This window comes from Adelges cooleyi, unplaced genomic scaffold, assembly GCF_023614345.1.
Source record: "Adelges cooleyi isolate 19-005CV unplaced genomic scaffold, UGA_ACOO_1.1 ACOO_flye_CR_arks_rails_tigmint_CR_PRNA_30, whole genome shotgun sequence".
Lineage (NCBI taxonomy): Eukaryota > Metazoa > Arthropoda > Insecta > Hemiptera > Adelgidae > Adelges > Adelges cooleyi.
The window spans coordinates 18,441,610-18,557,138 of record NW_026095971.1 but is presented as its reverse complement, the minus strand read 5'-3'; the positions used below and the strand labels follow the sequence as shown (position 1 = coordinate 18,557,138).

The window sequence follows — 115,529 nt, the reverse complement described above, 5'->3', positions numbered from 1 at the left end:
ATTCTTAATTTAATATTCAAGTCATTGTGTACTGCACTAAGATTTAAAATAAAATGAACGACCTACTTGTAAATATTGTTACTAACTTGACCACTTATTTTTATTTAACAACATGATTATTCTATTTTATTTTTCATTCGTTTACTAGATCTTATAACTTATAAGATATCTTCTAGATATTATAAGTACTTTGAATAGCGATACATACCATTCGTATGGCGTTATTATAAATATTCATCATTGTACAAGGTATTCAAGGGGATAAAACCACAATGAATTGTCGACATTGCGATTTTTCCAGTCGAAAAGTAAATAGTACTAGAAGACAGAGCTATGGTTTTTTATAATAATTATAATATTGTTACTTTATATTTAAATATTATAATACTATGCAATTTTACGCGATTCGTTTACTATGATGAATTACTAAGAATTCTAAATGACTATTTAACTAACATAATAAGGAGTCAGCCGACCACAGGACATATGCCATAGACACTGAGGTCTGAGTGTCTGATATTCTCTGCTCAAAAAAGCAATCCATAAAAAATATACATATTTATGGACTGCTTTTGTCTAATGCGGCAGTATGTACCTATCTCATAATGTAGTAAAAATTAGATTGTTGTCAATAGTGATAAATAAAGTGTTTCCAAACTTATTTTATTGTAATATATTGTTTTTAGACTAATAAAATGATTGAAAACAATAACACTACCTATTTTTTTGAAAATATGCTTATGTATTAAAATCCTTTTTTTGCCTAATTTCCTGAAAACCTATGCAATCTGAGGTACGTACTATTGCAGTATAGTAGTGAAAATATAATACAAGTATTTTTTATTGTTCGCCATTATTATTATTATTTTTTTTTTTATTACTAAATACACATAAAACCATTTCATATTTTTTATGCTTGCACAATAATTTTTGGGTGCTGAACCCCGATTTCCGCCATTATGAAAGCCATCATACGATTTGTACAAAATGAAATTAAGGCTTTTTCATAAATTTCATTGTATTTCATATATTGTCAACGAGTTTAGTAAATATAGAATATAATGCCAATTCGTGTTTCGAAAGCCGGTGGCATGTGGCGCTCAGAAGTTTCCGTCGCATCCGGCCAACATTACAACAACAATGTTCTACCCACGGGATAAAAAAATCATTTTGAAATATTATATATTTTATATGCCGGTTTAAACGATTATTAGACTGGTGTGTTGACAGCCTGTGGACCGAAACCTAATCTTGGGGGGACCTTAAATGGATACATACGGGTAAAGTTGAGCCTAGCCGGCATCTCTTTGGTAAAGAATTTATTGATAAATTGGGGGAGACCACTATCATTTTCAATGTTATCACAACGCATCGGAAACCGTTTAAGGTATTATGCACTGCACTATAATGAGCATAGACCGACACAAGAGCACGATATCCAAAGAAATTCACTTGACGGTTATTAAGGCTGAAGAACTTAACGGCCGTTCTATATTTTGATTTGAATCGTGTCCTCGAAACTAAAAAAAATAATAATACCGACCTACAAACGGATGAAAATGATACTGTTGCCTTTTCGTTATTTTTGATTTATAGTTGCCAATGAAAATTATAAGACTACATAATAATATTATCATTGACTGAATCTTTGTTCAATAAATCAATTTCGTTTATTTACGGTTCTGTATTATTATTATTATAGTTTATACAAAACTTGCAACATTCAATAAACGCCAAACCGATCCCTAATCTTAGACAAAGCTGAACAAGTTCTTACGTTATAGTACCTAAACGTCTAAGCTAATAATGATTTATACATTTTATATTAACAGTTACATTTGCAATAATAACTAAATTATTATTATATAAATAATGTAAGGCTAAGGCTTATATTTAAGGCTCGTTGTAATTGATAATGGTGTTCAGTTAAAAGTTGTGTGTTCAAATCCGACTTGATAAAGTAATTAATATTATACTTCTTTTGTGCTTGTATTTGAATTTTGCTTCAGTTTTTCTCAATTCATTAAAACCTGAAAAGTGTAATTTCCAGTAGCCCTCTCTTCTCTTAATCTGTATAAATCAGTCATTTTTAGTGGTGTCGAAATAGACAATATTAACTATTTTCCTCATATGTAGTTGTATTAAACAACACAAAAAAAAACATCATATCGATGATAAAAGTCACACCGGTGTGTGTAAGTTTATTAAGGTGTGTACTAACTACTAAGTACATTTGTTTTTATAGTTTTACACAAATGCCGTTTAAAATTGTATGATATACTTCGCCATTTCTTATATTCAATAAACTTGACACACGATCTAAAAGCTAAATTTTAAATTTTTGGCTTTGATATTTTAACACAATGAGTAAAAGGTATCATAACATTTACATAGTGCAATTTTAAAAAAATATACTCATGACACTTCGTTGATACTACCATTAAGTACATACAATATATGCTCAACGATATTACTCAAATTTCCAAATTATTCATCTGACGCCATGTTAATTATTTATGTGAATATGCTCCTTAATTTACTGCGTTTTTATACTTTTTTCTAGAACTTAAACTACTTACAAGTTACAACTAGTACTAATACTAATGTGCCATTATTTTTTTTTCAATTACTTTCAAATGCATTACTACTTTCAGATTCAGTCAAACCCTAATTTAAATCGAAATGTTACAATTTACTCACAATTTATCTCTTTCTAAAATCTTAAGCAAAATGTTCAATGCTTTTTAAGGAACTTCAGTGAGCGTTTTGTTTTCGCTTAAGCTTATTAAAATTGCACTTAAGATTAACAATGGGTGATAAACGGCTTACCGATTTACATGTAATATCTACGAAGAGAAATAAATCTAAACCAATATATTAGGCAACATCAGAACTGGGAAATATCTAGTTAACGCTTAACATCAAAAAGCAATAATCTTTTTAAACTTATACTCATTTGTTTTTTGAATAAAATATGTAATATGTTAATGGTTTTTTACTAATTTATTTGTTTTAATTTTTAATTTATTTTTCATGCTTTCGAAAGCTATTGTGGTTGGACTGTGACCTTCATATTCAACCTTACATCAGCTGATGAATGCCACTTAATAGTGTATCAGAGTTAAGAGTTTTTTCGAGTTAAGCATCATTTTGTGATTAATTTGGAGAGACAATTTGGGTGATGATCAATACAGACGCTTTATGTGACAAGTCTATAAACATATTTAGGTTTATTTTCTATAATTTTTATAATAGTTAATCCTTAATTATCAATTAAGTATAATAGAGTACATATAGTTTATGAATTATGTTGAGTACCTAATCGCGATTGGCTAACTATTTTTTTTTTTTTGTAATCGTTTGTAATCGAGGTTGATAAGGTTGTTACAGTTTTTTCATGTTGGATAACGTTGATAGCAGTAAGCCAGCTTGTGGTTTGAATTCCTCAAAAAAAAAACACACATTTTATTTAAACTTGCAAATTGTGCGGATTATGCATAGGTGCATTGAAAACACTGTAACCGTAGGCTAAACCAACTTTTAATATTTTTGCCACAAAAATGCGGTTTTCTACATGACAAACAATAAGTGTGTTTTTTTTCTATACAGAAAAAGCAGGTAAAACCTTAGCATTGTAACAACCATATTACCGAATCAATCCTATTTAATATTCTGTCGTTGTTCTGAAACAGAAAAATAATTGATTAAAGCAGTAGAGGTACAAATACGACACAAATAGTTTAAATATTTTGACTTTAGGGCGATTTGTAACCTTCAGAAGCTTAATTCTGTATTGCTATCTCTTTTGGCCAATGAAAAATCCCTATTTTAATTAAGTTTCTAAAGTATTGAAGTCCTTACCTCCTAAACATCTTCTGTTGGACACAAATAATAAATTCACCATGAAGATAACAATTGCTAAAAGTTAATAGCCTCGGGTAAATTGGTACCATATGGTTTTTTCTTTGTTCATAATATAAATGTAGTTTATAAGACTTATGACAATTGATAACAGCTAATAACAACCAATTAGTATTAAACGTTTTTTTTTTTTAATTTCAAAGCCAGTAAAACAAAAACACCGCGGATGGGAAGGGCTATCTCGTTCTAGATTATAGGTCATCGTCTACCAATTTAGTTGATCTAAGTTTAGAGTATTATTTATAAGTACTACTATTTTATTTTTTAGTTGAGCTAGGGTTTGATGAAATGTTAGGAATTTAAAATTTCAATAGGCTACTATCGATTGGAGGAGGGAGGCAGGTATCTTTATTTTGGACAGTTAAATAAATTGATTTATTGTTCTGTCATTGGCGTTTGAGGGGGCAAATCAAAATTTTAATATTTTGTTAGTCATTCAGAAAGACTCCTTTCATTTACCATTTAAGGGTAACAGAAATAGCCAGATTTGATATAAATAAACACTCAAACGCAAAGTCACTTTCCAAACATCTCCTCCAATGGATCCAATAGATTCGCCAAAAAGTGAACTCTACGAGTATCATTTTTTATGTAACTTTCGGTAAAATTTAATAGAAAAATTACTACGATTTTTGTAATTAGAAATATTTATTTACTTGCAAATTAGTTGGGATTTTTAAATGGTGCTTAGATCAATTTTTGTCATATATTGCCTATCATTTGCTCTTTTATAAATGACCCTTGAGAATATGGGCACTAGGATTTTTCTCCAGAATCCATGTTGTTGTGTTAACCGGATGACTGTCGTTTCCACTGTGTGGAAGACTGTTATGGGTTTTTAATGGAAGCCTAGAGGTAAATATTTGTACGCGGAACGACTCCCCCGCCTACAGCTGGATACAGATAAATGGGACACCTATTACGGGTTGTTCCGTACAGCTAGTGGTGGCTAATAGGGTCATATATTGTCGTGTATTTAAATAATAACCGACGTAATAGCGGTTTGTTATTGTTAAACAAAAAAAAAAAAAATACCGAAGAAAGATAATGGTCGGACGTCGTTTGGTAGGTAAAACAACCGGGATGCGGTTAAAAAGCACTTCGCTGCAGGGACGGGTGGCGGGAAAGCATGACAAATTACACGGTGTTGCTTAGCCGCCGGTTCCGTCTCTTTGTTACAATCATAGACCTACTACTATAGTTACAATAGGCAATAGTAGCGGCAACGATAGTAAATAATAAGTAATAACAATATACTTAATATTGTTATTTCTTCGCGCGCGCGCTCGCACACACACACGGGCAATTTTTTAATTGAATTACCGAATACCGCGTGTTGGCGACTAATTAAAACCAGTGGAACAATCTCGGCCAAACGACTTTTCAAACTTTAATTATGTAGCAAATACCTAAAAATTGCACCCGAGGATGGACGCAGCTGCTGCCGTAGGCAAGTCGACCCGTTCGTCGGCGCTCGTATCCATTTACGGCGGGTGTTTACAAAATAGTCGAACGCGTTAACTTTTGAGTCATTCGGTTAATTTATTTTATCCGCATGAATTGATAATATAATATAATCATAACGACATTGAGGGTTTGGCCGTTTCTTTCATCGGATAAGACAAAAACAAAACAAAAAACCGGTGTACCTATCTCCCCCCCTCAAATAACACTGGACAACGGTCTCGTGTCCAGCCGACTCTGCCTCCAATGACCGAACCAGGCTTTAGTATTTGCTAAATAATCCGAACTTTAATAATTATAATACAATAATGATAATAATTAAAAATAATAGCAATAATAATAATTATTGTATAACAAGTGCGACAGCGGCTGTCGGCTGAGGCATTGTCATCTTGTCTGGTTCTGTTTTTCACCACACCGGCGGCGGTGTCGGCGCATGCGCCTGACGGGTCGACGTCGACCGACCTACGGGCCGCGGCCGAGGTTAGTTTAAAAGAGCACTCGTCATCGTGTGCGCAGTCCAATACGCGTCCGCAGTCCGAAAGTAAATTTTCACACACACACAAATCGTTTCTAACAACAATAGTATTATATTTTTATTCGTATTATCTCTTCAACATAATAATTAAAATATAATATTTTCGGGCGTAACAAACGAGTGCGACGCGTCGTTCGACCGATAACGCTAAACGGAGTAAAAAAAAAAAATATCTATACATTCTTACAATTGATAATAATTATTAACAAAACAAATAACGCGCAAGGTACCGACCGAGTTTTGTTCGCGGACAGCAATCAGAACACACCATCGATAAACATAACAATTAATATGTCAACGGCAGGTTTGGCAGTCTGATTGAAAAACGCACAAGAGCTCGATTCGCGCCGAAAACGCCAAACGACAAACAGCACCGACCACGTAGCCAGTCGGTCGTTTAAGAAGCGGCGTACATACACAGTCTTTCCATGAAAATGACAGATATGAGCGCGGTGAACACGCAGAGCATCGCCGATTATTTGGCGCAACTGCTCAAAGACCGCAAGCAGATCACGGCGTTCCCGAACATGTTCATGCACGTGGAAAGGCTCATCGACGAAGGTAATTACAAAAAAAAAACATCCAACTTTTATTCGATAGGCCAGACGGGCACAGCGATTGCAGCGCGCCGTCCCGCGTTTCGGATAGCTTTTCGGAATTTTTGGTCGTTACGTTTACAAATCAAGACACGGCCGTCGGACGTAATTCGTGATAGTCTCTCGCAGGCCCGTGTATATTATTATTTTGTGCGGTAAACGCAATAAATTATTATCATCGAACGTATCCGGACGCACGCACGCCCGTGATAAGGCCGCACACAGGCCTCAGCTGATTTCGGTTAAACGCTTTCTTTTCTAGGTCGCATTTCCATACTCGTGTGTTGGCTTTCGCGCCCGCAACCGGTCTCCCGTTACTATTATTATTATTGTTACTTTTTTTTTATCAATTATAAATTATTGCAATAATTAGAGGGACGTCAATTGACTGTAATTATTCATCGACCACGAGAGCGGCCAGTAAAGGTTTTTGGCGGCTTCGTTGTGTTGACTATTGTACACGAGAATACGAGTAAAATATTTATGGTGTTTTTTGAGCGCGGCGCGCGCCCGAAGGCCGCTCGAAGATGTTGCCATTTAATAATATTGTATATTATGTAGTGTGTACTACTATTTAATATTGTACGAACTAGGCGTGTTTATAATATGTGCGCTCACGGATTCGGTTTCACGACCGGAATGTGCCGCCGCCGCCTCGCCGTCCCACGTGCTCTACAGGTGCCGCCGCCGCCAGTGCACCTGTGCGCAGGGATCGACGTGGTGGGCCGGGCCTTGTCGGGATCTCGCCTGGAGTCGGCGCGCCGGTTTAGTCGCTGCGGCGTGTCCCTCTTCCCGTCGGTCCCGTCCCCGTGCCTGCGCTCCTGCGTCGTTCCCCAAAGGGTTTTCCGCACACATGTGTGTGTGTGTGGTGCTGGTGTGGGGCGTTGCGCAACAAGTGGGCCGCCGCCGCACCCAACCCGCGCCATTCGACTACACACATTCGTTGCGGGGCCGCTGCCTTCTTGAAACAATAAAAAACCTGAACGCCTTTTATATTGTTGTTTTTTTTCGCCTTAGCAGCGCGTCGTCGGTCAGCGGCCGGCACAAGTGGTTACGAGAGCTGTTAAAAAACTGCCGAAATCGACGCGTAGGCACTTATTGTTTTAACAAACGTACAGTAATAATAATAATAATTTTTTTCGATGATCTCATCGATATTGCCCGTTTTGTCCTCGTCGTTCGTAGACTATGCGTGTGCGTTGCCGTTTGGCTAACTAACGGCGACGACTAGGTCGATAAGAACGCGTTCCTTATTCGTTGTCCGTATGTTCCATTTGTTAGTTATTTTTTTTACAAAATATGTTCTTTTTCGCTTTGGCCCAGAGAAACGACGTTTCGCCGATAACGAAGCCAATAACCGCGCTGGGTATCGATAACAAAATAATTTCTACGTTCTCGACGAGTGTTCCGTTAACTAACAATACAATCTATTGTAAACCTTAAAACGACATTGACGTTCACAGCTTGAGAGCAAAACATGATCTATAAATGGGTCTTTCTACGAGTAAATCAGGAAAAGTTTAGATGCTCAAAGGCATTTTTTTTCGATGAGCCGAGTCTCCCCCAATGTTATCCTAACGAACTGTACGTTTTGTAAATAGTTAACTATCTGAACGATGTTAAAAACCGCCAAAATTAAAAAAAATGTAATTTAGCACAAATTCATCATGATCTTAATTCAGGAAAACTTTATTAATAATCATAAAAAAAAAAAAAAAAAATGTCCCCTTTTGTCATTTGCGTCGATGGTCGACCGGTTTGGCTGATGAAACCCTGTTGGAAATGTGTCGTGACAATATTATTATGATGTTCAATGTTTCTCAGTCGTTTCCATAAACAATAACAGTGTTATTATGTGGACGACGACGATGAGCGACGGTTATGATAGGGCGGAACCTACGGCAGGCGAAACGCGGAAACGCTGATAAGGAAAATATTTATTTAATTTTTTCTCATCGACTCTAGTTACAGTTTAGCTTCTTTTTTTTCAATTTATTTATTTTACTCGCGTACTTGCACAGTAAATTAATATAACCTGTTATTTGTACATTATATCCAATTATTGTAATCCGTTCGAGACGAACCTAGTGGAATCACGTCTGCGCGTTATCGGAAATTTTTATTCATTTTGCGGTATCCTTTGTTGTTTACTGTTATTTTTTTTTTTACACGTAGACCGCTAACGTTTGTTTTGTGTACTGTTTTTTTCTTATTTTTCTTATTAATCGCTTTGTTCTTCCGTTCGGAATAATAATGGTCGATGGTCGAGACATTCCAAAGCATAATAATATTGCACTTGTCCCGCGTTACTCCACGTCGACCCACTTAAAAAGTCATCGGCGTTTGTATGGAACGGGGTTGTGGCCAAATTCCCGTTTTTATGTTGTCTTACAACAAATAAAAATAAATACAGTTGATTTAAACAAAAAAAAAAACAAACTATTATGCTGACTATGTAGTTTTGAGCAAACTGTTTTTGTTTTGGCAACCCATTTTTTTAATTGCCTCGTTTGTCGCATAGAACAGACGTTCGCCTTTGGATTGACTGCGAGATTAAATAATAATTACCTCTTTGGACGACGATAATAATAATTATTTTACCGTTTGATGATGACGAATGAAACCGCGGTCCGATGTCATTGACATGTCGGTTGTTGTTAGCAACGGGCGGTATCCATTATCGAGTTGGGGTCGGTATAAATTTCACTTTTCCCAGTAACTTTTCAACGTGGAAAATCGTTCACGAAGACACTTTGTGGTAGTATAAATCAGTTCCGCGGTAAGTCGAGCCGAAAATACATTTAGAGAGTCAAGTTGAATTGCTACAGTACCCTTTGGGTCTCCGAAAATCCGAACGTTTAAAAATAAACGCATAGCGTAGCATAAATGCTAATACTGTTGGAGGTTGGTGTGAGTCTCGGATGTTAAAAATTTGTTTTAATTAAAAAAAATTGCCGCTTTTTATCTTTCATATTGGCGTTGTTTGGTTTAGTGTTGTAATTGTTGATGGTTTTGTTTTATCAAAAAAAAAAATCAAAATAAACATCTGAAAAAGGAGCATATTTTCACTACAAATTAAATGAAAGAATTCTAAACTCGGCCAGTCAAAAAAAATTGTTTGGTGTTTTAAAGTACAATAGTTGATGACTAAACAAACAGGCACGATTGCTAGATAACGAACTTTTCCTATCTTTGCGCATTTGCACGCGTTTTGCCTAGTCGTGGAAGATGTTTATAATATTTACTATGAGAAATTATCACTGTAAAACGTATTTTCCCAAGTCTGGGGCAATATTATCCAGTGATGATCATGCCTGTTTATTGTTATGCGATAGATAGAGTTGTTTTATTTACAAACATTATTGTCTCTTTTTACACGGTCTCCTTGTGAGATAATGTACACGTTTGGTGTTTTTACTTTTTTCTCTTATCGACCGCGTCGATTGTCGATAAATACCGGTCGGACTCCGTTTAACCGTGCATTTAGCCATTTCTATCGTAATAATATATAATTTCCTTATAATTTTACAGTATCCAACTGTCCTGTAGGCAATCGTCAAACATCTGAGGAGGATAATTAGCGTTTCGTTTTGTTTGGAGCGAAATCGGCTGCGGAGTCTGTTAAAAATCTATTAGGTGTCCAGATGACCTTTTGTCGCGTTAAACCGTTCTGATGAAAATCTTTCGTCCGGAAGTGTGTCTTCCACCGGGCTTTGTTCTCCTAAATAAAAACTACGATTAGTCTCGCACGACCTTTTGACCGCGGGAACGGCATCCTGCATTACTAGTTACTTAGTACTACTATTAACACACTATGATAGTGTCGTTTAGAGGTTTCTTTGGGCGCAGTGCCGCCGACCCATATTTTAATAACATATGCGACAGAGTCGATATCCTTCCATTTCGCACCGAGTAATTCATTTGTCCTTGGCCGTTATATTATGTACAAAAATACATTAATAATAATAATAACAATATTATATACATTACGACGACGTTGTCACAATTCGTTTTTTTAACACCCGAAGCAGCAGAAATTGTCAATTATTATTATTATTTATATTAATATAGAACGTGCTCTGGCGAGGGACTAATAAAGACAACGGCTGTTGTTCTCTGCAGTTTTTTGCTTTCTTACAAATGACCATAATAACGGCTTTATTTAAAAGATCATTATTACAACGAGGAGACCAGTGTGTACTGCCTTCCTAAGCAAAAATGGCGTAATTCGAAAAAAATGTTTTTTTTTAAAAACCCGATAAACAAAGTAAAATAGTTTTCTTACTTGATTTAAACAGTTACAAAAAAAAAATATTTTTCGAGTTACGGTATTTTTGCATAGGAGGGTAGTGTGTAGGAATATTGTGACAAACTCTGACGATAATGTTGCAACCGGCATATGGTGTGTTTGTGTGTTTCATCCGAGACTACTGCCGGCCGCCGCCACTGACCCGCATTGCTATCTATGGATGTGGTTTGAAAGTTCCCGTCGCCACTGATGCGGTGCTTTCACGTTGTGGTGTCCGACCAGGGGCGAAGGGGGCCCGGCCTGTTGTGCGTGTGCGAGGTAAGGCTAAATCGGAGCGCCAAAGGGGTTTGATTTACTATTTATTCAGGTTAAAATTCGCGTGTCCGACCGCCTAGGAGGAGATTATGGCAATGGGAAACGGTAAAAATTGTTTTTGTTGTAATTCGAGTGAAAAGAAAAAGTCGAATTCAATGTGTCGAAAAAAAATTCGTTTTGGCCCACATGCCTAATAAGGGACCGGTCGTCGGTGCAGTTCAGTGCGGCGACGACCGATTGCAGTGGCCATTGGAAACTGCCACGACGACCGGAATGCGCCGTGCACCGTCTGGCCTGGTCGTACACTCCCTCCTCCTCCTCTCATCGTTATACGACGGAAAACAACTCACCAATGTATGTGTCTTTGTTTGTGTTCGTGTTATGTCTAATATTATTATTATTCTGATATATCCTCGAGAATTTGCCTAGTGAGTCTGCCGTCTTAAGTGCGTTGTCGCCGTTTTGATGCATTGGTAAAAGTTAAGCAATTTTCAACAAAAAGTTGAACTTATAAGTCAATCCTAGGATAACATTTCGCATTTTTTTTTTACAATTCAGTTTGTTTCTCGTGAAAAATTGTTTTATTATTACACACGGGTGATTTGGACGTTTGCAGTAAAGCCACGATATAAATTAATATTTTGTGAAAACGGTATTGATCTACGTTTAAATTTGTCGACACGATCGAAAATCCTCTACAAAACTTTAATAAAATATTGTCAAGTAGTCTATAGGTACAGTATGAATCACGAGACTTGAAAATGATGTGTTTTGAGTGCGGTACAAATACACACTGTACACCCTTAAATAGATGACGGTAAACCATGACTCTTCGTAGATATTTTCTCCGACAATTATTGTCTGTCTATACCGGATAGACATGGTAAGAAATGAACGGCGCGCCCCCCTCGTCTATGGTCGGCCGGTATGAGCATCGAGTGTGAGAGAATGACTCAACTTTTACCTCGCACGGTAGAATTAATAAGATATTTTTGTCCCAGAATTTCAAACACTAGGTTACTTTGATCATAAATTATCGTGTAAGTTTGTGGTAAGAATATTAATTGATAGGTACCATTAACTAAAGATATCTTCATCTATGACTGTGGTAGGTTGTGTAGCTCATCATCTCCTTTGCTCAATGGTGTAACTGATTTATTTTTTTACCATTTGCAGTCTTGTTTTAAAATATGCATTTGCATATTAGTACAAACCAAATTTTAATTTTGCATATCTTATGCTAAACACAAATAATGCGTTGAAGCATAATGGTTTATTTCAAATAATATGTATACTTATCATATTTAAAACATATACATAACTTGTATAATTAAAATATATATATATATATAAAATATTAAAAAAAAATATATATATGTATAAAATATTAAATATATATATATATATATTTCATATGATCTCGGGTTTTTAATAATAATAAAAATGTTACTACAAATTCTTTCTACTTTAATACCATATAATTATATGTGAAATTTAAATATTTACCATTGACAATAGGCTTTGTTGTTATCATGTATTTAACAATTTAATTGGTATTTTTATATCGCTTACTACGCTGTTTATGTAGACAGTGTTTTAATATACACTTTAGACCATAAATGCTTGGTATATTTTGCTTTATATTTAACACATTCTTTAAGTACAGCGTTACTGGCTCTACTAATAAGTAATAACCATTATATCTGTGGTTAACACTAGATTTTTATTTTTTAAAAAAAGGTGTATTCGTGTTACTTCCTAATATGACTGTCAACAGCAATAATAAAAATAATATAACAATTAATAACTACAAATATTGTAGTAATATCTATTATTATTATTATTTTTTTTTATTGAGGAGTGGTGTGTAACCGGTGACAAGCATGCTCGTCGGTTATCAACGACTGTTGTACTGACAGACTTAAAAAACGGATTTGTAAAAGTAGATCCTGATTGTGAGCTATAGTTGCAGTTTGTAGTTCATATTTTAGCTTAGGTTATTAATTATTATATTTATATATTTTTTGTCAGTTCGAGATTTTGCGTTCTCAGAGGATTTACCAAACTAGGTTTTGTATAAAGAAAAATCGTATATTTTCAGTCGTTGTGACATGTTTGTGTGTGTAATATCAAGTATGTACATATGTGTATAAATAAAGAATGCTTGTTGAAAAAAGTCAAAATGGCCGTCACGTGGTAGACGATGCCAAGTGCATCGGGCAAGTATCTATTTTGAGATCTGGCCGTCTACATGGCCTGTGCGCTTTGCTCCCCTTCGAAGAATTAACGCAACGCCAGTAGCCGAATAATAATAATAATAATAATGATAATAATAAGTAAATACTTTGCACCGCACCCCGTTTAAGTATAACAAAAATAATTTTCATTACCATTGGACGGTTAATTAATAAGGGGGGCCCGCATGTGTAATAATAAAATATAAATAAATTTGTCTGTAATAAAGGCGACGCCGCGCCCTTAGTTATGAGGGTAGTTTTTTATTTGTAATGTATATGAGCGCGTGCTGGACGTTGTTCGCGGTGATCAATTTTACATTTTGGTTTAATTGGCGAAGTACCCACCTCTTGTAAAACCACTTATCTAGTTGCACTCGTGACCTGATGAAAAGAGAAATTTTCACAGTAATATTTAAGTCTTTATAATTTATAAGTTACAGCGATAACTGCAAGTGTGCTAGAAAAATATTTTTAAATAAATAATTCCAATTGGATTACTTCATTCGAATTTCATAAAATATTAACATTTAAAAATAAAAGTTCTTCCAGCTTCACGGTCCATTCCCGGACGATAAACTTCTGCTGCGATACATCATTCTCATCTCACTCGCATAAAAGTTGATCGGTGAAAATATAACATATTATTATAAAACCACAGCACTATACAAATCCTCTCCAGCCAAAAGTTGTAACTAACCATTGAGTTGTACAGAAATATATATATATTTATTTTTATTATGTATTATTGGTAATATTTGCAGTGGATGTGTGTGTGTGTGTGTGCAAAAGAAGCTAAGAAGACAAATAAGGGGGGGGGATTCAGGTAACTTTAACCAAGAGTCATTGGTAATTCGAGACACGACACGGACTGAATAGAACAATGTGAAAAACACCGGGAACGGGGTATAATAAATTTATAAGTAGTACATGTGTAATATAGACGAACGTAGATGTCACAAGCGCTCCTGACTCTGACCCGGCAACAACAGAAGCAGCAATAATAATAATAATGAATGTAGCAATCTTGGTGTATTGTATTGTTTTACACGGCCTAGTAATGCAATACCCATTTACCGATTCGAGAAAATTCTAAACGTTTGAATTTCGTAAAAAACGAAAAATTTGATGATTTCTGTTTTATATTTAACTTTCAATCTTGTAGCGGTTGTCAGAGACATTACTCAAGCACGAGACACACACCGAACCCGTCACGAAGACGTGATGAAATCAAAATTGCTCTGAAACAAGCTTTTTTTAGAACGAGTTGATTTTATTTTTTTTAAACAGACGTTCCGGTGGTTTTACGAAACCGTAGTCGTCTCGACCAAGACGCGTTGTTATTTTTATAATTGTTAATTTTTTTACTACAATATGCTTTCAGTATTTTTTATTTTTGGTTCGTTCATCGACGTTGCACAGTACACACCGCAGCAGCCGCCGTAGGGTTGAAAAGATATGTTATGACTTATGTGTAAAACAGATGTTATTTAAAAAAAAACTGCGTTTTATATACTTTTTAAACCGCGTTTCTTTTTTACTAATAATTAATAAATTTTTTGGATTTTGATTTCGTAATTTTTTTTCAACTCGCTACGATTAGGTTAACGTTTAACGCTTTTTGTTTCTAAATCGGTTTTTTTTTTTTGAAAATCACGTCCGTCTTCATCCCCCACGGGTGTCTACATTTTTTTACTTTACAGTAAAAAAAGGGTTCTGTACTCGACAAAGAGACCTTGAACGCATCGTTTCCCTTCTCTTACTACTGCACCACCACCCTCCCTGCCCTCTCTCGGTCGTTCGGGTTGTACCGGCAAACCGGTTTGTATGTAATGCACTTGTGTCGTGAATAATACTACTGCGTGGAATCTCCCGGGGTCCGGTTCCGCCGCCGCGATAAAGTCTGACCGACGCGACGAACACCGCTATTCGCTGCTGCCGCCGCCGTTGTCGGGTGTAAGTCGATCGGGATTTATGTAATAATAATGTAATTCGGTCGTTCGTGGGCGTGTGACCCGTCGGCCGTTTCTTCGGCCGCGTTTACAACGACAAAAATTTAAAACGTTATTGGGTTTTAGTGAGACCGCGCCCGGTAAATGTATAGCGCACATGATAGGAAACTGTCGGGCCTTTGTGATCCGAGAGAATTATTTCCGCGGCCCGTTGTCGTCGCGCGGACGGCAAAGAGGAGCGGCCGTGGCGTTACGGTTGGCAGCGTAACGGCGCCGCCGCCTTGCCGCTCGTCTCGAATATACTACGCCCACCACCGCGGTCGGCCGCCCGCCTGTCTACCTACCGTCAGTATACTGCGCCTGTACTCGGCGTTTACTGTTCCCAAGTTGAAATAATTCTTCTCTCCGCACCTTTGCGCCTTATTCATCATCACTATAATGATTCATACCGTTGGTCGTCATCGATTATTATTGGAAATCGTTTCTGCGGTTACACGACCAGCCCTTGTGGACATATTATGCGGGCGGAAAGCTTATTAATTTGTAATAAACGAAAACGTCATGTGGGAGACGACGACAATAATACTTGTTAAATGTTTTTCTTTTTTTTTGTATACCTAATAGAAAATGTCTAGTCTTAAAAAACCGCACTTGTCGCCTAATAGAGTGTGTTGGTGGTTGGCCCGCCGGTAATTCCGTTATCGTGGGTAAAATACACCGTCGGAAGACAATAGAGCGGCGGCGTCTGGGTGACGCGTATCCAAAAATGAGAATTACGGTGGTTACGATACAAAGGAAATCGTACCTACGCGTTTTATTACGAAGGTTGTTGTGTTCTTGCGAGCGACGCGTTTTTGTCGATAATAAGCAAACAGAGGAGTGTTCCTTGACGAATAATAACACCATGATGACTATGGTATATATAAATATTATGTATACCTACCTAAACTATAAACGATTGAGCGTTTGTGCTTGCATTATATTATTGTGTGTGCAACGAGATTAATAAAATTACTAGATTGTTTTTATTTCTATGTGAAAATATCGATCAACAATGGCAATAATGAAACCTATTTCGTTTGCATGTTCACAGAAATCACCAAAGTCCGAGCCAGCCTGTTCGAGGTGAATGGCGTCAAGAAGGAACCGCTCGTTTTGCCGGAACCGGACGGCGCTCCCGTTACCATTACCGAAAAAGTGTTCGTGCCAGTTAAGGATCATCCGGAGGTAAGTCTCGACGGCGTCGTGTGCGTTTGTGTAGAATAAGGATATTACACGTCGGGGCGGCGGACGACGGCGTCTGCTCGAGGAAACGGACGACAAGTCGGTAAAAATAGACGGATCCGTTGTACAACACAGCCGCCGCCGCCGCCCACACGTCACGCGCCCGTGCCAAGCGCTCTTCTTTTCGACGGGTATCGCGTGTCCCGCGTGGCACTTTCCCAAGTCTTTTCGGGGTTTATTTACGAACCACCGCGACATTGTTACATTATACCAATAATTCGAACTACGCGCTCCTGGAGAAAATCTTGTAGTTTTTCACTCTTTTTATTAAATGGCCTTGCCGTTGGCGCAATAGCAGTATCATGTGTGTGTACACACACACACACACTGTATAAAATATATTATTATTGTATTATACTTGTGTATGTATAGCTAGAGGCCGGAGGAGAACAATGTGCTGTGTGCTGGATTTATATTATATTATTATAATCGTACCGGTTCTATCGTTTCTTCTTTCCTTTTCCACTTTTCGAAACGGCGGTGAGCCTACTTCTCGACGGCTGTTCGAGAGAGAGACCTTGACTATGGAAATCTACTCGTTTTCATTCTCCGGTTATGTGTGTGTTTTAATTTAACGCACATGCCGTACTCGAATGACCCTTCCATGTACACACATACCGAGAGAGGCTTTTTCTATAAATAATAATACACAAACCGCATGTGTGTGTGTGTGTGTGCTTCCTGTGTACCCGAAGATTCTTCTACCCCACAGGCACGATGGCAGCCGTTTCACTACTATCGAGACTACCCCGGTGCTGTCGTTATAACGATACAATTACCCACACCCGCTGGCGGTCCATGTGGCACATGTGTTTTTTTTTTTGTAAAAATCAGTTTGGAAATTATTTTGGTTCCTCTGCGCGTTTTACCCGGTAGTAAAATTAAAATAAAAAATTGTATAGTAGGACTAGTTAACATTGTTTTTTTAAATTAATTAAATATAACTCCTTCATCTCCTTCGCCTTCGTCCCAGCTATTTGAGGTCGGCACCCTCGTCCTGAATTTGCACTCGACACGATCTCCCACGTCATATTCGAATTTAAATTTACATAACAAATTTAAATATTTAAAAAAGGTACCCTGCAGTGGTAAAATATGTTTTTACGTTATGTAATTTGCTTTATTTCGACGTAAACTTGTAAAATCCAATATGATACCTATGAATATATTTCTTTAATTATTGAATAAAGTATTTTTTTTTTATTTAATAAAATTTAAATGTTTCAGCATATTAGTTATTACATGCTATACAATTTTCTTACGTTCTAATTACATATTACAAATTAAGTTACTAGTTACAATTAGTTTAAATAAAGTAAAAATCGATAAAAACTTTTCTTTTTTAAGGAAAACGATTTTATTATCATGAAAGTCGTGCACTATACGGTATAAAATAACTTAATATTTCACACTGCATTATCATGATATTATTAGCTGTAAAAGTCAAAGTTAAAGTATATTATGTCAACCAATATAAAAATATAGTAAAAAAAACATAGGAAAAAAAGTGGTAGAACATGGATTCATATTTTAGATCTCTAGTTTGATAATATATTTTGGTAATACAATTGGTGGGCGCTTGCATTGTATGACTCAATTTGTGCTATCAATTGCTGACTGTATTTAGTTCGAAAGTATGAAGAAGTTTAAAGTCTTGGGATTATCTATAGTCTATCTATTATAGTGTCGCTTCTAGTCGCAAAAACAATATGGCAATCGGATTTTTTTAGCGGCTTATAAGGACCCATGTAATTTTCTTAAAGTATCCATTCTGGTTATTCTGTGATAACAATGTTTTTTGATAACGGTCCACAGGTTTTATCAGTGGTCTGCCCGTTCTTAAAAGAAAAGCAAAATATTAAAGAATTTAATTCTACCGTCATCGGTTCGTTACATCTGCTTCCGCCAATCTCCGGTTTGACGTACATACTATTATTATGTATTATATTATAATATTAATGATCGTCTCACGACTAAAGTATTTTTTTTTTTTAATCGTATCTCTATTGTCCGTTAAACTATCCGGCGGTGGTTTCGGTTAATTTGTTCTAACCGCACGTCTTGTTAGCCTGATAAATATTCATTTAGTAAATGTCCAATGGATTTACTTGTGAAACGAATGGAATTGCACAAAAACCGATCCTTCATTGTGTTTTTCGTTTTTTGGTATGATTATTATTATTATTATTATTTTTCATATACTTGGAACGATAGATTTTCTTGAAGGTTACGACAACCGTTTTTTAATCCATGTGGTGGTTGTGATAATGAGTCATCATTATAACCACAGTGTATAACCGTAGTGATTTCTCAAAGCCGGTATTGCATGCGACACATTAAAATAATATTATGTTCCAACGAGATGATTTCCATATGAACTTTTATTATTGTACGGTTTGCGGTTGTTTTCTTACATGATTTTTTTTTCTTGCTTTAAACAAGAGTCACGACTTGTGCGTAGATATTTTTTCTCCCGTCTACAGTGTCGGCTTGACAAAAATCGCGTACACCACCGTTTGGAAATTAAAATAAATAATACTATAATAATAAACATTATTATAATAGCGGAAAAATGGGTTTGCCCCGGCCGTCCTTGATAGTCGTTTTGTCGCAATACCGAATAATAACAATAATAATGATAATAATAACGTGTAAATTGTTTATGGGATGGTCGAAGCCAAAGAAGTCGACTTGCGCGTCCGGGCGACCGTGGATGTCCTTTAATGGAGATACCATTTGTTTTCTCTTCCACTCTTCAAACAAATTACACCATGTGTGTGTGTGTGTGTGATCTGGCCGACCATATTATAATATTATTATGTAAACGCGCAAAAATCGGGTGGCGGTAAATCGCAATGAATATAAATATTGTATTTATTAATTACACATTGTGCTGCGCCGGGGTCGACGTTTTTATTTTATAATATAATATACAAGAGGAGGCGGTGGTTTTATTTGCGCCTCAATGTTGTGATCCGATTATATATAAAAAGAAAAAATATTCCAAAGAAAAAAAAACTGAGAATGTGCGGTGGCGTTTCCAAACCATACGCGAGATACGATATCCCACGCCGTTAAATTTCCATACGGCGGCCGGCCGTGGTGTGTGCATTATACACGGCGTACATTTATAATATCGTTACAACGATTATTATATTATATTTTGGTCGTTTAAAAAGAAAAAAAATCATCGTGGTCCCCCCACACACACACAGACACATAGAAATGTTAAAGATCATAAACGTGCCAGAGAAAACACGGCGGCGACCGGAGGACAGACCATATGGTCGTCGCCGGTTCTTTTTTAGGATCGTGACAACGCTGAATATGGCCAACCGGCTTGTGCGAATGGCGGCGCCCTCGCGTGTCGGCCCGCCGCCGTTTCCTCCTCACCTCTTCCATGAAAACTCTCATCGATGGTTGTTATTTTCCTCTCCTCTCTCTCTCTCTCTCTCTCTCTCCATCGATGACCGAACTTCTTCCGCCCGCGACGGTACCGAACACAGCGGCAGCTGTTGCCCGTTAACAAGTAGAATTATTATTATGAATTGCGTTCGTTTCCTCGTCCTTACGGTGACAATCTCTTAGTTAATTTGCATATTATTATTATTAACACACTATGTTGCATGACTCGGCTGTGGAAGAGAACGGCGGTGGTCTGTGTAATCCTTTTTTGGAAATGTCGTGTCGACGGGACGGTGTTTTTTTTTCTATGGGTGTAGGTACACGGATTGTGCGTTCATTAGAAGAAGACGTCGTGTCAGCTGTTAATCGATCCTCCGGTCTCGGGGCTTTGGTGATGATATATTTTTTCGTTATCTTTTTCTCTTTGGTTATGAGTTGACTTATTACTGTGACGCCAAAACCGGCGAAATAAATCGACCGTCGCCAAAAAAACACTGGTGGACGTGCGATTTGGCCTGACGGTTAGTCAACAAAAACAGTCTTATTTATAGAGCGTTCCTCTTTCTCTGGATTTAATTTTTTTCTGGCAACCGTCGCCATCTCCGGTGTGTTTGTGATTCTTGAAAAACACACGTGGTTGTCAGTTACGGTTTGTCACGTTTTATTATTATTATTATTATTCCATAATGGGGCGAAAAAGGTCGAGAGCTCAACAATCCAACCGTAGTACAAAATATTATAATACTAATATTATTTCTACAGCTATAATGGACCTGAAACAATGTAGGCTCCATCTTCCACGCAATAATTCACAAAAAAGGATCTGACCATCAACTGCGTTTCAGTGATGATCGTTAGTACTGTTTTTAAAAGGGTTCGACCAGGATATTTTTGTCCCGTACGTTTCTAAATTTACTGTTAGTAAAGGTACGGTGGTTAGTGTGGTCGGGGTAATAATTTATTGTGAAATTTTTAGCTAACAATGTCAAAAGAACCTCTGTTAAGGCTTTATTCGGTCCGAGTAAAATCATAAACAATATTTATAATTATATACCGAGTGATTTTCTCAGGGTATTAACATTGACATCTGTTTAAAGTATTGGGCACATATTAATAATATGAAACATACAATGTTATCGACCACTTGAAAACGTTGAATGTTATGGAATAATAATTACAGCAGTGGATGCCAAGTGTCATTTTAACGTCGGCCATAAGCGTCGTACTCTGTTTAATTATTTGTGAGCTGAATTTTTTTTAATGTGTTTCTACACGCAGCCATAGGGCTTGTTCAGGATCCAGTAAACAGTATCGTTGATAATATCATGTAGTTGTCAGTGTTTTTTATTTTTGTGTTTTCTGTAAAAAGAGGGATATCCTCGACTATAAGAAAATACTTGCATTGCGTTAAATCCGTTTCGTGACAGTTGTGCTAGCAGATATTATATCAAAGGAAACCGCAAAAAACATACTGACAGATTTTTCATGTACATTTCATTCTAATTAATTGACACGTGAAATTTGTTTTACCCTGATACTGTAAAAAAATATTCTGACCTCGTTAATGCAGTTTAAAAATTTTTTTTCAAAACGAAAAACGTCGTTTACTTTAAATAATATGGGATACTAGCCAAATTTAGATTATGTCAAAATAAGTAAAAAAAAAAAATATATATATATATATATGTATAAAACCGTAGGTACTAAGATAGTATTGCATTAGTTGTTGCACTCTGCTGATCATTAATAAACAAATTACACTTAGAAAAAGAAATCATCACAATGATCAGTTTGATTAACAAAATATGCTCTATATAGTCCAAACACAATTGGCTTATTTACTGGAATAATTTTTTTTCCACACAAAACTGTTTTTATTTTTCGTATGTTGTACGAAAATATAATTTACACGAGTAGATAAAATTTGAAATTTTAACTAAAAAATGGCGAGGGTACTTTTAATGTTTTCAACATAATATCATATCTTTGAGGGACGTAGGTCTCTACTTCAGAACCACATGTCTCGTTGACCCTTGTGTCGTTTAAGTATTAAATTAACCGTATACATATTAGTCTGATAACTTAAATATTAATTAGAATTTTTTTTTAAAAATATATATTGTATATATTCTCCGGCGACGGATTGACGACCCGTCCCGGAAGCGAATTCGTCAAGAAACCATCTCATGATGGCAGCGTTGGGCCTTCATGGCCCGTTAGCTACATGATGATGATGATATTGTATATGTTGATTGGTACACAACTAACGTATTTTGTGTTGTATTGTTTTATAGTTCAACTTTGTTGGAAGAATTCTGGGACCTCGCGGTATGACAGCCAAACAACTCGAATTGGAAACCGGTTGCAAAATCATGGTTCGTGGAAAAGGATCGATGCGCGACAAGAAAAAGGTGCGTTAACGCCGATGACTCCTCAACCTTTCGGGTACAACAACCGTACCCGGATGGTTTATTATTATTAATAATTGTAGCAGTTGATTAATATTTTATTTTTGTACATCTTGTGTTGTTTTTTAATTGCTAACACGTGGAAATTGTATTACAACAGAACCGTAAGTAGTAAATTTAGAAGAAGAAAAAAATAACAAAATCTAATGGTGTCTCCGGAAGACACCACCGACCCAATTAATTTGTATATTCTGCGGTCAAGGCTCTTTGCGAAAATATACATAATAAATTGAGTGTCATTTTTAAAAGCGTCTGTTCGAACAAACTGCCTTCCGACTTGAAAGGCAATTTGTACATTGTACTTTTGGAAGCCCAAAGGTACATCAGATCTTAGACCGATACTGCCCTAAAACTAATCGAGAACTTTTTTTTTTGTTGTGATCTTAAGGAGGAACAAAATAGAGGTAAACCTAATTGGGAACATCTTAGCGAAGAACTGCATGTTTTGATATCGGTCGAGGATACGGAAAACCGCGCCAAACTCAAGTTGAAAAGAGCAATTGACGAGGTCAAAAGGCTTCTGGTTCCGGTGAGTCAATATTTTAACTGTTGTTAGCCATTCAATTTTCATATTTTATAGTTTGTGTGTGATTTTCGTGTACATTAAAATGTTAAGTTAATGATACATGTTTTGTTATTCACAATATAGTATTTTGAATTTACATGTAGAGATATTTGTTACTAATATTTCATGTATGGTTTGTTCACAGGCTGACGGTGAAGATGAACTGAAAAAGCGACAACTCATGGAACTTGCCATCATCAATGGAACTTACAGAGATTCAAATGCTAAAGCTTTAGCCGCTGCTGGTAAATTTTATACTGTTTAACCGACTTTAATAATAAAATAATAATTGTTGTGGCAACGACTCACCTTTCTAAATATAACATAATATTTAAGTTACAGTACATTTTTAATCGGATTATAATTTAAATGCTATTTTTTTCAGCCTGTGATGAAGAATGGCGCCGAATGGCTGTAGCAGCAGCAGCAGAAACACAGCGATTGTTATCACCCCATGGAATGGGTGGATTGGCTACCACGTTACGGCCACAGGCAGCCACTCCGATGGCCGCTCCACTTATACTCTCTCCCCGTATACCAACTGCCATCACGACCTCTGCCGGTAACCCCGGTGCCCCTCAGCTTCTATCTCCTGCTGAGCATCATCACCATGCTGCAGCAGCAGCCGCTGCCGCTGGTCTTATATACACGCCATATGCTGATTACGCAAACTATGCATTAGCCGGATCACCGCTGATCACAGAATATACTCCTACCGATCACTCGGGTGCGTTGTTGTTTGTTTGTTAACAAAAAAAAAAAAAAATAATTTAAATAAGAAAAATAATGGTTGAATGCACTTGGGAGACAAGACTATTATTCTTTGGAATAAAAATATTAAAAAAAAAATTACTCTATTAACAGTATCCTCGTTCAGTGTACCAATAAATAAATAAATAATTTTTTTTTTTTTCTATGAAGACAGAAAAGAAATAATAACCACAAAACAATAATACCTTCAAACCTAATCAGTATTTTAATTTTTACTTTCAAAAGCTTATTATGTTTATGAGGTATTTTTTAAATTTTAATTTATTTTTTATTATTATATTAAAAGAATGTTCGACCAGATACATGCTAATGGTTCCAGAACTGCAAGGGCTCACCTACCGCCACTGGCCAAATCAACGTTAGTGTGTACCATCCTTAATATTTGGCCTTCCAACCCTTTTTTTTTATGTTCGCGAGGTGCTATCTTATTTATGTATAATTTTAGGGATTAATTTTATTTTGATATTCCTTATTATTTATTATAATTATTTATTTTTTTGTTTTGTTTTTTTTATTTTCTTATTTCTCACGCGCTATTGAATCTATTTTACTATATGAAGCTTTAATTTTTTTTTTTAGAATTAATTCCTAGATTATATTTTTATCTTTATTATTATAATTACACCCCTTCTTTACCTCTGTTCTTTTTTGCGATTAGGCAGTTTAAACGATTAGTCTAACTCGACTAAATTTTTTTTTTTAAAACTAGGTGTGTACTAATAAATTTTAATACGATAATTGAACATTTTTTTCCTTAATAACACTCCTCAAGTACTTCCTAATGGAAAGCATCTAACTGGTTAAACAAATTTGATAAAATAAAATGCAATTGTCTTAACTTAGTTTGTTATTGAATACGAGTAAACATTATTATACATGATACAAATAATTTTTATAAACTCTTATGTATTTATTAGTCAATATTTTCAACTAACCGAATAAATCAATCCTTTCGTCATAATAGATAATTAAAATCAAAGTGTGACTCTAACATGAATAATAATGTTTTAACTACCATAAACACATATTAAACACATTAGGACCCAAATTAACAAAATACTTGAGGGACCACAAAGAACCACCAAACAGGTCGTTTTACTCATCGAGAAGGACTTAAGCTCCTTACACCTAAAGTTCCTTATTTTTATAAGAATGAAATACCATGACAAACCACTTTTTAAGATTTAACTATGTTAAGTATATTTTGTTTTTTATACTATAATATAAATATATACCTATTTATATATTATTATATAATAGTAGTAAAAAAAAATCATATCAGGCTGATTATTTGATTAATGTTATGTATAATTTTTTTTTTGTGATTGTTTAGTACACATCTATGTTTAGAATTTGTTAAAGATTTATATATATATAGTTATTATTATATATAATTATAATGTTTATTATTTTGTTTTGTATAAGTTTAGGGGGTCGACTATTGTTTTAAAATGGAACCTGGCGCTGCTACAATGTTTTTTTTTTATTGTTGTGCATTATTAAAACTGTTTGTATTATTCAATAAAATAAATAGAAATAATATGTTTATAGCAGGTGCAGCAGCCGCGGTCGCGGCGGCGGCTCAGGTCGCAAAACAAAGAAGGCATTTGACTCAGATCAGGGATCATCCGTATCAGAGGGTTGGCACTTCGATTGTCAATTAAAAAATATCCCGAAATTAAAAAAAAAAGTTCTTTGAATTTGTAAGGTCAGTTGCTATTCGTTTTTTAATTTAGGATACAAGTTAGTTGAAAAATGGGGATTGTTTAGGTACGAGCACTAAACCATTGAATTTCATGACATTTTTATGACCTCGCGTTCAAAACTTTCAATTATTTCATTTTTTTAATAGAAAAATTTCTACTCACTTTTCCGATAAGTTTTTTTTTTATGTTTTTTCATGGTTGTGATATTTTTGTTTGAAATTGTGTATTATATTTATATTATTTACACTACATAATTCATACGTGCATGCGAATCGCATATATTATTATTATTAGTATTTACTTAAAGTATTATCGTATTCATGTGTATAGGAATAAAAACATGCAGGTTTAGGTGCTACTTATAATTGTTTAGTATTTGTAGATATAACATAAGTATACTTTTCACGTATTGTGTTCTAATATTGTATTTAACAGCCATAGCAAGGATGTATTACTTAATATATATATATTTGTTTTTTATTGGTGAAGGCAGTTGTTGTGTGACTGATGTACAATAATGTGTTTTATGCACCGTTTAATAATTGCATACAAATAATAAAATTTTGAAACGAAAAAACAACAGTTATTGCTAAAATTGAAAGTTTTTTTTTCTTACTCATTTAACGCTTTTTACACATATGGTAGTAAATATACACTAATAAAATGTCCAAATAAACTCGGCCGAACACTTATATGTTTGACACCAGCGTACTTACACTAATACAATAATAGAACATAATACTTTAGCTGCTATTTTTTTTTTTTTTTTTAAATATTTCATTACTAACATGTTTTTTTTTACATTTTTTTATTTAACCTCAAAAAGGCTTGCGGACATCTAACATAATGGACCTTTATTTTAACACCACACAATGCAGCCTGCAGCCGAAGTGCGACGAAAGCTGGACGAAACTATAATTAACAACTAAACAAATATCATTCTGCACACATAAACACACTTCAATTAAAAATACGCAATTTTGCACTTGGAATTATTTGTCTAACCATTTTTATTCTGTCTGTCTAATCATTTTCGTAAAATAATATTTGTTTTTATTATTTATATTATTATTAAAGTATTCAATGTTGTTTCGTAATACTTATTTAAAGACTAAATGGAAATATTTTTGTTGAGTCATATGCCTTAAAAAAAAAAGAGAATTTTTAAAAATTATTATTTTATTATTATTATTATATTCATTTCTGCATTCTAAGGAGACATAGGTAAATTTTACGTCATGTTGTCACTAGTCTTAGTATTTTGTTTGTTTATTTTCAAAACTGCGTTATGATTTAATAACATAAAGTATACGACAATTTAAAAAAATGTTATATTGAACAAACTTTTTTTACCACTCTACTTATCAAATTTCTCTTGTTAGGATAGGATTACAACATAAAAAATACAAACATTTATATATATATATATTTTTAATATTGTTAATATTTGTAAGACCTATTTTATGTAGCGTGCAATAAATGTTTTTTTTTTAGTTAGAAAAAATTTGATATAATTGGTAGAGAGTTCAGTATTAAAATATAAAGCAATAAAAAAAAATTAATTATACTATGCCAGGTGCCAAAAGCGACCCATGCCAGTTTGCTCTACGTTTTTATTATATTAAATATATATATATATATATATATCTTTTTTTGTTATAAAATTATAATTGATAATTATAGAAAAAAAATTACAATAAATTATTTTATTAGTGTTATGAATACATTTATTTCTATCTATAAATATATATATATATATGTATATGATATGCGCGTGTATAGGTATTTACGTTTATAGGTATTTATAACATTTAAATTAAAAAATTAAAAAGTTTTATAAGTACTTAAGAGCCTAATAAATTAGACGAATCTTGATAAGGCTTTAAATACATATATTTGTTGTTTACGAATCTCAACTTCAAAATAGTCTTGTTTGTTTTTTTCTTGTTATTTTAGAATTTTGTAGTTAATATATATAAATTTATAATAAAAAAAAAAAAAAATTATTTTTAGTTTTAATAGTAATTTTGTTTGTAGTTGAGCATTGTCTACCAAAATGTTTTGTTAAACACAACCGAATTTTAATGTATTTCAGGCTGATGTGCCATAAGATGATTGTCATAACTAAATTATCTTTTATAAAATGTAGATTTTATGTTATTTTTTGAATAAAAATGTAATTTATTTCAAATTTATTTTATTATAATAAATTAGAAAAAAAAAATGATATGCTTGATATTTTGCACACATTTAATTTGTATTTTTATTTTATAGAAATATTTTTTTATAAAAATATATGTAGAAGTTTCTATTTTAATCAAATTTATCGATGTTGCATGTAAGGTTATACAGATTATCATACATTTATTTTATAAATAAAAAAAATGTTTTTAAAGACACAAATAAAAAGCATGTAGAACAAAATATATTTGGGCATTTTATTTTCATGTTTTTTATTTCAATCGTTGATTGAGAAGATAAATAATTTAGGTACTAAATAACTATTTTATCATAATACTTTTATTGTATTTGTCGGAATTTTAACTAGCAGTGATTTGGACAATCGGGTACCAAAATAGTTGTGCATTCTGTACTCAAAAATCTAAGTATTATTTTAACTACAAAATTTGTTATAGAACAAATAGGGTAAGGATAATATCTTAATACAGCCGAGAAGTATTGTGAATTCCAATCGGATTTTTGTCTGTATCCGGTTATTCAACTTTTATAAGATTGTCTAAGAAGTCATGTTTTTTTTTAAAGATGGCATCGTAAATTATGAAATTTCATTTATGGTAATAAGTAAGGCGAAAAACTTTAATTTTTACAAAAATTGTTATAATAAACAAGTAGTCTAGAGAACCTTGAGAACAATATAGGTTTATTATTTATTTTTTCATAAAACCTGATTTGTATTCATAGTTGTCTATAGGATAATACAAAAATAAATCCAGCACAGTAGACTGTGGAGTATATTGGGGAGATTGCAGATTTTCAGGGATAATTATAACTTTCAAATAATCATTTCTAAAAGTTATCTAAATAATAAAAATAAAACAAAGGGTTATAATTTGGATTTGATGAAGTAATCAAACATAAAAAATTCATTTAAAAAAAAAAGTAAATAGTTAAAATTATAATAGTTGAGTGATTAAAGTAGTAAATTATTTGTACTATTTTTTGAATAGTATACAAATACTTATTGGTATTTTAATCTAGAATATTGAATCAGAATTTCAAATATTTTCCATCACTAGTTCTATCCCTTATGGGAAAATGGTTATTGATATTTACTTGTGTTTTCACTGTAATTTGGTAATTCTATATTTAAAGAATATCTCACGGAAGTTTGGAAGTAATTTGAATGTTTTTAAGAAAGTTATAAAGCAACATTCAAGTGTACATTGACCAAATTATGTACTATTTAAGTATGGTTTCTGATCTATTAACTTGCTATGTTATGAAAAAATCGGTCAGTAGTTTAGGAGATATTGTAAGTCCAAACACAAAAACAGAAGAAAATAAAAAAATCAATGTAAAATGAATCTTTTCAGCATCGCATAGAAGCTAAAAATTATTTATTTTATATCACAGTTAAAACTTAATACTTAACAGTTAACTTATTGCGTTGTATGTACAACAACATTTTTTCACAATATTAATAGGTACAAGTAAAATATTAATTGGAATTTAAATATAAAAAAAGTCAAATATACTATTTACAATACAACGATTCATTTACAAACACGACCACCCTTGTATTTATTATCAAAAGATTTGACATAAAACAATGAAAAAAAATCAAGAGTGACGATGATGATATTTTTTTATTTGACTTCGATCACAGCTTTTGTGACAAACATTACATGTCAAGTCCTTTAGACAATTTCTACATTGAACATGCTGACAGGGTAAATTATAAAGATTTTTGTCTTCATCACACGCACTGCATTGTAATTTGGGAAGTTTAACATTTCTCTCGCTATAAAAGCTGATACTATGTTTACCCAAAACTCGCGGTAAGTGTTTTACGTTTTCATTATCTGAGTATTTCATCATAAAAGCATCCATTCGTCCTTTTAATTCAGGCACAGGTGTTGGTTTTAATATTGCGCTAAATGGTATTCCAGTAAACGGATCGCTAGGAGTACGTCCAAACATTTTGTCGTGTTGTATACATTTTTCTATAGTTGATTGATCGACATACTTGCCACATGGCAACACCATTGGACAAATCATTACTTCGCATGTGATGGAATCGAAAAAATCTTCAGGTATAGTAAAGCTATCACTTATATTTTTCGATATCGTAGGATCAATAGCTGCAATCGGTGTAACATGGATAATACCGGTACCCGTAGATTGGTTTTTACTCTCTTTCCACTGATTCTCTAATACTTGTCGCTGTTCTTCAGGCACCGCCAATGAAATAGTGCCCCATATTTCTAACTTGCCGATTGCTGGTATTGAATTAGCTGTCCTAAATATCCGTAAACATAACTTTAGTGCAGACCTAATGTGTCTACTAGCTGAAATATTGAAACAACAAAGATCACAATTATTTCCATACGATTTGAGGTCTGAATTGTTATCGTGGAATACTAGTGTTTCTTTCTCTGTTACAGTTGAACAGATTTTTTGTATACTATCATTACGACCAGACGATATTTGAAATCCTGTAGACTTTTGACCACCTACTCTAGTGCCTATTACCACAGACTTGATATCGAAAGCTAATGGAAAACTCACTGTTAAACTAATTGGTGGCCGAATAAACGTTTCGCATAAAAATCCTTTCTTACGCAATTGGTTATCAGGTGAAATGAGATTATCCACAGAATAACCTTCATGCGATATACAGCTACCATCCAACTGAATGTTTGTTTCGAAAACAGGATCGCAAATGTTTACCAACTGAAATAGAACACCAGTATAAATTCATAATACGTTTAAATAAGTTGTTTATTTTTTATTATACCATTTTAACAAATAACAAAAACTGTTTCTTAAATTTACATGTTAACAAGTTTTTTCGGAGGACAGTTATATGAGTAATACTGAAAAGTTTACAAATAACAATTAAATAATATATTATTAAACGAATTACTAGAAATTAGTTTTGTTAATTTGTAAATTGTAATAGCTTAAAATGGTAAGACCAATGGCAACTTTACATCATCAAAAATATTAAAATTATTATTTTATTTGTTTACAAAATACAACTATTTACGTGCTGATAACTGAAACTGATAACATTTGTTTTGTATGTTTTCAGTATAACAAATTACAATAATACACCTACTTACCCGCGGTTAGATGTAATTAATGCACATTAAGAAATACTCAAAATGTTTGAAACATTAACGCAATTTTGTAGTTTAATCAATATTTCGAATAAAATAGTCAACATAATATTACAGCCAATAAATAAACTACAATGTTTTTGAATTTCCGTGTTGAGAATTCAAAAGATTACGTTGGAAAAATGTAATCATAACATAATTAATAGTCCTTGATAAGTATAATAATTAATAAAAATAAGTTGACGAAATCATCATGGGAACGATAAGATTTTACTACAAGTTGACTGGCCAAATCTCAACTTTGGTTAACTCAACTTAGTACGACCTACTTCGGGCAGAGTTTAAACCAATAGCGCAGATTATATTGTTCTCCCCCCCCTCCTGTCCTACTAATTTTTAAATATAGACATATCCCTTAGAAAAGAACATCTACATAATAATTATAATATAATATTATTCTGCTTAAAACTGCAGATAATTTTTCCCTTTAGGAGTTTGGACATGGGTGTATTAATATCTTAGGCCTGTATGGTGGGAAAAAACAAAACCAAGGAGGATGTATTCTCCAGTGTAGGAAATTATTTTTATTGAGAATTATAAGGTTAGATTTATATTTGTTGCTGTTATCATTTTCGTAATTTTTGATAACAAATTTTGCCAAAAATTCGAGTTTCATATTTTAGAATAGAAAAGTGTTACACCGTTCAGATTTGTTTTCTGTTAAAAGAAATATTTGTTAACTATCATTTTTATTATATTATAGATATATTCTAATGTTAAGGTAGCCTTATAGCATAAAATCACAAATACTAAACACTAGGTCATTTAATTTTGTTTGGGTAAAGGGTTTGTATTAGTTTTGTATGTAGGTTTTAAATATGTCTCTTACAATTGCTCAAATTCGGCAACATCTTAGTCATTTGTCCAATGCCCCAGCTACTCATAAAGACCAAGTAGATAAGTAAGTGTGCATCACTCAATCACCATTGTTATAGTTTATGTGTAATCGTTGTTGCGTTTCATAGGTATAGAAGTTTATTGAACAATGTTTTGTCAAATACAGGTGACAATATTATTGAAGCTTTAAAAGTATTTGTAGAAGCCAGTAAGTGTTACACTAGTTTTGTATGACAGTGCCGAAAATTATCAAATGTACTTTTATTTACAGTTGTTAACGAAAATGTCAGTTTGGTAATATCCCGTCAAATATTATCGGATGTCAGCACACAACTGTTACCGGATTTGCCAGACGGACAATCTAAACAATTAGCTCATTTTACCTTAGAAAAAGTATATTTTAATGTTTAAAATTTGTAATAAAAGCTTAATTTGTGTTCTATAATTTTTAGATTCAGCCTCGGGTGATTTCCTTTGAAGAACAAGTGGCTAATGTTCGACAACATTTAGCATCAATTTACGAAAGAGAAAATAACTGGAAAGAAGCAGCTACAGTACTCGTTGGTATACCATTAGAAACTGGCCAAAAGTATGTGTGAATCATAAACATGACTTAGTATTGAGCTCATCCAGACATTTTAACAGGCCCCAAAATTTGCAAACCTTTTGTTCTAAAGAGAACATATTATTACTCTTATATAAATCAAATTTTGTTATTAGAACAGTTACTAAAAAACGTTTTTTTATCAGTTATTTTAAGTAATATGACAATATTGATTTATTTTTTGTAATTGTAATTAGGAAGTACACTGTTGATTATAAATTGGAAACCTATATGAAAATAGCTCGTTTATACTTGGAAGACGATGATCCTTTGTTGGCCGAGTCGTACATTAATCGAGCATCATTATTACAAGTAAATCATTATTTTTTTTTTTTAAATCGAAGCGTATTATTGTATTTTTAATACTAATTCCTTGGATATGTGTGCTGAGCAGACAGAATCTAAAAATGAAAAACTTCAAATATGTTACAAAGTATGTTATGCAAGAGTATTAGACTATAGAAGAAAATTTATCGAAGCCGCACAAAGGTATAATGAGCTGTCTTATAAAACAATAATTTCAGAAGAAGAACGAATGACAGCGTTAAAAAATGCTCTGATCTGTACAGTATTAGCGTCTGCCGGTGAGTTCATAAATAGTCAGTCGTTATTAACTGTTGTCAGCAATTTTACTCGATTTTTTTTTTCTCAGGACAACAGCGTAGTCGAATGTTATCAACTTTATTTAAAGATGAACGATGCCAAAGTTTACCGGAATTCTCGGTTCTCGAGAAAATGTATTTAGACCGCATTATCAGGCATTCTGAAATCATTCAACTCGATGCAATGCTGCAGCCACACCAAAAAGCAAAGACTATAGATGGTAATGGTTTTACTTGTGCTAAGAAATATATATATAAATTAATTATGATGATTTATGTAGGTTCTACTATTTTGGAGAGAGCTATTATCGAACACAACTTATTATCTGCCAGTAAATTGTACAAAAATATGAAAGTCGTAGAACTCGGTAGGCTACTGAGTATTGAACCTATTAAAGCTGAAAAAATTGCGGGTCAAATGATTTCCGAAGGTCGTATGGAAGGATCCATAGATCAGATTCAAAGTTTTGTTCATTTTAAAAGTAATTTTATTTTAATAATACGCCACCAGTAGTAGACATAATATTTATTATGCATCCAATTGAAGACAAGTTGCATAAAATGTAATTTATCTTTTTATCAAACGAAAATGTAGTAATAATTTGGGGCGACTGCATTACAAAATATTAATTTTGCCAAGATTTTAAGTTTAAAGTTTTTTTTTTTTTTAATAAGATCTAGGGTCATATATTTTTGATTATCTTTATGTATAGTAGCCTTGTTTAAATAACTTGTTTTTCAGTAATTTGAAAAACATTGCATCATTTTTTGTTGTATTATAAATAATCACATCTCGTTGTAAAATGGAAATATTAAAATGCAATTTGCATGGACTTATATTTATTGTTCATCAATAATTTTTTTTTTTATGCAATTTGCCTTTCATTCATTGACGTTATAGTTATTTATGGGTCTTTATTTTTTTTAAATTGTATTTGTTTCTTTGTACAGCACAAAAACTACTTCCAATATGGGATAAGAAAATTGAAGCATTGTGTTATCACGTTAACCACATAATAGAACTTATGTCTGCGGATCCAGCACTACGCGATTGGATGAATAAACACCTTGACGATCAAATGGCATTTTAAAAAAAAACACAATTTAAATAATTTAATAACATGTCCTTGTTCTCTAATCAGAATATTAATGATTCATACACAAATAAATACACTGATATTTTTTAAATACAAAATAATGTTGTTATGGTTATTTTTAAATCCTATATTTACTGACAACAAATTTTTGTCTACGCGGTAGTGATTTCCAGCTCTCACGCAACTTATAATGCGAGTTCTAAACCAATACCAAATTTATGACCACCTTGATTGAACTGACGACATTCAAACAGACTAGCTAGTGTTAATGTGACGCCTGAAAATAAAACGTTATAAACAATTATTGGTCTATACAAAGTAATTACTACACGTTTAAATAATTATGATTTCTTGCATACCGTCCTTGATTTTAATGCCCGATCCCAGGCACAGCTGACTTTTGTTGTTTATTTTAGCCCGCAATTTTACATCCTTATTCAGTTGGTATTGTGAACCAATGGCAAGGGACGAGTCGTTGTTCTCCGAAGACCAAGACACTTGCAAACCCAAGTCCAATTGATCGGACAACTTTTGGTATACAGTACCGCCAAATAATTTGTTATCGTTACTTTACAAAAAAAAAAAGATAACGTCAAAAACCGTAATGAACTAAAAATGAACAAGTTACACTTACACAGTGGTGGTGAATGCAAATTGCTTAGCTACGTAACTAAGGGCAAGGTTATTGGTTTGCAAAACCTTGTCGGTAGTACTGTATTTAACATTGTAACCAGCCAGCCAACCTATAATCATACACAGTATTATTTAATCTATTTCTAAGCAAATTTATTGAAATATTGAGGCATACCATTGTAAGCAGCAACAGCAGACGCGTTAATCAAAGGTTTCAATGATCGAAATTCTGTGTCTACATTGAGGGCTACGTAATCATTTTTGTATTCAGACTTGAGTCTTAAAGACTTGGACCTTAGACGATAAAAATTAAAATAATTGAAGAAACATTAACTTAAAATTGGGTACAACGGAAAGGCCTGGACTTACTGCTTCTTACGGTCAAACGAGGCATCAGATACAATTTTTAATCCGGGTAACAGACCACTAATCGAAGCTTCGGTTGCAATTACATCATTGGTGTTCCACTTTTCAACCAACGTGAACACTAAACAAACATCACAATATGTTAATAATAATTTTTAAACAATTTACAAATTACATTAGAAAAATGGTTTAATTGTTGATTTATATAGCTAGATATGTTATGGAATAAATTCATTCAATAGTAAAATAATTATAATATCACGGCTAATATACTTACGATATTTATTCTTGTTTATCGTGTACTTTGTTTCCAAACTGGCGTTGACGACACCGGAAGTCAAGTGTTGAGTGCCCCCAACTTTGATCTCAACGTTCTGATTGGTCTTAAGGTCCAATTTGAGTATGTCGAACACATAGCCGTTGTTGAACACGTCACGGGCCGCTTTACCGAGATCACTGAACGAAGGTGGTGCCATTTTGGTTTTACTTGTGTGTATGCTTGCTAAAATCAAGGAAACAGTTTTTTTTTTTTTATTACCTAGACGTGTACAGCAGCATGGTCTAGTAGTGCGGGGCAATGTCAAATAACACCATATCCTCTACTGAAAGATGTGTCATAGTTGACCTAACCAGACCGCCGACTTTAAGAAAAAAGTACTGTACAAATTATGTTACCGACTTACTTGGATCAAACGATGAATATCAGTTTAGAGTTACGCCTAACGTGAGTTCACAAGACCGCAACGGAGACGAAAAAGAACAGAAAAGAAAATATAATTACTGTAGATGTAACAAGACAGGCGTCACCGGGTCACGTGATAACACTCGTTGGAGGGATGGGGGGGGGGAGAGAGCATTGTTTTTAAACTCAATTTTCAATGTATTAAATATTTAAACAAATTTGATTTTCACCGTTTTTGAAAAATTACACGACCGTTTCGAAAACGTGAAACGCAATTTTTCGTAAAGAGCGAGTACGATTTTGTGGGGTTTTTTTAGTTTTGTAAAATGTCATGGAAGAGAAATAACGGACCGCCGGTGAAAATGACGGAGAAAACAGCTGCTGCTGCTGCGGTTGATGTCAAAATATTAATAATAGTTGTACTTTGTAGGTAAATGACAAATTTTAAATTTACCAAACAACTGCCGGATTTTCCATATTTTATATATTTCGTTTACGAAGGGCTATTACAAGTAATATATTTTTGGAACCGTTCTGGGGAAATTATTATTGCTTCTACAAGCCGTCGCTACTCGCTTTTTAAGGAGTTTATGTAGGAAATATATTTAAGAGGGCGTCGCGCCGGTGATTTTTCAGTGGTAAAAACATGTTTATGCCAACTAAACAACACTCGCTTGATTTTGGTTTTAGAGTAAAAGCACCCATTATAATAAGAGAATAATATTCCAAAGGGCAAGACGGTGCGTTTAAAAAAAAAATCATTTTTTGTAAAGTTACAGTCTTTTAAAAATGTTAAAATAGTCGTTATTTCTAAACTATGTATTGAGCGTTATACTTGGAATAATGAAAAAAACGCACTGTCTTGTCCTCCGGAATATTACTCTCTTTTAATTTTATAATGGGTACTTTTACCTTAAAAGCAAAATTAAGAGAGTTATTTTCAATCTGCTTAAACATGTAGAGATGAAAAAACATTTTTAAATCGCTTTCAAGGATGCTGTGATAGTCCAGAAAATAACTTAACTACCAAAATACAGTCCTAGTTATTGAACTAATAATTACACATCACAGTTTAATCTTTAAATTAAGATTTTGTAAAAAATTGCCTATACTTTACTCCTTAAAAATGGGCGGTGCAAAGCCCTCTTAAGGCGAACGGAAAGCGCTACTTATTAAGGGGCAAATGATAGGCAATATTTGACAAAATCTTTTTTCTAGTTATAAAAGTTATTTTTCTCCGAGTTATGACGAAAGTTTGATAAAAAATTACTTTCGTTGCAGTCATTTTCCGGCGTATCAATTACACGGATTTTAATTTTAATTTTTTTTTTATTTGAAGCTTACTATTTAGTATTTTCTTTACCAGGGCTGAAAGGCTGATTTTGTATTTAGCTTTTAAAAAACTTGTTAGATATATTAGAATAAATCATAAAAAAGTAAAAATATAATCGTTTATAAAATAATATTTTAATAACGGAAATAGAAAATCGGGGTTTAGACCTTATAGAGAAGATGTTAAACTTTGTAAAAATAAAATATGAAATCGGTTTGGTAGACACTTCAGAAAATGACTTCTTGTTTTAGTCTATATTTGTATAAAATGTAGCGCTTTCCGTTCCCCTTAAGTAAAAAGCGGTTTCAATAAATTTCGACCATGTCAATAAAACTTGGCAAAGCAGAGGGTTCTTCATTACCCTTTAGCCTTAAGTCCTACTACTACATCTTCTTAAGGTCTCCCCATTAGAAATTGCCTAGGACCACGAAAATTGTGGCAATTATTTTAATAACAACTGTATGAAGTAATTTGACTAATATAATCAAATACAGAAACTTTTAATGTAAAAGCACGCGGAAAGGAGTAAGCCAGTAAGTACTAAATACATAAATATCATTTAAACTGTTGTTATGATACCGGCTAGATATTCCTTTGCAGACTAACTATGGTTAAAACACAGAATCAATACTAATGAAGTTTGATCATTTGTAAATATTTTAGTGACTCTTACTACTCGCATATACGTCTACTGGGTGTCTAATGAAAAAACTTTGTATCTGTCAAAATAAATTATAAATTTGTTTAATCTAAGAATTATCCTCATTGTCTGGAAGTACTCCCCAGCGTATACTCGAAGTACTGTTTTTTTCCCTTAAGAATTTCTTCGAATATTCTTGGGATTTAAACACTTTTTTGTTACTTTCTCCGTTGCCTGTTTTTTTTTTAGTTTTATATATATTTTATTTTTGTTTCGCACTATCGCGGGAATCATTATGCTAATGTCACCCAGAAACCATAAAATAAACGGCTGTTCATTTACCTTTAATAAACAGCCTTAAAGTTCCCAAAGTATATATTCTCTTTTGGACGAGCCTCTTAAATCCCAAGAGGTATATAACCGTTTTTTATTTATTTTACTTTACTTCCTTTTTTTTGTTTTTTTAATCTTTTTCGAAATCGCGAACCTTTTTTCTTTTCTCTCTTCCTCTCTCTCTCTCGCCAAACAAACCCCAAAGCGTCGAAAATAATTTAATGCACCGTGTTTTGAGTCATCGTCGACAACGCGGACAAAACCGGCTTAAAGGCTAAAGATTTGCCATACACTTGTATATTTTATGCACCGTCTGGTCATCATCATTATTATTTATTTTATTACATTCGTAAGAGTTTTGCGTTGTTACACGTTTTTACACCACAGCTGTGTTATTCGGGACAGGAGGGACCAAAAAAAAAAAAATATTATAATGACATGCAAGTTTTACTTTAATGTGATAACGCTGTCGAAGGGCACCGTCATATAAATTTCTTGACACGCGGTACACGAGCTGGGAATCATAAACTCATGCGGCCAGCCCAACAACACCACAGTTTGGCAATCAGAAGTCCAAAAAGATAACATTAATCAGACGTGGCCGGGTATCGTTCGGTTTTTAAAGGTTAAGCGAAGCTATTTCGGCCCTCGGGGGGCACACAAACACTAGTTTACTGCCCGAATTGTTCGGAAAACAAGCCAAATTAAATTTGTTCGTTTTGAACCGAAATTGAATTATCGTCTCTGCGCCGGGGGTGTTATAGTGTGTGTGTGTGTGTGTAAGTACAGGCAAAGGGTGTAAACAAGTCGTGTCCCACCCCTCGCTAACCCGCACGTCCGCGAATAACTTCTATCCATTCTGTCTATTTTGGAAGCGCTTAGGGTGAAGACCATATGGGGAGGGGGGGCTCGGGACCCGGGAGTCAAGACCATCGGTAATACTTATTAATGGATGAAAGAGAATAATATAATATAAAACTTGTTCTTTTTCCGCGTCCGTGCCCCCACCTCGGGCGGTTACAACCTACGGTTTCTGCGCTCCTATATATATATAGGTACAATTAATGTAAACACCGTGTACGACGTTTGCTTCTAATGTAATTTCATTATCTACAAGCCGACGGAAATCTTTATTAACTTCGCGCACCACTTCGTTGTATTTTAATTGGAAGAAAAAAAAACATTTACACCGACCGTGAGTTTGCATGTCCGTACGTTGGTAACCAATAAAATATAATATGTTGTAAGATTAGCCACGGAGAGAAATAACCGCACTTAATTATAGGTATGTTGGTAAGAAAGACTCGATTGTCTTTGCGACGCAGCGTACTGATCATTACAAAATGATGCTTACAGTTAACAATATTAGACAAATATACATACAAATATCGACAAATTGTATTAATAATATTGATTTTGTTTATTATAATAATATCCAAAATGTTCCATTTTATTATTATCTTTAATCGTGTTTACCTAAATATGTTTACCTTTGCTATTTGCATATCAAAAAAGTATTTCTAATTTTATTTATATCATGCCAAGTAGGCTGTTTAAAACTACTTATTTTACATTTTTAATAAAAATATATATTTGCATAGTTTGCCATTTTAAAATACATATTTTAATGAACAGCTTATAAATTATTAACGTCTGATATTAGTTATAAGAAAGAAAATAAAAAAAAAATAAAAAAATAATTTACAATTTTAAGATTACGGTCGAGATTGATATAGATTGCTTTTTATTATTCATATTATGTTAGTCCTGATATTAATTGTCATTAGGTTTTCAGCCAATAATAGTAGGTCATGCACATCCTCGTACACTATTATTTTTTTATACCTAAATAAGTTTGCAATCAATTTTCTAACTTTGTGGCGAGTATTGTTTCCAAGTCCCTCAGTTTTTGGACATATTCCATGAATGTGAGGATGATTAAAGGTTATAATTCTTTATTGTCAATTAGGCAAAGCCTTGGAAAGTAAAATTTGATAATTTACACTACTGTTTACACCCAAATTAACACTCTGCATCCCAACTAATTACTAAACATTATTGCACCATCGAACCGTATCAGTTTGCTTTAACATAAATACTTGAGAGCGATATTTTTATTCTAACTTGATGACTTGAATCTTCTTTTTTATGATATAACATTAGCTATTTTCAATAAGATAAAATGAATCTATTACTTATTGTTAATACAAAGATGGTGTTTTTTTAACAAGAGAATAAATGGCCATTTATCTTGACTCTTCTCCGCTAGTTTGTTATTTTATCTTTGTTAACAACGATTATGAGGTTTACGAGTCTTTACATTTTTTACAGAGTACACAATATACAGTGTTTGTTATTATTAAAGAGCTATAGAAAGTTTAAGCACTCCCTTTGGCCTTTTTAAAATGATATACTTAAGTACATCCAAATAATTTATAACTAAAGAAAAGACATATTCGTAGTTTAAAGTAACTTTTTTTTTTGTTTTTATGTATAAAGTGTATACTATGTATCTTGGTTTCACAATAGTATATTATGTAAGTGAGATGTTTTCTGAAATTTATTAATGTAATTTATATAACTTTTTAATTATGTAGATAATTTTCAAATGTATCCATGGATACATCTCAAAGTTATACACGTAATATTTCAATCCAGTTTCCATGAACGCTTTAACACATTTATAACTTTAAAAATTAAATTTTTTTGACAATTTGTTTAATACATAATTCTGTGATTTTAATGATGTACATTGTAGAAGTGTACACAAGTGTCAACTTAAAAATTGTACTATTGGCATAGTGAATTTCGTCTAGGAGTATTCCTAGAAAAAACGCATAATTTTTTATTATATGAGAATTAATTAACTCTCTCTTACAAACAAAAAATAATTAATTCATAATAATATATCGATGAACTAATAAAAAAATGTTGTAATTATATTGTCGATGATAGTAAGGTTACTCTGCATGATCTAATAAAAAATTAGATTTATGTATTTTTTGAGAAAATGCAATAATTTAAATAGTACATCTTTAACCTTTTGTCACACATTATTTTTTTTTAAATTGTTTTGACGGTGTTTTTAATTAAATACCGTAATTAACATTAAAAAAAATATATATATATTAAAATGGTGGTTTCTATATAATACCACTCATAGACTTCTCGACTCAAAGGGTTATGCTAATATATTTTGAGTACCACTAAAATTATGTTGTTGATGCTTTTATGCTCATTGGTGTAATATTTAAAAATTTTACAACAATCGAGTCTTTTTGGACTGTAAACATACATTTTCAATACAATTTTGGAATATTGTTATTTTTTATTTTTTTATTAAGTATATTTATAGCAGTTTTCTATGGGGTTTATCCTTGCATCCTTGTATCACGTAACACGTTATAAGCAGGCGCAGGTATTAGAGAAATTACATCACGTTTCGTATAGATTGAATTGGCAAAATATCGTCTTTATCCCGTGGTCCTTAAGCAATTTGTGAGTAATAGCATGAACAGAGGGCTTTCCCGGCAAACCACGCCAAAATTTGGCCAAGGTGTTTGCCCTTTATAATGAAGGTACCTCTAATACACGTCTTGTGAGTTGCTACCAGGAACGCAACGCCGACGGTTACTGAAAGCGGTTATTGAAACAGCTAGGATTTACCTATTTTAAAATTGAATTTATAATAATACATTTCCTTTTTTTAATATTATGTTTATATAGTTAAGTATTGTTTTAAAGAAAAATGTTGGTGCTCCTCACCAAATCTCTGTTCAATTTGTACATCACGTTGAAAACGACACCTTTAAAAACAAAAAAAAAAAATTTAAATAATTATTTTAGAGCCGCAGAGCGAGTCACAAAAGGTAACGCGTCCTCTCCACAGTGAAGTAGTCAACGGTTAAGCCGGCCCTTCATAATAATTATGATTAATCTCTAGTTGAACTCATTTCAAGTACTTTCGGTTTAGTCTATATTAATTATTATAATACGTATACGGTAGGTACAGTACGGCGGCAAGTAATAGAATTAAAAGTATATACATTGAAACCGTATGAGTTTTTATTTAATTGAAAAATCAATTATCAGTTTTGTTTAACGCTATTATTATGGAATTCGTGTGCGGATCTTGACAATGGTCAATAGCTTAAACAGCACATAATATGATGCTGGTGATATGTGCTAGTGATTTTAGTTTGATTCGATCTTATACAGGAATGCATAAGTTTACCTCTGGTTTATTATAGTTTACAGTAAAGTAATTTTTTTGCGCCTTATCTTACACGTTAATGCGGTATAGTAAATCGTACAAAAACGCCCCTCAATTAGAATGCGTCCTGGGAGAGCTTCCCTCCTCCCCTCCTACAACCACGTTAACTACGCCACCTGAAAGGGCGCTATACATCTCGTTAATCTAATGTCTAAAATTTTTCTCGGCCTCGGTAAATGCTAAATAATGTCAAGTATTTAATTGTGAATGAGGTTTTTTTATTTTGTTTTGTCAAATCGTCCTCCTATCAGAGAGATAACAACGTCGACGGTTTTGCATCAATTCCGATGTACGTAAACACATGTACAGCTCACATGTTCATACGCCGCATTGCATTAAACTTTTTGCCTCGTACGAGCTCTTCTGCATTTCGCTGATTAACGCTGATTTTATCTTCTTAAATACATCCGCATTGTATGTAATTTACGAGCGATATAAGTCCTATGCTGCCGCTCTCCGTTCCCCAACTCCTCGCCAGCGTTTATCTGTCGATTTGTTTTCTCCTCGTCGCCATTTCATTATGGTTTTTTTTTTACACTCATTCCGGCTCTAATTATCGTCGGGGATTTGTGGCGGGTTGGGTGGTAGGTGTGCGGCCGGACCGGAATTCGGGGATTTTCGCGCGCTCGGGATAATTCATTGCCGCGTTCGATTTAAAATACCGCGCTCAGAGGGAACGCGAATCCTACCCCGGACTTGCGTTGGTCGCACGTTTATATAATAATACATATATATATATAGGGGAAGGCGACGGCGGGGGGGGCGACGTCCGGGCGTGATTAAATAAACCGGTAATTGGCGGGCAAAACGTGAGGGACGTGCGCCGGTATTTTGGCTCCACCCGCGCGCGGTGTCTATAGGTCTGACGCGACGGGGTCGAGATAACGCGCGCGGGCCCGTGTACCTCTGCCTCTCTGCCGCCGCGGTATTGTCGGTGGCCGAGAGCGAGGCGCGTGCCGCCGAAACGGTCCGTTATCATCCGCGGGCCACCGTGCCGAAATCTTCGCGCGCGCCGGCCGGCAGTCAGTCAGCAGTGTGCCGCGCACGCCGTCGTTGGGATTTCGCTGCAGCCGCCGCCGCCGCCCTCGCGCGAGTTTGCCACTACGCCGATATCGTTTTTTAATATATATATATATACGATTATTATTATTTTAAATGCATTGATTTTTTCGTATAACGAAAAACACGTTACAAATCCGTCAACAATAATAATTACACTCATTGAAAAATAACATACGGTAATGTAATTTCCCGCGCGTTTTCGACGCGTCACACAGCGTTTGACGTCAAGTAAGTTTTTTTTTTATACTCGTAGTTAGGTTTTTATTGTTTTTTGATATACCAATAAAAAATCTACACAGCTATAGTAAAAATATTATATTCAAAACCGAATCTGAAAAAATAATTACAAATTATGGCATGGCAAAAACTATGACGGTGTTCCCGATTGGCTGATGTTTAAGAGACCCAGCATATGACAATATCGAATTATACTGTTGAGTTAATACCAACTATTTATATTTTATACCAAAGTCTATATAATAATAATTGTATTATTTAAATTGTTTATTATTCTCCAGAAAAATAATATCGTGGCCCAATTATTGGTCAATTCTTTCTCAATTATGTTATCGATTTATTTTTGTGTATTCGAAATGTAAAATTAAATTCATCAATGTTTTGGTTTCTAAAAATTGTTTATTTACTACACAAAAGTAAAATATTACGTTTACGCGATACGCACGCTGCGAGAAGGAAAATGAGTGTTTCAGGCTTATAAAATCGAAGGATACCCTAAATAATAAAAGTCAACTATTATATAGGAAGTAATAAAATGATTTTATTGAAAATATATGGCTAATATCGTACGCAGTTTGTCAATAAGATAAACTCTGGTCGAAATCTTTTAGACCTGCTCTATTTTTCCGATATTTAATAGGATTGTCTTAAAAAATGTTACCATTGTTTCTAAAAAACAAATTATTTTTCATAATTATTTTAAGTGAATTTGTATTCTTATCGTTTGTATGTAATGTGGCTTTTTTTACGTTGATAGGATAGACATGGACGTATAATATATGTTCTAAATAGTAAATATTAGTTTATTTGATTCGCAACTTAGTTATGGATGTTAAAACTCTGAAGGCCTACATATTCTACGCCTTATACTACAGAATTAAAGGTTTATTTGTTTTCTTGGCTGGTGTTTGTTTATGTAAGATATTTTATTATTTTAGGTCCCTTAAACAAGTTAGATCATCTAAACAATTTTTGTCATGTGGGTTTTCTAACAATTTACGTGGGTTGAAATTGTATTTGTTTCGTGAATATTTTCAAATATTAATATTAATATTTGAGTCTATATTTTTTTTGGCATTTTCGTTTACATAATTTATCCCATGATAGATAATTAAGCAGTGCAAGAGTGCAGTTTTTCAGCAGTATGTGTGGTGTTTTTATTTATATGTTTATGTACAGACTAAATAAATAAGCATCTAAGTTTTTCAAAGTAGAGAAAAAAAGAGGTTTAAAAGTAAAAGGGTAGAAAATAAAAAGGAAAGTTAAAAAGGTAATAATTTTTTTCTTTATAGTCGTTTAGGGTACATTTAGAGCAACTAGTCTTTAGCTCAAAACGAGGAGTAAAATTAATATAACCTATGAATAAGTAGAAAAAACGGCCAATTGTAAATTCCACCGAGTTACAGGTAATATAGCGACTAGGGTCAAATAATAAAAAATAAGTAAACTTTACCGACAACAAAATTATACCTTCAAATATTTATGTAACCCCACCGGCACGTACCTATTCTGTAAGCTTATCGATTACCATATTAATCTAATAAGTGATATGTTTTTCCCATATCCCATAACGGATGACATATTGGATACTTCAATTGACATTACTTTACATTACTTTACATTGATATTACTTTAATTTTTTCATGTTAAGAATAAACAAAAATCGCCGTATTATAAATAATGTTATACAGTTCTCTGCGTTGCGTTGATATCTTTATAAAGGTAGACTTGTTTTGGAAAATAAACATGTACCTATTGCACTAAAGAAAAATGCTTTATTTGAATAACATAAGCAATAATCACAATTCATAAATGACTTTTACTAAGTATATTATATTTTTGTTATAAAATACTAATTTAACTGTAAAAATTTCGTCAAGTTAACAAAATATTTTCTTAAAAAAAATGCTATGTACTTATTAACTAAAGTTTAGAAATTAAACTTATTATTACTTGGAATCATAATTGTAACATTGTTGTTTACTCCGTGTGCGACTATGTTTGTGCTTAACTGGATAGATAAACAAACAAATGTTGTTTGGCTTCTCAATTGAAAATGTTTCATTTTTAAATTTTAACGTATTCTGTTTGAAAGTTTAATATAATTCCAAACTCTCTCCATTATGGTTTCCGGAGTTATAATCAAATCGTCGAATTTCAAACTGTTCAATTGCCGAACTTCATAAACGCTTTTGTTATAAAATACATTAAATATAGATTAATTTAAAAAAAAAAATAAATAAATAAATAAAATAACGAATCTGAAAAATATATAAACTACAATGAAAGCAAACTCAAACCGGCCACCGCTCACCTCCAGTTTTATTTTTGCTCTTTTACAGGTGAAATCCATCACTGTCTAGATAATTAGAGATCTGTCGCACTGTGTCAATATATCTGACGGTATTAACTTTTGTAATTTCAAACGTTCAAACAAAATAATTGTTTCAAACGACCTGGTAGAATGACACGAAATTGTATTTTTCTATACCTACTTAGCATTTTAAGGACACGAGTTTTAAATTTTTAGGATAGTTTTATTTTAATTTTGTATATTATTCTTCAGTTAAGTTATTTAAAACATTTACTTAATTACTAAAAAAATTACTTAATTCGTTGCTTCTATTTTTAATTTTTAGGATCAGTCGTTTCTCAATGCGATCGTTGATCAAACATTTGAAATGGAAATGCTGGTTGTCAATGCATTCTGGATCTTGATTGTTTTTTGTCAAAACATCAATACCGGTGAGTAATATACTATAGTAACAGTAATATACTTAGGGTATTACTACAGTTACTAGTTTCTATTTAAAATGTCGTTTACATTTTCTCATTCGACCATTACCCAAAATGAGATTTACTGAATAAGTCGAACCCGTTTTTAATTATTGTGAGACCAGCCCAAAAGATAACTACAGTCTGATAACTACAGTGGTTAACATAGGCCATCTCCTACGCCCATCTATGTGAATGACGTCCAAATATATAGAGCATGATAGACACAGGGTAGCATGTATAATATGTGTATTATGATTTCAAAAAATGTTCTTAGGAGCTCGTCAAGATTATTTCTTTTACTTGTAAAGCAACAAAAGTCGGTATGATTCATAAGTTGCTTTAGCACAGACTATATGAAAACAGATGGCACACGTCACATGACTGAATATGAATTTAGTGTGACCACAGATCCGATCATGTAATTTCTTAATAACATAGTCAGTTTGTACAATAATATTGTCAAATATCTGCAAAATGATTTATACTAATTCATGCGGCTAATTTTTCTAATTAATTTTCGGTCTAGTGAGCTATCTGTTTTCATATAGCCGGCTGCCTGTAGACTATGATTATCTCTGATTTTGTTTACACAGTACATTGGCCTTTTTGAACTAGCAAAAAAAAAAAAGAGGTTTTTAACGGTATGGTTAGTATGGTGTTTTTCAGTATATAAAATGATAACAGTAAAAAAGACAACATCGTGTATTTTGTATTTTTCACAGAATGTTCTACGTACGGTCCGAAAAACGTGAAAGCACTATACTGACGTATCGTTTTCGCGTGATGTCTATTTTTTTACATTATTTCCATAAACACAAATTGAACTGCCAAAAATTCATACCGTTGCCCTGGAACTCGTTAACATTTTACGAGTTGCCGTCTCGTACTACCGCATTGAAAATTCGGTTTTCATTTTATTTTTTTTATACTTAAGAAAGTATAGTTTGTTAGAAAAAAAAACAATAACAAGGTAAAAACAATAGTAATAAAAGTAAAATACCGCGTCGTTTTTTCTCTTCCGCGACGGTAATTTCAGTTTTTTTTTCTAAGAAAATGGCAAGTAGTTAATTTTTTTTTTGCGCCCGTACATTGCCGTTTTTTACATAATTCAGTCATTCGCCGTTTATTATTACTATTATATATTTTTTTGAAATCGCTATAATGTTTTTAAATGTAATGTGTTTGATAATTTCGAGTACCGTGTCGTGTTCGTCAATTAATATCGTTGTAAACAGAAAACGCGCACTCGAAAAGCTTAATATGTATAATATCATGTAATTTAATTAACGACGGTTACATCAAAATTACTTAACTCGGATTTCCACACAAAAGTCAGGAATTAACTGTCAGCCGGTTAGGACTCGAGTGGAGAACATGGTGTTCTGTTACAACGTAGGTACAACATAATATGTTACAAGTCTGTTTTCGGACTTGGTGATTTTATGACACTTTTAAAAGTCACCTTGTCGGTTTGCTATTCGATGCTAAGTTAATACTTACATCTCTGTTTAAGGTCGGCAGCGTCGTCAACAGTCTTTTCGATGCGAGTACAGTATAATCTAATTCGATATGTTACCCCTACCTGTGTTTCACTACAACCGCAAGTGTTGATGTATTGTGGTTTCAGTTGAATTGGCCTTTTATGTTCATAACGCAGCACGTGTACACCTGTATATATTAGATTTGCTTCAAGTTGAATTCGCCTGTCGAACAAAGCGTTCTCGGCAAGACATAAATAAAAAAAGAAATAATAGAAATTATTTATACATACAAAACCACAAGTATCTAAGTACCTTTTAGGTTTTACAAAATTCACAGCTCTGTCTAGAGTCTATGCATTGGAATTTAATCTGCTCGTGTCGACCATTCGTTTGAATTGATCATTTGCAAGTGTATAATATACTTATTATATATATATATATATATATATATAAGTGTGTACTAGTTTGGGTTTGAAAGCGTACTAAACTAATATAAAAACTTTATAATAATATATACCCACAGTATTTTGCATTGGGAAAAACAGCTTATACATAATATATGACGTGCGGGTTTTAGTAAATTGCGATGAGCTTATAATTTAGGTAAACAAAAAATGTTGTTATAAAAATGAACGTCAAACTTAAAAAAAAATTCGACGACGACATAATATGAAATAAATCTGACCATATCAATATAACTGTTTTGAATGTATATTTATGTTATGAATATATATTTTAATGAATAATTCAGATGCACATCGTTGTTTGGGTCGCTAACCCGCAGTTCAAGTACAAATCTAGTCGGTGCTTTTGTTTTTTTTTTGTGCACAAAGAAAAAATCAATAACACAATTGGTAAATGATTTCTAAAAACAGTTAAGAAACTACTACTTGCGTAACTATTGCGAATGATCACGTTTTTATCGATCACATGACACGTGCCCTTTGTTGTATGGTCGACCTTTTAAAATCAAGCGTGGAACAGCTGATAATTATTAGGCAGACCAGCGGAAACCACCAGTTGCTTGTTTTCAGCTAAAAACCAACGCAGATCATTACCATGCAAAACGGGTAATGAATGAAATCTGTGTGAAATAATTAAAAGTTTAGTTTTCCATGATCTACTATTTGTATAGAAAGAACTGGATTCTTCACTTGTTAATTGCCTTTTTTCAGAATTCTTAGTTTTTTATTCTTATTGAATGATTATTTATATGTACGCTGTTATTGTGTACTACACAATAAAATAAAACAAATATTTTTTTTCATTAAAATACACAGTATTAGCTCCATTCGTTAACGATTATCCCACTTTTCCCTGTTTTGTAGACAATTTGATTTGATAAATATACTTAAAAAGTACACATATAATAGCTATTATACGCACCAGTAAAAAAATGACGATACCAACGCTATTAAAACATATGCATCGCTATGTTTACCATTATTTAGTGTCTATTTAACGACCAGCTGTGATCTATCCAAAAACGTTAATATTAATTTCTTACATAAGTAGTTTAAGTTGTGTGAACTGTTGCGTTTCAGATATTTAGTAAATGAATTATTGTCTTTTGATTTTTATATACAGATCATAATATTGTCCGTTAAAGCTAAATAATGATTGATCTTGTTGTCATTTTATACTTAAAACACCACCGATAGTAAAGTAAAAAAAATGCTACACATATAATGTTACTAATAACAATAAAAAGTAATGGTAAAATATTTATTAAATTTTTAAAAAAATAGTATAAATATACATAAACCGGACATCTAAAAAAAAACGGTTTAAATTATTGTATTATGACATTTGACTTATTTTGTATGTGGCATTTTCTTAAGCAGTATTTTTTTTTAGCACAATATAAAATAACCTATTAGCTGTATGAGACAAACATCACCATTTGGTATTTCTATATAGAAGTTGGACTTCTTATCACATGCATTGTCGTTCACTTAACCTCAAATGTCATATTAGACTTCTACGTTTGTTGTTTATAAAAACTGCGTAAACTCAAACCATGAGACCCATCAGTTGATGGAAAATTATAACTTCAATATTTGTTTATACAGTACATTATAAATGTTAAACACACCTTATAAAATATTTTTTTTGTATGAGAACTTATTCCTAATAAAAATAGCAATTTCAATTTCAATACGTTTACTATAAAGGTTTTCGATTTGGTACATAAATATTATATTTAAATAAACAATCATATATATATATATATATATATATATATATATATATATATATATATATTTTCTTTTTCATTATTTTCCGGGCTTTGCCTATCAATTGATATTATTCTATTTAAGTAATAAATCTCTACAATTTCAGATCCCTAGCTCAACTCATAAGTACTTCATCATGGTTTTACTTAACATTTTATTGACATAGGACATTTTATTATTAAAAAACATCTTACTTGAAAACTTATTCAATTTTTTTCATTTATAAAAAAGATTTTTAAAGCTGAAAAATGTCACTTGAAAATCCTTCTCTTGATATCTCGTGATGCAATTTTATTTTAGTAAGTCATCAGTTTTATCAAAATATATATCTGAGAACAAATTAAGTATACTATATATAGTTGCAGATTATAAATCGATATTTTTTGAGCATAGAACAATGTATTTGAACAGGTAATATATATTGATGAACTTAACAAAACCCAATACCTTTGAATACCTTTGAATCGTCTGGGCTTTAGGCCAAAAATTCGGTTTCGTTTGAAAGTATCTCTTCTTGATTTAAATAAACGAACTGTGTGCGAAAAACTTCTGGCACGTTGCGGTTTAAGGTTTTTCGTCAACGGCGCATATAATAGAAACCGGGTATTGTTGTGTGTCTTGTTTTTTTATATTTATTCTTTCCCAATATTTACTTTGGTAATCTTTCGAAGGGGTTCGTTGTTTACTAACGCAGTAAAACAAAAAAAATATATTAATATACAAAACACAATAAAGTTGTGATCTGACCTAGGCCGGGGTTCGGTATCGTTATGTTTTATTTTAGTATTAAGGATAAAAAAGGAAATAAAATATGTGCATAATATATAAATATATATATAAAAAAAAGTAATTTGTTCATACAAAACCAAGGATAAATATATTGTAGGTTTTGTTTTAAATGCAGTAAAACGTTGTTACACGGGCTCGTGTCGTGGGACAAGGTAAACGAATTTCTTTTTGAAAATATTGTGTTCGCATGACTTGTACACGCGTTTCTTTCGCGTGATGGTAACCAATCATGTTATCCATCTTGTCACTATTAATTCACTTACTTGCGTTCAAATCGCGCAGCCTTGCGCCTACACTTTTGATGGGAACGCGACGGAAAAAAATGGTAATAAAATAAATAAGCTTTAAAAAAATAAAATAAACCATGTCCCCGTTAACCGTATAATAAAACACATGTGACCTTTCTGCGACATCGCCAAAAAATACCGGGTTTCGTTGTAATTCGGATGATATACCCATTATTATTATTATTTTTTTTGTCAAGATTTTGAACCGATATTTGAATAGCAGACACACATAAACCATGCAGACATTCGGCGGTTAAGATTCATAATCATCCTCAGAAAATAAGAAATTGGAATAGGTATTTTAGTCGATTATGATTATTGATTATGAGTTATGACCACTCGTCTCAGACAGTGAATCCACCTAGAAACTTGTCGTTGTGAACGCTTGATTAGCTGTCGTGGTTCTGCACTTTTCTAAGCTTTCAACTTGGTCATAGCCGTATAAAAATTGGAAATCCACTTAAAAATCGAATACAACGAGATATTGTTTTCTTTATTTACCTACTTCATAATTCATCTGTAAAGGGACATTAACAATAGTGATTTTGTAATTGTCATCCGGAAAGTTGTACAGTTTGTAGAATATAATAGCCTACGATTTTTACGGATAACTAAACGTAGAAAACGATTAAAAATTGAAATATAATAAAAGAAAACCGAATTGGTCTTTCATACAAAAACTTGGAATTTGTTCTACAAAATAGCAACAGACGTGGGGTTTGCTTTAAAACGGTCAATTTTACAATGAGTTTTTATGGTGTTTTTTTTTTGTCAATGTTCTCAGTCAACATCTCCCGGCAACAAGGTATGTACATAGAATAAACGAAGTTAGTTTTTCAATTTTTATTTGAACAAATGGGAGAAAAGAGAAACAACTTTCCAGTGGTGGAACTCCTTCAGGCGTCACTGTACCCGGCGTTGGTCCGCGTGCTTACCGAAGCGCGCCAGGCCGACGCCATTGGGTACGGCAGGCTGTTCCGCTACCGGCTACTGGACAGGCTGGCCGAAGAACTCTGGTACAGCAACCCGCGGCACCCGGAACGCGCTCGGTCGCCCGTGTGCACTTTGCCGTTCGCTTCGGCGGCCGGCGACGGTCTGGGCATACCCCGACGCCTGCCTTATCCCGCCTCGTGGGACTGGTCCAGAGAGCGGGCCGCCACTATTATACAAGTAACCCAGTTCTTACGCGGGTCGGGTTGACAATGACTCTGTCCCTCTCGTTTACCGAATACCCGGTTTTCATATAGGTGAACTTGATCAGAATAATAATCTTAATTTAGGTCTAATGAGATTTCAAGTAAACCTAACCTAACCTAACATGAAACCAGGAAACAACTTCCAAAGGTATTTGTTCATTTTTAACACGGCTATGTTATTGGGCTGGATACATGAAATTTTATGTCGTCATTTATGCGTTACACTTTCATTATCAGTTAGAGATAAGATATAAGTGATAAGAGATTAGAGACGAAATATAACTGATAAGAGATAAGTGATAAGAAATAACATATTCATGATTCAATTATTTCCATAAAATTGTTGTTATTTGAAATACCCATGTAGGGTGGACAAAAGATTTTTAAATATGGCGTTAAAACCAATAACTAATAACCAAAAGTCTGTGGTAAGATGGCATAAGTCGATAGTCGTTAAAGGAAAAGGGAGAGAAAGCCATATCATTTTTAGACATCAAATCAAACTGTTTATTTTGACTTGTGGTTTATACAAACTTGTTTTATATGTTCTCCGAAATAGTTCGTTACTCGTGGAACGAATTGATTCGATTTGCTAGGGAACATTGGTGAGAGAGTCCAATAGACATAAATTCATACACCCCTGTATACTGAACATTCAGTTTTGACGTATAAACTACACAAGTTATGTATCACAAATTACCCTTGATTAGGACAGTTCAAGTACATACTGTTTATTCAGTAACGTTAAAATAATTACACTAAAATTGGTATTTTTTTTGTACAATTATTATGGTATAATATAAATAAATATGCTCTCTTTCTGGGTGTATAAAAAAAGTGGGAATGGACAACTATTATACAAAATATAGGTACATATATTAAAAACATTTTATTTTAAACGATATAATTTGTTATTTTCTTGGAATTCGTTGATTTTTTCCTCAGCCTATACATAATACAAGTCTACTTTATTGTCAACAAAACCTACCCTATCGATTCCTATCTGTTAGCATTGGGGTTTCAACAGTTGAACAGTGATTTATGACAATAAATTGTGCTTGTGTGCAGTCGGCGTATCGTGCATATTTGGTGAGGATACAACCCGAAGTGGCGGAAATGAGATCATTCTGGAAGACTCTGGCGGCCGACAGAAAAAACGCCACAGGAACACGATGACAATAATATCAGCGATGTCATGTAATAATATTATAAAAAAATGTTATTTACTAGGATTCATTGTTGTGAATAATACAAACCGATATCAATAAAATACGTCTGAAATAAATTAACTAGATAGACAATTATTATACTTGCTTAATGCATATTATATCAAACTATATTCTCTGCGGCGCGACCGTCCCCGTTTACAGCAGTTGTAAAATAAATTATTATATGTATTTTTTTTTAATCCTTTTAACACTTCTCCTGTTGTAGCAGTTGACCTTTTCGGCTTTGTGCGTTCTGCGATAACCGTTTTCGCGTCGACAATAAAGCATATTATGCTACGCCGACTTGGGAGTTATAATAATATATAAGGGATGGGCAATAGCCGTGCTATGACGCAGTGTATCATCCGGGCCACGGCAGAATTCCTCTAGCCCGTTTATATTGTTCGTTTTAATAATAAACCGTTTTCGAAATATTTATCACGGTTCGCCTCGTCCGATCCAAAGGAAACTGAGAATGTAGCATATTATACAACTATATGCATTGTAGCCTGTACTGTGCGCGAATTGGTCCTTTAAGTACGATTTTTTTGGGTCGATACTAAATCTGGGGCCTCGATAATACAGTTTGTTATTAAGGAATATGCCTGATAACATCAGGTTAATTGATCGTAAAAGATGTAATCAATTTTAACTGGGTTTCCATAGTGATTGTGATGATTTTGTTCGACAGCTGTTAAAATCACAACGATGTTCGTTCTTAGATCACTTACGAGTCACAGTTAAATTTATTTAAAAACAAGTCAAGTGTGTCATTACATAATAACTGAAATAAAAATCCAACAAAATTGTACGATTTGTAGTTCAATGTTTATCAATTATTATCTCTTTGTTGTACCTTTTTAAGACCTCAAGATCACAGATCTCATTATCACTATCACCCCAACCCCCTCATCCTCTTCTTAACGGGTACCTGACTAATAAAATATAATATTGTATAATTTCAAAAACTATAAGAAGACTATATATTTAATACTACTATTATTTATACTACTTCCTACTACTCATATTATATTTAACGATATATTTAAGAATTTAAAACATTTATACTCAATTATGTTTGTACAAGTATAAATAATTGTTCTGTGTACGAATAATTTAAAGTATTGTGATATTTTCCCTCTAGCACAAATATTTTTTGGCAAAAGTTTACTCTACAAACGATTTAATTTATAGTATTATAGTATAATAACAATAATAATACAAAAAAATATATACACTTGTAATTCCAAAAAAAAAATAATTTTTTTCTTTGACGCCAAGGCGTATAAAGTTTTTTAAACGGTTTCGCAAAGGTCGTTAGCGAATATAATTTATGGTTTTAAGAATTATTTTATTATTATCAATAAAAGGGGCATTTGTACTAAACGATTCGAGTTTTCACACACACACAAGTCATATGTATACTCAGTATACAAATACATTTATATACCTATATATAACAAACTTATGCGAGATATTTTTGTTTGCCAATGAAATCTCCATCAGACGGACCTCAGAGTACAATATTACAGTTTATATATTATTAGCTTGGGCGCGTGATTGTGACAGAAGTCATTAAAAGTTGTTACGCTCGTTTACTTGGATTCCATAATTATTATTTATATTATGTGTATATTTCAACACAAGCTCTATTTCTCTCGGTAGATATAGATTTTACCCAAGTCGTCGTCGGCGGTTTGTGAATGTCGGCAACGAGTTTACTAAACGCATAAAAAAATTAATAAAAAATAAAAGCCGCTGAAACAGATTGAAAGTACACACGGATTCTAATGGCCGAGCTTTTTCTATTGTTTTTCGCAAACAATTAAGATTAGCATTTTTTTCTTTGAGCTTCTGTTTTTAATACTATTCTACCGACCGACAACAGCTGCAGTCGTTTTGGATGTTATTGGTATTTTAATTGTACCGTCACATTCGTCATGTACACATATACAAATTACATATATTTATATATATATACAGGGTGATCCATCCGATGTAAAACACTAATTTTTTTAAAAATATATAAATATTTTTAAAACAAATTTTTTCCCCATACGTGTAAGTATTGAGAAACACGGTAAAATATGTACTTACAATGAGAAAATCAGTGTCTTACATCAGATTGATCATCCTGTGTGTATATATTATGCTCATCTCGACGTTTCTGAGCCTTTTGTGGGCCATTCATCTGTTGTGCGTGCGTGCTGTGTGTCCACCTGGGACAACAACTGGGGTGTTTGATTTTGGTAAACACACACAATGCACACAACGGACGGGATTTCTTAAACGGCGTTATAACAATACAATAATAATAATATAATGTAGGTATACAATGCAAACACGACAAAGGCCGTCGAACACTGTCACGCGACACCAGAGCAATAATTCGGCCGCCGCACTGTCGCCGTGTCTGGACAAAAAGAAGGGTGCGGTGGCAGCTTAGTGTTTTGCGGCAATTAACCCAAAATCGCATTATCCTCCCTTGCCGTGTGCGGGGTAGACCGTGGTATTTACATGCCGTCCGGGGGCTGCTAACAAATCATCGAGTCTACAGGCTGTTTGAAATAAACAATTGTTTTGACTCGAGTTAAAACGGAGGTCGTCGGAAGTGTATTTTCCCACCAAAACCCGCCGGTCGTTTATGACGATTCAGCAGAGTCGCGTTAAAAATCTCTACTATTCTCAAAACGACAATTTATTTTATTTGAATATTTCTATAATTTTTTGTATAATTGCATTTAATTGAAGTTTGACAACAAAAAGTTATGTGTTTTCTTATGACAATTCATGTTATTTCAAATAAATAACTGTTTTCAATGTGGACGCACTTTTTTGAAAATGTAGTGAATTGAAATTTAATATCTTATGAAAAGAATAAACATCCAATGGCTTTGGTTTTAAAGTTTTTTTTTTTTATAATTTATTATTATTTTTACCCTCTTTACACCATGCCGTTGTACCTTTAGATCATAGATGGACTATTTCTGATAATAATTGTCGTTATAAACGCAATAAACTAATAATAAATAAAAAATCACGTCAAAATATTTAATCAACTGTTTAAATATCTGTTTTTGTCATAAACAATTTCCAATTACTGCACTAAGTACATATTTGTTCAGTTTCGAGTTCAGACAAAATCAATTAGTATTTTGGTTTAAATCGCGAACAAACATTTTGATAGATTTTTTTTTCGGTTTAAAATGTACCATTCTGAATAAATAATAAACAGTTTTTATAAATTCCTAAAACTCGAATTATATTTCATTACGGATAATTGGGTAAACGGGGATGATAAACTTATGTTTTGATACAAACTTCATTGAGTTCAGAAGTTTTTTGGCGAGTTCACACGGACAGTGTTTTACAATATTTGTATTGTACTGTTAGGATATCGTTGCACAGTTCCAGAAAATAAATAAACCCAACGGAAAATGTTCTTTTTCATAACAGCTTACTTGTATGACACAGTAAAAACTTGAATATTTTGGTATCAAGTCGAATATGCAGCTGTATAGTTTAACTTTAAAAACGTATACTTTTTTTTTTAATCAAATTTAAAACTATAATAATAATTAAATTTTATAATAATTTTATAATTGATAATCAATAATTTTAAATTTGTTAATCTGTAGTGAGAAATATCAGGTTTAGGATTTAAACAAATTGACCACAGGTACGCGGTTATTTATTTTTCCAATATAGTTTAATTTTTATATTGTATTTAATAGGTCACGGGTCCGTTTTCAGTCCCGTTGTAGCCCCGTCGAGTAAAGTAAATCCAAATTGCGCCTACGGTCATTTGCCATCTATAGGCCAGTAAGGCCTCGAAGCGCATCTGATAATATTCCCAATGACGGTTCTATTCGTTTACAAACACCACGAGAGGTCCCTCTGACGAATTTTATTTAAATACAATTTAAGATAAAAGAGATTTTTTTTATTTACTTCTACACTTAGCGTCGGGTTCGTTTTCACGGTCGAGTTACTTTTAATCGACTCGCGCCGGTCTTCGGCGTTGGTGTTTTTTTCCACTTGAAAATTCACCGTTTCGAAAAACCGTTTCCACCATCTCGTTAGTGTATATAATAATAATATAATATATTTCGGTAACCCCGTCGTCTGTTTGTCGGGCGGTTTTTGGCAAATAATATTTTTGTTTCGAAGGGCGACGCACCGATAGTGTGCGGATCTGGTCGTCGCTGCATTCGGGGATGATAGGAGGGGTCGTATAAAGTTAGATAGGGTGGAAAACTACGCAGACAGACGCCAAGACGGACATTAAAAACGACGAGATGACGGCGACTACCCCTCACCGCTCGTCTTACTTTACCCTCTTCGCTGCCTACACACATACCCTTACTGTGTATGGTAGTGTATACATTTATATAAATGTTATATTCTTGTACCACTAGCTGTGGATGAATCACTGGGCAAAAAATATTCGTCGATATTCGTCCGTTTTCGTGCGACCGTAGCGAGAAGAAACACGGTTGGACGTTTGGAAGATAAAAGAATGATTTCCACCCCGAAATAGCCACTACCCCGATAAACCCTGTAATGGCCGTGTCGAAATTAAGGGTCGCGTGTCTCGGCGAGGGATGAACGCTAATAATAATGTCAACGCCAGTCACGCTAATTCGGTGATTCTTTTGGTAGATTTTTGAAAACCAACCGGAATCGTTTGTAATCTATAAATTTTATTACACTAAGCAGTAAGGACCAATCAAATAATCTATTGGTTCTCTGAATAGTTAAGATTTTAGAAAACCAATTGTAATTTGTTTAATATTGTTGGGTTTAAAAGTCAATTCTAAAAAAAAATACGTTTTACCATTTAGTGGGTAATTTTTTTTTAGGTTTGGGTCAGTTTGGTTTTGAAGTGTTATATTATTGTAAAATGTTTAATGTAATAATACGAAGTTGTATTTTGTGTGTATTAAACTATGCGCCTCGTATTTTAACACTAGACTATTGTATTTGATATCAGGATTTTTCGTTCACATTCCATTTGTAAATAATTATACAGAAATAAACTTTTGTATACTATCTGTAATATATTTAATGTAAATGTTTTAAAAAAGAGCTCTCGCAAAGCGCCTTTGCGGTTACCTACTTGTAGGATTAAACTATCATAACCTGTTGAAGTTTGGCACACGTATACTTACAACGTGGATTTTTATACAAACGGAAGTCTCAATGAGAAAATAATAAAAGGACATTTAAGAACAAGATGATAGTCTATCATCGGAATTGTATCGTTAATTATTTTTCCGTGTAGTGTTTTCTAAAAACTAAAAATTAAGACATTGTAGTCTGTAGTTCTTTTCTTTAGCTAGAATAGGTACTCGAGTTTGACAATAATTGCAGTTATTCTGTGCAATGATCACGAAAATGAAATTAAACAATAATATTCAATTAAGACACAATACGCGTTGTTATCGTGACGTCTAGACGTTTAATTTATTAACACTTCTAGACGAGCCCAACGTTATAGTACTTGTAATTTTTCTTCGTTAAATAGCTAATAACAATAATTTGAATATAATAATAATATGTAAATTTGAATGGTGTTTTCGCGCTTTGTTTCCGCACACAGCACTCTTGAATAGGATAATAATGTAGCTGTTATGAACCGCCTTTTGAACGTTTATGTCGACAACTACCGAATCGTTAGTGTTTTTTTTTATCTTTAAACTTTGTTTTAATCAGGCGAAGTGCAATATTTAATAATGTTATCGCACGCCATCAAAACGTTAAAATACAAACAATATAGTATCTTGTTACCCCGCGTGCGGCCCGAATGAGGAGGATACTGTGCAAAGGCCGTCAACATTTTATGTGCTTAGGTCTGACTGTTTGCGTGCGCGAAAAGTGGTGGAACGCGTACCCATACTAATTATTATTATGGTAATACACGCACGACAATTTGTTTTCACTTTCAGAAAAACCTGAAATAAAAAAAACTAAGCACGTATGACATGTGTTATAGTTTTGTTGTACCATTTTTAAATCCATCGAAATCATATTTTACTTTTTAGTCATTTAAACGAGACAATCACAATCAAAGAGCAAACAAAGAGAGGGATATTATAAACTCTAGAATGTCGTTGTATTTGTCCGCCAACAATGACTTAATAGCTATACAGAGATTAAACGTGTAATGTTATAAGAAATACAGCTGTGCTTTCCATTCGCGATTCTTTATCACATAATTTGTGCTCATCATAATACAAGTATGGAAGGACTCTAAAAACGACGATCATATCTCGAATAGCAGTAGTTGCTAATGTTGTATAAAAAAACTTTATAACCAAATAGCTTCCTTAGTTCGTCCCCTGTGCACGTCGATGTTTTGGTGTTTTCTTAAAAAAAATATATGTAATAACGCGCTCAACGTCAAACGCATTTCCATGGGCGTTCATTATTATTTGTTCATTATTACCCTTTGCAAAGTTTAAATTGGACTTATCCTTATTCATTCGATGGTTCGACGGCGGTGATTTACCAACGAGGGTATACAATGTGATGTCTCCCTCGAGACATATTTGAATAACACTAGAAAACTTGATAATAATAATATAGAAAACTCAAAGACTCGGATGAGGGTGGTGGTGCTTATTTTATTTTTCGACTATACGCTACCATTATCTGTTGCCTGGGTGAATTCAAAAAAGGAAAAAAATTAAAATTTGGCCGCAAGCAAAAGACTTTGTTGCCCGTGGGATCAACATAACATTATGAGATATTGTCACAATGTGGTAAAGTTTAATTTGCTCTACGACCATGGTAACCTTGCCTTAGTGTAATAATATATTAATATAATGAAATTATTATTCGCACGCGGTTCATTGAATATAATAATCGAACGACTCCCAACTCAGTCGGTGGTTGCTTTAAGGCAATACCTATGTGCACAAAGACGCTTCGGAGTCAATAATATATTAAACGTTATTATTATACATTCGGTCACCTAGTAATAATTAATCCGAGTCTTCTCTCTCCTCTTCTTCAGTAGTGACCCAAAGTACGGGTTTCCTATCGAGTCTATCAAAAGACAATAGATAATAATAACCATGATTAAATGGCCTAATTAACGTCGATGATATCGTCTTAAGACGATATAAAAATACATTACATGACATTTGTGATATAATGAGGAACGGTACTAAGAAAATAAATGAAAACAGAGTAATATTTAAAAATTATAACACATCATATTTAGAGGTTTTTTTATAGTGGTGTGCAGTGTTTTATAATATTGTATTGAGTTTTAATTTCTTTAAATAAACAGAACTTGTGCGTGTATATTTATCGTGATATAGTTCTAAAATAATTTCCAGTGGCTGTTAAATTTGTTAGCTTAATATATAGAAAACGTTCAGGTAGCATTTACTAGCATAATACATTAATCACTACACCAAACACAAATAAATACCTAGTATCTAAAATTTACAATATACTCAAAATATTAAATAAAAAACAGCTAAGGTAATTTAGTGCGAGTACGGACCAACTACTTATAAATTATTTTTTATAATTTCTCTTATTTTACATTGGACAATTTTGAAAATTTGTTAGAAACACTTCATAGCAATAGTATAATATTATAGAACAGTATAGTCAATCAGACATTTTCGAATCACTATAAATATTGTAAACTCTATATATTATATATACTGCACAATATAGTATTGTAGTATTTTAAGACATCATAAGTAACAACACAATAGCTATAACGACTCTTATGGCTTTTAGACTAAAAACAACAGGATATGCTTTTCTACACTCGCAGCCACTTGTATTTTTTGTTTCATTTCATTTCACGTCAACTCTGTCGGTTGTTATAAACTTTTAATTTGTCGGATATTTTTCGATTTGAGCATGACTGTCCTTTTCCGGAAAGCATTATTCTTTCCTAAATAACTTCTATAAACTATAAAACGTATTTATTTTTCTTGGTTTTTACTCATTTATCAAAAATGTATTTAATTAAATGAGGAGGATCATTATTATTTTTTCATGTCTTAAGAAAAAAATTTGTTAAATTTAAACAAATGTTTAATATCTACTACCGGGGTATTAAAACAGTTTAACTATGTAAAAATAGAAATTAATTTGTTACTTAGGACCCCTATGTCAAGTGTGTTAGTTGAACAATTTTTCATATTATTAATTAAAATTTGTTTCGCACACACAATTCAGTATAACAATCTGAGGAAAATGTCGCAAATTAATTTAAATTATAAAATTCTTAGGAGTAATTTGTTGTACTAAAGCCGGGCAAAAACTTGACGTTTTTGGTTAAACGCCAAGTATTTGCTGGGTTTATTTAGGTTAAGGGTTTGTTTTCAGCTCGCGTGATCTGTACGAATGATACTTAAAAACCGATTTGTATCTACACTCGGTAATGATAATATAACTATTTATATATGATTCTGGCTTTAGAGAATTATTTCTGATTTTAACGCCGCCCCGGTTAAATCGAATCTGGACGGGAATGGAGTCCGCTCAGACGAATTGTGGGGACAGATGGCCTAATTGGATTCCGCTAAATGTTTTTGAAGTAAATGCCGTGATATTTTAACTCACCCCAAATATACCGCGTGTTTGTATGGCGAGGATTAGTGTATTTTTGTTCGCCTCGCCGTGTCTTTAAACTTAATTACCGTCTTAATGAATTACCCACTTTGTCACGGCTATTGCGAACGTTTCGTGTACGAGTGAAACCATAAAATAATGATTTATAAGTTATCGTTCATACGCAGGAATGGGTAAAATGTATACCGTTTGTATGATGTGAGTTGTGGCATGTTATAAATAAATGAATAATTGATACTGTACGCTTGGAAACACTGAACTCAATATGTATAGCTTGAAATATGTCTTGACCTGTGACGCTGCCATGTTTTTTACCGTTTCGTGGGAAGTAAAAAAGCTTAGTTAGTTTTTCATGATAAATATTAAAATGCTAGGTTAAGTGATGATAATAGGTTTGTTCGTTTTGAAATAGTGTAGCCGTACACGCTGTTTGTTTAAAAAAAAGTGTTGTATCTGTAGGTGTGCTACCTAATTTTAAGCGAGTTCCATTTATTGAGTTTAGTGCTTGGAAACCAGGACAAATATAATTTGTATCTATTAATAAGGGAAATACGCTAGTCGACCTGTTATCCGTGTTAAAAAACTTAATGGGTGTGAACAAGTTTTATTAATATTATCATGTCGATCAACGTGCCGTTGATAAAATTATAATATTTAGTTTGTCCCCTAAAAACGATGTGTAATAACCAGCAATCGGTCGACGGCACACTCGGTTGTGTTTAGAGGAATCGCTTAGGATTTATGTGCGGCGAATAAAATTTAACAGTCTACTCCGCCATTGGCGTTTGTGGTGTGTTCGCATATAGCTGTACTTAAAGCACCGAGACGTCGCCGTCCGACAATCGCTAAAACAGCCTTGTTCGAAACGACACCGAGTTTTATTTAAGTATTATGATCATTGTTATATTTTTCCCTATTTATTATAATAATAGTTGAAACTTTTTTTTTTGGACTCGACGCCAGAGCGTATCCCAATCAATTGAACCAATTCAGTTAAAGCGTTTCAGTCGTGTTTTCCATTCAGTTTTTTGTACTATACTCGTGTATATTGTATTTGATCGGATTAAATCGCAACGATGGCGAAGTACATGTTCTCAAAAAAATAGTAATTTGTAAATTATAGCCTGGCGGCGCCTGCTTGCAATCAGATGTTCACTCCCCTCTTTGGAATGAATTGGTCCATCGAAAAACGGTCAAAACGCGAGTAGATTTTACGACGACGTCCCAGCTCAAAGGCCGGACCGTTTCAGTTTAACAAACCAAACGGTAAATATACCGAAGCAAAATAATGTGCCTTCTAAAAAAATCTATCGTTTTTCGAATAACACAAACTTTTCTTGGATTGTTTTTCTTTGCCCCGTTCTTATACAACATGTCTATACATTTCATAGTAGGTATAGACGGTGTAAATAAAAAGACCCATCGAAAAGGTCGAATTGGTTCTGTACAATTGATTTTTATTAGTATAATAGTTGAAAATATTGGCGCAACCTTGAAGCCGACGAAGCAACTCCCTTTTTTTATTTATTTTATAGAAAATTAATTTGTATTTACAGTTAACACTAAATATATAATTATTATTAACAACAATAATAATTATAAACCTGTAATACTACAACTGAAAAATTAATTCTATAAAGAAACAATATTACAGTACGAAGAACTATTGTATTATTGGAAAAATCACTTATCCATGTGTATCTCTATTAGTTAAATTGAAATGGAAAAATAAAAAATGCCTTATACCACATATGTTGGCTATATTTTCACTAGTTTAATCTGTTAACTGTCACAATTAAATTAATAATATAGAAAACCCATAAATATACTTAGGGATATTTGAAAAATAGATAAAATCAGAAGGAACACTTTTAATGTTATATCTATAATATTGTGATGGGTCCAAAAATCCAGATTATCAAAAAAAAAAAATCTATTTAAGCCACTTAAAACTCTTAAATATTATTACAATATAAAGTTGTGTCTTCTTCTTCATTATCTTCGCCTTACTATCTCTAAATACCCAACTGCATTTAAAGTTGTGTACCTATGTAAAATATTTTGATGAAAAAAAAACACTAAACTTTGACTAAAAAATTGCTTCCGGATTCCAACAAATTCGAAATCCAAAAACAATTTATCTTTTTGGTGTTGTGTTTTATTTTTACATTTTCATCAATAATATTTTACTTAGATACACAGCTTTGTATTGTAAAAATATTTATTAATTATAAGATTTCCCAGTAGTTAAAATAGCGTTTTTTGTGAAAATCCGAATTTTGGATTCCCAACACTAATCTATATACACTCAAGAATTCTTATAAATAAAATACAACATTACACTGAATTTTCTTGTGATGAGTATCTTTGCCTTGTTAATTTTTATCAGTGTCCACACCATTTCACCCTGTGGTATTGGGGCCCAGTATTCGCCATTGTCTTATAGGCGATATTGAGTTTTAAAAAAAACATACTAAATGTTTGATACTATTTCGTTGGCTACCCGTTCTAATATCGTTTTGGTTTGTTTATTGTCAAGTAGATATTTATTTAAATCGTATGCGGTACGTTATTAAAGCTTGAACATTTCCATATATTAAACCACCGAGTTTTTATTTACAGTGCAGGCTGCTGTATGAATGACCGGGTGTTTTATTACTATGAATTATTAAGTGTTTGCATAAGCGTAGCTGTAGCTTAAATGCTTCTGAGAAAACTGTGTATCCTATGTACATGTTTTTTAGAAATCTTAAATTATCTTTGCTTTAGGACATGTGCATGTATCTGTACGTCGTTGGGATTTCTTTATTATTTTTACGCAGTGTTGTTTAGTTCCGCCTGTTAGGCGTTTTCCTTTTTTTTTTTCTAAATTAAAAATATTACTTTGCCTCGAATGTCATCGTCCACCCTCAACATCCCATTCGTCAGTCATTCGGCTTTATGGCTTACGCAGAGGAGACAATTTAAAAGAATTACACTATATATATATATATACATACAATGTAAACAACGAGGGGTTATAATATGAGACCGTGCGCGTATAGTTTGTTTATCGAAAAGAGGGAAGTCAAAAAATACTTCTACACCCGATGACAGCTTACGGTACGTTGCACATCAGTCCATGTAGAGATAACTTATATACATTATAGATACGTGTATAGATAAAGCGTTTTCCGATCCCCCTTGTCCACGTATATCCATTAGATAGACGTATAAAAGCGCCTAAAACCGCGGCGAAGAGGTCAGAGACCTGAGAAGGGAAAGGGGGGGGGGTTGATAAAATCGAACTCGTTTTTATGTATTTAATTAAATTAAATACCAGCGTTAATATAATACGGAAAAGAACAATGTGATAATAATATGTGACATTCGAGCTACAATTTGATTTTTACATTTTGATCAGTAAACTATTAAGCCAGCCTGCGAATTTCGTGATTATTTTTTTGATATTTATTAACCTTAAAATAACAAAACAAAGGATTTTATATTTCATTAATTTTATTTTGATAAAAAAAATACATTAAAAATTTTACAATAATTTTCATGAAATATGAAAAAAAAAATGATGTAACCACGTTAACTATTATTGTTTATATCATTGTTAATTTTTAAAAAATTTTAGCAATAAAACTAAATGAAATGAACTTTTCAGTATTTTAACAACAACAGATGTATTGAATAATAATGATTTATCTATGAAATATAAATAACTACAACGAATTTTATGATAATGTGAATATTTATTAAATAATTTATTTCAAAACAACACCAAAATTATTTAAATTTCCATATAAAAATAATAATTTATCACATAGTACCAAAATCTTAACTATGATTTAATTTTTGCATTTAGTTGTCGAGAGGAATATTAACGTATAAATCATAGCCGGCGTCACGAATGATGAATATTAGTATACATAATTGTATAGTAATACATTACACATTTATACTTGGTAGTAAGGCGGCAACATGGATTTAAGAGTAAGTATATATTGACAAGACATGCCATGTTGCGCCGCCAGAGAGGTGTTTGTTTTATTTTCAAGCTTATGCCTACAAAATACAAGTATACATGTGGTACTCTAACGTTGTTAAGTCAACGATTGAAAAACGATACACGTGGCCATAAATTCAAAACGTCATACCGGCCATAAATTATATCTTACCGTTTAGAGACACCTCGCACATACATATTATAATATTATAGAGAATATTAATACATCAACAAAAGACATTGCAGTTTTCTCAAGACGATTTACGCACAAACTTACAATACAAAATTATTTTCGTGTTAGCCGTGTGACATACTGTTTCTACTTTTTAAAAGAATGTTTATATGGATAACAATTGAGCTGTCGAATAGTTTTCGCCGTCAGTCACGGTTCGGTAGACGTTAAGTAGAAGTTTGATCGACTGGAGGAATTTCATTCCAAGATTTACAAAAATATTTGACGCGTACCAATGTATATTATATTTAATTAAATAGTTATTGATTTCGAACTGTTCCAAGGGTTCCAACTTACTGTATACATAATATATATACGTATTTGTTGAATTTGGATACTTAAAAAATATGATAATTGATTTAAATATGTGTTTCTTTTATACATAGTCATAATTATATTAATAAACATGTTCATTTGACAAATTATAGTAATAAAAAATGTATTATCACTTTATAGTGAAAAACAAGTAAAATAATTAATAGAACCTAGAGCATAGTGTGGTTGGATTGATATATTTTGAAAGTAGATTATCACTGATGTTACTGTTCAGCCAAGTTAAACCCTCTTAGTTATTTAAATCAATCGGTGAAGTTTGAGGAAAACACCTTTGACAAATACATATTTTTCATCATTATTACTTCACACTATAGCTTTCAAAGAAATAGTTCTTAAAATTTGTTTACTTTATGTGGCTTGGGTAAGTAAATAATTTGACGGTACCTTTGCCAACTAGTCCTATAGGTTCTATAGCTATCAAGAACAGGAAACATTTTTCGCCAAACATGCTGCATAAATGATCAAAGCAAACATTACCGTGTTGACATTGAACACATCAGGAGAGAGAAAAAATATAATTTTCAAAGGTATTTATTGAGAGACTACTGTATTCATTACTTTTAAAAGTTTTTGTCGTTTCAACATTCAGTTCAACGATTACTCCATGCGACTTTTAGCTGTATAGTGATTTTTTTTTAAGAACTCCGAGATAAAACACCGAACAAAGCTTTGATTTACATATATAAGCCATTGATTCCGAATCAGTAGAAATATATGAATGCTATGTTCATAAGTCACGACAGTTTTATGCATACACATACAATAGCATACATACCGCCAAAGTAGTTGAATGCGATGTATGATAAGTATGATAATTGCATGTGGGTATAAATAAAATATTCATAATACTGATTGCAGTTTATTTTACTGGTCATTGTATTTTGTTTTATTTTTCGGACACATTTAGAGATTCGGATAAAGAAGAAAAACGATAAAACAATAGTATTTAAAAAAACTTGGACAGGTCATTTTATAAATAATGTTAAGCAATCAAATGACACAATAAATGTCGTTCATTTACAGGCATACTAAACAAATGAAAATAAACTAATTAAAGATACAATTTAACGTAATAACATTTTGAAATTACCGGTCTCACATGGAAAATCCGTGGATTCATTTTTTCAACGCTACTTATGAGATGAAAAACGTTCAATGAGGACGGTCATTTTTTTTATATAGAATATACAATTTGTCATGTGGCAAAAAAATCGTCCACCGCCTAAGTATTCTTGCAGTTGCAGCAATTTGTTTAAACATTTCTGGAGTGTGGCTGCCAGGCCGCATAAACGTCTTGGCCGAGAGAGAGATAGACAGATAGGCGGGAAAAGTGATAGAGCAGGAAAAATGCAATTCGATTGGGAAGAATGGAGGCGGTAATCTTTTCGGAAAGGTTTTCTTATTGCGTCGCTCTTCGCGTACCATCCCTCAGTAGACAAAAAAAAAAATACTCTTCTCCCAAGCCATTGTTTTTACTATTATGACAATAAAACTTAGGTTCGAGAGGGATGGGGTGGCTGTTCGGTGGTGGTGCTGGATCAGGCCAGACCAGTCATTCGGATTATATTATATAATGTATAAATCGCGTTATGTGTACGAATATAGACGTTTATAGTAATAAAATAATATACATATATATTTGGTCCGCATGATTCGTCGTTGCCATTACCCTTTCGGCTTTGTTCGTCTCCAATGCGCCGGTATATCTTCATCATGTTATTATATTATATTATAAAAAAAAAATACAATATGAACACACAGCTATAATACTCTATTTCGACGAATGACACGGCTAAACGGTTTGGACCCGTCGCAGCAGTATGTATATACTGCTGATAGGTATACCTATACCTATCGACAAAAAACCAACCCGCATATGATTTGTGGGCACAAAATAAATAAGAAAACGTTTGGAACGGAAGAGTTTGCCGTAAAATATTTTCCGTACATTAATCTCGTGTGTGTGTGTGTTTCCAATAAGGAATAACATATTTTGTTATGTAACAAAATACCAACTCTTTAGGTGGAGTTGCGGTTTGAACGAATCCAATAAACTTTATAATTCGATATGCGTGTCTCTCTAGAACGATGGCCGAACCGAGTACAGTCCTAAGTCGAACGCGATAAATTAATTTTTCCTCAGAGATATCCGAAATACGTTTCCCTTCCACCTTCAAATTGGAAAAGATTATTAAAACTTTCGAAAACAATTATAATTAAATTAACGCTGCTAATTCGATTTAGAAAAGCGCTTCATAAATAGTATATACGTGTCCGTCACAATTGTCAGCTTTAAGCATGCTAAGCACTCTTTGTAGCAAGCAGACGGCAACTACGGATTTATAATCATAATGGTTTTTAAAGATGGTTTCTCCTAGATATTCCATTGGCGATTAAGAAACTCACTTTTGTGTTCAATTATGCCAACGGTCTTGAATCGACCGAAACAAAAGGATTAATTTAGTTGTAATACAAACCGTGTATCGGTTATTGTATTAGGGTTTCTACATAGTATATCAACTTTATCGGATAAAAAATGGCTAAATTGTTGTTTTACCAACAATTCGTATCATATTGTATAGTTTTTGTGCGATTTATCATTGAATCTAAGAACTCGTAGTGTAACCCAATTACTTAGACCATTGTGTTGCTTTGTCCGCAAAATTAGTGAACCTCACCTAACCCACGCAAAGAATAAAACCCCCCAGAGAATTTCGCCAACACAATACAATAAAGCAGACCTTATTTTATGTAGCCATTACATCTCTATGCACATGTATATCTTTACAAAATACATATTCGATGTACCAACAACAGCATGTAACATGATTGTGTTGGTTTACCGACAAATTTAATTATCCTATGAAAAACTTTAACGCTTGTAATACACAAACGAGTATATTTGTTAATGCTATAATACTGTATGAGACGATATTTAAATTTTTATCTTTTTTAGTATTTTCTAGAGCTTTATCAGTTTTTGGAACTGGAAATGGTAACGTAAGTTGAAAAAATCGTCGACCTTATTCGAGAGTGCTTTAACCTATTGTTTACTTTTCGAAATGACACACTCTGTATATATAAAAAAAATGAGTTTGTACATATTTTGTATTTATAACTTTTTTTTTATGGCGCTGCAATCGAGTTACCGATAATGGGATCTTACTGTTAAAAAAAAAATTATTCTTTTGTGTAATAAAATAATACTATTACTTTCGAATCGTTCAGGAATTTACGTGGAAGCGGAATTTTTAACCGCAAAGAGTGCAATATAATAATAGTGTACACTTCCTAACTCTACATTTTGGAAATGGTCTCTGCACGGTAACAAACAATTTGTGATGAATCCGTTCGGGTATTGAGAAAAGCTTTTAGAGCATCTCCTTTGTGCGTAACATCCACTTAGGGTAATGTGCTTCAGATAGGCAAAATAGATATCGATAATGTTTTCTAATGGTCTTGTAAGAATCCCTTGATAAAACCATTCTAGTTGGCGACTGATAATATTATTTTAAAACCATCCCAGATGGCCGTCGCTCGACAACGCCGCGTTCGTTATTTCCAGCCAAGGAGTGTTGTTCTAATCGCAGTAAAAATTGTTTTTTAGTAGTTTTGATTTTAGTGAACCAATTCAAACAATCGTTTTAATGTATTAATGTTGTTTTTATAGCCAGCAAAATCATTTCTGTTCTTTTTATACATTTTTTTAAATAGGCATATTAAAACTTCTTAACTATTCCGTTCTCATAATAGCTCAGATAAAGTGATTCAACGCCAAACAAATGTTTATTATGTAAAATAACACCATGATTAAATTTTGGTGGTCTAATGGGTTTGGTTAACAATGGATATAGTATTACTTTTCGTGTAACGGGTCGGCTGATTTTATGACTAAGCATACTACTACTTCATGTTATATTATTCACTTGTTACTGTTTACTAATTTACTGTTGTGCATATTTGTATGGATGTAAATATTCAATATAATAAAGAAAAAAAGGAAAAATTGTTTTTTTTTTAATTCCCTTCGTTTTCGGCCGAGTGAGCTATATGTTTTCATCTAGTCTGCGGTATCTATTTCTTATAAATGAGAAAAACGTCAACTGCGTTTAAAATAGGTAATACAAAGCAAATTCATTGCAACGCGAGCGACAAGGACTTTTTACGATTACACCATACTATTATTATCTAGCATTAATATTGCAAGCCCCGTGTTCGGGTAGTTCTTTAAAATTACTATGGCGTCTACTTAGATAATATGGCTTCTCGTCTTTCCAATTTATCGCTTTGCGAGTCGTTTAATTTATATGTTTTTATTATTCGGCGTAGGATCCGCTTGCTTGTTAAATATTCAAACCCGTTTTGTCTACTACATTATGGGGTAATGTAAAACAGCTTATAAATATTATAAAGACGTATAGTGCGTTTTACACACACACACACACACACGCACACAACAAAACCAGTAAAACTCAGCAAGGGAATTATTACTTCTCGTGCCTTTGCCGAATCGGTCCCCAGTCGAAAAAAGATCTGGGGAAAAAAACAAACGAATCCCACAAACCTATTAACTAATGAAATGCCCTTTTTCCCCTAATCTCGCTAGACCGTGGCCGGAATAAATCATCGTGTAAAGGCGTTAAGAGAATTTCGTCGGGGGGGGGGGAGTGCAAAAGGTCAAATTGTTCTTTATTTTATGAGGAAACCACTATCTTAGTCATCAATTCTCGTTAGTCGTATCAATTCATCCACTACATTCTATTGTCCGGATCAACACGGCCGACGTCCATTTTTTATACTTTTATTATTATAGCGGGGAATTAGATAAAAAATTGATAATCGGCCCACGAGTCCAGACTCCAGACCAAACCGTTTCTAAGTATGGCTTGTCCGTTTTTGAGCTCTGCTTAAGCGACAAATTGAGATTTTCCAAGCCTGTTGTCAGTTAAAAAACGCTATTGGGTGTCTGTGTTGTGTGCAATTTAAGTTTTAAACGTGAGAAAAATGCAGTATTTTTTTCCCCCGAGAATTATTCATACCCCTAAAATAGAGGGATCGAAACAGAGTTGTTGCCAAAAATATAATAATAAAAACCGTAACTATATATATATATGTATATGTTTTCATAGAAAACGCAATACAGTAGGTTAGTGCAACAAAAACTTTCTTTATTTTTTTCCCATATGTATAATAACTATTTTGGATTTTTCCTTTGTCTCGTCGACGATAACGATTTTGTTATGCTCTCCAAATAATTATTCATTACCATAGTATGCCAGTGATCAAATTTCGTTGGGGTTTTCTGGCTATTAAAATTTTTCCTGTTTGCTAATTTAATTAACTCGGTACAATTATAAACATACCGTCACATAATAGAATATAATGCACGAAAATGAAAAATTATCCAATCCAGAGTCGTTAAAAAAATAATTAAATACTCAAAATTCGAGGGAAAATAGTGTCTTGTATTTAATGACTTTCTCGGTAACCATTTTCTCGTTCGATTTTAATTAAAATATAATTATGTTATGAAAACTTAAAGCCGCTTGCGCCGCTGACTCAGGTATAAGTTTAGGACATTATAATATTACGGTCGTATTACTTAAATACTATAAAATTATCTCGTTAAACGGTTCGAGTGGATTAAGTGAACTCGGGTGTAATACATGTACCTACAGGATTTCCGAAAACTATCAATACATCACTGTATAAGCGACTTCTGTTCCACTCTCAAGTACACTTTTGACTATTTAATTTAGATGACAAGTTATTGACGGTATTCGTTTTCAGCTTTGAGGGATGATTATGGTTCATATGCCTTAGGATGTCTTTATTGCGTAATACTATTGGGTTTTGCGAACCGGCTAAGTCGGCAGTATTTCCGTTAATAGAGGCGCTGCCCGTTAGATTAATATTCTTTTCAATTTTTTCTTGTCTAAAATCAAGTGCGACAAAGTGTGGCCCCTGTAAAGACTTTGCCTGAATAACAACCGCCCTGATAGGTAAAAATCAAACACCGTCGCTCTAACCGTTGTGTCTATGTTGTAGTATAAGAAGCTGATTATTGTATTTTATTTTACACCCGTGTGTAGGTAGTATATGCATCGGCAGTCGGCACACTGCAGGCAAGTTTACATTATATTTTATATACTTTGCGCGCGCCAAGTGCACTCAAGCTAAGTACATTAGCCGGCGAAGAATTCAGATTTCTATCGGCTTGCCCGGCACCTCCTCTCTCAGGCCCGGCCTGAGTATAAGCTTTTTAGAAACACCACCCCGACAGATTTCTGGTCACGTTGTGCCGTCTGGTCCGTTCACCGTTGGTTGTCGGCTTGTCGTCTCGTCCTAGGTCGGTTTTTTTTTTGGTCGATTGACGAATGGTGTTTCATCGGTAACACACGTTATTATACAGAGGTTTTTTTATTTATTTTTTGCTTTAGAACCCCGTCGACCGCGAACCGTAGGCAGAAGCTGTACCGGGGGGGGGGGGGGGTGCGCGTGTGTTCCATTAGGCCACAGACGCTCATAATGTATGTATTATGCAGTACACGGTTTGGGCGGAAATATATAATAATAATGTATACACTCCAAGCGCGCTCACATAATATAATATTATTACTATTATTATTATACACTCATTCGATCACATTATTACCTCCTTGCGCTTTACAATCCGTCCTGGCCGAACACTAGGGATACTTCTTCTCTTCGACACACGGCAAGGTAGGTATATTATACTCCTTACACTCGCCAAGGTGTGTGTAAACTACGCTTATATACATATCCTCTTTACATATTATATAGAGCCACGCCGCGGTGGTGACTACTGTCTATGTGATGCGCGTGAAAGCATATTATATAGTCGTTGTGTACTGCGGATTATAATAGCAAACAGACATGAAGAGATGCGCATACATAATACAGTGAAGATTTTTAGAAAAAGAGAGCACCGATCGGCGTTGTATCTATTGTGCGCCGTGTCTTAATATAAAATCCGGCAGTGTATAATGTATACTGTTTATATAAATGTTTCATAAACGGTTAATGGAATCAACGACAAAAGAAACACTTAGCCTGTACCGGCGTGCCGCGCCACAAGGTGGCCGGACGAGAGGAATTCGAATTTTACCCGTTCAAAAACGGTGCTTTTAATAGACAATTTTGAATTTATACAATAGTGTAGTATAATAATTAATCGTAATTTACAGCAGCTATCGAGTGCCTAAGCTATCGACGAGTTGTAATAATTAATATTAAGTGGAATGGATAGCAATTGCATAAAATAATGGTCGGACAGAAAACGGCAACCCACCGGGTTAGGGTTGAGAAACAGTAATTTATAATATTACTAAAAACCTAGCCCATAGAAATAATAATCATAATAGGATTTGTTAGGTAGGCAAATAAAAGTATTTAAAAGCTAAACACTTCGGAGTTATCGTTTAAACATTTATGTTTATCTTATTAAGCGTTTTTTCGCCGTATTTCCAATGCTCGAACCGAGAGAAGTTTCGGAAAAGCAAAATTATAAGCAAAATAGATTGTTTTCGTATTGAAAAGATAACAATAGAAGTTTCGTTGAGCAAAAACGAAATTAAAAGAACTTTATCGATGACCATTGTTGTTTGATATTTTCTTTGAATATTCTTGAAAGTAAACACAAATAAAGGAAAAAATAATAAAACTTTTTTTTTTATAAAATAATGACGTTATTATACTATTATTGTTTTTATTAAATTTCTATGAGTGGTCAAGCTGTGGTATTATGATACAAACGATGTGAGTTGTAAAGTTAAAAAATTATGTTCGGTAAAAATGTCTTTTGTGTTTTTCTCGAGTATGATTTAATAAATAATAACATTCACGAAAATGTTGACTCCTACATTCATTTATTCCTGTATAAATAATTCCAAGTAAATTTCCACGAAATGGCTTAGTGTAATCAAATCGATTAGATTCTTCAAATTAATAAATTGCTTTGTCGTTTATTAACTCCAAGTAGTTATTACATTCATATAAGACTTTACGACAATATTAATCATTTGAAATTTTCTGGAAGGTTCCATAATTTTAGTAATAAGTAGGTATATCGAGTTATGCAATGAAACTCTTATATAGAACACAATGCATATACATTTTATGATAGAAAGCTAACGAAATAAATTAGGTAAAGGCCAATTGTAAAGTTTACTTTGATATTATTCATTTGAAACTGTTATATAATGTACTTCTTTGTAATAAAAATATTCAGTGTAGGAGTCACCCTCAGAGTTGAGTCTGTTGTTGACTGTAATAAAACGTGTATTTTCTGCTAAATGAAAACACATAATTGTATATTATATTATCGTTTTATTCTGACACAAGTCGAGGGTCGTACTCGTATATTATTTATTAACACGGATATTAGAGATTAGAGATAAGAAATAAATTATAAGAGCTAAGAGACAATATATAAGTGACAATAGATAACATATCAATGATTAAATGTTTTACCGTGGAGCTGAGAAAATAACTAGGTTTTTTGTTTGGACAACATACTTGATCAGTTCTTTAAATATCGATATTATAATAAAAAATGATCAGAGAAAACTGTGTTATTAATTATTTGCGTTGCATCATAATGTTTAAACTGGATATACATAGGTATATTTTTATCGAATATTTACAAGCGTATGCTGTATATAACTCTTACTCATTAATCTAATGGTCATAGACCGTCTGTTTATCCAATCTATTTAGAGTAATTCCTGATTACACATGTTTAACTATTATATACCATAGTTATTTATTATATTATGTTAACCCGACAAAAATCTCATTTTATAGCATTAAATCGAATGTATATATAATAATATTAATGGTAAGAGAGAAGTTTGTAATTAGAAGGCGCACGAAGTATGCAAAAATGGTACACAAATGCGTTTAAAGAGAAAGATTGGTATTCATAAATAATACAATTTTATTTTATTATGTGTTAGCTACTCTCAGCTGAGTGGCTATTAATTAGCAGTAACTTCATTATCTCGAATCGTGTTGCTATAAAGTAATTAATTAATAAGTAAAAAAATAATAATAACGTATATAGCTTTATCAAAATACTTATAGAGTGAACAATTATTTAACAACTGCCATAAATGTGTGTGTGGACTACATTTTGAGGTTATGGATTTTCTTGATAAAATTTCGAAAAATAGTTATTACTACAATACTTGAGTGCTTTTTGTTTGAACTTTTAAACCATTTATGTATTGCTAGTGTTGCTATGTTTTTAATGTATATAGTTAACTAATAACTCTTGCTTTCGCGAATCGCCAAAGGCCAATTGTGATGTTATCGAGTACAAATGCTTTAGTTTTTTTATTAGACTTAACGATAAAATGTAAAAAAAAAAAAAAATAATACACTCTTAGCTTTACATCGAAACAAGAAAGGAACTCGAGAACTTTTGAACGAGCATAAAAAATTATTCTAAAGAGAAAATGTGTACGTTATTTATATAAGTGTACATATGACTTTTATAAATATATATTCAGATTTCTTATGGGAAAAACAATATTATTATTTTAATGAAACATTTTACAGGCAACATTTTTTTGTTATTTTAGAATATTTTTTATCGGTTTAAAACCTTTAAATTATCTAGTGCAAGTGTTTTGGAATAATTTGTATGACATTAAACTATTTTCATTTCAAAAATTGTTACTTACAAAATGTTTGAATTATAATAATAATAATAATAATTTTTTTAATTGCTTTTAGAAGTATAGTAACTTGTAAATACAAATAATTCTATATCAAATGGTTTAACTAAAAGAAATAATAATAAATTCCTAGAAGGCTTATGAAATTACAAAACATTAGTAGAATATGTTTTTGCCTTACTGTGTAAATATGAAAATGGGTTGTAACAGTTTAATTAAATAATTCCCCCAAAAAAAACACATTTACTGAAAAGACACCGCGCTTAAGCCAAAATGTCATCCCCGTAACTGATTATCCGTCGACTGATGGGGTGCGATAATAAAATCATATTATTTGTTATAGGCATATATTATAATATATATATATATATATATATATATAATAAACTAGATTGCTAACTGTGTGTTTTAAATAATATATATATCTGTGTTTTTGTATTATCAGCTATATCTTATGAACTATCAACTTGCAATTGCTGTAAACATATTTCCATGTAATGAAGTTCTAATTCCCACATATATGGCGGAAAATGATAACTTCAAATATCCCTATTGGCGGCACGTACACTCGACAATTTATTTTATATATCTATGGTTATAGATCATACAGTTCAGGAGACTTAATATATTTTAACGTTTTCATCGTTGTCAATGGTCAATATTAATTTGGTATTCTTGTTGCTGGGCAAAATTCCGAAGGGGCCTATCGGAGACAACGTTTGATAAGGGCTTGTACATTATGACCAAAATACAAGAAGAGCGTTTTGTTCGGAAGACTTGGCTGCGTTTGGCGAATATCACCGTGTCCTATTGTTGTATTGTAAGACAGATATACTTGTATATTGTGTAATACTATAATATACATATATCCATTATATACACACTTGCATGATGATAATAATAATAATAATTTTCAGACTGCGGATGATTGCCGTATTGCCCGTACGGCCGATAAGGAGCTTTGGCCCAGTTTTGCGGTGTGCCGGCTTTGTGTTAAAAGAGGATAACGGGCAGACCGTATTGTATCAATAGCGACCAAACCGACGGTGTTATCATCCGAAGATTTATAGCGTTTTATTTCTTCGCCTAGTGTATTTCCATAAAACGGCCGTTACCACGTATCAGCCGCACACCGGTGCCGCTGCTGCTGGACTATTAAACGGCCGGGTCCTCTTATGGGATTTTTATACTTTTTAATAATTTCTCAAAAAACGAATCGCACCAACGGTCCTCTGCCCGGAATGTCGCCCGTTCTTATTTTTTATGCTCAAATGCAATATAAACTGTACATCATGTTCGTCGCACGCCCAAACAGATGTGACTCTGCTGTGACAACTCTGCAAGAACTACTATTTCTCTTTCTCTATATTCTTATACAGGATGATTATTTTCATGGCGAACCACTCAATATCTCATAGGGTTTAGTTAAAAAAAAAATTGTTTTTTTCATAATGTTTTTATACAATGTTATCTTAATTTCCCCCTCCCAATTTAGTCGTTTTGATAGCGACTTTTCAAACTTAAACGGTGACGCATACATTTCGTTAACTTTTTAATTTAGAATAATGCACTAAAAATGACTGGAAGACAATCAGTTTTGAATAACTATTTTTGAAGTTATTGACGTTTCAAGTTTAGGCCAGGAAGAAAGGTAGAGTGTAGTATTATTTTTGCTTGCGCGCACTTCCCCTCCCACCCTAACTTTTAAACACTAATTTAAGTCGGCTGGTCGTTAAAAACGAAGAATTTTCAGCTGTAACTGATATTCAACATACGTGCCATAATCGATAGCATCACTGAATACCTGTTTTATATAGCATTTTGTTTTTCTAACTGATGAAAAAAAAAATAAGGTCTAATATTTCATACTATGATGATTGTAAATTTTATCATCGGTATAAAAAGTTCAGTATCGCGTGTAGGTACAATATACATATTATAGTGTCTTTCTCCAACTATATAATATATATTTATATATACATTGTTAGAAAATTATGTGCGCATTGTAGAGATCTTATCTTATGGGATACATATACATATTATGTGTAGTACACATATATATATATTTATATCATAGGCACGCGCACGGAGCAATAAACGATTCGAAAAAACGAATGAAAAATAAAAATCGAATGAACAAAAGAATAAAGAAAAAAAACTACACACGCTAAGGAAGCAACAGCGCAATGGTGACGGCAAGCAGAGCTTATTGCAACAGAGCACGGCGGATGCCCTTTCCTTATTAAATTTTCCTAAGGTTTACAGCTATAGAAACTCGTCGACTTTCCATCGAAGACCCCTTTATAAACTTTCGCATCTATATATATATATATATATATATATATTTAGATAATATACATAATAATAATACTTATATGAATACAACTAACAAAAGCTCGGAAAAACAATCCCTGAAAATAATATTTTATATAAATGTGTTCTTTTTCTTTACAAACAATAATAGCTAGCTTTACTTACTATACAGAAGTTGGAGATATTTTTTTCGATATTGACAGTTGTTCAGAGATGACTAAATGTGAAAAAAAATGTACTCGTTTCAGTATTTAAATGACGCCTGTTGAGCTGATCGGATTCTTGTATATTTTTATACTTCCTTTAATGTTTGTAAGGAATTTGTATAACGCTTTATATTTTTTGTCTCTCCTACATACTGACATACATACAAACATATTGCCTATTTTACTAATCAATAATATATACGATAAAAGAATTTAAAATTTGTCGTATTGACTTATTTGTTTAATTATCGTTTCAGATGGAGCCCTTGCTCAGTCTCAATCGTCTAAAGATGCTGACCAAATTGCCAACTCTGTCAGCCAAGGTGACCACGGTAAGGTTCTATAATTATTTAAAAGTTAAACATTACGCAGTTTTATTAAACGTGATGGTACAGTATAGTATATACAGGGTGTATTTTGTACAACCGTTTAATAAAAGAACATAGATTTGATAGCTTTTTTAAAAATTGTATACTGTAATTTGTATCTGTGAGTTGGACTTCAATATAATTGTAAACTTGCTTATTAAAATTTCTCCGAGAAATTTAAGTAATAGACGAAGTTCAGAAATTGGCTTAGGTTTTGTCATTGACGTTATATTACCGACTTAAAAGTTTAAATATATGTGTTAAAAAACTTTTTGATAACTATGAAGTTCTCGTTGGCTAAAGAACTTAAAATGTGAGTAAATAGGTAACGAACAACTACATATTTGTAAAAGCAAAGTTGGTATTAAATCCGGCCCGAGGAGGAATTATTACTTACATAGTCGAAAGACCGTCAAATTCATTCCCTAGGGAAATAATGCGCAAGCCTGCACATGTATAAGGCCAAACGATTGGCTAGGACGAAATTGTGTATTGAAGGTATTATATTAACTGATTATGGAGCAAACAAATATCCCTAGATTGGTAATACTACAATTCGTAAGACTTACGTTGCCGAGTACCTATTGATAAAATTCAAAAAGTTTTGTACCGAAATTAAATTATTTAATTTTAAAAACAATAACATTATAAAGGTTAAGAGGTAGCTTTAACATCAGGCACGATAAGCTATAAAAGACACTCGTCTATGGCCTCCGTTTAGACCAGAGGCCTCGGGTTATATTCAATTAGATTAAACAATTGTGTTGGTCCGAGTAGTAATACTGTTGATGATGTTTAGTGGACGACTAGTAGAGAAAATTAGTTGTATTTATTGCGTTGTCTTAGATTTATTAAAAACACTATAATTTAGGTTTTAAGTGTATATATTGGTATTAGATAACATTAATTTATCAGATAAAATATGTAATTAACATGATAATGTGTCACCCTACTACCACAGCTTAAATAAAACCATATAGTAAACTCTAAAAATAAAAAAAAATGTAAATAAACTTTAATAATCTCAAATCGGTGTGACCAAAATATTATGAAAATAATAATCCGTCTGTTATACAGTGTGGCCAAAGACATTGTATCAAACATCTGTAATGCTATCACCATCAACCCTCGTTAGTCAATTACTTGTTATCAATATTTCTTATCAGTTTACGTTATAGTTGTAAATGGTGGTGTAAACAATATTTTCGGCACTATAATTTGGTCCTACCACATTGAGTTTAAACCAATCAAAAATCGTTATTTTAAAATCGATTGTTTTACAATTAAGTGTACCATCTGGTTTTATTTAATCTGTTCAACTACCGGTCGGTTAACATTATATCGACTTAAAGATGACCGCGTGTGGCATTACATTATTGGCGACGTTGAACAAAATTAAAAACGTTTTTACACCGTCCGACTTTTCGTGCGGCATTCACACTGCGGTGTGTATTTTCGGTGCGCATTGTTGTTATATAATGTGCAAGCTTCTTTTGGTGGGGTGCGGACAAATGAGTTTTTGTAATTTCACGGTCAACCGCCCATCCTAGGGGGTAAGGAACCGAAAAGACGGTTCGGAAGAGCGGGGGTGCGGGACACGTTGGCTCCGAGCGACATAATAACACTCTTAAGACGGCGGCGGAAAGCGCGGAAGACCGGACGAATGTAGCACGCGTGGGACGGAGGACGCGGGGTGAAGAACTTAAAACACGATAAATCTAGTAACGCTCGGACGAAGGGTGGGGGGGGGCGGTCAGGCTGGCGCGCCGAAGGGAGGGGTGCTCGTATATTTTACCTGTGCAGCGTGCCCCCGTCCACAGCCGCCGCCGCCGCGCAACCGTCACACACCCCGAGCGCGGGGTCCCTCAAGACTTAAGTCGATCCTTCCGTTTCCGACCCTTGAGCCCAATGAATATCTTCGTTCGGCCACTATAACTACCTTTCGGAGATAACGGCTTAATTAAGTAATAATTTAACACGTAGCGCCGCCGTTGAACAGCCGTGCTGGGCAGGTATGTGGTGGTGGGGGATGGCGGGGGAGGTGCTGCAATATATATATATAGGTATTACACTCGGTGCGCACAATAGAGGTTTGGCTGCAGCCTAACCAACAACAATGTAACGACGGCGAATAGTCACGTACAGTCCAATACTGTATAGAGGGTGTATTCTATATATGTATATACTTATATGAAGGAGAGATTACGAACGCAGAAGACGGTGGCTGAGGTGTAATTCCATCGGCAGATTGGCCGAGGAGATATATTTATATATATAGATACAAGGTATGTTATATCTATTGGTACTGTACAGTAAGGTATATGGTTACACGCTTAGGTTTTGGGCGAAACAAGGCAGAAACATAACGCGATAAAAATATTTCATTGAGGCGCTACTTGCGTATGTATAAGGTCATGTTGTATTCGGGCAACGTAATAAGGATGATAATATTTTGGCTTGTACTATCATAACGCACAAATTTCACTGGGTTTTTTGTTGCCCTACACGACACGAACGTGTTACGAGTCGATTAATAAGTCAAATTTATTATTTATAATTTCGCGCCAAAAGCATTTTTTAATAACGCTTTTTTTGTTTTACTTTGTTAACGTGTCTTACGTTAAATTGTCTGATACAGGCACGAGAAAGATATCGCACGTGCTTTAATTCGGGTGTTACAACGTGATAACGGCCGGTGCTGAGTATACACGAAATGCAATTAAAAACGGTTTAGACTTTTCTATTAAAAAGTTATTAACAACAATGTGGTGCTAAAAAAAAAATAGTAGATTTACTAAGTGTAACGCTGTATGTAAGTCCTTTATGGGAAACTGATACGAAAGTGAGAAAGTTGTATAAATAACAATGGAGAATTTATATTAAAAAAAATATATGTATAAATAAAAAAGTACCTATCGAAAAAAGGCGTTTAAAAACTTATTTGGAACCGACATAATATGAGTATAATGTTTTGCTTGTGTATAAACTCGTGACGGCACCATGCTGCCGTGACACAATTATTGCAATAGGCTGTGCTAAAAATTTTTTTATACCATAAAATAGCAGCAGTTGGTCCATGTTAATAAAAATAAAAAAATTCATTTTTTCCAAACAACTGTATAGCAGCGATAACGGTGGAATATAAGTGCATCGATTCTATCGCTAAGCATAAAATGAATACATGACGTATATTTTTAGTTCTATAAATTGTTTTTTATTTTTGTTTTACTAATTAATTTGACAAAAGATAATATTAATTAATCGTTTAAGTTTAAAACCAGCAAATTCCAGTAAAATCGAAAATTGTTTATATAATCGTCCAAAACTTAACAAATATCGGCAACCGGTTGAAAGTCATGGTTTTCGTTACATGTAAATTGTGGCGGCGGACAGACGGGAAGTTTTGATTGTGTTTTAGGCATCATTGTAAATTTATACTCAACTTTGAGACGTTTTTACATTGTAAAATATATATATACATACTTTATACTTTGGTCTGGGACAACAACGACTGTATTGTAGTTTCAATCCGTTTGTATATCAATCCGAATTCGAACAACTCCATGAACCGTTGGCAATTCTCTCTCTCTCTATATATATATATATATATATATGTTATATATTGTTAGCGTGGCGGCGGCGGTGGTGTAATTTATGCTCAAGTTTTGTCAAGGGTTGTTAAAGAGTGGCTAGTGATAAATCAGCGTCTGGCCCCGCAGAGGGCGACCCTTCATGGGGAGGGTCGGGTTGGCGGTAACGGGCCCCCTCCGGTATTCCCGGCTGACGTCTAAAACTGTCCGCCCGGGCTTTTAATACCGCTAACTGTGTTCGCGGATTACCGTGAGTTTACACTTGTCCCGTATAATAACAATATAAATATATATATACATAAACACGTGCACAATTCTATTTTATGGCCAGCCCTAACCGTAGTAAGTATTGTGTTTGACCCGCCGTGGTCGACAAAATCATCACCGCCGTCTCCTTAATACGTTATCAAGACACAGAAACCTACTGAACTCAATGTATGGAACGCGCATACGGGTTGAAATATTATGTATGTCCCGACCTGGGATGAAGCCATGGTTGAAAAAGTGAAGACCAATTTGTAAACACTATTTAGAATTATACGTTATGACTATACACAACAAATAATAATAATGTAAAGATATAGCATTATAGTGGTCTAGCTTTAAAAAGATGGCCGCCGCGTTTTTGTATTATAAGGCGTATCTTCCCCGTGTTAATATTTTTATCAGTGTCCGGGGCCTGGTTGAAATATACATGTTATTGCGCATCGTCTCGAATAATTGTTATCTTCAGAAATAAAATGGCAGCGTAAGGGGATATCAATTTTACTATTATTAAATATTTTGCCGTGTACTTATATATTTGATTTCGTTTGGCTATAGCTTTACGCTGAAATATTTGTTTTAGCATCGAATATTTGTTGAACAAGGAGTATATGTGCAATATGCTTTTATATTTCAATCATGGATGCAGCATGTTGCTTATGATTTTATGGAAAATAAATATGCTACGTTACTTTTCCAAGATAAATATTAAAATGTTATCTCAAATTTTTTTAATTTTTTTTTTTTTTTTTATAATTATATTTATAAATAACAAAGTTAACAATTAGGGTAATAAATATACAAAGTAGTGAAAATAAATAAATTTACAAAATGAAAAGTGAACTAAATGGTGCAACCAGCGCTTAGAAAAAAATATATAACATCGGAGATAATTGAAACTAAACGGAAATTTTGGCTATAAATAGGATCAGGATTAGGAATACCATGGACTGCTAGGAAATTAGAAATAAAGATCCTGTTAGATGTAAGGGAAGAACAATTAAATAAAAAATGTGGAAAATCGCCTCTAATGTACTATAAATTGGCTAATTCAGTAGTGATAACACATTAGAATCTTTGATAAGCCAAGTTCGGCGGTGATAACACAGTAATAGATTTGAATAGAATCGTCGAAAAAAACAATAACTGTGATATAGACATATTATGGCGGTCTCCCGTTAGTAGTCATTTTCATGAACAACCGACTATAGGCAATTCGCGTTTCACATTTCGTTTTTTTCTTTTTCTTGAAAAAATATAAGTCTACTATATAATCGCATTTCAATGCACGACTGACTTTTAAACGGCTTTTTATCTGGCTTTTTAGCACTTGTTCTCGAGTATCACATCCGGGATACACTAATGATCGTCTACATTTTATAAAGATTGGATATATATATATGTATATCGTCGGTTAAGCGACTCCGAATTATACGTCTTACAACAGTAGTTAACCCAGAACTGGTGTTGTACGCAAAATAATTATTTTAGATTAAGTATGTTTAATTTGTTTATAGAAAACTTTGTTGTGAACTTGTCGGCTCTAGCGACGATGGTATATAGTTGATTACGGTTATTTGTTTATCTAGAATATTACAATTATTTAAACTATTGAAAAAACTAGCTTTTATTTTTCATAATTGCACTTAACGACAACAGCAATGTTGAGTACAATTCGGCTGTGCTTTAAATAGTCAACCACTTATAAAGAGCAATGGCACATTAGAAGTATGGAAAGATAAAAATTGTTGTACATAGTATAAAAAATGGAATGTGTTGTATCGAACCAGGACAACATCGCAATGATAGGACTATGACATAACTTAAACTTGCTGTTCTTATACATATATGCTCTATTACACTGTAGGCGTGTATGCAGCTTGTTATTTTAACGTTCTGCACAGTCAAATGGTCTTTGTGAAATTAGCTCATTACTCAACATCTCTTTTTTTGTAGCGAAAACTCTATTCAGGTCGTTATCTGTCTTTTTAACAAAAGATTTGCTATAAAAAACCCAAAGCTAGCTTATCAATTGTTATAATAGTTATTGTTGCTAAAAAAATCCTACACTAGGTCGTTCATTTTCCAGTTTTTAAAACTTTATCTTCTTTTGTAAAAATCGATAAAAAAATAATTGTCATTAAATTTAACGCGGTTTTTTGTTGCTGATGTAAAAGAAAAGCTCATTCGGGATTAGTTAATTATTATTTTTAGTGTTTTTCGCTTCGATCCAAAGCTGTAAAGGTTTTAAAATTATGTTTTTTCATAGTTGCTTTAAAAATAAACCAGGTATTTTGGACAAAAGGCCTAATATTTTCCAACGCTCCTCAGTGAAATGAAAAAAGTAACTGTTGGAAATATTGTGAAACGTTGTGTAACAAAATAGTTTTTGATTTTTTTGTATACTTAACAAAGATGTGAAAGAAATATATTCAGGTTTTTTTCGAAGTTGCCAGAATATGTTATCAGTTCGTAACTGACTTTTGATAGCGTTTAAAAACAAATATGGTTAAACATTTTATATGAGGTTGCCCAACTAAAGTTATTTTAATATTGTAATCTTTAGTATTGTATCTGCGTGAACGCTTTCTCCACAGTTTTTAGTTTGAACGCCATTCATCAGGCCACAACTCCTCCCAACCAAAAAAAGAAAAGTTTTTTACAAGTTTCCAGACGTTATTATGTGTATTTAGTCTCTACACGACTATTTTTATGATATATTATATTTTAGTGTAAAATAATTTTATGATGTTATTCGCAAAGATTTGAACGACTAAATATTGGAATAAAAAAATATTATTATCGTTAGTCATCGGTAGAGACGGGCATATAATATCTAAGGTTTTAAATATCATTGATAATTATGTCATAAATTAATATATTTACTAATGTTGTACAACACTAATAGTATAATATAATTTGTATAATTAAAAGGAAAAAAAAAGTTTTGTCGATAAATGATATTTATACAATGTGTTTATTTTTTATTTAAAACATTTATTAATTATTATTAATAATTATTCTAAGAAGTACCGACAAAATTTTGATAATGATACATATATCTTTTACCTGTAATATCTCTAAGGAGTTGCTCCCGTTCTCTTCCGTCTTTTGCTTTCGTATTCATAATTGTGCCCACCATGCTGACGAATGCTGTCCGCACTTAGTCAGACGCCTGTATTAGGCGGCCCCCATGAATAGCTCCCTTTGGAAGCTCTTCCACGTTAGGACCACACAGCAGATCCTCCATATCTTCCAGATTTGGTGGTCTTCTTAAAAGTTGATGAAGTTCTGTCCTACAATGGGCCCAATGATTGCAGTTGAACATTGTATGCTCCACAGTATCCATCGGGTCCTGACAATAAACACATTGTGGACTCTGGGCTATTTCTCCCCTTCTCCACAAGTACTTTGGAAGCACCCATTACCTGTCAACACTTGTGTTAGGTGAAACTGGACCACTGGGTTCGGTCTCCCTAACCATCGGACCAGCGTTAGCAAGATCCGTCAAGTTCAGCTACTTTTAGGTGAAGCGCTCCACCTTTCCTGCCACTCACTAATTTAACTCTCTCTCTCTCTCTCTCTTATTGTTAATCTCTCTTGTTAATAAGTCCACTGGTGGCATGCAGGCTAACACCGGGGTAGAAGCATGTGATGCCTGGTACGGAGTCAAATGCGTTTTTAACGTCCAGTGCTACTAATAAGCATAGTAGCTTTTGGCGCGTTCCAACGCTAACGACAGTGTATATATAGAGTACCGTGAAGACTTTTTATTCTTTTAGAGTGGTCACATACTGCTGTTAGTCCATCGCTTTAGATTATAACTCTGCGATTAAGGGCCACGTGCTTTGGCTGAAATTTCGGCAATGACCTTCGTCGCCGAGTTTGTTATAAAGTTGTTGTTGTTTACCTAAAACAAAAAATGACCTATGGTCTGCGTAAGTATGACACACGCCACTTTTGACGGCGCATTGGGGTTTCTATATGAAAATATTTTTCCCGTTTGCCGGCACCGGCTGTCGATATTTTATATATTATATTATATTAGTTTTTTCCGAATTTTGACGGCCGTGTGTTGGCAGTGTAGAAAAGATAAAACTATGAGACCGCCGCCGCGATGGATGATTAATGACCGCCGACACGCCTGTCGTATGTACCGGTGTGGTGGCAAGTCCTCTCTCTCTCTCCAAGTACACCCTTGCATCTCGATGTTGCTTCTCGTCCGCCGCCGATGCCACATTTGGTTATCAGCATTTACCGTGCCGTTGACGTATTGGATCGCCTGTGATTGATAAATTATTTAATACCTTATAATATTCTATACCTACCTACGTATAAATTGTTTTTTTTTAGTACGAAAAAAAAATAAATCCGGATTACGTTTTTTATGATATTTTAATAATAATTATTATCCAATTGATAGTACCGAAACCGTTTATTATTATTGAAATGTTCGAAATACCGAAACCGTTAATGTAGAAAGGCCGGTGCTAACGACAAAATCAAATCTGACGGACGTTAACTGATATGTCTTATGTTAACTGAAACGACTTTACAAGCTAACGCGACCTCGCAATGTTATTGATAAAATCAATTATCGAGAAATAGGCGAAATACATTTCTAAACTGTTTATATACAACAGTCGACTCTTTAGCAGGTGACAATTGATTTCAGTTATTTTTTCTTCGTTATACCTTTTCATGTTAAAAATCTAATCCTCGTTGCCTGACCCGTCGTAAGTATCCATTGTCGTTTGGTTCGGCATTTTTCATTTATATTGTCCCGTCGCCTTTAGTTATTCTTGGCGCATCCAAGTCATTTGGCATGAATGCATTCCTACAAACACTTATTGTTATTATTTATAAGTACTACCCCAATCCCTTTCTTAGGCCTTGGACGATAAGCCTGCCAGCTATGATCGCCAAAATGATAATCGGTCTGGTTCCCATGCCTAGCCATAATTTTATTATGCATAAAATAATTATTTTATATTATAATTCATACATCAATGGCCTACCATTACACAGTGTCTGCTATATTAAACGACAATGGCAAGACGATGTATTATATTATGACGTGTAGTTTCTATATTTTGTAAGAATTTAATGACGACACTCTAAATTCTTCTTCTTCTTTATCCTCGCCTTACACTCCCAACTACATGAGGTCGGCCACCCTAGTCCTTCACCTCCATAGAGCTCGGTCTTCTACGACACTCTAAATTGATGTTATAAAACTGGCCATAAAACAGATAAACCATAATATGTTGTGACTAGATAGATGACATTCTCAGTTCCCTGCATATAATATCAAGTAGTCAACAGCTGCCTTTTTTTTTACTAATTCCCGTCCTCAACATCACTGTGTATTTTTCATCGTTAAACTCGTGTATTTGTCACATAAGCATAATCTAAACGAAAATGAATCATGTGATCATCTTCCGGTATGAGATTCCAAAACGAGAAAGATATGAGAGGCTCGATCGGGACTCTTAAGTGTTACAAACAGGACTTAGTGGAAAATACTACACTGGTCGCGGTTGTGATGTCATTTTTTTGCAGCAGACTTGGGTGTATAGTTATTGCGTTTTACTTTGACCGAACAATATTTTATATACTTACATCTATTTTTTATAATGAGGTTTCTTTTTAGGATCAATATATTTTACAATGATGCAGATTAAGACGGGTTTATATAATTACATGGTATAAATAGATTATAACGATGTTGGCGATTGGTGTAATAAAATGCAACTCTGTTAACGACCATTACGCGTCAAAGGTTACACGCAATAATTATTATGGTTTGGTCTTTGCGGTGCTGGAAAAATATTATGGCTGGGCAGTTCCCCAAAAACTCATCCGCCTGATGGATTAAGCCATTTCTCCGGTTTCTTTTGACGATTTATTTTCCGGTGTTTGCCGGGCAAAATTTAATGAAAAAAGTTAAGGAAAACTGTGCGGATAGGTGGAAGTATCAAACGACAGGAAGGTTGATGGCAAGATCATAGGCGAGAGCTACAGAAGGAAAAACTCGCCAAAGCGAAATCCCAGCGTAGGAAATTAATCTCGAAAAACATCTTGTTGTATAAAAAGTAATTAATAATAAAAATAAAACAACCCCATCCCCTGATTAATGAATTAAATTATCGCCAAGGATAGTTTAATAAGTTTTTAATACAATATTTCAACGACAGCCAAAAGAACATGCTTGATGTTTCTTTATATCAAACACCTCATAACAGTGGAAATATAATGTAGTCGCTAAGCTAAACTTTTTCATCTCGTTTCTTTCGATTTTATCTGTAGCTGCGTTTACTTTGTACCTTATAAAACTTAATGGGATTCCACTTTTTCATAAATAAAGTTATTTTTCTTTTGTTGTCGCGTCACGATCAAACATAACGTGTAGATAATTACCATTTTAGAAACTCAAAGTACAGATAAAATTGATAGCAAAATTGAGAAATTGTTAAAAAAAAAAAAAAATAATAATAATTTAGATAAAATAATTGTTACAATAATATTACAGCCATTGCATACATTTTGAAATCCTTATTATTAGTAAAACTAGAAACGAGTCAACAAGTCTATAGGTTAAATCTACAAGAAATTGATTTTGTTCAATAAATACTTGTCGATGGTTGAATAAATCTTATATATTATGGGTTTAGTAAATTTATCAGTTTGAACATGGTGTGTAAATATATTATGTGAATAATGTGGTTCAATATAGCTGTTGGCGTCGATCCGGACGTGATTCAGTTGACGACTATTGTTATTTATGTTATTATATTTTGCAGCTGAAAACTTGACTGGTCTGCCACCCCCGGCAGTGCACCCCCGAACATCATATTATGAATATATAGCGAACGAATTCAAAGAAAACGCATCACGGATTTTATAGGCGTAGTTTGGGTGTATTGATTTTTTTAAAACTTTACTTCAGAAAATCTTATAACCGTCGTTGTGGATATTATTTCATTCACTCGCGGGTAATTGGTATTCAGAGGCACAGTTTATTTGAACGGCAAATAATCGTAGTCGGGTAACGTCGCCGGATGGACTGCCAACTTTAAAAAATAAAAATGGAGCGAGGGAACGTTTAATTGAAAATAATAAAACGGTTTAATTTGTTGAAACGTTATGTGATGTAGTGTAATATGGCGTGTCCGGAGCACTCAGCGATATTCTAAGCTCGGCACATAACGACCGCAATTTAACGACACACTCGACAATACAATTTATGTATATTGTATATGTATAATAATAATACTATTCCTCTTGTTCGATCATCTAGTGTCGCCTTATTATTAGAGCAACTTTTATGGACCGTACTTGGCTGGAAACTTTTAACACGTCGGTCACAACTTTCGAAACACGGTTTCCGGCAATTTTCCAATAATAATAATCATAGTCACAATCATCGCCTATTGCTGTCGGTCATCGTTATTGTATTCTTTCTCAGCGTCGACGATATGATTAACAACCAGGAAGTTCTAATTCTTAAACTTTCCATAGGGCTGTGGGTCGTTATGGACCCAAACGAAAACGACAAAAGGTCAATGCTAATCTGTGGACACTGGGCAGTAGGTACAAACCAGTACAGTCCAAACCATGCACAGTATAAACCGGCACAGCAAGAAAGTATTATAAGTAAGTGATTAAGTAAGGGAGGTCCAGTGTTCGCAAATAAAAATAAAAATATCGATAAAAAACATTTTATTTATAATAATAATTATGTTCTTAAAAACTAATTTGTTGTATTAGGGTAGATACGATTAAGGCTGATCGTCTGTCTATAAAAATGTATTGCCATATTTGTCCATTCGTCGTTATTAACAATATTGTAATAAAAATATTTTCAACTGGAAACTGACTTCGGTCAATGTGTAATATTCCCCTATTTTTCGAGTTTTCCTTAAAAAAAAAAAAGTCTGGCTACAGATTTTTAAAAAGAATGTGTATGGAATAGTAGCCCCATTCTAATTCCACCTTCGGTCTAATTTTCAGATCTAAATCCCTAAAACTTTGCTTGGTAAAGTGAAATAAAGAAAAAAGTCTATATCTTTTAGATATTTACTTGGGTTGTCATGTTTATCCGCAGCACTAAGTCTTAAGAATATCCTTTACAAATTTTGGACCTATTTTTAAAAAAAATAGTTATAGAGCGCCATAGTCTTAAGTTGAAAAATATGTACATTGTTTGTTGTTTTTCTCAATATTAAAGGGGAAGAGATAAACTTTTTAAATTGTTGGTCTAATAATGTACCTTACAGGTACGATTTATGAGCTATAGAGTTGCTACACGAAGAAATCAGTTCAGTGGCTCAGAAGATATCGTACAAAAAAAAACACATCATTACCTATAAAAACAATACCTTCTCAACTATGCATCGAAATTTCCAAAAGCGCTGATGCCATTGACAACTAACTAGGTGTATTGGAATTCGTTACTTACAAGTTAAAACAATCCCTTTTTATTTTTTGTGGTATTTAATAATAACGTAAAATAATAATCATTAATGTCATAATTATAATAAACTAAGATAATATTTACAAACAATTCCATTGTTAAATTTAACAATTAATGTACTTTTAATCTGTACTTAAAATTTTATTGGTGCGATTCCTCAGATCAGCAATTTATAAAGTTTAAATAGCTTACAAATGAAATTCATTTGGAAAAACATTTTAGAAAGATTTTATGATATCATTTTTTTGTTCTTCCTGAAGTAAAGTTTTGCATAATAGCAAAAATAATTTTTTTCGTTTAAATAGATTTTTGTTGAAGAAATGAAATTGCATTTTTTCTTTTTTATTTGAATTATTTTTTCTCTTATAAAATTTGATTAAAAATATTAAAAGTTTTTTAATTTCACCCATCTGTTTACTACTCTAATTGTGTAACATCGAGTAATTACTACTATACTTTGGTGTAATTGTCGAGATAAGTACTAACTCTAAAAATACATCTACTCTGAATTTGATATATATATATATATATATATTTTTTTTTTAATGCAGTTAAGTTAGTTTTGAATGAAAACCTGTACAGCTACCGATGTTCTAAAAACAATTAAATTATTTTCAATTGTTTTATAACCGGTATTATTAATTTACTGAGATTATAAAAACAAAGCTCTTGAATACATACCTAGTATGGATGACCGTTAATAAAGTGGACATGACTCCACAAAGAAAACACTTAAGTATATAAGGAACGGATACATTAAAATAAGTAGTAATGACTAATAAATACATACTTTATTGTGCTCTTCTAGCCACCGAGTTAATACCAAATGGAAGTTACGCAGTTAACAATTATTCCGTAGTTTAGTCAAATAAAACGGCATGTTGAAAGTGTTGGATTTTTTTAATTATTCAAATATAACTCATTGCACACCCAGTTAACATGAATTAGCCGCTATTTAAAAAACATATTTCACGCTGGCTTAGGTATAACTTAGCAGTCACTTAAACTTAAAACATAATTAAGATTCCTTTCTAACATAGGAAAAGTATTAAAATTGTATGAGTTGTACACAACCCACAGCCTTACTCAGCTAACCTACTTAACTGATGTTTATTATAAATAAAAAAGTAATACCGCCACTATTGGTTGTGGTTTTATTAGAATTTATATCCTTCAGCCGATTACATTAACGGCTCTATTAACAAAAGGTATATTAATTAAACGAAATGATTACTGAAGTAATAACATGCTAATGAACTATTGTTTTACACAATGTTGCAGAACATTCAATGCCCAGATTTGCCGAGCCTATACCCAACGTGACGGTTAGCGTGGGGCGGGATGCTCTGTTGGCGTGTGTCGTCGACAATCTTCGCGGGTATAAGGTAAGTAAGACTTAAGACGGCGTGATTGATTCGAGTTTAATTTGTTAACGTCGACGACCAGAGAGAATTGTGATTTATTTAAATACAAATGTACGGTTTGTTAATAATTACTATTATTGATTGCTTAAAATTTAATGATAATCGTCTTTAACTCGGGTTTAGAAAATATAAACGGGGGAAGCTCGCAAACAATTGTTTTTCAATGGATAATATACCAATAAGCATACTCTTCTGTCATAGTAGTTAAATATTAATAAAAATTGAAAGGGACTACGCGTTTAGTCTTTATCCTATAACAAAAATAAAATAAAATAACTTATATTGCTACCTATATATGTTTTAAATTAGCGGTGAATTTTAAATCGCGTGCTTTTTTAAAAAATGGATATTGATTTCACGTGAAATAGAGAGCCCTAATAACAGCTGGTTATTAATTACTTTTGACATGTTTTTTCGGGCAATTTATCACTTGGCCATGACGATAGGAATATAATTAAATTTTCCTCTGTAAACATCACAGAATAAGTGAACAGCGGGGCCTTGTTTTGTTTGTGTTTTGATTATTAAAGATAATAAAGGCAAACGTTGTAATACACTTCAACGTTGATAAATTGTCAGCGGAGTAAACCGAATTACAAGTATTTGAATGTTATTTATGTTTTACATTGTACTAATTGTGTACCTTATTAAAATGTATCGTTTTCATCTGTATGCGGGGTGTATTTTTTTAACTATCGAACTGAGTGGAACGTTTCTTTGTCTTAGGCGATGTACCAATAATATTTTGAGCTGTATATTATAGATTGAATTCCATTCTAAAATGGTGTCTTGACTATTGTCGTTTTCTTCATAGCCTCACGTCTTACTATGACCATTACAGTCTTAACAAATGCACTTACTATCAGCGTCAATTGGCCCGAAAAAAGGTTTTTTTGCCATCGTTCTTTATGCTGCTGATGGCCTGCAAAAAGTTTCCTTTATCTAGTGGTAAAGCTTCTATATAACGCATGCAAGGAGGATTACAAACAAGCTCGATTAAACTGTAAATATACTTCCTCCGTGGACAACTATGCTAGTTTGACTAGGTTAATATTTGTGATGATAACTTGAAAAACAAATTTTCTCTGGTCGCATAACCTATTACTCAAGAATATTTGATATAAGTTTTGGTTTAATGTAGTAGAACTTATATCCGGATGACGTTATCTGACTGTGTGGTGCGCTTTGCAGGTGGCATGGGTTCGAGTGGACACACAGACTATTTTGTCTATTCACCACAATGTGATTACCCAAAATCTCAGAGTGACTCTGTCGTACAACGATCACCGGTCGTGGTACCTGCACATCAGGGACGTGCACGAGGAAGACCGGGGCTGGTACATGTGTCAGGTGAACACGGACCCGATGCGAAGCCGACAGGGATATTTGCAAGTAGTCGGTATGCAACAGAATAAACTAAATAAATAAACACATCGGCGCAAAATAGTAAAACTATAGTCCCACGGTGGTATCCGCTCGAGTAAGTACACAACCGAAGGGCCCTGTTTCTTCTTCGCCTTACACTCCCAACTACACGGAGTTCTCTATATTAGCGCCGATGTATAAAATGTACCTAACACATGATTCGATGATATTTTCATAACAATTATAATACAAATTGTTATTTTTAAGTTCCGCCGAGCATTGTGGACAAGGAGACCAGCACGGACATGGTCGTGCGAGAAGCGAGTAATGCCACTTTAATATGCAAAGCGTCCGGATACCCCGAACCGTATGTGATGTGGCGCCGAGAGGACGGGGACGATATTAATTACAACGGAGACACAGGTACGATTATATATATATATATATATATTTACATATGTAGTATAAAATGTGCACGTTTGTATAATATATATACATAAACGGTACACATATATTATGCGAGCGGTGGCGTTAATAACACACCGGTATATATGTAACGAGCGGAAGGTAAGGGTTGTGTGGATTTGTCGACGCGCATCCCTTTAAATTGCCCAAATCAAAATAATAATTACCGTCCTACTTTATTCGTCCGGCATATCTATATCATGCGCACGCATACTATAAAAGTATTACTCACATTAAAACCGATGTTGATGAGATTAGCTGACAAAATACATAATATATCAACGTACAAAATACTAATAACTATGTAGAACATTATCAATTGTATAGTAAATCGTATCCACAGACGGGACGTTAAAAATTAAAATTTCATTTTGTCTTAAAGAATAGGTCTGTTATGTTATGTTAGCAGAAAAATTGCCAATGTTTACTGTTACTAGTAGTCATACAAACTATTCACTGTCATGAATCATCCACAAAAACCAGGAAAGTCTGATTGTTTTGTTTGTAAATTCCCCAAAAACAAAAAAAAAATGTTAAATTATAGAAGACGTTTATTACGTTTTTCTTTTTTTTGCCGACTAGACACAAAGATTAATTGAATTCCCTTTCTTCTTTATAGAGAAAAGAAGTTTTTATTTTATTTCTTAGCTTCAAAGACATATTATGCCAATTTTGAACCGAATCAAACTAATTAAAAAGCCAAAAAAAAAGCATGTGTACCCCGAACCTATTTTTACCTAGCTTTTTTTTTATGCAAGTTGTTATGAAGTGGATCTATGATCTATTGTATTTATAAAATAAATCAATCTTATTGAAAGTTACAAAAGTTTTAGTTGCACATATTGTGTACACTAACGGACTTGTCTCTGATTGTGTCTTCTGATTTAACATGTTTGCACGAAAACACTAAACTTAATAAAAAAAAACGCCGGAATCTGTTTTTGTTGTATATACTGATCATAAAATATGATGTATACCAAATCATCTTTTTCCGCAGCTTGTAGCAACAATGTACGTTCCCTCTATCTTCGCCGTGGCATTTGAAGAAAAAGTTATAATCCTTTATCGGTATGCAAAATAATATTATGTTTCTTATTCGTTTACACAATGCACAAGCGGTTTAGTAAGTTTCGATACCAACCAATAATAATAACATATAATATAAGACCTGGTTATTGTTAAAAGTATTCAAATTTATGTAAGTATATGAAGTTTACTGTGTTAAGTTTTTCGAGGATTATAAACTTTCAGTATTACAATGGTATTCACCTCCACCGTAGTTATGAAAGTGTGTCATTTCTTATAAACGCGCTTACATAATTAGCAATTATCCAATGCTTGTGGTTTTGGCATTTGTCCTTTAAAATTAACTCTAGGGACTTGGTGAGTAGTTTGTTTTTTGTAAAGAGTAAAGACTGAAAAAATTAATTATTATTTTATAGAAATAGACGTTTTGTACATCAATTTTAGCATTATGTGAAGCTCAGACGGTAGGTATTGATTTTACAATTTTTTTGTGGCTGTGAACAAGGTAATTTATTAACCACTGCACAAACCTCTTTTGTATAAGACTAGAAGTAGGTAGGTAATTGGTAATGAAATTGTATGATCAATTTAATAAACTATTTGGTCTTTTCTTTCATAATCTATATCTACATAAAAGAAAAAATGCGGAGAAAGAAGTATTGGGATGTTGCTATAATTACATTGCTCAGGTAGTGCACTATCTGGTTTTAGTTAATGTGTGATATTATTTTGAAATAATTAGAATGTTAATACGGTAGGTACCTTTTTAGACACCAGACATTATGCAATTCTGCTTTGTCACATGATAGTTGATAATGTATAAACGTACAAAAATGTAATGGAAACGTTTTACCATTAGACACAAAGAACGATCCCGAAATACACGACTATAATAATGAGAGGAGTTTTTTATTTTATTAATTACAACAACAATTTTGGTTTGCTGAAATGGTGTGAATGAATTTTGCAGAGAGTGTCTTTTATTTTATTTTTAAAACAATAAATTAGGGCCTGGACAGTTTCATTTTGTTTCCGAGGATGATATTTGTTAAAGAAATGAAAAGAAAAGAAAATCTTTTGACGTCAGTGTTCGCGCATAAAACCCTATCGCAAAAATGAAAAAGGGACTATAATTCTAACAAACAAATACGCCACTCGCACCGGTTGTTTATCAAACCACTCGACTTGACGAATCTTTTCAAGGAATGTTTACATTTTCTCGTTTGTAAAGTACATATATATATATATATATATATGTAACATATTTTTTAAATAATCGTAACAATTTGTATTCTAACTTTGACCACTGATATCCAATTTTTAAATTTATAATAATATGTCATTAGACATATTTAAAGTCAACATGTTTAAGACACTCGCCTCTATGAGGCATGAGTCAAAGTGCTAGTACAATAACCTAACCGTATACCAAGTAGTGTTGCCACAGAAATCCAAAATGGCCTTTATATGATGTCGATTCCGGTACGTGAAATTTGAATTCCATATCTGTTTTAATAACAATTATTGTCAAGTGACGCCTAAATATAATTATGCTGTACGTAATCGAATGATTTACTATTGCAATAATTAAGTTAAAATAAGAAGTGGGAATCCTAAACTAAAGTGGGGCCCTTCAGTTACCTTATTTCACATTAGTGGCGTTGTGTGGATTTTTTTTTAGTCGATAGTTAGGCGCTTAACGTGTAGTGTGATATTTTGGACTAGCTTTCCACTAAATCCTAAATATGTCTCTGACACATACCAAACACACTTTATACCTTATTGCTGAAGTAGCAATAAATTATTTATATTGTATTCTTCCTAGAATTGTAAGTATGTATTACTATTGTTAAAAGGAGAAAAACATGTTGTCTTAGTAAGCATAATATTATGGCATGATCTATATTAACCCATTAAACGGTTTTTAAAGTAAATCCCGCGTTAATTGAAATCAATGGTAATATTGTTATTGTACACAATATTGTATCTAGAACATTCTTTGATTTATATAAAAGGGTTTCGGAGAGTGTCTTAATTATAGACACTTTTGTAATCTATTTTCGTGAGGGCTAACAGTGTATAACAAGTCAAATTAATCGCTCTATTTACATACTATATTTGTGGCGCCTAGAACACAAGGGGTATATTATATTAGCCATATGCTATTAAAATATACCCCTTGTGTTCTAGGCGCCACATTTATATTATTACTTTATCGTATTAATAGTAGCGTGAAATATTACTTAACCATTATAACTATACAATTTGTGTTGATGTTTATTCTGTCTCGATCCACACAAACTAACCTAACCCGGAACGCGTATTGCTTATAGTCGATTGCTTATGAAAATGTCCACGAGTAGGAGGCTGCCATTTTGTGAGTTATGTTATTGTTTTGTCCGTGATATTTACTTGTTTTTTCAATGTTTCGTTTATTGTAGAAGTGGGGGTAACTTCTAAATTTGAAAAAAACCATTATTTTTCTTAATGGAGTCAAATTTTATAATGAAAGATATGACTTATCTTTCATTATAAAAGAGAAGCAACTCCAATAAATGGAAAATAGAAAACTTTGAATGAATACCTGTATTTGTTTTCCTACACATTAATTTACAAAAAGCTCGTCGTTTCAAAATTCAACTGCAACGAGATCATTTTACTCTTACAATGAACGACACATATTATCATCGCCTGACTTAACGTTTCTATAATATATTAAATTTATGACGGAGTTATCATCATGCTATCAACACCTAACCTAAAATTTTAATATGAGTCATGGAAAAGTAAAACGTAGCGTTTTTACTTTCCATGAAATCGGTACACAAAATGGCTGCCTCCCAGGTCGGGAGACATTTTTCGATCATTCATTTTCCATATTATGTATATTGAGTATTCAGTGTTCAACATGTCCCATCATGACTTATCGGCTAATTTGCAAGACACGCTTGCACGTCGTTCCGGCTCGGACCACGTTTGACACATTTCCACATATTATTATTACTACTATTATTATTATACGGGAATCCCGGCAGGAAAAGTCACGTTAGCCCCGAGCAATTTATATATTGCGTCCGGGCGGACGGTCGCCCGGGAAAACATAACGAACCTTTCATACGTTCACTCGTCGAACGTCCGTTTTTGTTCTTGACCAGAGTGTGCACAAGGACCTGTGGCGACGGCATGGTCGTGCAAAGAAGGGCGAAGATATGGGTTTTTTTTTATATAAATATAACATGTATATATATATATAACCACAGAGCCGGAGGTATATGCGACCGGACAGATTTGCTAAGACCTCCCGGGCACCGTCACAGACCATACCTCGCCCCTTATATTTTACTCGGTCTTCCCCCGGGAATCGACCGTCGTATCTTTATCCTACATGTTTATATATACAAAAAGTACACGTACGCCAACCTAAGTTGGTTACTTTGGCAGCCCACGTGTTATATCCCATCCGTATATGGGTGACAGCAATAATATATTTATATTTGGTTGTACTATGATGTGTGTTTTTTTTTTCTGCGCGCATCTCCGATATTGAATTTTCTAATATATTATTATTATTATTATTATTCGGGAAAATATTACGTCATAAATAAATATTTTTATATATATTTATAGATAGTGGAAATAGGGTTTCCCCGGTCGTGCTTGGTCGCAGGCATTTCGCGGACTAGACAGAAATGAGCGGCCGACGAATTCGCCAATAATACCGATAAAATCTATAATATAATATTTTCGAAAAATCCGTCCCAGTCGATCCAGGCAATACTTTTACTTTACTTGTATTTGTGAGGCGGGGGGGGGGCTGAGAGTAGGGTAAAATTTATAAGGAATAGTAAATGTACTTCCTTGAGAAATGGAAAAATCCATCGACGTAAAATAAAAGTGCAAAACATTTCTAAATTTTGACATTTAGGTTGATTATTTTGCCCGGACTTATTTATACTAAAAATCGCCCATGTCAAAACGACAGTTTGACACCCCGGACAAAAGAGTTTGTAAACTAATTTTTTTTAAACTTTTTCAGTTTTTTAACAATCTAGAAAAATAATTAAAATATAAATAATAAAAATATAAATATGAATGTTCATTTAGTTCCTCCTGAAAAGTTAGGAAATGGCGACTTTCTTCATTGATGTGGCGTAGAATGGTATAAGAAAGATAAAATGACACCATTTGTTTACAAATGGTACCTTTCTTAGTTAATTACAAACACAATGACCTTTAAAGACAACCCATTTGAAATTAATATAATGAAACTAAATAAAATAAAATAATTAATATTATAGCGTTTTTAGTCTTATTAACGTTTAGTTTCTGTTTTTTGATTTGGTGCAATGCAAATGTCTGTTTTTGTATATAATTTTCTATCGGTCCCTATTGTTATTTTTTCCCATTAAACTCTGGATAATACGAATAACTCTGATTTTTATATATTTGCAAAATCGTAATTTTGGTCCTTCTGCTATGTGTTAACGATCAATCAAAATAATACTGTATTAAAATGAAACCGTAGAACGCGTTCTATAAAATATAAAAACAAACGTGAAACTGTCGTTTCAAACAACGCAAGCAAGTGTGGTGTTTTGCGATTGCGAAAAGTTTAGAATTCAAAACAACATTCCGTTTTAATGGCAAAATAAAATGTGACTTGTATTACTGCTAGTTTTCAAAATACTTCAGAAACGTCGTCTGCGTTCAAATGCTTGTCACTTCAACTATTGTTGTCGTCGGTTCAAAGTGTGCTTTTACCATTGAATTATTTGAAAAAAAATTAAAGTATTCGATGACAGTAATCAAGAACGCGTAAATGTTTAGAAGATAAAAACAAATATTACATATATGTTTTTATTTACTTTTTTTTTAATAACTACCGACACAAATCTAAGAAACTAACTAACTATAAATAATATACTATTAGATATAAGTAACATTAATCAAAGTAATCTAGTTGTTAATACTTGTACTTGTAAAATAATTTAGGGTTTTAGTTAAAAAAAAAAATATTCGCGTACCTAATTAGGGTTTAAATCACCCCTAGGTCTTTCAAGAATGGAATCGATTAAGTTAAATATTCAGTTTGATGTTATGAAAAACGTATAAAATGATATATTTAAGTTTTTTTTAACTAAAATTGAGGCAAAATTAATTTTGATCGTCATTTTTTAAATTCTAGACCATTTTAAGACGATATAAGACGATTTGTCAAATCTTGCTGATTGAGATATAATGAATGAATGAAAACAATAACTGGTAGTTGAAGACTTTACTAAATATTTAAACTGGAAAAGCTTTTAGTTGATTTCGTTCAAGTTGTCTTTGAATTTTCAAGTTGAGTCTTTATTTTTTTACAGATGCCCCGTAAAGATCAGATAATATTGTTATGATAATATTTTTTATCGCCACCGATTAATGTGTAGACGCAGCAATAAGTATAAAAATTTACTAAATAATACTTAGTCTCAACACAAATCATGCATATTCATTAGGTCTTCCCAGTGCAACAGAGACGGCAGAAACGCGCCTCGAAGAAAAGCAAAACTTCTCGACTAAGAATATTTACATATTTTATTACACTTAAAATGTTATATATACCCTCCGAATCGCCAACGCCAGAAAGAAAGAGAAGTAATTAGGAGGCGGAAAAGTGGCAAACTTCTTCTCCCTTAATAGTTATTCATATTAAAACGATTGGCAATGTTTAAAATGTAAATTTCCCAACAGATTTGCTCTTAGGTGCTTAGTATCATTTTGTCACGAGTAACCAACCGTGAAAAGTATCACCGCATAAAAAGCGCATTTATTTTTCATAATCTGGAATCAAACTCAGAAATATATAAATATCAGTAACGCTTGTTTTGGAGGGCATCATTTTTTTCTACACACACAAATATTTAGGCAAAAAAATTCAATGAATACACTAAACTAGCGGTGAAACCTGTTGTACATCCATACAACAGGATCTAAAAAGAATGGTTGCGTGTAGACATAACAAGTGCATGAATACCTGTTAGGAAATTGGTGCACTTACTTCCGACTTGATAGGTTCATCCATTTTAGCGTGATTGCGTGACACAAATATTCAATCACTCAAGTATTAGGGCACATAAGTTAAAATAAAAAGCGTTATGCTCAATTGATGAATTCATAGATCCAAAAATCTATGAAGGTTTTCTAAGGTAACTGTAAAAACGTTTAGCAAAATACAATTAATATAAAGTATCAAAAACACATTAACATGAATCCTCCCACTTACAAACCCTAAGCGTGAGAAAAGTTAAAAAATTAAATCCTATCAAGTTCCCCCCCCCCCTAAATTCGGCCCTGACTATAATATATTGTGATTTTTCCAATAATTGTTTTCTTGTGTATTGTTGTAGTTAATTTTGTCGATGGCGAAGTTTTGCACATAACGAGGGTAAGTCGGTTGCACATGGGAGCGTACTTGTGTATAGCTTCCAACGGTGTACCTCCGTCCATTAGCAAGAGAGTCACGCTCAAAGTCCAATGTAAGTATACATAAACCTCGATGTATATTTTAAAAAAAAATTGCTTTCTGTGTAATTTAAATAGACTTAACCAACACGGATCCGGTAAAAAAATAGACGCTTTAGTTTTTGTATATTATGTATAGCCTAACCATTCAAGCGATATTGATTTTACATTAGAGTACAATAAGTTTGTGGTCTCAATAACTAAGGCAATTAGTAGCCTAAAATAAAATGATGCAAATCATGAATCAGCATTTTGGTTACAAGTAAAGCTATAAAAAAATAAGGGATTCTGTCGAAAATAACAACAACGAATACTTGAATTTAATATTATTTTTTTTGCCTCATTTTGTTGTATTTATTCAAAAATAGTATAATACGCGTGTTCATTCGAAGAAATTTAATTTGCTAAAAACCACCACATAATATAGTGTACATTGTACATATTGATTTTTCTTTTCCTTCGGCTCTCTCCAGCTATTTGAGGCGGATAACAATTATTCTTTGTACTTGATAATATTTGTTTTTATAAATTAGTAATTCTATATAACCACTACTTGTTAACTTCACACACGAATGATCAATAAATCCGTGGTTTTATATCTCTAACAACTCCGCTTTTTTTTCCAAGCCAACTGCTAAACATTATAATACAATGATGCCGATATCATACGTCTATATTAATTGATTAGTCTTCTCTCCTTTTCAATATTATTTTTATATGGGTCATATATTTGTTTTTATACTATTATAGTCCCGCCCATGTTGACCATATCGAATCAATTGGTGGGCGGTTACATTGGCCAGGACATCAAGTTGGAGTGTCATACTGAAGCATTCCCCACGTCCATTAACTTTTGGACAACCGAAAAGGGCGACATGATTGTTTCGGGTAAGTATTGGCCGAGAGATTTTGTGAAAAACTGAACAAAAGTAGATATGACGGTTTCAGGGGAAAAATACGAGGCTGTGTCCACAGACAACGGTTACAACAAGTATATGGTATTGAAAATTAGAAAATTGTCACCGCAGGACTTTGGGTCGTACAAGTGTGTGGCCAAGAATTCTCTGGGCGAGACCGACGGATTCATCAAGTTAGACCGTAAGTTTTATTAAGGACAAGGTTAATAGTACGACGTTCAACGAATATACTATATATCATGATAAACATCTTGAATTATCCGGTTTGAACAATTGACTTTACCCTATCTTAATTGTTAACTCAACTAGAGTTAATTTTTTTTTTCAAATAACTAAGTAATAATAACTTAACTAAACCGAAACTAGTTTTAAAAAATAAAGAACTTTGCTCAGCTTAAGTACTATTTTAATAAATTATGTTATAATTACTTTTATAGTGAAGATTGTATTTCAAAAGTTAATTACAAAGTTTCTAACCGCGGTATAGATGGATTCAAAGCTATAAAAATACGAAATAAACTGGTATATTTAATCATTCCTTTTGTTTTCGACATAATTTCTGTAAATTTAACCGTTTATCAAGTTGGCAATCTAGTATACCTTACGGATTATTTAACACTGGAAATATTATGCCCAACGAAGCGATAGGTAAGATAATTATTATTATATCCGTGTAGCGATTTTTCACTAAAGTTGTTGTTCCACTGCGGTAGCCTAGAATGTTAGTGACAGTTTTAATGCAGTTTCTAAACTGTATTAAACGTTCAACGATAAACGACTTAAGACCTTCTAGATAACGTCGGTCGATACTGCGATTGCTTTCTTCAAGAAATGTCGAGTACATCGATCTTGCTTTATAATTATTATCCAAGACTCGTTTTCATAAATGTTACATTCAATCATTAGTTCAATATCTGAGAAATAACAATCGGTAAATAGTTCACATCAGTTCTTATCTCATCAGATTTAGTTTCTTATTATTCCTATCAGTACTAAATTGATTAAATTAGTCTGTGTAATTCCTCGATATATTATAGATTATTAATAAATCATACATTTTGGTAACAAGTATACCTAAAACAAATAATATACGCCAAAATATTTTGTACAAGTTTTTTTATATGACTTAAAATTAAGGAAAATTGTTATTTAACTGTGGTTTGTTTTGTAATATGATAGGTGTCGTACCCAAAAAAAAGTAATACGTACGATGACTGCTAATAATAATTGCAGCATCCCCCGTAGAATAATCCTAGATTCACCACTGATCATCGTCGTTATATTACTATTAAACTGCCGACGTTGGATTACAGCTATCAATATCATAAAGTGTTGTGGTAATTTCCTGCGCTCTAAAGGAAACTGGTCATTAAGCAGTTTGCGCTGTTTTATCTGTACATGATGTATATATGTGTGTAATATTTACATACATGATGGTTATCGATCCGAATTTTGTTTGGGCGGCTAAGCGAGATGAATTAACTTATATTTGCTCTCAAGTTAAATTCAAAATTAGGACTGCTTATGGCATAAACGTGACTGCGAGATTGCATCGAAAGTAAATGGAAGGTAACGAGATATTAGATTTACGTCTAACTAGTTCAAAGAAAGGCGACCGACAGGTCCTTAATGTTTCTGTGATGAATACGCATAATAATAATGTAAATATTTGGTCGACTGACCTACGTCCAAGCGGTCACGAAGGTAATAAATTATGCTAACAGCGTTGGTACTGATCAGAGACATCAAAAGACAGAGCTTGATTATGCTTTTGAATTGATGAGAGGGCACCGTCTGTGAAACCTCTATCGATACTTAGGCATAGCATATTACGATTGGTGTGTATATTTGTTTAAAATTCCCCGAGACCAATTTTAGCAAGACCGAGTTATAAACAAAACAATATAGACGGGTTGAATTCAATAAAAACTATCAAATCACATAAATTACTAGTTTTTGAATAAATTAAATGGGTTTTTTCTCTACTTTGTACGTAATCAAAAGGTTAACAACACTATAAATGTAAATTATAAATTCAATTTATTTATACAATTACTAAGAAACCGTATACTTTGTACAACTGGAGATTGCGAAAATGCGCAAATAAACACATTAAATATTGTATAAATTATGTATCCGACAATGTTCCGCGAATAACAGTGGACAGGTTGCCAATTCACCAACGACCCGGACTCAAGGATTAACGATTGCACAACTTGAAAAAGGTCACCAATGCGGGGATGCCAATGACTCCTTCCATTCCACCCGGATGGCAATTTTGCGTAAATACCGGCCGATTCGCCATGCAAAATGAGAAGTGTCTTGGCTGTGTTATGCTCAACGTACCTGCAACAAGACTCTTGTTATACTGTTTGTGTATTAAATTTATGCTTATGAAAATACATACCTTATCATATCTTTGTTATTGAAAGTATTCTTTTAATTAAAAACTTCCAAATACCATCTTCAACCTTTGTGTAAAGTCTTCAAAGGCCATAGACTTAACACCTGTAATACTGAATTTGAAATCAATTTCTCGCTGGGAAACTATAGTTACCATTATACTAACGGTTAATTTTGTTCGCAGAAATTCCAATACCCTCCAGACCTATGATAATCGTCGAAGAATTTGACAGCAGCAACGAACTTGACAAAGGTAAACGTGTATATTTATCCTACATAGTTGTTTTTTACTTAAATTTAAGACTTTTCAATTGGTTCATCTGAGATGTTTGATTTTGGATTAGCTTAAACATAGTAATTATTTTTTATTGACTTATTTTTAAAAACAATTTAAACATAGAATTTGTTATTGCTATCCCAACCCAATCCAATTCGATACGAAATTAAGAGAAGGATTAAGGGAAAAAAGATGATAAAAGTTACAATTGTGATAGAAATGTTGCTTGATAGGGAAGGATAAGCGAATAAAAGATATGATAGTGATAAGAATTGATGAGAAAAAATGAGAGCTATTAAGAATAATTAGTAATGTATGACAATTTGATAAGAAATAAGATAGTGATAATAGTACAAATTACTTGATGGGACTCACTGCAAACATTTTCTATGTTTTAAATATTACAACTAAGTGGTTTTTTTGAACATTATGAAAATATACTTACCATTTTTTTTTATCATTAAATCAAATACGAATAATATATCTTCCATTGGCTACATTATATAATTAATTTGGTTTATAATGGACTAACCACGTTTAATCAATTTTGTTTAGTCACTAAATACTAATTTTTTAACAGCTGATTTCAGGTTAAAATAACTAGTCATGTTTATTAAACTATTTTAACCTCCAACAGTATTGATGCGTTTTAACATTTTTTTTTTTTTTTTATAAATAATCTAATCATAAGAATCATAAGCTTAAAATCATGACCTACGTTTTTCAAGCCTAACAAATTCACAAAAATACCTTATAAGATTTTAAGTTTTCATAATCCATCAATTTACATTTCAAAGATGACTCTAATCGAATACGGTAATAATTATGTTTGCTTCAGATTCGTCCATTGAAAACACCTCGTCCGATTTGGTATTGAACTCCTTACCGACAGACAACAGCTCACTTAATTCGGCTTATTCCCTGATGTGTACGTCGAGTACTTGGATGGTGTCGGCCGGTTGCGTTTCCTTAGCCATGGCCGTCGTTCTAAGATGATCGACAGTCGATTAACCCGAATATCTTCTATTATTATACTATTACTATTAATATTATCATTATATTATATTATTGTCTTGTATAGTGTCGCACAGTAGTAGAAAACGCCAAGAATTTTGTTGTCATTGGCCGGCGAAGTAAACTAAGTAGTATTTTTTTTCTACGCCTAATTTTCGGTACCTACTATTTTTAGCTTAGTGTTTTCATTTGGATTTTTGTATAGGTAATTGTTGTGTTTTGTTGCTTCCGAGAATATTTTTTTTTAAAACAAAAAATATTATATTATATCATTGAATTACCTATTATTATAATTATTATTATAACTATTATTATGATATCAGTTACTAGAACATTGGATTGTATAACAGTGGCACTTTGTATATCTTTTATAGTAGCCCAGAGGCTATTCAATCGTGTATATAAGTAAAAATTACTATTGTTTAATCAAAATAAATAAATATGAAATTTCAGACGAACATTATTACGTATTAAATATTGTCTTTTCTTTGTGTGACGTGTATATAAGTTTGACTTCAATTACTTTGACGCTAATCACTTTACGACGAGCAGGTGTAAGATGTTACGCCTAAGGTACACTCTATTTACAAAAGTATAATGATTCTAATTGAATTACTTAAAAATGACCACTAAAAAAGTGAGGGATTTTGGTCAGGAAGTAATATCGTCAAACATTTGAGACTTTAAAGTAATCCTTCTCAAGCGAGAAAGAACGTAAATTGGTTAAGTGTAAACAGCTGGTTATAGAGTTTCGAATAAGTGTACTATAAGCAATATTTAATGTTTATGGATACATTTTTATCTGCACAAAACAAGTAAGTATTTAAAAGCAAATTATAATATTGTAAAATAACATAAAAAAACAAATTTCCAAAATGAAAAACTACAAAACTGTAACGATTTTCCTGAGAAATTAAGCGGATCACTTTAAATTTATTAGACTGTTTGATACATAGATATAGTCTACAGAAAAAATATGGTTCGTCATGAATAGAAGATAAATCCTAAGACATGCACTTCGAAACTAAATACAATAATAGATACAAATAAGATTAATGAGTGCTGAAACAATTATTATTCACCTATGCACAAAATCTTAAGTAATAATAAGTCCCATGAAATGTATTTATAGTCTTCTGGTAAAAATACAGCCGAATGTATTCTATACGCATTACATACCCTCAAAAAATGATTTCAAGTGCTTACCTTGACTCGTCAAGGGCTATTTTTTAAATAACAACAATAATTACGATAAATTATCAGATTGGCCAAGGAAAGTTATGTACAAAATACAATATCTATCTGTAAATATACGGTGCCAAGTAACGGGTTAAACATTGTCGGCTATTTTTGTGGAAAATCGTACAGTTGCGCTTAACAGACTATATTATATGTTGTGGATGTGCAAATTTGGCGTTTTCTGAAAATTCAAACGTTTGGCTGGCTTGCAGGTACAATGCGTAAACGGTCGAGTGAAGAGGGCCTTATACATCCAAACTTACTTGCCAATTTAAAGGTCGTACCCGTAACGTTTGATGTGCACTGCAAACATAATACAGACATGTCTGTCCGACGGGGCGATCAGCGTAGGTTTTCCACCGAAACAACAACCCCCAACCCCCCCTGGCTGTAAAGGGCTATACGTATGTGTATAGGAATAACAACAGGTCATTTCGAGAGCCGGTAGAGGGGAAGGCACGCGATAGGGTCATTGAAAAGTCGGTGGCCAAAACGGTAGCGAATTAGACGGATAAACAATGCCACGCGAACAGATAGAGGAGTACACGATCATGTTACTCGCAGCCCCTGTCCGTCTCCCTTTCTCGCATCGTGTATATGTATATCGTACCCTTTATGTATGTACATATAATATACATGGCAGGGTGTTTCTTTAAAATTTATCGACACTGCCAAGCGGGCGGCGATCGGACCGTATATCTTTGGGCGTCGGCGGACCGTTTCCCCTAGAGAAAGGTTTTATCCGTGCAAGGGGAGGCTACGGCCTACTATATCGGTACGGGACAGATTGACCGATCACACGGTATAAACGGTGACGGTGTAATTAGCCAACTCCGGTTAAAACTACAAAAAAAAAAAAAGCAAAAACCTAAAACAAAACGATACCCTCTCCGTTCGACGGCGATCCGGTCGTTTTTATAACGCCGGAAAATGTCATTGAAAATCCTTATAAAGGTTTATAATACTAATCCTAGGTATAAGCACGACCAAATGGTGTGGACAGACTGGCCGGGATGCTTGAATGATATTATTAATCTATATTGTTCTAGGTGTGTATATATCAGTAGTATAAATGTGCACGCGCCACACCATGTTGGTACTATCACAAAATAATTGCAAACGTCTGACCTAACTTTATGGCTTTTAAACTGAAGAGTTATACAAGGTGATGACGTCTGACGTTCTCTTCAAAGCCACCAACACTGTGTAAAGAGTGAGCACAATAAAAATATTCTTATATATTATGCTCTAAGCGTAAACCATTTGTGTTACATAAAATAGTATAATATAGTTGTTTTTTGTAACAAATAAAAAAACATCCAATCGGAATATTCACAAAAGTTCAGTTTAGTCGAGTTTTCTTTTTTACTTGGTTTCAAATACATTTTAATTGGTTTTAAATAAATTGCGTGTGAGTTATGTAGCGAATCAGAATTACCGCTGTTAATCTAAATGAGTCACTACAACATTAATTTAGATTGAATCGTTTGGTACAACCTCAAATGTATATATATATATATATATATATATATATATATTATATTATTTGTGTTATTTAAAGTCAACAGTTACTGCTTTAAATGTAATACAATATATTAATATGACATTTTATGTTATACTATTACCTTTAACAGCCTCACAAACAGTAGTTGTAGTTATATTAATATAAATTAGTTATTTGTACTTATGAGTAACCTTGTGTACACATAACACAACCGCACGAGACCTTTACAAATGCATTATCACTTTATTAATTACAATTTACTTGGTTGTTTAGGCTTAATTTTAATTACATAATATAACACATGATAGTTGTGTATGACACAACACAACTAAAAAATTCGTAATTTTGGTACAGCGCGTGATCTTCATAAAAGTTTAAAAGAGTTTCAGAACTTTTTCAAAAATGTACATGAGTCATGAAACTGTTAACAAAACAGTTGCATAAAAGTTTTGAAAAAATAAAAGCTTTTCATGAAAAATAACCTAAATTAAAAGAAATGTAAAATTAGTAAGCAGAGATAAAAAAATAATAAAATTTGTATTACTAGTTTTTTTAATATTTAAAAAAATAAACATTAAATCCACGGTATGAAACATTGTTATAATTTATATTCACAAAAATTATATAATTATATAACTTCTATGATATAATACAGTATGCCTTTTATGCAAATTCAAATGTAATATTATAATATAAACAAAATTTTAATGTTGTTAATATATAAAAATAAAATATATTTTATAATAATATAAAATAATTTATAAACCTTGATGAATAGTTTAATTCGATTTTTTATGAAACATATACATTTTCACTATACACAATATTTTATTTAAGGTTATAAGCCTGCATTTGATTAAAGGTTTACCACACAGATCCATACGTGAATGCACAATTAAACATCGAATTATCTTTTAGATATCTAATTAAATAAAAATGCTAATTACATTATTAATATATTAACATTCTACATTTCAATTTGATTAATCATGTCATTTTATGTTTATTCTGTAAAAATATATAATTTTAAATGAAAAACAAACATTCAAATATTAAAAATACCCAAAACAATAAAAATGAATTGTAATAATTTTTTTTTTTACAAAACAACTGACATTTTTCTTTTCAAAACAATTTATAATAAATAAAACCCAATCAAAAACGCAATTTTAAAAATTGTATCTTAATAAAACCCATATCAAACATATTTGTCTTTAAGACAATTGGTAATAAATAAAACCCAAATAAGAACACCATTCTAAAAATCTTATCAAAATGGATAACATATAAAATTATTTATTTAAAAAATGTATGAAAAGAACGAGAAGTTTCAAATTTAATTTTCCCAGATAGTTCGAAAAATGAATAAAAAATGTCAGAGTGAGCAACAAATAGTTTGGCAATATAGCTTTTAAACACAATAAGGTCGAGCATGCCTTCGTATGCATTGCCATCCGTATCGATTACTTTAATTTCATGAAGTTTTGACAATTCAAGCAATTCCTCCTTTCTCTGACTTTTGTAATGATGGGTAAGTGAAATTTCCGTCATTAGCGTATTATCATATCCGTAATCGGTTACTTTTTTCGACAATTTTTTCAGTATGTCGTTGATTCGGTTTTCGTTGGCGATAATCTTCTCTGGATCACCAAACGTATCATGCACATCCGGACTGAACATTTCAGTGAAGAATTTTAAATCATTGTCTTGGTCGAATTTTAAAAATAAGACTATATCTTCATAGATACTCAACATAGTTTCGTTGGTCGTCATTAAGTTACTGTCTGAAATCCATTTTTCCAATTCCTCTGTTGACCGTTTTCCGTTTGCCGACAAAACCAACGACGAATGTACATCTTTGACATACTTCGTGGCAGCTAGAGCGACAATGTACTTCATTATATTAATAAAAAAATCCTGACACGCGCTGACGTCTTCGATTAATTTTCGAACGGAGACCAATGGTAGATGACCGTCGCAGCGACAACTTAGTGCTTTTTGTACATCTTCCCATTCATCCGCCTCTGCGAATTGTCTTAACAACGTTTCTGTAATTTCATTGTTAAATGTAATGTGCTTCAAAAACAAATCATCAATTGAAAAAGACAACTCGTCGTCGTCACGGAGGCTTAGGACTTCTTTTATTTCAGAATATCGGCGTTCAGCCGACTCGATATTATCGGCAAATGTGCTTATTACCGACATATCGGTAGAATTACTGAGATCTTGTATTTGTTTAAAGTAGTCGGACTTATCGTTTTGATTGTTGTACAAGTTATCCGGGTCGCATTTTTTGTCGGTGAACTGTGTGAGTTCATTATAGACCATGCCGTGTTGGTACGAATAACGGTCAACATCATTGGACCTATTAACATAATATGTTTCTTGATAGGTTTTCACACATTCTATATACACATACATCAGCCATAAAAGTTGACCGTACCGAGATGTTTCAAAACGGAGAACATATTGACAATTTGATTTTGGAAACCGGTGTCTTTGATTTTAATTGAGCCGTATCTTCTGTGTTCCTGAAGTTTAATCAAGTCCATGGAATGTCGGCAAAAGAACACATAACTACACAGCAATTGTTTGTAGACTTTGGCTTTCGTGTCCGTCACCATACTTTCAGTGATTTGTTTTTCCGTTGAAAGATTTGCATTTTTAATATCTCCAAGCAAGTACGAGTAACCCGTATCGACTTTCAGTAATTGTTTGTACTTATCTGCCATCTCAACTGTATTGCTAGGACCATTCTTGAATGCTGCTTCACTGTTTTGCCACACACGACTTATTATTTCTAAAATCAGCAACATTCGTAAGAAAAACATGATTTATTTCTATTAACAAATTTTATACCAAATGTACACTCGATAACGAATTTTTTTTATATTACCACAAAGTAAAATGCACTTAATATGAAACGTACTCGTTTGTTTACAGCAATACAATGACAAAACAATTTATTCGAAACGACGAAAGGCACTACTCTTATTTGTTTTAGAATAGTTAATATGTCGCAGTCGACGGCTTAAAGCTGTATAATTAAAAACATTGTTTTTACGCATTTTTTGTAACACTTGTGTTCAAACTATATTTTAGTCAACAATTCGTCAAAAGTTCATACAAGCAATATCATGTGTTTAAGCGATTGGAAATTTTAAACTTAACAGGTCGACTGTCACGCTAAAAATATGAGACCACCCTATTATTGCTTTGTTGGGTTTAATAACCCTATAGCATACTTTTACTACCAGGCTTATCAGTGACGGTACAAACAAGTACTGATCTCAATGGTGCCACTTTTGCCACGAACTTCAAGTCCAGGCATAAACAGTAGTCACGATTGGACAATGTTCCTTCATACATTGTCAAGTTATGTCGATGTTATTGAGAAGATTTGTATTTTTTTTTTCGCATGAATATTTAATGTGATATAAACATCTAACAACGACAAAACTAGAGATTTAAAAGGGATTTTGCAGTTTTAGTCTGCAACTCCTTGCCCTTACCACTCACGTGAATCGCTATTTGAAAGTTGAGTGTCACCAGCGGGTTAATAGAATACAGTGTAGGGATAGTACGTTCATTGTCATGGCGCAATGTCGGTTGATAGATTGGGTACATTTTGGATATTTTTATTAGAACAACGACGAAATAAATAAACAAAAAATGTAAAACGCTTGTACGACAATCCCGTATATAGGGCTAGGGAACGCGGGAATGATCCTGAAGGGTATACAAATTACCCATGATTTTTCACGCTATATTACAGAGTTTTCTTTGCGTACCGTGGATGGTTCCCATCCTAGTGGTTCAATCTCGATGGAGTATATATATATATATATTATGTCTCGGCGATGCACAAGTCGATTGCAGACACCGTCGCTCTATTATAATGTTAAAAAGCCATCCGACGAACAACCAAAAGTGACACCAATTTCTATTTTATTCTAAACTAGAGATAGTCAAATTTTCATTCAAAATAAACTATTTTATTTTAAATTGGCTTAAAGTTATTTTTCTAAGAAAAGTATTACATATTATATTTTAACAGCTTGCGTACGAGTCCTCAACACCACGGGATACATTTTTATGTATCTAAAGTGGCTAGTAAACACATCTAGTTTCTGGCTAATATTTTAGTGTTTTCAAAATATCTGGCCCAAACCAATTCATAGAGAATTTGGCCCCTTAAATTATTAAATTTATAATTCATTTCTATTTTGAACGTTGTGAATACAACATATATGTGTTCCAACGTAAAAGCCATATCTCTTATCACTTTATCTTATCTCTTATCTCTCTTATCTTATCAGATAAATCAGCTGTTATTTTTCGTTATGATAAGCGGTGTCGGTGTCGATTTTCCGTGTGTGTGCCATAGCAAAGACATAAAAATGTCAAAAATAATAAATAAATTTAACATGTAAACAGGTTTACACGTTAAATATAATTGCAAATACCTGAAAGCTACTGTTTCATTTATATACAGGATGATCATTTTGATGTAAGACACCCATCATTCAGCAATCTAAAAAATGAGGTTTTTTTTAGCGTTAAAAATCTTAGACGATTTAATCAAACCAGCTCAATACATAGCCAAGCTAAATTAGGTCGTCTTATGTGTGGCACAAATATTATATTGATTTATTAGGTTTTCACGAGAAGAAATTAAAGTTTACATTTTTGACGGTCTTCCAATAGAACACATATAATATGAACATGACAGTATAAAAACCGCTATAGCCCTGATTTCGTTAGACGACAACTCTGATAGGGGCGTTAAGTGTCTTTGAGTGTTTAATTTTCGCTTTAAATTAAAACCCACACTATACGATTGAGTGTATTTGTAGAGACAAATAAAAATCTGCTCCAGTGGGTATTCAATTCTGTCGTATGTTTCTATAAAAATCTAAAAATCTTATAGAGGGGTTTATAGTCGGCGTTGGGTATACCGATTCTAGTTTATTATGCTGCATAAACTTTTCGGGGTTTATCACAAATATTACTAAAGCCAACCCGTAAAATTGAACATGTTATTTTTATAGTGTACATATTATACTGTATAATGTTGAACGTAGTACGCAATACCCGTTAAATTCGATGACGATTACTCCGTTAGGGATATTAGTCCCGTTTTTTGAACAAAACGACTTAAATGTATTTTGACCATAAAATAATAATACAAATATCCGTTTGTCAACCACACTATGTACATTATATGTACAGTGTATATATAATGTACACATTATATACACACACTTATCGTGCGGTTTTCATCGACCTAACCGGAACAACAAGAGGTCGTGGAACACAAGACAACCGATATCGCCGTATAGATCTTTGTTGACATCGGTGGTAGTAGCCTATATGCTGTACTGTGACTGTGTGAGTGTGTGTATGGGGGTAAGATGAAATAGTGGGAGAAGGAAGGCCCACTACTTGTATGGCTCAAAGGGACAGAGTGGTATATAAGTAACGACCAAAACACTGATACTTTCCTATATTTTACTTTGGCCCTCCACTGCCTATAATGGTCTCTCCCTTTTTCTGTATGCCTTCCTGTGTTTATAGCAATCGCAACGACGTCAATCAATCTCAGTGTGCTTATATATATATATATATATATATCATTACTAGTTTAGCAATCGTTCAGCTACTTATAATAGTATACAAAATGTAATATGTTTACCTACATATAGTTATCCAACATGTCTTGTCGAATAAACGTCATTAGAAATCATAGTGTAGTGACCGTAATTCGTTGTTGTAAATATTATGAACGTTCTGCGCTATAT

General features: G+C 33.0%; 5 protein-coding genes across 9 annotated transcripts; 3 read left to right on the top strand and 2 right to left on the bottom strand.

Moving 5' to 3' along the window:
- The first annotated feature begins 5,879 nt into the window (after positions 1–5,879).
- On the top strand, positions 5,880–27,729 carry LOC126838530 (protein held out wings). 2 transcript variants are annotated; one of them, XM_050573029.1, is made up of 9 exons: positions 5,880–6,484; positions 16,363–16,496; positions 22,253–22,369; positions 22,815–22,955; positions 23,137–23,236; positions 23,377–23,718; positions 24,049–24,120; positions 25,314–25,470; positions 26,295–27,729. In XM_050573029.1, exons 1-8 carry the CDS (start codon positions 6,352–6,354, stop codon positions 25,424–25,426), a joined length of 1,152 nt encoding a protein of 383 aa, XP_050428986.1. In that variant the 5' UTR covers positions 5,880–6,351; the 3' UTR covers positions 25,427–25,470; positions 26,295–27,729. The 2 variants fall into 2 exon arrangements, with proteins under 2 accessions (XP_050428986.1, XP_050428987.1); XM_050573030.1 differs by lacking the exon at positions 24,049–24,120 and having other exon boundaries at positions 26,295–27,728.
- Positions 27,730–29,004: 1,275 nt separating this feature from the next.
- Positions 29,005–30,663, bottom strand: LOC126838532 (RING finger protein 37). The gene is made up of 2 exons (XM_050573031.1): positions 30,447–30,663; positions 29,005–30,382 (listed from the first exon to the last, which is right to left on the bottom strand). Exons 1-2 carry the CDS (start codon positions 30,447–30,449, stop codon positions 29,270–29,272), a joined length of 1,116 nt encoding a protein of 371 aa, XP_050428988.1. The 5' UTR covers positions 30,450–30,663; the 3' UTR covers positions 29,005–29,269.
- Positions 30,664–31,435: 772 nt separating this feature from the next.
- On the top strand, positions 31,436–34,066 carry LOC126838528 (COP9 signalosome complex subunit 4). Of its 2 annotated transcripts, XM_050573026.1 has the most exons (9): positions 31,439–31,732; positions 31,797–31,876; positions 31,940–32,061; positions 32,121–32,257; positions 32,470–32,584; positions 32,667–32,856; positions 32,925–33,095; positions 33,156–33,356; positions 33,826–34,065. In XM_050573026.1, the coding sequence occupies exons 1-9, from the start codon at positions 31,650–31,652 to the stop codon at positions 33,963–33,965; spliced, it is 1,239 nt and encodes a 412-aa protein (XP_050428983.1). In that variant the 5' UTR covers positions 31,439–31,649; the 3' UTR covers positions 33,966–34,065. The 2 variants fall into 2 exon arrangements, with proteins under 2 accessions (XP_050428982.1, XP_050428983.1); XM_050573025.1 differs by having other exon boundaries at positions 31,436–31,732; positions 32,925–33,356; positions 33,826–34,066.
- On the bottom strand, positions 33,984–35,796 carry LOC126838536 (voltage-dependent anion-selective channel-like). 2 transcript variants are annotated; one of them, XM_050573037.1, is made up of 7 exons: positions 35,654–35,796; positions 35,248–35,472; positions 34,974–35,091; positions 34,780–34,898; positions 34,606–34,714; positions 34,331–34,539; positions 33,984–34,248 (listed from the first exon to the last, which is right to left on the bottom strand). In XM_050573037.1, exons 2-7 carry the CDS (start codon positions 35,444–35,446, stop codon positions 34,157–34,159), a joined length of 846 nt encoding a protein of 281 aa, XP_050428994.1. In that variant the 5' UTR covers positions 35,447–35,472; positions 35,654–35,796; the 3' UTR covers positions 33,984–34,156. The 2 variants fall into 2 exon arrangements, with proteins under 2 accessions (XP_050428994.1, XP_050428995.1); XM_050573038.1 differs by having other exon boundaries at positions 35,646–35,784.
- Positions 35,797–43,263: 7,467 nt separating this feature from the next.
- On the top strand, positions 43,264–107,438 carry LOC126838529 (lachesin-like). 2 transcript variants are annotated; one of them, XM_050573028.1, is made up of 11 exons: positions 43,264–43,521; positions 46,170–46,275; positions 79,150–79,224; positions 92,872–92,975; positions 94,206–94,413; positions 94,647–94,802; positions 102,260–102,388; positions 103,125–103,262; positions 103,323–103,472; positions 105,879–105,947; positions 106,810–107,438. In XM_050573028.1, the coding sequence occupies exons 2-11, from the start codon at positions 46,212–46,214 to the stop codon at positions 106,965–106,967; spliced, it is 1,251 nt and encodes a 416-aa protein (XP_050428985.1). In that variant the 5' UTR covers positions 43,264–43,521; positions 46,170–46,211; the 3' UTR covers positions 106,968–107,438. The 2 variants fall into 2 exon arrangements, with proteins under 2 accessions (XP_050428985.1, XP_050428984.1); XM_050573027.1 differs by having other exon boundaries at positions 103,308–103,472.
- The last annotated feature ends 8,091 nt before the right edge of the window (positions 107,439–115,529 follow it).

Coding starts and splice junctions, on each gene's coding strand:
- LOC126838530 (XM_050573029.1), top strand. CDS start 6,352: ATGAAAATGACAGATATGAGCGCGGTGAACACGCAGAGCATCGCCGAT. Junction 16,497..22,252: donor CAGTTAAGGATCATCCGGAG/GTAAGTCTCGAC, acceptor ATTGTTTTATAG/TTCAACTTTGTTGGAAGAAT. Junction 22,370..22,814: donor CGATGCGCGACAAGAAAAAG/GTGCGTTAACGC, acceptor TGTGATCTTAAG/GAGGAACAAAATAGAGGTAA.
- LOC126838529 (XM_050573027.1), top strand. CDS start 46,212: ATGGAAATGCTGGTTGTCAATGCATTCTGGATCTTGATTGTTTTTTGT. Junction 94,414..94,646: donor GGGATATTTGCAAGTAGTCG/GTATGCAACAGA, acceptor GTTATTTTTAAG/TTCCGCCGAGCATTGTGGAC. Junction 103,473..105,878: donor CGGATTCATCAAGTTAGACC/GTAAGTTTTATT, acceptor TTTTGTTCGCAG/AAATTCCAATACCCTCCAGA.
- LOC126838528 (XM_050573025.1), top strand. CDS start 31,650: ATGTCTCTTACAATTGCTCAAATTCGGCAACATCTTAGTCATTTGTCC. Junction 32,062..32,120: donor CTCATTTTACCTTAGAAAAA/GTATATTTTAAT, acceptor TATAATTTTTAG/ATTCAGCCTCGGGTGATTTC. Junction 32,857..32,924: donor TACAGTATTAGCGTCTGCCG/GTGAGTTCATAA, acceptor TTTTTTTCTCAG/GACAACAGCGTAGTCGAATG.
- LOC126838536 (XM_050573037.1), bottom strand. CDS start 35,446: ATGGCACCACCTTCGTTCAGTGATCTCGGTAAAGCGGCCCGTGACGTG. Junction 34,899..34,973: donor TCGTTTGACCGTAAGAAGCA/GTAAGTCCAGGC, acceptor TTATCGTCTAAG/GTCCAAGTCTTTAAGACTCA. Junction 34,715..34,779: donor TGCTGTTGCTGCTTACAATG/GTATGCCTCAAT, acceptor GTATGATTATAG/GTTGGCTGGCTGGTTACAAT.